Source organism: Pelophylax lessonae, assembly GCF_965119305.1.
Source record: "Pelophylax lessonae genome assembly, chromosome: 10".
In the NCBI taxonomy this organism is placed as follows: domain Eukaryota; kingdom Metazoa; phylum Chordata; class Amphibia; order Anura; family Ranidae; genus Pelophylax; species Pelophylax lessonae.
The window spans coordinates 20,841,199-20,964,396 of record NC_138777.1 but is presented as its reverse complement, the minus strand read 5'-3'; the positions used below and the strand labels follow the sequence as shown (position 1 = coordinate 20,964,396).

The following is a 123,198-nucleotide window of genomic DNA, read 5'->3' as shown; positions in this document are numbered from 1 at the left end:
AATCCTTTAATAAACACTTTTTCCATCCAGTTTTACACTATAATGAGGCTCCTTTTGCTTTTTTCTATAGGTATTCATCTATTGAGTTTTACTGAAGATATACTCATTGCCTAATGTGATTTGTGGTGGAATACTTTACGGTGTTGTCAGTGCAGTGGAAAGTGATGCCATACATTGGAAACATCCTTTTCCTTCTCATACTGGATGTAGATACACCACTGCTTGAATTGACCCACTAGGCATAAGCTAAATTGGGTCCACCCTTTCTGGTAAGCCCCCTAGATGTTGGTGGTGGGTGGCTGACTCATTCACGGTTTCCTCATACCGCTAGCAATTATCACTTGGATTTGCATTTGGAAGACTCACATTTCTTCATTCACTATGGACTATCTGTGATTGTTTACATTTGCTTTACAGTTTTTCTCACGAAAAGTTTATTAACATGTACAGTAAATGTAAAAAAGATCAGCATCAGAACCCAAAGCTCCCCCCAAGAAACCTCCCATATAAATCCCATCCCACTACACAAAACGCAACACTAACCAGCTCATTACCTCCCTATATAAGCCCCACCTGATAAGAAGAATGCTCCAGTGGGAGCTGGTGTTCCCCTCCCCCAAAGCCCCCTACCCTCTGCCTAACTACCTGCAAAAAAAAAGTAAAAATAAAATGATACCTGGCTTTACCCTGAGAAACTAGCCCCCCCCCCCCACCTTAAAATCACAGTGGGTGAATGAGGTGCTAAAGTTCTACAAAGTAGCGACTGGAATCCAGAGCCAAACTAAAGAACCAGGGACAATAGTAAATCGGTAAAAACCCAAAGAAAATAAAGTCCAAAAATGTCAAAATCAGTTCCTGAACTGTAGTATGAAAAACAAAAAACACTGTGATGTCTCAACCTGTAAAGCCATATACAGTCACAAGGATCATACTGGACTGAAGAAAATATAGTTGTACATATCCTAGGATGGCATGAAATGCCCAAGGAATGCTAGGTGGCCAGATGGGAGTCTGTAGCTATATCCGCATTAAGTGCCGCCCGTTTCACACTAGTGTGATGCCAGACATTGCATGTGATTCGCACCGCATTGCTGTGCAGATCACATGTGATGTCTGTGCAATGCGATTTCAGCCATACATAATTGACCCTGTGACCACGTCCATTAGAACGAAACACGTCAGGACTCTCTTTTGGCATCCAACGTCCTTGCTGCTGTGCGATTCTGGGTCGCCAGCAGCGTACTATGTGAGTCTTATGAAAAGTTTGCTGTTTTAACTCTTTGTTTACACTATGCCTTAACTCCCTTAGCGGTAACCCCGAGCGTGATTTGGGGTGTTTTTTTCATGCTAGGATCTGTATCCCCGAGTCACGCTCGGGGTAGATGTGCAGAGCCTGCAGCAGGGTTCCTTACCTTCTCCTGGCGATCCAGCGATGATCTCCCATTGCTGTGGTCGCCGCCGAGATCCTTGCCGCGTCGTCCGTCGCTCTGATGACTTCCTGGTTCCATTCCCTGCAGCAGCAATGGTGCATGGGAGCGGAACTGGGAGGGAAATTCAAATGTTGCACAAAACACAAACACATAAAAAGGAGGTGATACAGTGTAATCTGAGAGGATTACACTGTATCACTTTAGTATCAGAAAAATATCAAATATTATAAATTATATTATTAATATATATATATATATATTATATATTATAATATTTATATTTTATAATATATTTATATTTTATTATATATATATATATATATATATATATATATATATATATATATATATTATATATATTATAAATTATAAATATCAAAAAATTGTACCGCTTTTGGTACATAATTCCTGACATAATCATACCACCAGGGAGGTTAATAAATATACTACACAATGATTCCGCTCTGGTGTGAGCTGCTGCCCCCAATTAGACTCCTACCTGGGTAATGCCTATTGAAGGAATTAAGTGTAAAGGTTGGGTTGTGGCGCTGCTTTGTATGCACTATAGAGATCAGTGTGTCTGTACAATAACATCAAAAATCCCGAAGCCTATTATTATATCAAACATGTGCAACATATGCAAATTTTGTGCAAAAACTGCTTCTGTTCTGCAAAAAAATACGTATTGTAAATTGTTGTGCAAATTTGGCAAAAGGTGAAAATAAGTATTGTAAATTATTGTGCAAACTTAGCAAAGGGTGAAAATAAAATTAATGTTCAAAATACACAAAAAAAAGTGCAAGTGCTACATTCAGTGAAGCCTCCAAACGCACAAATTAAAAAATAATTACACCATAAAAAAAACATAAAATGATTTATAGTAAATGGACCTTCTTAACTAATACACATAAGGCATGGTGTTCTGTGCTTAATAAACAGTTCATAAATAATTTGCAAGTGTCCTTTAAATTTCACTCTCCTCACGATCTTGCTGATCCTTATGGTGACCTCGGCACAGGGACCTTAAATGGTGGTGTTACAATCAGGGTGGTGCCACGATATCCAGTGTGTCCAGTGTTTCCACTCGTGCCCCCCTCCTGATATCACACTCACCCGATGGCTTTCCTCTTGCAAAAGGGGTCTCTCGCTTTAACAATTGTGCCCAGCTTGTATGCCACATCCACAGCCTCTGTTTTCAGATGTCTTTTCCCCTTATATCAGGGGTATCCCGCTTTGGCAGTTGTGTCTGGCTAGTATACCGCATCCACTGACTCTCCTTGCATTCCCCTGCGTTTTCAATGGCACTTGAAAGAAACCGCCCCTATAGTGTAAAACCCAGGACTTTTTTTCAGTTGGAACTTGGAGGAACTCAGTTCCACCACCTCTGGCTCAGGCCCTCTGCTCCCTGCTCACCACTATCACTAGTCCAGCTTCTGGGTTTACATGTGACAGCTTGTCTCCCACAGATCTGATCTCCCGATCTGCTCCCACAGAATGTGCAGGATGGGGACAAGGTAGATTCAGGTGCCTGGGGTGCAATGCAGATGCCAACATCCCCACTGGATGATCTCCCTGCAAGTGAGAGAGTCGGAGCCACCTACAGTGTGGTCGTAGTTGAGTTCCTGCACCTATTTTCTGAGAAAAAAAGACCTGGTAAAACCATATAGGTGTGTTTATTATTAAAATAGTAGTGCACCAGAGGAATACTTAATACCTCCCTAGTGGAAGCCAATTATAAGGTGTTATCTCGCTGGTACCTGGTTCCGTCCAAACTAGCGCAATTGTATCCTGGGGCCTCTTCCCTGTGTTTTAGGGGCTGTGGACAGGTGGGTGATATGCATCATGTCTATTGGTCCTGGCAAAGGTTCGGCGCTTTTGGATTCGGGTATTCAACCTGATCCACTCAGTGACGGGACAAAATGTCCCCAAGGCTGCAAAAACAGTGCTGTTTGCCGATCTCGGCAGGGGGATCCCCAGACATCTGCGTACCCTCATCTTTTTTATCCTGTTAGCTGCCAAAATAACCATAACTCATATTTTTTCTCTTTTTCCTTCCATTTTTCCCTTTTTTTTCCTCTCCTCTTTCTCTTCTATTCTATTAGCTTTGCTCTTTGATTGATCACGACAACCCGAACTGCCTTGGACGGTTTCTTTACAGTTCATATTCTCCCATGCTGTTTTGTTATGTGAAGGTTGCTGGTGATCGCTACTTTGAACCACTTTATTTGACACAAGATGTTATATTTTGGGATCGCTGTGCATATGTATGGGACACTCTAGAACGTCATTGCCGTGTTTGTACAATGTTGCCGTAACATTTTTTATTTGGCTTGTTGGCTGTTCCAACTTCTTACTTTTATATGTTCTTCTCTAAAATCTTTAATAAAAACTATTGAACATTAAAATAGTAGTGCATTTACTTGTGGTTTAAAACAATGACTCATATCCAGAAAACAGGAAGTCCGGGACGCGATGCGCTCCACGGACCTAAACCAGATGTTTCGCAAAACTGTGCGTTTGGAGGCTTCACTGAATGTAGCACTTGCACTTTTTTTGGCAGATTTTGCACATTCATTTTATTTTCACCCTTTGCTAAGTTTGCACAATAATTTACAATTCTAATTTTCACCTTTTGCCAAGTTTGCACTACAATTCGTATTTTTTTGCACAACAGAAGCAGTTTTTGCACAAAATTTGCATATGTTGCACATGTTTGATATAATAATAGGCATTGGGATTTTTGATGTTATTGCACAAGCACAACAGAGCAATGCCACATCCCAACCTTTACACCTATAAACCAAAGTATGTAAACTCTAAAGCTGCAACCAGATTGATAAGGGTGTTCTCTCTTGCAGTCATAATTTGACTGCCCTGAGGGCTTTCACAGTCTGATGTGTATGGAGTTGCTAAAAGAAAGTGGACGGCCTATCAGAGATGGTTTTCTATCCTGTTCAGTTGATTGTCCCTTCATCCTCAGATTGTCACTGGAGTAGCCAACTGTCTTCTCAGATATTTGGGTAAGAGATGACAGTCTTGAAATCTGGCCCTGTAGCTGACTGCTTTTGGGTAAAGGGAAGGGAGTTGATCAGACATTTTTGAGACCCTTGTCCAATTCTTCTTGTTCCTCCTGAGATGGGGGAGCCAATTGACCACACCACACCTCCTACTTCTATGCCATGCATTCATGTTTATGAGACATTCTTGGAGCAATGTAACTTACCCGCATGTCTAACTGCCCACTTATGTGTCAACTTAATACAAGCAGGGGCAGTACTAAAACAATATTCTTGAGCACCCAAGGTAAAAGGGCCAAAGTGTCCCCCCCCCCTCTTCCCAAGCTGTGGACTACCTCAGCAGCATAGGTTGCAGGTCCTGTCCCTTTTGCATCCTCTCTTCTGCCCAAGGAGGCCCCGTTTTAAGCCTACCCCTTGGCCAAACCCTGAGCAGGAGGAGGAGGAGCCTGTAGAGCAAAAGTTGAAATCTATTACAGGTAAATGACTAGAGGCTTGCCAATTTAAGGAAAATAATTTCATAGGTTTAATGCACAGGCATGGACGAGTTGGCACCCAAAAACAAAGGATCAAACAGTGAGGTAGTCTTAAGTGAAGCATTTTTGTCACAATTGATATTTAGAGGCTACCCAATAGCATGTAAGGAGTACAGTAAGATATTTTTCATAGTTGACATCCAAGGCCACTTAAAGTCACTCGTATGGGGGACATTTACATTAGGTCAAGTAAAAGTTCACTTATTCTTTATCAATTGAGGTATCTGATCACGAACATACAAAAATTACTTTATAAATTACTCTATAATTAAATTTAATAAAATCAACACAAGGTAAAGTTATACTTCAAAAGTCGAATTTGAAAGCAGAGTTCCAAAAAAAAAATAAATTAAAAGTCAGCAGCTACAAAGACACTTACCTGTCCAGGGAGGCCGCAATTTCGGCACCCAAAGCCAACCTATCCATTGGCTCCCTGTGCAGGAGGCGGCATCCTTACTAAGGTAAACAGGAAATGAAGCCTTGCTGCTTCACAGCCTGTTTCCTACTACGCATGTGCGAGTCGCGCTGCGCTTTCTAAATGGTCCCGCCGTCTTCTGGGTCCTCTGACTATCTCCCAGAAGGCAGCAGGGGGAGGGAGGAAGGGTCACAAACAGCATAGGTTGCCGCTGCGCCCTTACCCAAAAGTGGGAGCGGGTACCTGTTTTTGACAGGTATCCACTCCCCCCCCCCCCCGAAAGGTTCCAAATGTGGCACCGAAGGGGGGGAGGAAGCATTAAAGCGGAGCTTCCATATTTGGGTGGAGCTCCGCTTTAAGAAAATCCTAAATATACCCCAGATAAGTTTGGGTAGGTAATTTGTTACTGATGGTAAGACCATGATGTATCCGTCACATTTTCAAAATCGACCAGGATCAGTGGATCAAAGAATCATCAATACCCCATGCACAGGATCAATGAATCAGCAATACCCCCCAACCAAGATAAATGGATCAATGAATCAGCAACAACCCTTAATAAGGGTACATCGTTCCACTAATCTTGGTCAAATACAATTTTATTTTTTCAGGGTAAAGCGCGAACGCAGTCCCCCACTACCACAAATTATGCAGTCGAGTTTCCCGCATTTGGAGAAATCGCAGGGGTCAGCACAGCCTGAGTGCAATGGCTGAGCCTCGCCCTGGGAGAACCATCTTCATGATCATGGTATCTCCCCAGCCAGGTAAGTTCAAACAAACCCTGGTGATTGTGCAGTTCTTGGATCCTCCTATCTATCAACCTTTTTAACAGAAGATCTATCATTATTTAAATTTTACAGTTCTGTCCCCTATGGGAAAAAGTACACATAGTTGTCCCGTGTTTCTAAGTGCTTTCCAACCCTAGTTGTGAGGTCCAACCTGCTACCCTACCCTTCTGCCATGGCAGATCCAACAATAGCTTTAAAGGAGACGGCTGATTCATAGCTGCAGTTTGTCCCAAAACAAGCAATGGCAAGAAGAATGCAAAGGAAGGGGGATGTCTCAGCCTCTGCATTCCTTGTCTCAGGAAAGTGCTTACAGCAGAGACAAGCTGCAGCTAAGAATCAGCCATCTCCTTCCTAGCTATTGTCAGATCAGCTACAGCAGGAGGGGAGGTGGGTAGGTCAGATCTTGTAACTAGGGTTAGAAAGCACTTAAAAACATGGGACACATTTCTACATGTACAGTACTTTGCCTCATAGGGGACTGTATAATTAAAATTATAATGACACATCTCCAAGGAGGGAGTCATTTGAACCCCCAAAACGCTTTGGTTGTTCGCTGTTATCTATCCATGTACAAATATCAAAAGTAAAAACTTTTGGAGTCTCAGATGATTTGTTTGCCACTCTCATTGAGCCTTCGTTCACATTGACTGAAGCTTTGAAATAGTGTGACTGCTTCTGAAATGGCACGATTTCAAAAGCCGCATGTCAGTGCGACTTTGGGTGTGACTTGGAAGACATCTGTACAGCTTCATGCATCTATGTCTATGCAAGTTGCATCTGAAATCTACAAAAGTAGTGCAGGATTCAAATTGGTGCAACACTGCAATGTCGGCGTCGCACCGATTTGAACAATGTGATTGCCAGGAATACGGTGCAACTTGACCTGTCAAATCACATGACAAGTTGCTCCAATGTGAAGGAAGGCTGAATCTTCAGTATATTGTACATATAAATCAACGTGTAGGATGGATAAATCGTCTTAAAGACATTTCAAGCAAAAATACTCAAGTTTGATACTTCAATTTTGAAAAGGCATTGGTAGACTAACAACTCTGCAAAAGCCAGACTTTGGACTTGATGATTTTCCTAAAGCCTCGTACACACGCAACGATTGTTGGCTGTGAATTTTCGGCCAACGTCCGATCGGCCGATTGTGGGCTTGTTAGTATGATGCTTCCGACAACCGACTGCGACTTTTCGGCCGAAAAAAATCTGGTGTGCAGGCTATAAATTTTTTGTTGGCCGTCAACAGAACGGCCGATTGTTCGTCAGTCAGTACAGATTTCGGCAGACAAAAATCAGATGAGCAAGACTGGGCATGCTCAGAGAAGAAAAAACACACGGAAAGTAAACCAGCACATGACATCACTTCTGAAGTTGGTTGTTGTTGGCCGAAAAAATTTGTGTGCAGTCTAGAGCACATTTCAACCAACACAACAACACTGGACAAAAGACGGCCGATCGGTCGGCCAACAATCGTTGCGTGTGTACGAGGCTTTAGTTGGAGTTTTGTGAATGGGAAACACGAAAACAGCAGGGGTGTATTTAAGACCTGCAGTGCTAATGACGGACGGAAGTATAGCGGGATCTGCTCTGTTCAAGCCTACTAAAAGAACTACTTTAAGACACTTTGATTAAACCTATCTGGTAACTGTTCTACAGCAGAATTAAATACATTACAATATATCTAAATTAAGGGAAATTAAGGTGCCACAGTTGGGCTTTAATCACAGTTGTGTCACTGCTCCACCCCTCAATGCCATAACGATGGTGGCACTCTTTAGCAGCTTGCCCTGTCAATTCTTTTTTAATTTTACATTATGGAAAATCCATTAGGGGTGCAAAAGTCTGGTAAGGATATCCAATCGATGGAGTCCGGGAAGACTTCAGAAGCCAGTGTGTGATACAGCACGCCTGCTTTTGTGCAGAACAGAAATGTCAGTTTTGAGTGGAGCCGACCCTAAAAAACCGGAGTCCTCAAATGTCCACAGGCATTTCCTATATTATGATGTTTTTTCCACTTTAAGACTGTTTCGGTTGTTGACAAGGTACATTAATAATAGCAGACTAACTACAATATTAAAGAGGCCAAACGATGGGACTCCATAATGCTTGTATAGATATCCTCCAATGGTGGGGCCGACAGTGCGTGTGAGAGGCTGGATGGAGGCGCAGATACCAAGCATGGCACCTAGAATATAGAAACACAGTCAGTTTAATGGAATACTTTGCTTTTTCATAACAAATGGAATACATGGATATATTGCTCTTCGTGTGAATAGGTTCTAAGTTCATCCAAACGTATTCTTTTACTTTTATTCAGTGGTCTCCAAACTGTGGCCCGGGGGCCGGATGTGGCCCATTTCTTGCCTTTATCTGGCCCTTGGTGAACTACCGTATTCCTCCAACAGACACCAATGATGAGGAACCATTCCTCCCGCTGGTACAAATGATGGGGCACTATTACTCCCACTGATACCAATGATGGGGCACCGTTTCTCCCACTGATACCAATGATGGGGCACCGTTTCTCCCACTGGTACCAATGATGGAGCACCGTTTCTCCCACTGGTACCAATGATGAGGCACCATTCCTCCCACTGGTACAAATGATGGGGCGTCATTCCTCCCACTGATACCAATTATGTGGCACCATTTCCCCTCTGGTACCAATAATTGGGCACCATTTGGTATTAATGATGGGGCACCATTCCTCCCACTGACACCATCAATGGGGCACCATTCCTCCCACTGACACCATCGATGGGGCGCAATTCTTCACACTGACACCATTGATGAGACTCTATTCCTCCAACTGACACCAGTAATGGGGCATCATTCCTCCCATTGACATCCTCAATGGGGCACCATTCCTTCCACTGACACCAATGATGGAGCACCATTCCTCCTATTGACACCACTGATGAGGCACTATTTCTGCAACGGACACCAGTGATGGGGTATCATAAATCATTCTTTCCACTGACACCAATGATGAGTCACTGTTGCCCCGACACCAATGATGGGTCACTATTCCTCTCTCATAAATCAATGGCAGGACATAATTTACTGACACTGATTCCAGGAATGCTTCTACTCTAACTGACCACAGTTCAGCCCCCATAAAGCCTAAATAGCAGTTACCTAACTTTGTTTAGAAAGTTTGGAGACCGCTGCTTTTAATAAACTGTGAGGGAATTTTTTTCAGCTTGTGACCCCATTGGTGAGATTTTGCCCCTCTTCCTGTCCCTGTGACACGCATACAACAGATGGGGGTAGTAGTTGTCATGAACAGAACAGGAAGGCACACAAAACAAGTGCTGTCCCATGGTGTAAGTCACATGCTCGTAACTGGGAACTATGGGATATTTCTTTGGGCTACTAGCAGTGAACAGAGAGGCAAAGGGGTAAAGGAAAGGTAAGGTATGCTTGGGGGTTTTAAATAAACTGGCAAAGCACAGAATGGCTTTAAGTTACCTTTTCATTGATCATTATAAGCCACAGCATGTTCTTTACAGAATTCAATGCTTCTATACAATACTTCAGTACAATGTTCTTTTCATTGCTGAGGTGTTCAGGTCATTGGAGCTGATTTCCTAGCCCACAGTATGGGAAGATGAAGAATGTGAACCACCTACCCGGAGTAATTTAAAACTTAAGAGGAATGGCTCAATAGATGTTTTAAGCTTGCTTGGCCTGCTGTTAGGTAATTAAACCCACAGAGTAATTAGATCCTCTTATATCAGGCAGCAGGTGAAAGCAATCAGCAAGCGGCAGCACGGAAACTATGCTTATAGGTATGAGCCTAATTGTATAGTTACATTGGTCCAGCTTGGCACAGTGTAAGTACACATATCTCATACCTGATGGGCCGCTGGAGAAGCTGACATCACTATAGTGGTGGGTGCTACTACAACACTGTAGGTCAAACTCACCCATTGAGATCAATAGGGCCACACTATGAGCCAAACGCTTGGCTTAAAGCGGAGTTCCACCCAAAAGTGGAACTTCCGCTTTAGGGAGTCCTGACCCCCTGACATGCCACATTTGGCATGTCATTTTTTTTGGGGGGGGAGCGGGTACCTAGTTTTGACAGGTACCCGCTCCCACTTCCGCTCGGAGCGCCGCGGCGCCCTGAGCGGAATTCTCCTCTCCCCCTCCCTCCCTGCAATCTTCTGGGACATGTCAAAGGTCCCAGAAGATTGCCGGCCAATCACGGCGCGCAGCGCAACTCGCGCATGCGCAGTGGGTACCCGGCTGTGAAGCCGCAAACTGTCACAGCCGGGTACCCACAGCAGTGATGCCGGCGCCGAGGGAGAGGATCGAGGCTTCGGGCGGCCGCATCGCTGGACCGTTGGACAGGTGAGTGAATGGCTGGAACTCCGCTTTAAGAGTTGCAGCACAATCCCGGAATGTAAAATTGTAATTTGTCAGTTAGCAAAAGAAAGTAAAAAAAAGAAAAAAAGAAATAGGTGTACCTCTAACAGTTAATTTGGTTTTCTTTTCAAATCTACTCTTGAGAGCAATTTGGTGGGTCAGATTTTAGGGGAGGATGGCGGTGGATGTAGCATCCTCCTCTAGTTAGGCTGCTGGGCTAAATTTTTTTTTTTTTTAACTTCACATCAGTCAGTGGCTTGGTAAGATATTGGTTTTGTCTTGTTAAGGTTGATGGGCCGCTGGTAGGGTTGCCACCTCATGCCTTTAAACCAGGACACATATTAAATACACAGGTTCTGAGGCTGATAATATTGCACATAAGGCACTAAGTGAGTTTAATTACCTCCTTAAAGTGGAGTTCCACCCTATTTTTATACTTACCTCCATCTTCTCGCTCCGGGTCACCTGAAAAAGAAATGGATAATCGCATATTTTTTTTTTTTTTTTTTTTACTTACCTCGTAGCGAAGAAAATATACTTACCTTACTTCCTTCTTCCTCCTTCCTCGGCCGCGGCCCATCGTCACTTCCTGGCTCTGCAATGATTCCTGGGAGCCGGACTTCATAGCTCCCAGGAATCATTGCGCCTGCACAGGCCCCGACGTCAGTTCCGGGTCGCGCGCGTCATCCCCTTCTAAACAGCTTCTGGGCATGCCCAGAAGCTGTGGAGGGATGACGCGCGCGACCCGGAAGTGACGTCGGGGCCGGCGCAGAGCATCGTGGGACCAAAGAAGGCGGAAGAAGACGCCGAAGAGGACGCGCTGGCTTCAAGCTGCCCACATCTGAGATGGCAGCGCTGGACAAGACGTTTGCAAGGTAAGTATTTGTCCTAACAGGTAAGTGCAACCCGGGACAGATCAGAGGCTAGCCATTGTGGAATGCACTAGCCCTGACTGTCCCGGGGGTATTAAAAAAAAAAAAAAAAAATCCAGGGTGGAACTCCGCTTTAATCAGCCAAAGAACCTGTGTAATTAATGTGTGTCCTGGTTTAAAGGGATGAGGTGGCAACATTAGCCGCTGGAGAAGTTGACATCACAATAGTGAAGGCTCACCTGCCTTCTGCCTATTCATTATAATGCATTTGCTTCCACTGTGGAGGCTGTCAAAGTTTAGAGTTAGGACTGCAGAAATAACCGGGGTGCCATGACGGGTCTCTGTAGCTTACACATGAATTTTCCAAAGAGTGCAAACTAAACCCCTGTTTTTGATGCAAACTCTTAGACAGGACAATTCGGTTGGTTAGCAGGCTGGTCGGTATGTTGAGCTGGGAATGTCTTTGGTTTTGTTTTGCATGCATTGCCCTTTTCATGTGCTCCTTGCTGCAAAGGCCAGTTATAGTTGAGAGCAATGGTCATTTGTTTGTACTATACTTTTCAAACAGCCTTGGCACCTGTGGCTGTCTGAATACAGTGGTGCTACCAAATGTACAGTATCTCACAAAAGTGAGTACACCCCTCACATTTATGTAGATTTTTTTTTATATCTTTTCATGTGACAACACTGAAGAAATGACACTTTGCTACAATGTAAAGTAGTGAGTGTACAGCTTGTATAACAGTGTAAATTTGCTGTCCCCTCAAAACACAGTCATTAATGTCTAAACCACTGGCAACAAAAGTGAGTACACCCCTAAGTGAAAAAGTCCAAATTGGGGCCAAAGTGTCAATATTTTGTGTGGCCACAATTTTTTTCCAGCACTGCCTTATCCCCCTTTGGCATGGAGTTCACCAGAGCTTCACTGTTGGCCACTGGAGTCCTCTTCCACTCCTCCATGATGACATCACGGAGCTGCGGATGTTAGAGACCTTGCACTCCTCCACCTTCCATTTGAGGATGCCCCACAGATGCTCAATAGGGTTTAGGTCTGGAGCCATGCTTGGCCAGTCCATCACCTTTACCCTTGACTGTAGACAAGACACATTTGTCTTTGTACTCCTCACGTGGTTGCTGCCACACACGCTTGACACATCTGAGCCAAATAAGTTTATCTTGGTCTCATCAGACCACATGACATGGTTCCAGTAATCCATGCCCTAAGTGCCCATTCACACTACCGCGACTTGTCAGGCGATTGGCCAGCCTGACAAGTCGCGGTCCATGCAGTGCTACGGGAACCGTTCTAATAGGAATGACTCAAGTCGCTCCGACTTAGAAAATAGTTCCTGTACTACTTCGGGGCGACATCGGAGCGACTTGCATTGACATTCATTATATGAAGTCCGTGCAAGTCGCGCCGAGGTCCCGGTGCAAGGGGCGACTTCACAGGTCGCCCCCGAAGTCGTGCCGCGGTAGTGTGAACCGGCACTTAGTCTGATTGTCTTCAGCAAAATGTTTGTGGGCTTTCTTGTGCATCATCTTTGGAAGAGGCTTCCTTCTGGGACGACAGCCATGCAGACCAATTTGATGCAGTGTGCGGCGTATGGTCTGAGCACTGACAGGCTGACCCCCCACCCCTTCAACCTCTGCAGCAATGCTGGCAGCACTCATATGTCTATTTCCCAAAGACAACCCCTGGATATGACGCTGAGCACGTGCACTCAACTTCTTTGGTCGACCATGGTGAGGCCTGTTCTGAGTGGAACCTGTCCTGTTAAACTGCTGTATGGTCTTGGCCACCGTGCTGCAGCTCAGTTTCAGGGTCTTGGCAATCTTTTTATAACCTAGGCCATCTTTATGTAGAGCAACAATTTTTTTTTCCAGATCCTCAGAGAGTTCTTTGCCATGAGGTGCCATGTTGAACTTCCAGTGACCAGTATGAGAGAGTGAGAGCGATAACACCAAATTTAAGACACCTGCTCCCCGTTCACACCTGAGACCTTGTAACACTAATGAGTTACATGACTTCGGGGAGGGAAAATGGCTAATTGGGCCCAATTTGGACATTTTCACTTAGGGGTGTACTCACTTTTGTTGCCAGCGGTTTAGACATTAATGGCTGTGTGTTGAGTTATTTTGAGGAGACAGCAAATTTACACTGTTATACAAGCTGTACACTCACTACTTTACATTGTAGCAAAGTGTCATTTCTTCAGTGTTGTCACATGAAAAGATAGAATAAAATATTTACAAAAATGTGAGGGGTGTACTCACTTTTGTGAGATACTGTAACTGCATCCGATAGGATGAAGTCAGTTTTCGGCTGATAAAGCTAGAGTTCCCCTTTGATTGGTAAATGTTGGCCAGCCTTTGCTGTGAAATAAAACCATGCTATCTATCTATGTGAGCGTCACAGAGACATCCCAATCATTTTCAGTATAATGATCATTCTGTCTTCTTAGAATTGATGGCAATCCCAAATCTGCACTTCAGGGACAATATCTCAGGTGGAGGTGTACACACCGGTCTCAGAAGGAGGGACGGCTTTGGTTAGGATGCTGTCAGTGATGACTCCGGAGACACAGAAGAAGAAAATCATTGGAAGGGCGATAATACAGAAATGGAGGACATTCGTCATCACCACCTGCATAAAAAAAAAAATGACAGATATAAAAGGGACACATTATTGCAGCTCTATAATCATTATTTCATCATTAAATGTATTAAAACTTATTTTTTTTAAATGCAAGTACCTGAATGTGATATCTATCTGCCTCTCGCAGTCCCTGTACAGCAGGGGTGGAGTGTGAGAGGAAGAAGCAGCACAAGGAACCAATCTGATTATGTGCAAGAAGCATTCTGATAAAAGGAGAGAGCAGACAGAGAGATGAGCTCATCACTGGGCTGCTTCTCCTTTCACTGTCCAGTCACAGGCTGGGAGCAGGTCCAGGATGACCTGGGCTCACAGGAAGTGGGTTTAACGATGTTGAATATCAGACTCAGCACATCTAGTGGCAGAAAATTTCAAATTTCTTACTCCGTTGCAGCAAGTGAGACAGAGTTTATTATCTGGCTGCGGAACACCCATCTAGTCATTTTGCTCTTTCCTCCCCAGCCTGGCTTGCCTCCTTCATTCATTAGAATTCAGTCCTTTTAATCAAGGAGGCTCAGTATCACAAGTGGGTATTACCTAGGGGTGGCATGCATGCAGGGCCGCTGATAAGGCAGTACAGCCAACCCTCCTGTACTGGGCCCAGGCCCCGTCAGTTCAAATGGGGGGCTCAGTCACCTGCTGAGCAGGAGGGCTGGCTGTAGTCTTTTTGCAGACACCAATCTTTTTCTGCCTTCCCCTGCAATGCTTCAAGCTTCTCCCCACCTGGCTGCAATACAGGGGAGTGGTTCTAGGAAATGCACCCCTTCAATCTGCTGTCCGGGCTCCCCTGTGTGCCCCTTCCCCCGCAGTGCTTCCGGCTTCCCTCCTCCCCTGCTGCAGGCACACAGGGGGATGTTTCAGGGTGGAGAGCGGTGCAAGAGGGCGGTAAATATATACCGTAGTTTATTGGCCCCTTCCTTTCCTGAATGAACACAGTGAGCGATCGGTACCAATCACTCCTGTGTCCATTCATCACTGAAGCATAGTAAACAGTGTTTAGTACAGTATGCTTCAGTTTGTGAATGAGCAAGAAGGTTCAGAGCGCTTCCAATTCATTCATCTTTGAAATTGAGGCAGAAAAGAAAGGGACTCATAAAATCTATGTCCTCAGTCACTTCGGGCTGGGGTGGTTGTCAGGAAGGCTTTGTGGGACCCTGTGATTTCTAACAGCAGCCCTGTATGCAGGCCCACTCCTCCAGACTGACATCCCCTCCTCAAGGCATTTTTATATTTGCTTAACTTCTCCTAAGAGCCAACCCACTGCTTGCATCAGGGCTGAGAACTGAGTACTGAGGCTGTGTGCTGTGATGTTATCAGGAAACTATGGACAGCATCCTACAAGCCCCTTCCACCAGCCATGATCTGCCTGCATTGCTTAGAGAAGCAAGGAGACCAAGTGATGATATCACTGGGTCCAAAATAAGTCATCTAATGAGAATGTAAAAGCTTTATTCAAAAAATGACATTAACATGTTGATGAGGGGGGGAGCAATGGTGTAGCGTGGGTTGACAGAGTGCGGGGCAGGGCAAACACAAATCCTCTTACCCCCCCTCGGTGCTAGTGTGCCCCAGCCAGATGCATTTGTGAAGCCAAGAACTTGTTCCGCCCAGGGCAGGGACAAGGGGTAGGCAGGAGGGGTAGTTGCCCTGGGAACTGTGGTATCATGTGAGGTGGAAGGGGCACCACCAGTAGAATTTGGGGGTTGTGCAAAGAGTGGTGGTTTAGGGGGATTTTTGTTGGCAGGAGGGATTGGGGGGGGGGAGAGAAGATCTGTGCTAGGAGGGGGGATTTGGGGGAAATTTGTGTTGGGAGGGGGGGGGGGGGTTAAGTTGGAGAGAGAAGATGTGTCCTAGGAGAGGGAATTTAAGGGGTAGATGATTTTTGCTAGGAGAGGGAATTTTAGGGGTAGGAGGGGTGAATTTTTTTGGGCGGGAGCATTAGAACAGGGGGGATTTGGAGATGGGGGGGGGGGCAAAGATTTGTGTTGAGAGGGGGCATTTAAGCAGGGGTGCAAATTTGTACTGTGAGGAGGGGAATTTACGCTTAGGGAGTTAGCATGCAGATTAGTTCTTTTGTGGGGGAATTTTTGCTGACACAAAATGCTCAGATATCTTTGGGGTGGGGGGGGGGGGCAGTTAGGCATGTTCGCCCTGGGCTCTACCTTGTCCTTGTCCCAGCACTGGTTCTGCCATTTGGCTCCAGGAGTCAGCTTGGCTCTTTTCACACCCCTAAGAACAGGGGCAGACTGGCAACTTTCAGCCCAGGGGGCAAGTACAAACCAGAGGCCCATGGTGCAGTGACTCGGCCCCCCCTACCACTCTCCTTCTTCCTGTCATCCTCCTGACCCCCATTCCAGGCTGAAGCCCTGCTCCCGGTACTGTCTATTACTCACTGGCTGAATTCGGGTTGCCGACCTGGCCAGCAGGGGGCTGTTGGGGGGAGCTGGTACAGCTCTCGGTTGGGGCTGGCCGGGGGAGGAGAGTCTACAGTGGGGCATTAAACCGGCCTCTGCTCAGACACAATTTATACCATCCATGCTGGGGGGGGGGGGGGGGGCTTTGCTCTGTCCTTGTCTTCACCCGCACTTAGTAGGTCAGTGGTGGGGACTTTTACTTCTCTTTACCAGGAATTCTTTAGGCATGTCTGTGGCAGAAGCGGTGCAGCCTTTTTACGGGGCATCAGAGCGGCCCAGGGGGCAATTACCCCCCTGCCCCCTGGCCCAGTCCTCCCCTGCCTAAGACAGAGGCGTAACTAGAACCTTCAGGGCCCTGATGCAAGAAACCATGAAGGGCCCCCCAGACCCCTGGCCGGGGCCCTTACCTTCAAGCCCAGGGCTCTTCCCACTAATCCTGGGGCTCTTTACACTCGTTGCATGGCCTTTTATTACGGTCCTGCAGCAGGATTCTTTCACAAGTTCTGCAGTGGGCCCCCTTCCTGCAATCTTGTGGGCCCACTTCCTGCAATCTTGGGGCCTCCCCACAGTGGTGCAATGCCAGGGTCCGGTCGCAAGTGTGACCTTTGCGATCCTGGAAGTTCACCCACTGGTTTGCTACCGGGCCCCCTGGAGCATGGGGCCCGGTAGCGATTGCAACCCCTGCAACCCCTGTAGTTACGCCCCTGGCCTAAGAATGTTGTGCCTGGGGCAGCCGCCCCCGTGGCCCTACCCACGCTATACCACCGGCAGGGAGGGTAGAACCGGGGAAGGCAAAATATAATCAGATTAGGCTTCAGCTTTTCATTTTTCACTTATTCTGATTAACAAAAGGCACTTTAAAGGATGCTCCTAAAATAACAAAGTTTGCTCGCTAAAACAATATGGCAGCTCCGTCTTCTGTTTACACAGAGATTGCTTCTCCTTACCCAATATTTGTGAGTACAATTATTCTTGGCTAGAAATAAAGAATTTGTTACTACACGTTGTAGTTGTTGTAGGTTTATAATACGCTGTGTACACAGCCTTATTAATACAAGACACTTACTGAGACAAAAGCATGGGAGAATGGAAAAAATAAAAACTTTATTTGTTCAGTCTGCAGCACAAACAGCGGATCTCTTTAGGACAGGCGGCTTGTGATTGCAGTTCCGCTATTTGAACGCCAAAGCTTTTGACCTCAATGGGATTCCTCCTTCTGGCCTTACAGCAACAATACAAGATGTTGTTTCGGAGCGCCTTTGTAGAAGTGCCGCAGAAGAGTGCTATTTATTGCCACGGTTATTGTGGTATTATTAGGAACCTTTAGAATCTGTACAAATAAACAAGCCCTGTCTTCACGAAAGACGGTGATGAGTTAATCAGCGCAGAACTAAAAATACATTAGCATGTCAAAGTTGCATTCGGGTACCCATAGACGGAAGATGAGACAAGAAAAAGGAGAAGGCGCCTCTAAGTGCAGCTTGGAATACCTTTATGGAGATTAAAAAACTTACAAGATGGGCGAATGTAACGTCATCACTTGGGGTCCATTCCTAACCCTGTGGCTCTATCTTCCAGCAGCAAGAAGGCAAATGTAACGTCATCACTCGGGGTCCATTCCTAACCCTGTGGCTCTATCTTCCAGCAGCAAGAAGGCGAATGTAACGTCATCACTTGGGGTCCATTCCTGACCCTGTGGCTCTATCTTCCAGCAGCAAGAAGGCGAATGTAACGTCATCACTCGGGGTCCATTACTGACCCTGTGGCTCTATCTTCCAGCAGCAAGAAGGTGAATGTAACGTCATCACTCGGGGTCCATTCCTGACCCTGTGGCTCTATCTTCCAGCAGCAAGAAGGCGAATGTAACGTCATCACTCGGGGTCCATTCCTGACCCTGTGGCTCTATCTTCCAACAGCAAGAAGGCGAATGTAACGTCATCACTCGGGGTCCATTCCTGACCCTGTGGCTCTATCTTCCAGCAGCAAGAAGGCGAATGTAACGTCATCACTCGGGGTCCATTCCTGACCCTGTGGCTCTATCTTCCAGCAGCAAGAAGGCGAATGTAACGTCATCACTCGGGGTCCATTCCTGACCCTGTGGCTCTATCTTCCAGCAGCAAGAAGGCGAATGTAACGTCATCACTCGGGGTCCATTCCTGACCCTGTGGCTCTATCTTCCAGCAGCAAGAAGGCGAATGTAACGTCATCACTTGGGGTCCATTCCTGACCCTGTGGCTCTATCTTCCAGCAGCAAGAAGGCGAATGTAACGTCATCACTCGGGGTCCATTACTGACCCTGTGGCTCTATCTTCCAGCAGCAAGAAGGTGAATGTAACGTCATCACTCGGGGTCCATTCCTGACCCTGTGGCTCTATCTTCCAGCAGCAAGAAGGCGAATGTAACGTCATCACTCGGGGTCCATTCCTGACCCTGTGGCTCTATCTTCCAGCAGCAAGAAGGCGAATGTAACGTCATCACTTGGGGTCCATTCCTGACCCTGTGGCTCTATCTTCCAGCAGCAAGAAGGCGAATGTAACGTCATCACTCGGGGTCCATTACTGACCCTGTGGCTCTATCTTCCAGCAGCAAGAAGGTGAATGTAACGTCATCACTCGGGGTCCATTCCTGACCCTGTGGCTCTATCTTCCAGCAGCAAGAAGGCGAATGTAACGTCATCACTCGGGGTCCATTCCTGACCCTGTGGCTCTATCTTCCAGCAGCAAGAAGGCGAATGTAACGTCATCACTCGGGGTCCATTCCTGACCCTGTGGCTCTATCTTCCAGCATCAAGAAGGCGAATGTAACGTCATCACTCTGGGTCGATTCCTGACCCTGTGGCTCTATCTGCCTAGGCCGTCCAGCAGCAAGGAGAGATGGTGGAGTAGAGGAGCCCAGCCAGGGGCAGTTCCATAGTCCGAAGCAGTGATGGAACGCACACCTCGCCCGTTGACCGCACGGGGCGTAGTGACGTCAGGGGGCTGTTACTCGTTTCAGAGCATGCGCAGTAGTGCTCCTTCGTCGGACCATTGACAGGAAGAGAAAATGCCCTGGACATCCTGTCATTGGTCTGATAAAGGAGCACTAATGCGTTGGCTTGAAACAAAATCACCGCCCCCTGACGTTACTAACCCCCCCCCCCCCCCCCCCATGCGGCCCATCGCAGCCTTGGACTGAGAAACTGCCCTTGGCTGGGCTCCTCTACTCCACCGTCTCTCCTTGCTGCTGGACGGCCTAGGAAGATAGAGCCACAGGGTCAGGAATGGACCCCGAGTAATGATGTTTTTTATTCTCTGTGTGCAAATAAAGGTATTACAAGCTGCACTTAAAGGCGCCTTCTCCTTTTTCTTGCTTTATCAGTTGGAGTCTCTTAAACCAATTCAGAGGAGCTGCCCCAGTGTCAGCATGGTACCCCCTGATCACGGAAGCCCATTCACCCACCCCCACCCCCCCCCACCCCCTTTCTCTATCACCATTGAGGATTACATTTCCCAACAGAAGCGCCTTATGTTCCATGTACCATAGACGGAAGATGGCAACAAGTCCTTTTCTGGCTGTGACCCAAGGCTGCCATTGGAAATCTTGAAGCACCATACAACCTACATGGTTAATGTTAGCCTTATGCTGTAATATTATAATAGTTGTGAAAGGTGGGCAATGGGTGGTTTATGGTCCGAAAGGCTGCTCACCAGCAACTGTTGGGTCTTGCTGGACCCCCACAGGAGTTTATTGAAGTTTTAAAAGGATGAAAGCATCACATCAGCTTGTATAGACCTTTGTAACTGGCAACATGTTTCAGGGGCTCAGCACTTCCCTTTCATCAGGGCTAAAAACCAGATAACCACTTGAAGACCAGGCCTATTCTAACACTTTTTGTCTACAAGTAAAAATCAGCATTTTTTTTTGCTAGAAAATTACTTAGAAACCCCAAACATTGAATATATATATATATATATTTTTTAGCAGAGACCCTAGATCAGGGGTCCCCGAATTTTCTGAAGAAAGGGCCATTTTACTCTTGTTTAGAGTTTAGGGGGGGCCAGACTGTGCCAAGTGGGAGTAAACAATGCTCGATCTTCGGTATTAAAGGGAGAAATAGTTTACCTTTAACCAGTTCTGGACCAGAAGGATTTGCCCCCTTAATGACCAGGCCATTCAGGACTGTGTTATATTAACGGAAAATTGCGCAGACGTGCGACGCTGTACCCAAATACAATTGATACGCTAATCAGCCGCTAGGATTGCTTTTAGATAAAATAGCATTGTCGACTGTAAAAAAAAAAAATATTGGGGTTATGGCTAACAGCTGCAGTCATAGCCCCAGTATAACCACTTGAAGCCAATTACGTATATGTTCGTGATTTGGCGTCAAGTGGATATGGAGGCACTTGAATTGGAAAAGCCTTTACCAATCCACATGCCTACATTATCAACTTTTTAGTCCAGATAAAGGGGTAAATGCTGATCCCCTGAAACACGTTGCCAGTTACAAAGGTCTATACCAGTTGATGTGATGCTTTCATCCTTTTAAAACTTCAATAAACTCCTGTGGGGGCCCAGCAAGACCCAACAGTTGCTGGTGAGCAGCCTTTCAGACCGTAAACCACCCATTGCGTTATAATGCAACTCCATAAGGTTCAGCTCTCCTACATCCCAAAGATTGTATTATAATGCGCACAGAAGAATAGGAGAGGGCGCACCAACCTTGAGCATTAACTGGGATAAATATTATTTGAGGTTTAAAAGTAATATACTAACAAGCAATTCAGAGCAACAAGCCTATAACAACTTTCAAATAGAATGACAAGCTGATACCCCTCCTCATGAAAGACCAAGCAGGTGTCTCAGAGTTCTGCAGATCCTAGCGGGTTTCGAGGGTGTCCCCTCTGTCCCCTCCGCTTTTGGGTTTGATCCCTCTATCAGGAATATGGTCTTATCTACTGAACAAAGACTGCTCAGGTGGACATCTTTAGCAAAAGGATTTTCCAATACTATTGATGACTTTGAGCGCCTCGGAGAGGGAAGCAAGGCCAAGTGGTCCCTAGAAGACTGAGACCTGAGCTACGTGCTGAACTTACCTGGAACCTAGAGGGAGTTTGCCAAAAAGACTGGTGCCATAATTTAGCGCAGAAGTGTTTATTTTTTTATGGCTTGTGTAATATTATAATAACTACCCCGCCAGCAACAACGGTGATCTTGCACTTTATTAGATCAATCTCGGGACCTCTGGGGGTCAATGACAGCTCATCATCCCCAGGGGTAAGTAAAGCAGGCACTGTTGGGTTGGGAGGGTGTACGGTGTTAGTTCACCTGTACACTTTTTCTGAACACTTTTAGATTCCTTTTTAGGTCTTTTGGTCTATAGATGTGCAAAAGGCAAAGTAACACATTCTTACCAGACCCAGTCCGACCCCTATAGAAACCGCCATGCTTATTATCAGTAGAGACTCATCAGAAAACCAGCTTGTCAACCGTCCAACCATAAATCCCTGGACAACCTGCAAAATAAAGTCATTTTACATTATGAATTAAGGGGAAACAAAGATCATTTATGTTCTAAACAATAAATTATTTGCAAACCGTTTGTCATTGCCTTAAATGTGAGAAAAGTCTATTTCTTAAAGTCCACCTGAACTTTTAGATTAAATCAGCTAAAAATATTCAATGTGCATTAAAACCAAAGTTTCACACGGGTGCCTCCACTAAGCAGAATCCGCTTGCTCAGTAGGGGATCTCTCCGCTGATCCCCTCTGAGCAGGGGGATGACAGTCCTGCTCTCCTCCATGGGGCAATCGGTTGGAAACGGGCCACCTGTCCATTTCCATCTAATCCGATCCGCCGGACAGACGGGAAATAGGACCACCATCCGTCTGTTTTTGGCAGACAGGATCGGATCGGGCGGCGACGGGTATCAGTGGACATGTGTCCGCTGACATCCGCCGCTCCATAGAAGGGACTCGAGGATCCGATCCGATACGCCTGAAAAACTGACAGCCCGTGTGAAAGGGACATAACAGTTCATTTCCTTTAGAAAGTAGCCGCAGCTTGAGTAGAAAAGCCTGTCTCCTGCAAGCATGCTGTAGAGATGGACTCTTGCACTTTGTATGGAAACAGTGGTCTCTCTGCAGAGGTCTGGGTTATTATGTAAGTGGAAACAGGTTTCTCAGTAATGCTACTACAATTTTTCAAAGCGACTATAAATCTCCTTTTTTTTCTCAGTGATAAATGTGTCAATAAATTAATCACTTTAAGACCGGAAGGATTTTCCCCCTTAATGACCAGGCCCTATTTTGTGATTCAGCACTGCATTACTTTAACGGCTAATTGCGCAGTCTTGCGACGCTGTACCCAAATACAATTATGTCCTTTTTTCCCCACAAATAGAGCTTTCTTTTGGTGGTATTTGATCACCTCTACAATTTTTACTTTTTGCGCTATAAACAAAAAAAGAGCGACAATTTTGAAAAAAAAAAAAACCAATATTTTTCACATTCTGCTATATTATAACATACCCCCAAAAAAATGTAAAAATCAAATTTTTTTTAACATTTTAGGCCAATTTTTCTGCTACATATTTTCGGTAAAAAAAAAAAAATCGCAATAAGCGTATTTTGATTGGTTTGCGCAAAAGTTATCGCGTCTGCAAACTAGGGGAAAGATTTGTGTAATTTTTATTTTTTTTTTACTAGTAATGGCGGCGATCTGCGATTTTTTTGCGGGACTGCGACATTGCGGCAGACAGATCGGACCCCTAACTGACATTTTTGACACTTTTGGGGGGACCAGTGACATTACTACAGTAATCAGTGCTAAAAAAAAGCACTGTAATAATGACCCTGGCAGGGAAGGGGTTAACCCTGTGGGTGCTCAAGGGGTTAAATGTGAGCCCAGGGGAGTGATTCTAACTGTGGGGGGCGTGGCTTGTGAAATGACCATAGAGACCTGCGATCCTATATAGAAGGATCACAGGGGCTCTGTGATCATTCCAGGGAGAAGAACGGTCAGCTGTAGGGGAGAGATCGTGGGTGTCAGGCGGCAATCAGAGCCGCCTGACCCGTGCATCGGCTTCCCCGCTGCCGAGTGGGGGCAGAAGCACGCCGCTGGTGGCGCGCGCTCGCCCCCTAGCTTCCCGCGCGACCGACGTGAGTCTACATCAGTTTGCGCAGGAGAGCCGCACTGCCGCAGTAAAAAGGCGGTGGGGGGTCGGGAAGTGGTTAAAGCTGGGGGGGGGGGCATGGAGCCGCCTGACCTGTGCATCGGCTTCCCCGCTGATGAGTGGGGGCGGGAGACGGTGATGCACGCTCGCCCCCTAGCTTCCTGTGCGCGACCGACGTAGACCTACGTTGGTTTGTGCAGGAGAGCCACCCTGCGGCAGTAAATGGGAAGTGGTTAAGGGGGTAATTCACCCAAAATTGATATTTCAATGATTAATTTATCTTAGGTAGGTAAACCAACTTATAGGTTCTTCTGTCTATTTGGGACTCTATGGATGAGACTTCTGTACTGAGTTCCCAGGTCTGTACACCTGCTGTGCCCATTAGGAGGGGTTCCCACCATCCCTGGGTTGAGTTTCCAGGTCTTTTCACCTACTGTGCCCATTAGGAGGGGTTCCTGACATCCCTGGGCTGAGTTTCCAGGTCTTTTCAACTACAGTGCCCATTAGGAGGGTTGAGTTTTTAGGTCTTTACACCTGCTGTGCCCATTAGGAGGGGTTCCCACTATCCCCGTGCTGAGTTTCCAGGTCTTTTCACCTAATGTGCCCATTAGGAGGGGTTCCCACCATCACTGGGTTGAGTTTTTAGGTCTTTACACCTGCTGTGCCCATTAGGAGGGGTTCCCACTATCCCCGTGCTGAGTTTCCAGGTCTTTTCACCTACTGTGCCCATTAGGAGGGGTTCCTACCATCCCCGTGCTGAGTTTCCAGGTCTTTTCAAATACTGTGCCCATTAGGAGGGATTCCCACTATCCCCGTACTGAGTTTCCAGGTCTTTTCACCTACTATGCCCATTAGGAGGGGTTCCCACCATCCCCGTGCTGAGTTTCCAGGTCTTTTCACCTACTATGCCCATTAGGAGGGGTACCCACCATCCCGTGCTGAGTTTCCAGGTCTTTTCACCTACTATGCCCATTAGGAGGGGTACCCACCATCCCCGTGCTGAGTTTCCAGGTCTTTTCACCTACTGTGCCCATTAGGAGGGGTTCCCACCATCCCCGTGCTGAGTTTCCAGGTCTTTTCAAATACTGTGCCCATTAGGAGGGATTCCCACTATCCCCGTACTGAGTTTCCAGGTCTTTTCACCTACTATGCCCATTAGGAGGGGTTCCCACCATCCCCGTGCTGAGTTTCCAGGTCTTTTCACCTACTATGCCCATTAGGAGGGGTACCCACCATCCCGTGCTGAGTTTCCAGGTCTTTTCACCTACTGTGCCCATTAGGAGGGGTTCCCACCATCCCCGTGCTGAGTTTCCAGGTCTTTTCAAATACTGTGCCCATTAGGAGGGATTCCCACTATCCCCGTACTGAGTTTCCAGGTCTTTTCACCTACTATGCCCATTAGGAGGGGTTCCCACCATCCCCGTGCTGAGTTTCCAGGTCTTTTCACCTACTATGCCCATTGGGAGGGGTACCCACCATCCCGTGCTGAGTTTCCAGGTCTTTTCACCTACTATGCCCATTAGGAGGGGTTCCCACCATCCCCGTACTGAGTTTCCAGGTCCTTTCACCTACTGTGCCCATTAGGAGGGGTTCCCACCATCCCCGTGCTGAGTTTCCAGGTCTGTTCACCCACTGTGCCCATTAGGAAGGGGTTTCCAGCATCCCTGCTGGCTTTGTATTTATTTTATATTTTCGAGAATGTAACAGGAGGAGCTAAAACACACAAAGGTGGACAGGAACAGAATCAGGTATTATGGCAGGAAGAGTTCAATTTTGGAGCGTTCGATCCTAGATATATATGAAGTCCAGGGCTGTCAACCAATCAGAACCCTTGTTATCCATACCTTTTAACGTGTATGTAAACCCTAACGATGAAATTCGCTTATTTGCTCCCTTTTGCTTTGTTAAATATACCACAAAAGATGAACGCTGGAGTTAGCAAATATTGTCTAAATTAATTTGTCGTGTGTATTCTTTCTTGAATCTCAGTGTGCTTTGTGTATTTCTTCTAGATCTGTGCAGTAATCCAGTGTGAGAATTTCCCTCTGTAGTAAAGACCGCTCACTGCTGCTCTCTCTCCTTGTGCAGGGTGACTGGTCTGGTCTCCTCCCCCTCCTGTATTTTTCGGCATGCAGCCTGTATTGGGCGGAGCCTGCTGGGCCCCTCCCACAGCTCTTTTCACTGCACAGGCTATGCACAACACAGCACATTACAAGATAATTTTTGGGTTTGTAAAGACATTTGGTGCACACAAAGTGGATATATATCTTTTTTTTGACTGTTAAAGAATAGATTTAAAACAAATGGTCCTGAGGTTCAGCTTTAAAAGTGTCTAGATATACAGTATCTGTTCTATAAATGCAAAAAAATACCCGTCAATTCTGCCAGACATCTTGTGATAAAATCTTCATGTACATAGTCTATAAACCTGATCTTGTGTATAACAAACAGTAACACTTGAAGAGTTATGATCAACAAACCCTAAAATATAATGAACTTTGATATTCACCACATTGTAAAAATTTTATTTTTTTCATGGTGTAAAAAATGTAAAGTGTTACTAAATCCAGTTATATAAAAAATGTTAGAAAGCCCTCCCCCCAGCTTATAAAAAATCTTTTTATATTAAAATACTGCAGCTATATATCTTGTTAGCTGATCTGTATACTGCGGTCATGTGATACTCTGCAGTGTCCATCTGAGTCCAGAGTGTTCATGTAGGAGGAGATTTCACTGCCTCTTGAAATCCTCTACAGCCTGTGTCCTCATACTTTTATGGGAGGTGGAGCTTCTATCAATCAAGATGTGACATCCCACCCACTGGGTTCTTTTTTAGTTGTTGGGCATGGAGAAGGAGGGAGGGACTGGGCTGTCATTTTGGATATGTATACACACCCAAATGTGTGATGTGAATACCATGTGACTTGAATAGATCAGCTCAAACCAGAAAGCTTTCTTTCCAGCAATAGAGGCCAAACTGAGCATGTGCAGCTGTACTACACTTACTGTGTGTTATCTGGACTTGTCCAGAGTGAAGGTGCATTTTTACACAATGCAGAGGATTAATCACTTAAAGTGGTTGTAAAACTCACTTTAAAGACTTTAACCTATAGGTAAGCCTATATTAAGGCTTACCTAAAGGTGCTATAAATATCTCCTAAACATGCACAGTTTAGGAGATATTTACAGTGCATGCAGCCGATGACGTCATCGGCGCATGCGCTTTGAAGGAAGGGCCACCCGTGCCGTTCCTTCAGAGCCCAGTGCCATGAACGGCGGCTCCCGCGGGAGTGATGTAATCGCGCCTCCGGCCAATCAGATGGCCGGAGGATGCGAACCAAGAAGCAGGACGGCAGGACATGTTGGCCATCCTGTCGCTGAGCGGGCGGCACTGCTTCGTTTTAAGGTATTTCATAATGAGCTAGTATGCAATGCATACTAGCTCATTATGCCTTTGTCTTAACAGGTTTTTTTTTTTCATTTTTTTGGGGGGAGTTTACTTCCTCTTTAACCACTTTACCACCGGAGGATTTTGCTGTCTTACGTCCGGGCCACTTTTTGCAATTCGGCACTGTGCAACTTTAACTGACAATTGCGTGGTCATGCAACGCCGTACCCAAACGATTTACGTCCTTTTTTTCCCCACAAACAGAGCTTTCTTTTGGTGGTATTTGATCACCTCTGCGCTTTTTATTTTTTGCGATATTAATAAAAAAATGCGAAGATTTTGAAAAAATAACAATATTTTTCTACTTTGACATCTAAAAAATATCCAATATATTAAATTTTTGTCATATATTTAGGCCAAAATGTATTTAGCTACATGTCTTTGACAAAAAAATTCTCAATGAGCGTATTTGTAACCGCTTTAAGACCCGAAGATTTTACCCCATTCCTGATCAGGCCATATTTTGCGATTCGGCACTGCAATATTTTAACGGACAATTACGCGGTCGTGCGATGCTGTACCCAAATAAAATGTATATCCTTTTTTTTCCCCACAAATAGAGCTTTCTTTTGGTGGTATTTGATCACCTGTGCGATTCTTATTTTTTGCGCTATAAACAAACAAATAGTGACAATTTTGAAAAAATAACAATATTTTTCAAATTTTTTTATATGAAATTCCCCCCCAAAAAATGTAAAAATCAACATTTTTTAACATTTTAGGCCAATTTGTTTTCTGCTACATATTTTTGGTAAAAAAAAATCGCAATAAGCGTATTTTGATTGGTTTACGCAAAAGTGATCGCTGCTACTAACTATGGGAAATATATGTCATTTTTATCGTTATTTTTTTTAACTAGTAATGGCGGCGATCTGCGATTTTTTTTGCGAGACTGCGACATTGCGGCGGACAGATCGGACCCCTGACTGACATTTTTGACACTTTTGGGGGTACCAGTGACATTACTACAGTAATCAGTGCTATAAATATGCACTGTTACTGTAAAAATGACACTGGCAGGGAAGGGGTTAACTTTTATTGGTGATCAAGGGGTTAATGTATGCCTGGTGCTTACTAACGTGTGTGGGGGGAGGGGATTGTGTGACACAGGGACAGATCACAGGTTCAGCTGTGCTGAATCCTGTGATCTGACCCTGCCTGTCACTTAGGAAATCGGCCCGCTTTGTTTACACAAGCGGGCGGATTTCCACACTCGATCCCCGACGATCGGGGAAGAGCAGCGGTGATCACCGCCGCTCCTCCCCTGGCTCGACTCCCGCTGTGACTGAAAACAGCGGGAGCGAGCCTCCGGCGGCGCACCCGCCGCCCACAAGAGGAGGAGTCCAGCGACGTAGACCGGTCGGCAAGTGGTTAAGTTACACTGTGAGTGCACCAAACATGCTATTCTGCATCTACAGACTGACTTTACTGTTGTGGGTTTAGTAACACTTTAAAGATATTCTGTCACTGCAAGGCCTCATGCACACAGGGCGTTAGAAAAAACGGGCTGCAGACCCACTACCAACACCAGGAAAAAGCAGTTGTAAAAATGTGCTTTTAGTAGCCTTTCCCATTGGCGTTAATGCGCGTTTGGCCTCATTAGCTTTTGGCAGCGTTTTTCTGCCTCTATTCAAAATCAATGGTTGCCTATGAGCCGCCTTTGATACGGCTTTAAGGAGAAGAAAGAAAGAAAGAAAGAAAGAAAGAAAGAAAGAAAGAAAGAAAGAAAGAAAGAAAGAAAGAAAGAAAGAAAGAAAGAAAGAAAGAAAGAAAGAAAGAAAGAAAGAAAGAAAGAAAGAAAGAAGGAAGCATGGATTGAGGGAAGGAAGGAAGGAAGGAAGGAAGGAAGGAAGGAAGGAAGGAAGGAAGGAAGGAAGGAAGGAAGGCAAGGAAAAAGGGAAAGAAGGAAAAAGAGGAAGGAAAGTTAGCGGAAAAGAAGAAAGGAAAGATAGAAGGATAGGGGAAAAGGGGGCAGGGAAGGAAGGAAGAAAATAATGAAGGTAAAACAATGGAAGGATGGGGGAAAGGAGGCAAGGAAGGAAATAAAGAAGGAAACAAAGGAAGGAAATAAAGAAGGAAACAAAGGAAAGAAAGGAAGGAAGGAAGGCAAGAAGCAAAGAAGGAAGGAAAAAGGGAAAGAAGGAAAAAGAGGAAGGTTAGTAGAAAAGAAGAAAGGAAAGAGAGAAGGAAAGGGGAAAAGGCGGCAGGGAAGGAAGGAAAGGAGAGAAAGGAGGAAGGAAGAAAGGAAGGAAGGAAGGAAGGAAGGAAGGAAGGAAGGAAGGAAGGAAGGAAGGAAGGAAGGAAGGGAGGGAGGAAGGAAGGAAGTAAAGCCTCGTACACAAGCGTCGAAAATCGGCAGGGAATTTTCGTCCGACGACTGATCTGCCGATTGTCGGCTTGTTAGTATGATGCTTCTGACAACCGACTTCCGACTTTTCGGCCGAAAAAATTCTGGTGTGCAGGCTATAAAATTTTTGTTGGCCGTCAAAACACGGCCGATTTTTGTGCAGTCAGTACAGATTTCGACAGGGAAAAATCTGATGAGCAAGACTGGGCATGCTCAGTGAAGAAAGAACACAAAGAAAGCAAACCAACACATGACATCACTTCTAAAGTAGAATTTTGTTGGGCGAGAAAATTCGTGTGCAGTCTAGGCACATTCCAACCAACAAAACACCACTCTGGACAAAAGACGGATGATCGGTTGGCCGATAATCGTTGTGTGTGTACGAGGCTTTAGGAAGAAAGGAAGGAAAGGAAGGAAAGGAAAGGAAAGGAAAGGAAAGGAAGGAAAGGAAGGAAAGGAAAGGAAAGGTAGAAGGAAATAACAGTAGAGGGAAGGAAAGTTAGAGGAAGAAAAGCAACGAAAGATAGGGGAAAAAAAAGTGAAGAAAGTAAGGAAGGAAGAAAAAAAAAAGAAAGAAGGAAGAAAGGACAAAAGAAAGGAAAGGAGGAAGGAAGAAGGAAGGGTAGAATATGGGAGAGAAGGAAGACAGGTAAGGAAGAAGAACAGAGCGGAGGAGGAGGAGGCGGTAAAAGAAAGGAAGATTGGCTCAGATATAGACAGATAGATTGGCAGACACAATATACAGACAGACAATAGACAGGGATGAGGGATTTTGCAGTTCGGTTTGCAGGGTGATGGTGAAGATCGTCTTAAAATCCAAAAATTATGAAATTTAATCTGAACCCAACTGAGACCATTATTAAATGTAATAGACACATAAAAGAAAGAGTGAAAACTGATCGCGGTCTTTAGCAGTTTCCGGGTGTAAATAAATCCGGATTTGCGATATTTGCTTCCCCACCAGACGTGGGATCTGGGGCGAGATATCGGGTTGCTCCTTTCCATGCAGTGAAATGTTAGACTTTTCTCACAGTCTGACTAGAAGTGTGAGAACAAGGCCGAGCCATTCACTGCACAGAGAACAATCCTCAGACGATGGGAGTGGGGACCCCGCCTGGATGACATGTACAGACGCATAATAAAAGTGCATTTTACACAGGAGTCGCTGTGTGTAATGTCACCCGTGTGAGCTAACAATAGGCCGCTGCCGTGTCATACTGGCCCAGGAGGAAGCCCTGTGGCTGTACAAAGCCAGGGAGGTGAGCAAAGAGCATGCAAGGCAGGACCACATTCCTGACCGCATTTCTGCTTCCTAAATTCCATCACCGGGTCACACGCCCCTGGAGTTCCCCTGGCACACAGACCCCCCCTGGTCACCGGTCACCCCAGACTTTATATTCAGTTCTAAGGGGATTGTAGGTGTGAGAGTGCAGAGTATGGGAGCTCAACCTGTGGCCTTCCACCTGTTCCAGAACTACAAGTTCCATGAGGCATTGCAAGGCTGACAGGTATGAATGAGCATGACTTGGCATTATGGGACTTGTAGTTCCGCAACAGCTGGAGGGCCACAGGTTGAGCACCCATGGTGTAGTAGAGACTGGGATATCCATCATATATATGAATCTGGAATACTGCCATCATATACACTGATCTATCTGTACCACCTACCCCCATCATATACATAAATCTATCTGCACCACCTACCTCCATCATATACATAAATCTATCTGCACCACCTACCTCCATCATATACATAAATCAATCTGCGCCCCCCAGCTCCATCATATACATAAATCTATCTGTACCACCTACCCTCATCATATACATAAATCTATCTGCACCACCTACCTCCATCATATACAAGGATCTATCTGCACCACCTACCTCCATCATATACATAAATCTATCTTCACCCCCTACCCCCATCATATACACTGATCTATCTGTACCACCTACCCCCATCATATACATAAATCTATCTGCACCACCTACCTCCATCATATACATAAATCTATCTGCACCACCTACCCCCATCATATACACGGATCTATCTGCACCACCTACCCCCATCATATACATAAATCTATCTGCACCACCTACCTCCATCATATACACGGATCTATCTGCACCCCCCAGCTCCATCATATACAGGGATCTATCTGCACCACTTACCTCCATCTATCTGCACCACTTACCTCCATCTATCTGCACCACCTACCTCCATCTATCTGCACCACCTACCTCCATCAAATACATGACTCTATCTGCACCACCTACCTCCATCATATACACTGATCTATATGCACCACCCTCCCCCCAAGTACCACCGCTGTATACACTGATCTATCTATACCACCTACCTCCATTATATACACGGATCTATCTGCACCACCTACCTCTATCATATACATGGATCTATCTGCACCACCTACCCCCATCATATACACTGATCTATCTGCACCACCTACCCTCATCATATACATGGATCTTGCTGCACCACCTACCTTCATCATATACATGGATCTTGCTGCACCACCTACCCTCATCATATACATGGATCTTGCTGCACCACCTACCTTCATCATATACATGAACCTATTTGCACCACTCATCTCCATCATTTACATAAAACTATCTGCACCACCTACCTTTATCATATACATATATCTATCTGCACCACCTACCTTTATCATATACATATATCTATCTGCACCACCTTCCTCCATCATGTATATGAATCTGCAGTACCTCAATCATATACACTGATCTATCTGCACCACCTACCCCCATCATGTACATAAATCTATCTACACAACCTACCCCCATCATATACATAAATCTATCTGCACCACCTACCCCCATCATATACATAAATCTATCTGCACCACCTACCTCCATCATATACACGGATCTATCTGCACCCCCAACCCCCATCATATACATAAATCTATCTGCACCACCTACCTCCATCATATACACAAACCTATCTGTACCACCTACCTCCATCATATACACGGATCTATCTGCACCACCTACCCCCCACATATACACTGATCTATCTGCACCACCTGCCTTCATCATATACATGAACCTATCTGCACCACCTGCCTCCATCATATACACGGATCTATCTGCACCACCTACCCCCCACATTTACACTGATCTATCTGCACCACCTGCCTCCATCATATATACAAGAACCTATCTGCACCACCTACCTTCATCATACACATGAACCTATCTGCACCACTTACCTCTATCATATACACGGATCTATCTGCCCCACCTACCTCTATTATATACACAGATCTATCTGCACCACTCATCTGCATTATATACAGTATACAGATCTATTTGCACCACCTACCCCAATCATATACACGGATCTATCTGCACCACCTACCCCCCACATATACACTGATCTATCTGCACCACCTGCCTTCATCATATACATGAACCTATCTGCACCACCTGCCTCCATCATATACACGGATCTATCTGCACCACCTACCCCCCACATTTACACTGATCTATCTGCACCACCTGCCTCCATCATATATACAAGAACCTATCTGCACCACCTACCTTCATCATACACATGAACCTATCTGCCCCACCTACCTCTATTATATACACAGATCTATCTGCACCACTCATCTGCATTATATACAGTATACAGATCTATTTGCACCACCTACCCCAATCATATACACGGATCTATCTGCAACACCTACCTCCATCATATACACAGATCTATCCCTACCACCTACCCTCATCATATACACGAATCTATCTGCACCACCTACCTCCATTATATACACAGATCGATCTGCACCACCTACCCCCATCATATACACTGATCTGTCTATACCACCTACTGCCAACATATACACTGATCTATCTGCACCACCTACCTCCATCATATACACTGATCTATCTGCACCACCTACCTTCATCATATACACAGATCTATCTGTACCACCTACCCTTATCATATACACTGATATATCTGCACCACCTACCCCCATCATATACCTGGATCTATGTGCCCCACCTACCTCCATCATATACACTGATCTGTCTGTACCACCTACCCCCAACATATATACTGATCTATCTTCACCACCTACCCCCATCATATAGACGGATCGATGTGCACCACCTACCTCCATCATATACACTGATCTATGTGCACCACCTACCTTCATCATATACATGGATCTATCTGCACCACCTACTTTCATCATATACACTGATCTGTCTATACCACCTACCTTCATCATATACACTGATCTATCTGCACCACCTACCCCCATCATACACACTGATCTATCTGCATCACCTACCCTTATAATATACACTGATCTATCTGTACCACCTACCTCCATCATATACACTGATCTGTCTATACCACCTACCTTCATCATATACACTGATCTATCTGTACCCCAAACCTTATAATATACACATATATATCTGCACCACCTACCCCCATCATACACACTGATCTATCTGCACCACCTACCCCCATCATACACACAGATCTATCTGCATCGCCTACCCTTATAATATACACTGATCTATCTGCATCACTTTACAGAGCACACTGAACTTTTACTCCAGTCCCTGTGATATTATGTAATTAAATGTCATCTTATTAGTACAGTCATACAAGGATGTACAATCCCGAGTGCCAATCTGGGTGGAAGTGGAATGAACTTCAGGAATACTTGTCTGGAAGAAAGGAAGAAAGGAAGGATAGAGGGTAGCAAGGAAGAATGGAGGGATAGAGTAGAGGAATGAGGATAGATAGAGGGAGAGAGAGAAGACAGGAAGGGAGGTTGGACAGAATGGTAGAGACAAGTAAGATAAAAAGCAAGGAGGAGTAGAAGAAAGGAGAGAAGGCAGGATAGAGGGAAGAAATAAATGAAGGAAGGATAAAGGAAAGGAGGGAAGAAAAGAAGGAAAGCGGGAAGGAAGGAAGGAAGGAAGGAAGGAGGGATAGATGGATGAAGGATAGTGAGAGAAGAAGGAAGGAGAGAATGAAAGAGGAAGTAAACTTCCTCTGCAGACATTTACCTATAGGTAAGCCTATAATAAGCCTATAGGTCACAGGTGTCAAACACAAGGCCCGCGGGCCGAATCCGGCCCTCCAGGCCATTTTATATGGCCCTCGCACCTCTCCTGTAGCTGCAGGAGAGCTCCAGTCCTCCTCTGGTCCTCCTTCAGACCCGGTACTTTCTACTTTCCAGCAATGCCACCAGCTTCTTCCCAGAAGCAGCAGCACAAGATAAGGGTGGTGGACTGTGATGTAAGCGAGGGTGGGGGACTCAACTTTTAATGGTGGAGAGGCTCTTGACGTCCTATGTAAGGGTAGGGGATACTCTTGACATCTAGTCTTACAGATACAACCGGCCCTTTTGAGGGCAATCATAATGCTGATGCGGCCCGCGATTAAATTGAGTTGGACACCCCTGCTATAGGTAGTGAAAATATCTCCTAAACATGCACCGTTTAGGAGATATTTACATTACATGCAGCCAGTGCAGCCACTGCATTTTTGTGCTGAAAATTACTATTTTTTTTATTTTATTTTGCAATACCTGTGCAACTGTTTATCAAATGCATGTTTTCTAGGAAAAAACACTAAAATGATTAGCTGCTGTATCGGGGGAAATGACAGCTCTGAACCTGGAGGTGATGTAAAGTGGTTGTAAAGGAGTTTTTTTTTTTAAATAACAGAGGGGCTCTAATCCTCCCTTTTTTTGGGTCCCCATCCAGCGCTTCTGGTTCCTCCTTCCCTGCTGGTGACTCCAATAGAAAACTAATTCCCATGGCGGCACTCGTGCAGGTTTTCTCCCGAGCTCCGCTACTGTATCCACTGACACAGACAGCATGACTCAAACCCCCCCCCCCCTCATCACTAGAGTTGATTGACAGGAACTGGAGCCAATAAATAGCCAACTCCAGCTGCTATATACCTGCAGGGAGGAGGGACAGAGCCAGGAAAGCCGCAGGTCTCATGCACAGTGCTGGATCATAATGGGGTTTGAGGTACGTAAGTATAAGGGAGGCGTGGGTGTGAGTCTGTGACAGAGAAGGTTTTTTCCCTTAATGCATAGAATGTATTAACCAGTTCTGGACCGCCCACCGCAGTATTAATGCGGCAGGCAGCCCCTCCTACTAAGTCGGTCGCGTGCCTGGCGCTAGGAGGCGAGTATGTGCCGCCAGTGGAGCGCTCCCACCCCCCCTCGGCAGCAGGGATGCCTATGCATGGGGCCGGCGGCCGCAATTGCAGCCGGCCACCTGTGATTGCTCCCCGCTGAGAGAGAAGAACCGTCAGCTGTTGTAAACACAGCTGACCGTTCTTCTCTCTGGAATGATCACAGAGCTCCTGTGATCCTTCTATATAGGATCACAGGTCTCTGTGATCATTTCAAAAGCCCCTCCCCCCACAGTTAGTAACCACACACCTAGGCTTACATTTAACCCTTTGCTCAACTCTAGGTTAACCCCTTCCCTGCCAGTGTCATTACTACAGTAACAGTGCAAATTTTTAGCACTGATTATTGTAGTAATGTCACTGGTCCCCCCCAAAAGTGTAAAAAATGGCAGTTAGGGGTCCGATCTGTCCGCCGCAATGTCGCAGTCCCGCTAAAAAACGCAGATTGCCGCTATTACTAGTGAAAAACAGCCAAAACAATAAAAATGACATACAGTGCCTTGCAAAAGTATTTGGCCCTTTTGAACTTTTCAACCTTTTGCCACATTTCAGGCTTCAAACATAAAGATATAAAACTGTAATTTTTTGTGAAGGCCATGTTTACCACTGTTTGGCATCCCCTCTTCTTTTTATAACAGTCTGCAAATGTCTGGGGACTGAGGAGACAAGTTGCTGAAGTTTAGGAATAGGAATGTTGTCCCATTCTTGTCTAATACAGGCTTCTAGTTGCTCAACTGTTTTAGGTCTTCTTTGTCGCATCTTCCTCTTTATGATGCGCCAAATGTTTTCTATGGGTGAAAGATCTGGACTGCAGGCTGGCCATTTCAGTAACTGAGCGCTGATAACAACTTGGGTTGTCCTTGTCCTATTTAGTCCGGATGACATGGCGTCCCAGTTTTCCAAAAAGAACTTCAAATTTTGATTCATCTGACAGCAGAACAGTTTTCCACTTTGCCACAGTCCATTGTAAATGAGCCTTGGCCCAGAGAAAACGCCTGCGCCTCTGGATCATGTTTAGATTAGGCTTCTTTTTTGGCCTATAAAGTTTTAGCCGGCAACGGCGAATGGCGCGGTGGATTGTGTTCACCGACAATGTTTTCTGGAAGTATTCCTGAGCCCATGTTGTGATTTCCATTACAGTGGCATTCCTGTATGTGATGCAGTGCCGTCTAAGGGCCCGAAGATCACCGCCATCCAGTATGGTTTTCCGGTCTTGACCCTTACACACAGAGATTGTTCCAGATTCTCTGAATCTTTGGATGATATTATGCACTGTAGATGATGATAACTTCAAACTCTTTGCAATTTTTCTCTGAGAAACTCCTTTCTGATATTGCTCCACTATTTTTCACCGCAGCATTGGGGGAATTGGTGATCCTCTGCCCGTCTTGACTTCTGAGAGACACTGCCACTCTGAGAGGCTCTTTTTATACCCAATCATGTTGCCAATTGACCTAATAAGTTGCAAACTGTTCCTTATATGTACATTTAACTTTTTCTGGCCTCTTATTGCTACCTGTCCCAACTTTTTTGGAATGTGTAGCTCTCATGAAATCGAAAATGAGACAATATTTGGCATGACATTTCAAAATGTCTCACTTCAAACATTATAGTTACATAGTTAGTGAGGTTGAAAAAAGACATCAGTCCATCCAGTTCAACCTATGATGTGTGTGTGTGTTTGCTTTTAACCGTACATTGTATACCCCTGTATGTTGTACATTGTATACCCCTGTATGTTGTGGTCTCTAAGGTGCCCATCTAATAGTTTTTTGAAACTATCAATGCTCCCTGCTGATACGACTGCTTGTGCAAGAGAATTCCACATCCTTACTGCTCTTACAGTGAAGAACCCCTTACGCATTTTAAGGTTAAACCGCCTTTCCTCTAGTTTTAGTGAGTGGCCACGTGTCTTATTGTATCTCCTCTCTCTGAATAGTTTGTTCCTTATGCTCGGGTCACCAGTACAGTATTTGTACATTGATATCATATCCCCCCTCTATCGTCTCTTCTCCAGAGAGAATAGGTTCAGTGCTTGTAGTCTTTCCTCATAGCTGATGTCCTCCATTCCCCTAATTATTTTTGTTGCCCTTCTCTGGACTCTCTCCAGTTCCAGCACATCCTTCCTGAGGACCGGTGCCCAGAACTGGACAGCATACTCCAGATGTGGCCGGACCAGAGTCTTGTAGAGTGGGAGAATAATCTCTTTATTTCTGGAGTGAATCCTCTTTTTTATACATCCCAGTATTCTGTTGGCTTTGCTTGCAGCGGCTTGGTATTGCATGCCACTGCCAAGCCTGTTGTCTACCAGTACCCCCAGGTCCCTTTCCATCCTAGACTCACCCAGAGGTTCCCCCCCTAGTGAGTAGCTTGCTTTCTGGTTTCTGGCCCCCAAGTGCATTACTTTACATTTTTCAACATTAAACCTCATCTGCCATGTAGTTGCCCACCCCGTTATTTTGTTCAGGTCCGCTTGTAAGGTTTCCACATCCTGCATAGAAGATATTGGCAAGCTTACATTTGATATGTTATCTATATTATATTGTGAATAAAATATAAGTTTATGAGATTTGTAAATTAGTCCATTACTTTTTTACTCACAATTTGTACAGTGTCCCAACTTTTTTTGAATTGGGTTTGTAAAATGGCCTGGTCATTAAGGGGGCAAATCCTTCCGGTCCAGAACTGGGTAAAGTAAAAAAACTAGAGGCTTTAGAAACACTTTAATACAAGTAGTTTCCAGGTTCATTTGTCGCAGTGTAAATTGGCGAACATCTGTCCCCCAAGCGGCTCAGGCTCTTAATGTTTTGTTCTTTGCTGCAGCTTCTACACGTAGAGACGCATGCTTTTAACTTCTAATATGTGAGTGTCTAATTTGGACTTTGTTTATTTATATACAGAATTTACTTATGGCCATAAGGCATTTAAGGATATTTTGATTATTTCTTTTTGGACTTTTTCGTATGTTCACCCTCTTTGTTTCACTTTTTTTTAGAAGTGCTGCACTTTTAAATGAGAACATAAAAAATATATAAAAAACAATGGCCTGAATTTAGATCAGTAAAAAAAAAAACCCCCCAAAAAACCGCATGAATACTTAAAAAGTAAACATGGTATTTTTAGACATCGGTGTGCAAGAGGCCTTAAGGGGATTGCAAACGCAGAAGGTTTTTATCGCATTCTATGTGTGTAGTATGCAGAAAACCCCCTAATACTTACCTGAGCCGATCTTTATCCAGCGATGTTGCAGGAGTTTCTCAGCTGCCCAGGACTCCCCTCCTCATTGGCAGTGTGATTGGCTCCCACTGCTGTCAACCAAACTCAGTCAGTCAATCAGGAGAGCGAGGGGGTGGGGCCGGTTTGCAGCTCCGTGTCTGAATAGACACAGGGAGCTTTGACTCGGCTCGGGTTCCCCCATAGCAAGCTGCTTGCTGTGGGGGCACTCAACAGGAGGGAGGGGCCAAGGAGCACAGAAGAGGGACCAGAGAAGAGGAGGATCTGAGCTTCTCTGTGCAAAACCAACTGCATAGAGTAGGTAAGTATAACATGTTTGTTATTAAAAAAAAAAAAAAAAGTGACTTTACAATCACTTTAATGTATCCCACTGGAAAGATTTCCTAGTTTACTCAGTCTGTTACCTTTTGTGCCTTTATATATTGTTGCTTGAAATGTTTTTGGACTACAGAACACCTCCCCCCTTTCCCTCATCTCCCTAACATGGGGGGGGGGGGGGGTCTGTGGTCCTGACATGTCCTGCTAACATTGCCTGTGAGCATGAGAGTGCATAGGACAATAATGGATTTATGGCAGGATCAACAGGTATTTTTAATGGTATGTGTCAATGGTATACTTATTAGACGAGAAAGGAGCAAATCAGAGAAGTTCATTGTTGGGGGTTACATACCTTTTGAGTTCACAGAGATCTTTTTTTTTTTTTTTTCTTTATTCAGTTGAACTTTGTAGTCTTTGAAGCACCAACAAAGAAAAATATCAGCTTGTCAGGAATGCGTTCCGTCAATTGTAAACAAAAGAGGAAGGAAATGAGCTTTGCGTGAAATAAAAACCACCCTGATCTCTGTGTACATGCCGGGGGCCAATTCAGCCAAAACACAGACTCTCCTTTCACAGCGTCCATAAAGGGCCACACCAATAACAGGGACCCCCTGTGTGCCGGGGAAGGGGGTCATAATATAGACATTCGCCTCCTATACCTACATGGATACAGGAGGAAAAAATAATAACCAGAACAGCGTCTTCAGCCAAACGTGAATCCAGCTATACAAGGGAATAAACACATCACCGGCCATAATCGGGAGTGACGCCGGGGGCGACTTCTCGTTGATTTGGGTGGATGTCATATGACATCCTCCAAGGATGTGCCCTGCATGGGGCTGCCTAGCGGCGCAATCTATCACTGGCTGCGTCCACCGACCTATAGAGCAGTGATGGCAAACCTTGGCACCCCAGATGTTTTGGAACTACATATCCCATGATGCTCAGCTACACTGCAGAGTGCATGAGCGTCAGGGGAAATGTAGTTCCAAAACATCTGGGTTGTATACAAAATAAGTCGCGCTGATTGAAAGATGAACAGATCAATGTCCAAAAACTAAAACGAAAAATGTGTAACTGAGTAAATCAAGTCCCAGTGCAAAGTCCTAGTGAAGTAGGTAGGTGAACTCCAAATTGATGTGACTAATAAATCCACACTTGGAAATCCGAAAACTGATAGGTGATGTGCTTACCAGACTAAGGGCTCTTTCACACGTGCGATCCGATCAGATCCGCCTGTCCGTTTTTTAGGCGGATCTGATCGGATCCTCCATGCAGCTCTATGGGGCAGCGGGTGTCAGCGGAGACATCTCCGCTGACACCCGCTGCCATCCGCATCCGATCCTGTGCTTGAAATCTGGATGGATGGAAACCCTATTTTTCCATCCGTTCAGTAATCGGAGCGGATCGGATCTGATGAGAGCGGACAAGCTGTCCGCTCTCATCCGATCCCCCATAGAGGGCAGCGGGGGCTGTGACATCTCCCTCTCCGCTCTGCAAGCAGAGACGGAGCTGTCATCCGCCCGGCTCAGCGGGGATCGCGGATCGATCCCCGCTGAGCAACACGGATCTGCCTACGGAGCAGACCGTGTGAAAGAGCCCTAACAGTATAGAATTGCAGAAATAAATCGTGAATAAGTGAACTTGATTGGAGAAACTCATGTGATGAACTCCCCAGGAAAGGTCATAAATTCATGGAAAAAAGAAAAACGCCATAGCATAATACCACAAGGATAACTTAATCCTTATACACCCTAATTTACACCGTGCAAAGGTGTATAATCCATCACCAATTGTCAAGCTGCTTACCAGAAGAAATAATTGTGCAGATATGTAACACTCTCCAAATGAGTGACCATGGAGAAGGATAGGAAAAAACAGTTGGAAAAATAACCACCACCAATATGACAGCCGCTTACCAGATGGAAGGTGGGTGAAGGCAGATATAGATGAATCTCAGATATACCTGGACCACCAACAATGACACTAAGGGCCTCTTACCAAACTCAGATAATATATGCACAATGTATGATGTTAGCCGATCCAATTCACCGACTTTCTCCACCGGTGGTTAACTCACACAGCAGAGTCCGGGTAAAGATGATCCCAAAGGATAAGCCAAAAAAATCCCAGTGGGTGGACAATCAATCCCAAATAGAAGAGAGAAGAACGCCAATAGTGTAAAACGTACCACTAGTTTATTGGTTAAAAGAGAGACACTTACATTCGGTTAAAAGCAGAGGAGCATGAAAAGCCGCCGGCCGGACGGCAAGGCACATCCGCTCGCTTGAAACACTTCCAGGGATGACGTCAGCACGCCGTCTCTCTTTTAACCAATAAACTAGTGGTACGTTTTACACTATTGGCGTTCTTCTCTCTTCTATTTGGGATTGATTGTCCACCCACTGGGATTTTTTTGGCTTATCCTTTGGGATCATCTTTACCCGGACTCTGCTGTGTGAGTTAACCACCGGTGGAGAAAGTCGGTGAATTGGATCGGCTAACATCATACATTGTGCATATATTATCTGAGTTTGGTAAGAGGCCCTTAGTGTCATTGTTGGTGGTCCAGGTATATCTGAGATTCATCTATATCTGCCTTCACCCACCTTCCATCTGGTAAGCGGCTGTCATATTGGTGGTGGTTATTTTTCCAACTGTTTTTTCCTATCCTTCTCCATGGTCACTCATTGGGAGAGTGTTACATATCTGCACAATTATTTCTTCTGGTAAGCAGCCTCACAAGTGGTGATGGATTATACACCTTTGCACGGTGTAAATTAGGGTGTATAAGGATTAAGTTATCCTTGTGGTATTATGCTATGGCGTTTTTCTTTTTTCCATGAATTTATGACCTTTCCTGGGGAGTTCATCACATGAGTTTCTCCAATCAAGTTCAGTCATTCACGATTTATTTCTGCAATTCTATACTGTTAGTCTGGTAAGCACATCACCTATCAGTTTTCGGATTTCCAAGTGTGGATTTATTAGTCACATCAATTTGGAGTTCACCTACTTCACTAGGACTTTGCACTGGGACTTGATTTACTCAGTTACACATTTTTCGTTTTTTGTTTTGGTTTTTGGATATTGATCTGTTCATTTTTCAATCAGCGCGACTTATTTTGTACATTATTTTTTAGGGTGTGGTCACACTTGAAGTTGCTGCTAATTATTTATTATTGACCTATAGCGCAGTTAATCCCCCTTTTTTCTATAAAACATCTGGGTTGCCAAGGTTAGCCATCACTGCTATAGGGGAATGACACCGGGGCCGGCCTCTCATTGATCCGGGTGAACGTCATATGATGTCCTCCCAGATTGCACCCTATATTGCAGCGGCACAATCTGTCACCATCTGCGTCCACCCGACACAGCCGATGACTGATCACTGTATTAGCCCAGTGTCGGTAACCAATCACAGCACGTCACATGACAGATGTAAGCAATGGGTGGCTTCCTTTCAAGCCATTCATTGTGTACAATTGTGTTGATAGCTGTGATTGGTCACTGTGATCACATGGTACAGACTGGGCCAATCAGAGCCCATATTTGCCATGTGATCAGCTGTGGCCAATTACAACAAAACAAACTGAATGAATCGATTTTATTCAGTAAAATGCTTGCATATAGCAATGAAATTAATTGCTATATGTGGACATAATGTGTTAAAAATAAATAAATGCTGATCACTTCCTCACAGTAGTACAATGTTACTATGGTAACATTATATTGCTCTGGTCAAAGTCTGTTAAAACAAATTGTATATATAAAAAAATAAAAAATATATAATAAAATATTAAAAAATAAACCGCACGAGCACGGAGGGACGGGGCGCTTTAAATTCTTTTTTTCTTATTTGTTTAATTTTTTTTATTTTTATACTGTACCTTAAATTTTATTTTTTTTTTGATCACTTTCATTGCTGTCACAAGGAATGTAAACATCCCTTGAAACAGTAATAGGCAGTGACAGATACTCTTTATGGAGGGATCTGGGGTCTAAAAGACCCCAAATCCCTCCTTTGTACTTCAAAGCATTCAAAACGGCAACTTTGGCTGTTTTGAATGCTGTCATTAAAGGCTACCGATTTTAAACTGTAAGCGATGTTGTGACATCGCTTCTGGGTTTCTGCACCGGAGACCCAATGAAAGCCGAATCAGGCTTTGTTCGGGTCTTCGGGCAGCCGGAAGACATACCGGCTGGTCGCTCAGGTCTCCTGGTGGGACAGGAGACCCGGGTGAGCCACGGAAGGTGGTGGGAGGGGGGTTAATTTTCATTAGCTCTTAGCTTCATTATGTCACACTACATGTTGGCATTCATGGCTCCCTCAATGAACTGGAGCTCCTCAGTGCCAGCAGCACTCATGCAGCCCCAAACCATGACACTCCCACCACCGTGCTTGACTGTAGGCAAGACACACTTGTCTTTGTACTCCTCACCTGGTTGCAGCCACACACACCTGACACCATCTGAACCAAATAAGTTTATCTTGGTCTCATCAGACCACAGGACATGGTTCCAGTAATCCATGTCCTTAGTCTGCTTGTCTTCAGCAAACTGTTTGTGGGCTTTCTTGTGCATCATCTTTAGAAGAGGCTTCCTTCTGGGATGACAGCCATGCAGACCAATTTGTTGCAGTGCGGCGTATGGTCTGAGCACTGACAGGCTGACCCCCCACCTCTTCAACCTCTGCAGCAATGCTGGCAGCACTCATACATCTATTTCCCAAAGACTACCTCTGGATATGACGCTGAGCACGTGCACTCAACTTCTTTGGTCGACCATGGAGAGGCCTGTTCTGAGTGGAACCTGTCCTCTTAAACCACTGTATGGTCTTGGCCACTGTGCTGCAGCTCAGTTTCAGGGTCTTGGTAATCTTCTTATAGTCTAGGCCATCTTTATGTAGAGCAATAATTATTTTTTCAGATCCTAAGTGAGTTCTTTGCCATGAGGTGCCATGTTGAACTTCCAGTAACCAGTATGGGAGAGTGAGAGCGATAACACCAAATTTAACACACCTGCTCCCCATTCACACCTGAGACCTTGTAACACTAACGAGTCACATGGGACAGAGGGGGAGGGGAAATGGTTAATTGGGCCCAATTTGGACATTTTCCCTTAGATCGCAGATCGCCGCCATTACGCGTTAAAAAAAAAAAACAACAAAAATGACAAAAATCTTTCCCTTTGTTAGTAAACGCGATAACTTTTGTGCAAACCAATCAAAATACGCTTTTTGCGATTTTTTTTACCAAACATATGTAGCATAAAACAAATTGGCCGAAAATGTTAAAAAATTTTGTTTTTTACATTTTTTTGGGGGAATTTCATATAAAAAAATGTGAAAAATATTGTTAGTTTTACAAAATTGACGCTTTTTTTTTGTTTATAGCACATGATCAAAAAATCACACAGGTGATCAAATACCACCAAAAGAAAGCTCTGTTTGTGGGAAAAAAAAGGACGTCAAATACGTTTAGGTACAGTGTCGCATGACCGCGCAATTGTCCGTTAAAATCACGCAGTGCCGAATCGCAAAATACCCCCTGGTCAGGAAGGGGGTAAAATCTTCCGAGGCTTAAGTGGTTAATGGCTGTATGTTTAGTTATTTTGAGGGGACAGCAAATTTACACTGTTATACAAGCTGTACACTCACTACTTTACATTGTAGCAAAGTGTCATTTCTTCAGTGTTGTCACATGAAAAGATATAATAAAATATTTACAAAAAAATGTGAGGGGTGTACTTACTTTTGTGAGATACTGTATATATATATATATATATATATATATATATATATATATATATATATATATATATATATATATAATTTTATTGGACAGATTTGGTCTAATTATTTAGATGTATGTCTATTGTTTTGATACTATTATCTCGGTTATGTATGTTTTCATGGAAAATGCCTTTCTTTTTCAAATAAGTAAATAAATAAATAAAAATGTTACTAGCATGTTGATGAGAGGGTAAAGGAGAAATCAGAGAAGGAAACATTTAAGCAGATTAGACTTTAGCTTTAACCTTTAAAGCTATTTAGCAATCTTTGTTATCAGAATCGGAGAATGTGCTTTCTGTTACGAGAATCGGAGAATGTGCTCTGTGTTTTCTATGTCGCTGTGCCCGGAGACATCACGGAGTTCCGGAAGCCGGGATGTTTATGGTCCCAGTGTGTTATGAAGATTATAACCTTCTCTGATCTTTTATTTACCATTAAAACTTCATCTGAAATGTTATCGGCGGTCCATCTGTTTGCGTTGTGTAGGAAAACATGGCGTGTGTACACTTCCGCTATTTACAGGCTCCGGTGTTGTATGTCCAAACACGGGACGGTTTAAAGTAAACACAGCCTTTTCAAAAAATGTCCTATTTAATATCTTTGCGGTAATGACACAAACAGAAAAGGGAGATCAAACAGATAAAAATAGACCGGCGTGCCGTGACTAAGGCCTAAAGCAAATGTTAGGCTCTACAGGGACACAGGCTGCCGGGTTCCTAAACCTAGGTTAAGGAAATTTCCTCCATTTACAGAGACGCTCCCATTTTATTCAACTCATGTTGTAGTTGAGTGATCACATGACCTAGCAGAACCTGATCATTCCCAAGACAACCGAGAAAAGAGCTGATGGCAAGGCATGGCAGTGGGTAAGTGATCACATGACCTAGCAGAACCCGATCATTCCCAAGGCAACCAAGAAAAGAGCTGATGGCAAGGCATGGCAGTGGGTAAGTGATCACATGACCTAGCAGAACCCGATCATTCCCAAGGCAACCAAGAAAAGAGCTGATGGCAAGGCATGGCAGTGGGTAAGTGACTACATGACCTAGCAGAACCCGATCATTCCCAAGGCAACCAAGAAAAGCGCTGATGGCAAGGCATGGCAGTGGGTAAGTGATCACATGATCTAGCAGAACCTGATCATTCCCAAGGCAACCAAGAAAAGAGCTGATGGCAAGGCATGGCAGTGGGTAAGTGATCACATGACCTAGCAGAACCCGATCATTCCCAAGGCAACAAAGAAAAGAGCTGATGGCAAGGCATGGCAGTGGGTAAGTGATCACATGACCTAGCAGAACCCGATCATTCCCAAGGCAACCAAGAAAAGAGCTGATGGCAAGGCATGGCAGTGGGTAAGTGATCACATGACCGAGCAGAACCCGATCATTCCCAAGGCAACCAAGAAAAGAGCTGATGGCAAGGCATGGCAGTGGGTAAGTGACTACATGACCTAGCAGAACCCGATCATTCCCAAGGCAACCAAGAAAAGCGCTGATGGCAAGGCATGGCAGTGGGTAAGTGATCACATGATCTAGCAGAACCTGATCATTCCCAAGGCAACCAAGAAAAGAGCTGATGGCAAGGCATGGCAGTGGGTAAGTGATCACATGACCTAGCAGAACCCGATCATTCCCAAGGCAACAAAGAAAAGAGCTGATGGCAAGGCATGGCAGTGGGTAAGTGATCACATGACCTAGCAGAACCCGATCATTCCCAAGGCAACCAAGAAAAGAGCTGATGGCAAGGCATGGCAGTGGGTAAGTGACTACATGACCTAGCAGAACCCGATCATTCCCAAGGCAACCAAGAAAAGCGCTGATGGCAAGGCATGGCAGTGGGTAAGTGATCACATGATCTAGCAGAACCTGATCATTCCCAAGGCAACCAAGAAAAGAGCTGATGGCAAGGCATGGCAGTGGGTAAGTGATCACATGACCTAGCAGAACCCGATCATTCCCAAGGCAACAAAGAAAAGAGCTGATGGCAAGTCATGGTAGTGGGTAAGTGATCACATGACCTAGCAGAACCCGATCATTCCCAAGGCAACCAAGAAAAGCGCTGATGGCAAGGCATGGCAGTGGGTAAGTGACCACATGACCTAGCAGAACCCGATCATTCCCAAGGCAACCAAGAAAAGAGCTGATGGCAGGGCATGGCAGTGGGTAAGTGATCACATGACCTAGCAGAACCCAATCATTCCCAAGGCAACCAAGAAAAGAGCTGAAGGCAAGGCATGGCAGTGGGTAAGTGATCACATGACCTAGCAGAACCTGATCATTCCCAAGGCAACCAAGAAAAGAGCTGATGGCAAGGCATGGTAGCGGGTAAGTGATCACATGACCTAGCAGAACCCGATCATTCCCAAGGCAACCAAGAAAAGAGCTGATAGCAAGGCATGGCAGTGGGTAAGTGATCACATGACCTAGCAGAACCTGATCATTCCCAAGGCAACCAAGAAAAGAGCTGATGGCAAGGCATGGCAGTGGGTAAGTGATCACATGACCTAGCAGCGCTGGATCCTTTACAAGACAACCTAAATAGGAGCCTATGGCTTGCCAGTGGTTGACAGGACCTAGAAGAGCCCGATCATTTGCAAGGCGACCGAGACAAGAGCGGATTGTGTGGCAAGGCAGTGGTTGAGTGATCCCAAGACCCAGTAGAGCCAGATCATTCACAAGGCAACCTAGGCAGGAGCCAATGACATGGCAGTGGTTGAGTCAGATCATGACCTAGCAAAACTAAATTATCCACAAGGAAGAATAGGCAGGTGCCTAAAGGCTAAGTTCGCATCTCCCTGCATTTACAGGCACGCTCACATTTTTTTACACTATGTCACAGTTGCGTGATCACATGACCTAGTAGAGCCCCATCATTCACAAGGAAACCTAGGCATTAGCTGATGGCATGGTATGGTATGGCACGGCACGGCAGTAGCTGAGTCATCACATGACCTAGCAGAGTTGGATCATTTACAAGACAACCCATTTAGGAGCCTATGACCTGACCTGGCAGTAGTTGAGCTACATCATTCATGGGGCAACCTAGGCAGGAGCAAATGGCATGGCCTGGCACTGGTTGAGTCAGCCCATGACCTAGCAAAGCCCGATTATCCACAAGGAAGCCTAGGCAGGTGATTAAAGGGTAAGTTCACCTCTTTCTGCATTTACAGGCACACTCCCATTTTTTTCATATGTCATAGTTGAGTAATCACATGACCTAGCAGAGCCCAATCATTCACAAGGCAACCTAGGCAGGAGCCAATGACATGGCAGTGGTTGAGTGATTCCATGACCTAGCAGAACCTGATCATTCCCAAGGCAACCAAGAAAAGAGCTGATGGCAAGGCATGGCAGTGGGTAAGTGATCACATGACCTAGCAGCGCTGGATCCTTTACAAGACAACCTAAATAGGAGCCTATGGCTTGCCAGTGGTTGAGTTATCACAGGACCTAGAAGAGCCCGATCATTCGCAAGGTGACCTAGACAAGAGTGGATTGTGTGGCAAGGCAGTGGTTGAGTGATCCCAAGACCTAGTAGAGCCAGATCATTCACAAGGCAACCTAGGCAGGAGCCAATGACATGGCAGTGGTTGAGTCAGATCATGACCTAGCAAAAACTAAATTATTCACAAGGAAGCACAGGCAGGAGCCTAAAGGCTAAGTTCGCCTTTCCCTGCATTTACAGGCACGCTCACATTTTTTTACCCTATGCCACAGTTGCATGATCACATGACCTAGTAGAGCCCCATCATTCACAAGGAAACCTAGGAAGGAGCTGATGGCATGGCATGGTATGGCACTGCACAGCAGTAGTTGAGTCATCACATGACCTAGCAGAGTTGGATTATTTACAAGACAACCCATTTAGGAACCTATGGCCTGACCTGACAGTAGTTGAGCTACATCATTCATGAGGCAACCTAGGCAGGAGCAAATGGCATGGCCTGGCACTGGTTGAGTCAGCCCAGGACCTAGCAAAGCTTGATTATCCACAAGGAAGCCTAGGCAGGTGATTAAAGGGTAAGTTCACCTCTTTCTGCATTTACAGGTACACTCCCTTTTTTTTCATATGTCATAGTTGAGTAATCACGTGACCTAGCAGAGCCCAATCATTCACAAGGCAATCTAGGCAGGAGCCAATGGCATGGCAGTGGTTGAGTGATTCCATGACCTAGCAAAGCCAGGAGCCTAGGAAGCCTAGACAGGAGCTTAAAGGTTAGGTTCACATTTTCCTGCATTTACAGGCACATTCCCATTTTTTTCAATCTAAATCATAGTTGAGTGATCACATGACCAGCAGAGCCTTACCATTTACAAGGCAACCTAGATAGAAGCCTATGGCCTGGGATGGCAGAGGGTGATCCCATTACCTAGCAAAGCCAGATCATCCACAAGGAAGCCTAAGAAGGAACTTAAAAGTAAAGCTCACAATTTCCTGCATTTACAGGCATGCTCCAATTTTTGTGATTTCATGACCTAGCAGAGCTTGATCATTCACAAAGCAACCTAAGCAGAAGCCAATGGCCTAGCGTGGCAGTGGCCCCATCATTCACAAGGCACCCTAGACAAGAGCTCATGGCATGTATGGCAGTGGTTGAGTGATCACATGACCTAGCAGAGTTAAATCATTTACATGACAACCTAAGTAGGAGCATATGACCTAGCCTGGCATTAGTTGAGCAATCACATGACCTAGCAGAGCCCTATCATTCACAAGGCAACCTAGGAAAGAGCTGATGGCATGGTAGTGATTGAGTGATCCCATGACCTAGTAAAGACAGATTATCCTCAAGGAAGCCTAGACAAGAGCTTAAATGCTAAGTTCTCCATTTCCTGCATTTACAGGCACACTTCCATTTTTTTTTTAACCTATGTCATAGTTGAGTAATCACATAGCATAGAGCTGGATCATTCACAAAGCAACCTAGGCAGAAACCAATGGCCTGGTTTGGCAGTGGTTGAGTGATTACATGACCTAGCAGAGCCCCATGATTCACAAGGCAACATAGACAAGAGCTCATGACATGGCATGGCCGTGGGATTGAGTGATCCCATGACCTAGCAAAGACAGATTATCCACAAGGAAGCCTAGGTGGCTCCTTAAGGGCTAAGTTCACAATTTCCTGCATTTACAGGGACACTTCCATTTTTTTTCAACCTATGTCATAGTTGAGTGATCACATGACATGGCAGAGTTGGATCATTCACAAGGACACATGGGCAGTAGCCTATGGCCCAGAGTTACAGTGGTTGAATGATTACGTGACATAGCAGAACCCCATCATTCACAAGGCAACCTAGGAAAGAGCTGATGGCATGGTAGTGCCTAAATGATCACATGACCTAGTGAAGCAAGATCCTTCACAAGGAAAGCTAAGCAGGAGCTTACAGGCTAAATTCATGTTTTCCAAAAACTAGTCTATGCACTCAAAGGGCCCCAGTAGATATTAAACAATGTTAAGCTTTGTAAAATGTTCATTAATTTTATTGTCCTACTGGTAAGAAATGTGGACTTCCCCTAAAAGCCTGGTTGAAAAACTCCTAGGTAGGTAGCAATTCCTATGTCCTGCCTTCATCCTGCTAGGATGTGAAAACTGCTAGACATTTACTCCCAGCCTTACAGAAGTGAAGACTAACGATTTTCAGGAAGAGATGAACTTTGCCTTTGGTGCCTGGATTTTCAGTGCTTGAATGATCAGATAATTTAGCAGAGCAGGATCATCTACAAGGCAAACTAAGCAGGAGCCTAATGCCTGGTGCGGCAGTGGCTGAGTGATCACATGACCTAGCAGAGCTGAACCATTTACAAGGCAATATAGGTAGGCGCTTAAAACCTGATGTGGCAGTGGTTGTATGATCTCATGACCTAAAAAAGCCAGATCATCCACCAACCAATGAAAGAGCATAAGGCCAGGTTAGGCCTTGTGATCATATGACCTAGCAGAGTCAAATCATCCACAAGGCAACCTAAGCTGGAGCCTAAGGCTTGGCAAGGCAGAGATTGAGCGATCATCTATTAGTATGGGTGGCAGTTGATGGGAGACCCCCATGGCCTCTTCCATTCCATGAGTCAGAAAAGGTTCTCAAAGCTGCTTTCTGTGCTGACAGGAAGCAAAGGGAAATCTCACCAACAAAGACACAGATGGCAATGAAAAGCCGACAAAGGCTCTGACCCATCTCGTCTCTGTCCAAAAAAGAATGCTGCAGTGACCTCTCGCTGTGGAAAGGGGGGCCCTCGTGGGCTCTCCCTCAAAGCCTCCATTGATCAGCAGTGGGAAGCAGAGGGTGAGTGGACACTTCAATCTCCCTATGGCAGCAGTGCAGGTGCTTTGATGTGGGTGGTGTTGCATTGCCCCCGAGTGTCCTGACTCCCAGTCTCAGATCTCCGCTTGTATGATCTCGCTGGCAGATGAATATCCAGACAGATGTACTCTCTCTCTAACTCCCTAGGTGCCAAGAGGAAGAACTTTCCCAGGCAATTTAATAAAAAACCCTCTCCCCATGTCCTACATGTCCTACTGCACAGTGCCTATTGGGATATGTAGTGTTAGGTGTCTACTCGTCCCATTATATGGTGGCCATCTCAAACTACAACTCCCAGGATTCTCAGCACTCTGCATAGAAGTCTATGGGCTTGCTTGGCTTTAGCTCTCCCCCTGCTGTTGGTGCAGCATTACATCAGTATCTAAGTAGAGGGAGAGAAGAATAACAGGCAGTGTTTTCTTCTCCATCTTGTTGTAGCCCAGCACTTGGCTACACTTACATTATATACAGTAAAAAAATAAGGATAGTCTCTTTAGCGGCGCCATGCAGGTGTCAAACTGGTGGCCCTCCAGCTGTTGCGGAACTACAAGTCCCATGAGGCATTGCAAGGCTGACAGTTACAAGCATGACTCCCACAGGCAGAGGCATGATGGGACTTGTAGTTCCGCTACAGCTGGAGGACCGCCAGTTTGACACCCCTGCGCGGCCAGGGCCGGGGCAGTCTGTGAAAGAGAATGTCATGATTGATCAGGAGTTTTACCTGATAAACTCTCATATGATGCATTCCCACCACAGGAAAAACTAAACACCAGGGAGAAAAGGGGGTCATTTAAGTGCTTCCGGACCTCCCACCGGCAGCGGGAACTCCGATGCACAGGGCAGGTGGCTCCGATTGCCGCCTGACACCCGCGATCGTTCCCCGCTGAGAGAGAAGAACGGTCAGCTGTTGGAAAACACATCTGACCGTTCTTCTCTCTGGAATGATCACAGAGTGCCTGTGATCCTCCTATAAAGGATCACAGGTCTCTCTGATCATTTCACAAGCCACGCCCCCATACAGTTAGAATCACTCCCCTAGGCTCACATTTAACCCCTTGATCACCCGCAGTGTTAACCCCTTCCCTGCCAGTGTCATTATTACAGTAACAGTGCATATTTTTAAACCTGATTACTGTAGTAATGTCACTGGTCCCCCCAAAAGTGTCAAAAATGTCAGTTAGGGGTCTGATCTTTACGCCGCAATGTCGCAGTCCCACTAAAAATCGCAGATCGCCGCCATTACTAGTAAAAAAAAGAACAATAAAAATGACAAATATTTCCCGTAGTTAGTAGACGCGATAACTTTTGCGCTTATTGCGATTTTTTTTTTACCAAAAATATGTAGCAGAAAACAAATTGGCCTAAAATGTTAAAACATTTTGATTTTTAAATTTTTTTTTGGGGGGGGGGGGGGATACTATATAGCAGAATGTGAAAAATATTGTTTTATTTTTTCAGAATTGTCGCTCTTTTTTTGTTTATAGCGCAAAAAGTAAAAATCGCACAGGTTAATCAAATACCACCAAAAGAATTCTCTATTTGTGAGAAAAAAAGGACATCAATTTTAGTTGCATACAGCGTCGCACGACCGCGCAATTGTCCGTTAAAGTAACTCAGTGCCGAATGGCAAAATATGGCCTGGTCAATAAGGGGGAAAATCTTCCGGTCCAGAAGTGATTAAAGTGAGTGTCAGCCTGAGAACCTGCATCCTGTATGGGTAGGAAGTAGCATTTTACATATATCGCAGTGCGTTTACTTACCAGCTGCATGATGCCAAAATAGGACATTAAATATCCAGCCGTCGCCGCATTAAGAGCAAAGAAGTCAACGGAAATGATAGGAAACATGAGCATGAAGACACCTGCAGAGACACAAAGTACAATAAATGGAGGTCTAAACTTCAACCATGATTTCAAGCTTACACAGGGAACGTCTCCCCGCCCCCACATGACCCCCCTGGGTACATGAGCAGCCAATTACCATGCACCAAAGCTGTCATGTAAAATGATAAAGAGTCACATGCTTACCCTGCATGGCCGAGCAGAGCAGGAGGGGAGAGAATAGAAATATGTGCTGCTGCTGGGATGGCTGTAAGAGTGAACCTGTTGCTTGGCTCTACATAGGCGAAGCACAAATTCTAGTTAACCACTTGACCTCCATAAAATGCATGAAGGTAAAAAAAACCTTGAGCCTTTAGAACCACTTTAATTACTTCAGCCCCAAATATATCTGTGATCCTGCGCACAGCTGCCGCCCTGTAGCAGTAAAATTTCTATAGGGTGGTGAGTAAGTGGATAAAGAAGTCACATTAGAAAGAACAAATTATCTTCTGGTCTATAAATTAATTCTTCAATACTTTTGTTTAGTTGTAAATAGAAATGCTGGACGATTTCATAGAGCAACATATCTTTGTCTTTGCCATAAATGTTCTTAAGCTCCCCCCCTGTTTGAAGCCCGATTTGTGTATGTTCATGACCAGGCCATTTTTTGCGATTCGGCACTGCGTTACTTTAACTGACAATTGCGTGGCCGTGCGACAATGTACCCAAATAAAATGGATGTCCTTTTTTTTTTCACAAACAGAGATTTGATTTGGTGGTATTTGATCACCTCTGCGTTTTTTTATTTTTTGGGTTATAAACAAAAAAAGGCCGGAAATTTTGAAAAAAAAAAAAAAAAATATTATATAACTTTCTGCTATAAAACATATCCAATAAAAAAAATTGAAAATATCTAATTTCTTCATCCATTAGGAGTCTTCAAACTATGGCCCTCCAGTTGTTCAGGAACTACAATTCCCATCATGCCTAGTCCTGTTTGTGAATGTCAGAGTTTTACAATGCCTCATGGGACGTGTAGTTCTGCAACTGCTGGAGGGCCGTAGTTTGAAGATCCCCAATTTAGACCAATATGTATTCTGCTACATATTTTTGGTTTTGGCATATGGCATGGCAGTGTGAACTGCCTGTGAGTCGGGTGCGATGGGGGAACCTGCAGTGGATTCGCAGGGTTTCCCGCATCGCACCAATGTGAACTGAGCCTAACACTGAGATCCCAGTGATCTAACACTGCCGATCGCTTGGTTCTCACAGCTCAGCGAGCAGAGAGCTAGTGACAATCAGCTCTGGCTGTCTAGGGGGCGGGAGTGGCCGGCTCAGGCTTTCATCGGCTCGCTGTGAAGCTGTAAGGTTTGCCAGTTTCCCTTAGTCAAGATGGTGGTGCCAGCACCCTATAGCTGGTTAAAATATCGGCTCACGTGTGGATAGTATTGGATCCCTGGACAGGTAAGTGTCTTAATATTAAAAGTCAGCAGCTACAGCAGAGGCATAACTAGAACCTTCAGGGCCCCGGTGTAAGAAACCATGAAGGGCCCCCCTGACCTCTGGCCAAGACACTACCCTTCAAGGCTGGGGCTCTTCCCACTGATCCTGGGGCCCTTTATTACGGTTCTGCAGTGGGCCCCCTTCCTGCCATCTTGGGGCCTCCCCACGGTGGTGGAATGCCAGGGCCCGGTCGCAAGTGTGACCTTTGCGATCCTGGAAGTTTGCCCACTGGTGTCAGTAGTTTTCTATTTTTTTGGTATCTTAATTGTATTATTTTTTATCATTTTATTTTATTTTTTTACAATGTGACTGACTATGACTCTGTCCATTCAGAAAAGGAAGGAGCTGGTAAATTACATATTTACCGACCCCTTCCTGGTTCTCTATTGTGACACATCCCCTGCAGCAGCCGGCAGGAGAGGGGAGGGGGCACAGTGGGGGGGGGGGGGGAGGACAAGGAGAGCACACAGGGGCCCAGAGACAGCAGAACACAAGTGAACTGGATAGGAGGAGCTGCGGGGTAGCATACAGAGGAACCAATCTCCATTTTCATCCTGCAGCTACAGGAAGAATAAGGAGGACAGGGATTTCTCTATATGCTGTCCCCCACCGCCCCTCCTATCCAGGTGTACAGGGGAGCCACACAGGCCCCCTGGAGCATGGGGCCCGGTTGCAATTGCAACCCCTGTAACCCCTGTAGTTACGCCCCTGTTCTTAATATTTAAAATTCAGCAGCTACAGTATTTGTATATGTGTGAACCGGCACCATAGCTCTCCTGTGTTGTTCATCAAAGATAATGGAGTTTTTTTTTTCTAATTATTACCAATCGGGAAAGCAGAGATGACCTTCACTATGAAGACGGACGTGACTCCGGGATAGTTCATGAGCCTGAGCAGTTCTCCGACACTGAAGACGCTGGTAGACTTGGGTTTACCTGGAATGGAAATTGGCGGTTGGTGAGAATGGAAATTCCCAGAATTATATAATCAGGCCTGGAGCGATTAACGTGTAATGACAAAGCCTTACTTTGTTCAGCGACGGGCTTCCCTTGCGATTTTTTGGTTTGTACCGGTATGTAAATTAAAACGATGACACAGCAAACGAGACTGGCAGCCAAGGCGATGAAGGAGGGCGTATACAGTCTGCAAATACAAAGAAACGCACATCAGCATGGAGCCAAAACATAATTAGTGGTAATTGGGTCTATGCTCTATGCCACATGTTCACACATTACAGGGAGCAGATGGGTTCAAGGGGACCTGTATTCCGAAATGCAACTAAATGAGTGGTGGGGGACATTCGGACACCGATTGTTCGCCTCTTCTTTGTGTTTCTCATGAGATCAAGCCAAACATGGGGATTTTTCAACATGCATTTTGGCATGTGTGAAGATGCGCATGTTAGCAGATGAGTGGGGGTGGCATTAAACCAAAACTGTAATATATTGCAGCTTACCAACCATTGGATGAGGTGACTGCATTTGTTTTCTTTTTTTTAACCACTTGCCGACTGGCTCGGCGGCGCATAATCACGTACATGTCGGTGATTATGTGAACACGGTGTCAGCGGAGCTGCGCTCCCCCTGTAATCAGACACAGCGGGAGCCAGACCGCTGGAGGCGCGGCCACAATCGCCGCCAGCCTCCCGCCATCTTCGAGGAAACTGACAGGAGAGCCGCCTGCCTATGTAAACAAAGCAGGTGGCTCTCCTGTCAGACAGGCACAGTGAGATTGTGTGTCTCAGCTAAACTGAATCACTGATCTCTGTGTGCCTTTCACAGAGCCCCCCACAGTTAGCAAGCACCATTTAGGAGCACACTTAACCCCTTAACCACTTAAGCCCCGGAAGATTTTACCCCCTTCCTGACCAGGGCCTATTTTGCGATTCGGCACTGCATGACTTTAACGGACAATTGCGCGGTCGTGCGACGCTGTACCTAAACTAAATTGACGTCCTTTTTTTCCCACAAACAGAGCTTTCTTTTGGTGGTATTTGATCACCTGTGCGATTTTTTCATCATGCGCTATAAACAAAAAAAGAGCATCAATTTTGCAAAAATAACAATATTTTTCACATTTTTTTATATGAAATTCCCCCAAAAAAATGTAAAAATCAAAATTTTTTAACATTTTCAGCCAACTTGTTTTCTGCTACATATGTTTGGTAAAAAAAAAATCGCAAAAAGCGTATTTTGATTGGTTTGCGCAAAAGTTATTGCGTTTACTAACAAATGGAAAGATTTTTGTCATTTTTGTTGGGTTTTTTTTTAACGAGTAATGGCGGCGATCTGTGTTTTTTTTTGCGGGACTGCGACATTGCGGCGGACAGATCGGACCCTTGACTGACATTTTTGGGGTTACAGTGACATTACTACAGTAATCAGTGCTATACATAAGCACTGTTACTGTAAAAATGACACTAGCAGTGAAGGAGTTAACTGTATTGGAGAGGGAGGGGTTAAGTGTGTCCTAGGGGCGTGCATCTAACTGTGATTGGCTGTGGCTACTGGTGTAAGAACAGAGATCAACGGTCCTACATAGTAGAACCGTCTGATCTCCATTCTTACAAAGGGGAGAATGACAGGCGGCTTTCTTTACATTAGTCGCCTGCCTTTCTTCCGGTGTAACGGACGATCGTGAGTGACCGGCGGGCATCGGTCCGCCAGGCACACGCGCGGGGGGGGGGGGGGTCCGTGACCGCGCGGGAGCGCGCCTTCGGCGGTGCGCGCTCGCTCCCTAGAAGCCTCACAGGCTAGCGACGTAGTCCTACGTCGCTTTGCCTGTGAGGGGCTGACTGCCGCAGTAAATAGTCGTGCGGCGGTCGGCAAGCGGTTAATCACAGTAACAGTGCATATTATTTCGCACTGATCACTGTATTGATGTCACTGGTCCCCAAAAAGTGTCACGGGGTGTCATATCTGTCCACAGCAATGTCGCAGCCCTGCTAAAAATCGCTGATCGCCCGCCATTACTAATAAAAAATAAATAAATAAAAAGTCCAAAAATCTATCCCATAGTTTGTAAACGCTATAACTTTTTAGCAAAAATATGTAGCATAATACAAATTGGCCTAAACTGATAAAAAAATTGATTTTTAAAAATTTTTTATTGGGAATTTTTTATAGCAGAAAGTAAAAAATATTTTTTTCAGAATTGTCGCTCTTTTTTTGTTTATAGCGCAAAATCAAAAAACCGCAGAGGTGATCACATACCACCAAAAGAAGGCTCTGTTTGTGGGAAAAAGGGACTTAAATTGTATTTGGGTACAGCGTTGCACGACCGCACAATTGTTAGTTAAAGTAACGCAGTGCCAAATCGAAAAAAATGGCCTGTTCATTAAGGGGGAAAACCTTCCGAAGCTGAAATGGTTAAGCTTTTTTTCTCTCCCTCTGTTTTCAGAGTGATCTGGGCAGTGACACACCTCCTGTATTAGAGCGCCCCCACTCTGGATGAAGGAGAACAGGTGGCACCTTTGGACAGCAGCATTGTCAGTCTGAGGAAGGGGGAGGTATTCAATGTTTTAGTAGATTTAAAGCGTAACTCCACTTTGTTGAGAAAAAAACATTCCCCTCTGGGTGATCTCTGTACATTACAAGGATTTTAACAAACTTTGTTGCAGATTCCTACCTTTTGTTATTCTGAAGAAATCATTGTTTGTTCCTCTGTGCTGAGTGGGTCTAATGGGAGTGGTTTCATAATTATCTATCAGCTGTGGCAGCTGCAGGGCTCTAATGAGGAAAGTTGCTGGGCCTGCATCCCTTTAGACGTGTTCCTATTGGGAGAATCTCACCAAAAATGACATTTTTGTTGCAGGGGATGCCAGAAATCTGACTTGTATCTTAGTGCAGACTTCTGGGAAAATTGGTGAGCCAATCACACAAGCAGGAAATTATGTTTCTGGGGGTGTGGTCAGTATACATTCTGTGTACAGAACAGCTCCAGGCGGCCATATTGCATTGCATTTTCAGAAAATTACAACAGCTGCAGATTGATAAGGAAAGGTCATTTTTAATAACATTGAATTACAATATGATTTGTGTCACAATTGTATACGCTATATTGTTTTTTTCTTTATTTGCTATTTCCCCCCCCCCCCCCCCCACAAAAGTGGAGTTACCCTTTAAATACACTAACACATTAAAGCTGAACTCCAGATACTACTTTGTAATCAAATACAGCAAACTGTTTTTTTTCCCCCTTTTGGGATAAAGGTTTTACAGTAATAGAAAAAAGCTGATCATTGTAAGCACCCCTGTCAGTAAAATATTTACATAAATGTAAGGGGTGTACTTACTTTTGTGAGATACTGTACATGATTTTGCACAGATCGGCCACCCTGTAGCAGTAAAGCTGCTATTGGGCGGTTGACAACTGGTTAAACAAGCCGGAGTGACGGATGTGACCTATAGAGCTGTAACATGCAGTCATTGCTTGGCAAGGTGCATACAGTCCAATATTCACTTCCCATCAGGACTGCACAGAAAACAGTTGTTCTCTATGCAAACACCCATTACTTGTTTACACAGGATATGAACCCGACTGAGCAACTCGGATTGTGCTTTTTATTTTAATTCTAGTACCATCCACACAGAGAGCCGTTTTATGTACTGCTCTGATCTGCTCTCTGCCCGTCTCCCAACTCTCATCCACTTGTCTCAAGAAAACCAGCAAGATGACTATTTGGTGACTGTAGACGAATTGCTTGTTCACACTAGCCATTTGGGGGGGGGGGTGGTAAAACCCTGAGCTTTTATGTCCTGTCCCCAGGGGCTGACTGGTAACTTTCAGCCCAGGGGGCAAGTACAAACCAGAAAACTCAGCCCCCCTCCCACTCTCCCTCTTCCCGTCCTCCTACTGACCCCCATTCCAGGCTGAAGCCCTGCTCCAGGTACTCTCTACTCACTGGCTAAATCCGGGTTCCCAACCTGGCCAGCAGGGGGCGGTGGGGGGGATCTGGGACAGCTTGGTTGGGGCTGGCCGGGAGAGAAGAGTCTTCAATGGGGCGGCGAAACGGCCTCTGCTCAGACACAGCTTACACCATCCATGCTGGGGGGGGGGGCTTCGCTCTGTCCTTGTCTTCATCCCGCACTCAGTAGGTCAGTGGTGTGGACTTTTTGCTTCTCTTTACCAGGAATCCCTTAAGGCAGGTATGCGGCAGGCAGCCTTTTTACGGGGCATCAGAGCAGCCCAGGGGGCAGTTGTCCTCCCCTGCCCCCCCCCCCCCCAACTATCCTCCATTTAGCTGGCCAGGGGTGTACACATGCTGCGCCGGAATTACACCCCCTGGCGCTTTTGGTGCCCCTGCTGAATGTTATCCTTTCAAGTGAAAGGGGTCACTCTGAAAGCACGCCATGCATTGCACTTGGTTGTGGTACGCTGGGGCGGGGTTCAAGCAGAAGGTGAGGAGGTAATGCAACGGCTCCGATTGCCGCCTGACACCCGCGATCGTTCCCCGCTGAGAGAGAAGAACGGTCGGCTGTTGTAAACACAGCTGACCGTTCTTCTCCCTGGAATGATCACAGAGCGCCTGTGATCCTTCTATATAGGTTCACAGGTCTCTATGGTCATTTCAGAAGCCACGCCCCCCACAGTTAGAATCACTCCCCTAGGCTCACATTTAACCCCTTGATCACCCATAATGTTAACCCCTTCCCTGCCAGTGTCATTATTACAGTCCCCCCAAAAGTGTCAAAAATGTCAGTTAGGGGTCCGATCTGTCTGCCGCATTGTCGCAGTCCCGCTAAAAATCGCAGATCGCCACCATTACTAGTAAAAAAAAAAAACCACAATGAAAATAACAAATCTTTCCCCTAGTTTGCAGACGCGATAACTTTAGCGCAAACCAATCAAAATACGCTTATTGCAATTTTTTTTTGTATGTAGCAGAATACAAATTGGCCTATAATTATGGAAAAATTTGACTTTTACATTTTTATGGGGGGGAATGTTATATAGCAGAAAGTGAAAAATATTGTTTTTTATTTTCAGAATTGTCACTCTTTTTTTGTTTATAGCGCAAAAAATATAAATCGCACAGGTGATCAAATATCACCAAAAAAAAGCTCTATTTGTGTGAAAAAAAGGGCATCAATTTTATTTGGGTACAGCGTCGCACGATTGCGCAATTGTCAGTTAAATTAATGCAGTGCCGAGTCGCAAAAAATGGCCTGGTCATTAAGAGGGCAAATCCTTCCGGACCAGAAGTGGATAATAACGTACTTGTCCTTTAACCCCTTTGCACCAACCTGAGCCAGCGCTTAAAATAGCCTCAGGATCCTGTCCTACTGAATCTTGATAGTCGATAGTTGACTGTGAGCTCTGGTCACAGTTCTGGGGGTGTTAATGGAGTGTGCCCCAGAACAAGAAAGCGTCACATATAGGCGGTGGCTGGGTGTTAGGCAGTGGCAAAACTACCAGGGTCATAAAGGTTGCACTTACATTCCACCACCGTGGGGGGGCCCAAGACGGCATGAAGGGGGCCATTGCAGAACATGTGAAAGGGTGCTGTTGCGGGACTGTAAGGCTCGATACGCACTGCTGCAACCCCAGAGTTGAGTGACTTGCTTGCGAATTTTGAGATTGAAAATTGCAGTCTATGGCACTCGAATCGCACCACAGTTGCAGAAAAGTAGTGCAGGAAACTTTATTTTTGTCGCATTTGTTAAGCCGGCACCCATTGAAATAATTGACTTGTCATGCGACTTTATGTGTCAAAAGTAGCATGATAAGTCCCAGCAGTGTGAACTGGACCCAGCAACGGGAGTAAAGGGCTCGGAGGGAAGGGCTGCAGGACCGATAGGAAGGGAACTTGTACTGATGGAAAGGGCCCCAGGCAGGCAGTGGTGCCCTTCAGGATTTCTTGCACCAGGGCCCTGAAGATTCTAGTTACCCCTCTGGCATTAAAGGTCACCTATCCTGCTGTCGCATATAAACGTTATTGTCAAAAGTATTGGGACGCCTGCCTTTACACCAGGGGTCTCCAAACTATGGCCCTCCAGTTGTTCAGGAACTACAATTCCCATCATGCCTAGGCATGTCTGTGAATGTCAGAGTTTTTCAATGCTTCATGGGACGTGTAGTTCCGCAACAGCTGGAGGGCCGTAGTTTGGAGATCCCGGCTTTACATTCACATGAACATTAATGGCATCCCAGTCTTAATCCGTAGGGTTCAATATGGAGTTGGCCCACCCTTTGCAGCTATAACAGCTTTAACTCTTCTGGGAAGGCTGTCCACAAGGTTTTGGAGTGTGCCTATGGGAATGTTTAACCATTCTTCCAGAAGCACATTTTTTCCACATCATTTGGTGGAGGGGGGATTATGGTGTGGGGTTGTTTTTCAGGGGTTGGGCTTGGCCCCTTAGTTCCAGTGAAGGGAATTCTTAAGGCGTCAGCATACCAAGACATTTTGGACAATTTCATGCTCCCAACTTTGTGGGAACAGTTTGGGGATGGCCCCTTCCTGTTCCAACATGACTGCACACCAGTGCATAAAGCAAGGTCCATAAAGACATGGATGAGCGAGTCTGGGGTGGAGGAACTTGACTGACCTCAACCCAATTGAACACCTTTGGGATAAATTCAAGACTGTGAACCAGTCTTGTCCAACATCAGTGCCTGACCTCACAAATGTACTTCTGGAAGAATGGTCAAACATTCCCATAGACACTCCTAAACCTTGTGGACAGCCTTCCCAGAAGAGTTGAAGCTGTTATAGCTGCAAAGGGTGGACCAACTCCATATTGAACCCTACAGACTAAGACTGGGATGCCATTAAAGGTCATGTGCGTGTAAAGGCAGGCGTCCCAATACTTTTGGTGATATAGTGTATGTCATACATAAGCCAAGTATGGTTGAACTGTCCCTAAATTTTAGTTCATTTGTCCTTAAAAAAAAAATACATTTTTGCGACCCTGCAAATGGGGTCACGGGAACTACGGAAACATCAGAAAACATTTTGTGTTCCTATAAAGCCCCAAACCAGGAAATCCATTATACAGCCTCCACGTCCCCTGGACCTCGTGGTGGCCCTCGGCCCTCAGGCCATACTCTGTACGGGAGGAAGTTATCTCTTTCAGAGCTGTAATTATTGCCGGTCCGCAGGGCAGAAGAATTAAATCCGATGGAGGATTTCCCCATCTCTGATCCAGCAGCTCCCCCTCCTCCCTTTCATACATACTGCGGCAGTGACATGAGCCTCACCCCACTACGGGAACAAAGGAGCCATTGTGGCGGCCATCTTGCACAGACGTGATTAGCGATGTCAGAAAGGACACTCTGTGTGTCCAGTGCTTGGCTTCCTGACCATATTAGACGTTTACTGTAAAGGAAACAAAAGGCATCGGGGTCTGCAAAATCTCAAAATCTGACAGATTTGGAAGAATATTTGTGCAAAATGTCCCGAAAAGCAGGAAGACTCATCCATATTTGTGACGAGGACTAAAGTGAGAGTTTCATGGGGGCACCAGCTGCTTTTACAGAATCTATGTAGACATTTTAAAGGGGAATGTTGACTCATTCTATGGGTACAGAGGACACGTTAGGGCCAAAACTATCCAAAATTGTATTGACTGGAAAAAAAATCTTTTTTTATATTTTTAATGAATATTTTTAATATTAAAAAAAAAAATCTATTTAAGCATTTATTACCTATGTTGACTCATTCTATGTGTACAGAGAACATGTTAGGGCAAAAACTATCCAAAATTGTATTGACTGGAAAAAAAAATAATATTTTTAATGAATATTTTTAATATTTAAAAAAAAAAAAATCAATTTAAGCATTTATTACCTATGTTGACTCATTTTATGGGTACAGAGAACACATCAGTGCCAAAACTGCCCAAAATTGTATTGGCTGGACAAAAAAAAATTACATTTTTAAATATATTTATTGAATATTTTATTGAAATTTTTAAAAAACAAAAACAATTTAAGCATTTATTACATATGTTGGCTCATTCTATGGGTACAGAGAACATATTAGGACCAAAACTATCCAAAATTGTATTGGCTGGATAAAAAAAAAAAACATTTTTAAATATTTTTAATGAATATTTTTAATGAATATTTTATTGAAATAAAAAAAGAAAAGGAAAAAACAATTTAAGCATTTATTACCTATATTGACTCTTTCTTTGGGTACAGAGAACACGTCAGAGCTAAAAAAAAATATCCAAAATTGTAATGGCTGGACAAAAAAAAAAAAAAAACATTTTTTAAATATTTTAATGAATATTTTATTGAAATATTTATTGAATATTTTATTGAAATATATATATGAAAAACAATTTAAGCATTAATTGCCTATGTTGACTCATTCTATGGATACAGAGAACATGTTAGGGCCAAAACTATCCATAATTGTATTGGCTGGACAAAAAAAAAATGTTTTAAATATTTTTAATGAATATTTTATTGAAATAAAAAAAAAAAAAAGAAAACCAAATTTAAGCATTTATTACCTATATTGACTCTTTCTTTGGGCATAGAGAACACATCAGAGCTAAAAATATCCAAAATTGTATTGGCTGGACAAAAAAAAAGAAACTATTTTTAAATATTTTAATGAATATTTTATTGAAATAAAAAAAAAAAAAAAAAAACAATTTAAGCATTTATTACCTATGTTGACTCATTCTATATGTACATAGAACATGTCAGGGCAAAAACTGCTCAAAATTGTATTGGCTAGACAAAAAAAATACTAATAATAATAATAATAATTTTTAAATATATTTATTGAATATTTTATTGAAATTAAAAAAAAACAAACAATTTAAGCATTTATTACCTATTTTGACTCATTCTATGGGTATAGAGAACATGTTAGGGCCAAAACTATCCAAAATTGTATTGACTGGACAAAAAAATTTAATTTTTAAATATTTTTAATGAATATTTTTTATAAATATTTTATTGAAATTAAAAAAACAAAAATAATTTAGGCATTTATTATCTATGTTGACTCCTTCTATATATACATAGAACATGTCAGGGCAAAAACTGCTCAAAATTGTATTGGCTAGACAAAAAAAAAAATAATAATAATAATAATTTTTAAATATATTTATTGAATATTTCATTGAAATTTAAAAAAAAAAAAAAAAACAATTTAAGCATTTATTACCTATGTTGACTAATTCTATGGGTATAGAGAACATGTTAGGGCAAAAACTATCCAAGATTGTATTGACTGGACAAAAAAATTTAATTTTTAAATATTTTTAATGAATATTTTTTATAAATATTTTATTGAAATTAAAAAAACAAAAATAATTAAGGCATTTATTAACTATGTTGACTCATTCTATGGGTACAGAGAACATGTCAGCGCTAAAAATGCCCAAAATTGTATTGGCTGGACAAACAAAAAATTTAATTTTTGAATATTTTTATTGAATATTTTATTGAAATTTAAAAAAAAACTAAAACAATTTAAGCATTTATTGCCTATGTTGACTTATTTTATGGGTACACAGAACATGTCAGGGCCAAAACTATCCAACATTGTATTGGCTAGACAAAAAAAAACATTTTTTAAATATTATTAATGAAAATGTTATTGAAATAAAAATAAAAAAAACAAAGAAAAAATAAATAAAAGCATTTATTACCTATGTTGACTCATTTTATGGGTATGCAGAACATGTCAGGGCCAAAACTATCTAAAATTGTATTGGCTGGACAAAAAAATAAAAATTGTGAATATTTTTAAACAATATGTTAGTGAAATTGAAAAAAAAAAAAAAATACAATTTTAAGCATTTATTACCTACAGTAACTAGAATACTAGATAAACGAATACAAACAAAACTAAACAATTTATTTCGTCATGCACATGTCTAGATTCTCTTATTGTGTAGATTTTACACAGCGTCCCAACTTTCTTTTGGAATTGGGGTTGTACAACCAAAGTAAAAAAACACTATTTTTAAAATGGATTAGTTTGCTACCCTCTGTGGATATTTGACCCAGAGAAGTCTGGAATGGTGGTGTAACCCATAGTAATAGAATAGCTTCCTTGATTATGTAATACACAAAACCCTCTATGCTGTCATCATTTATGTAATACATGATACAATTTACGTATCTGTTCTCACTACATTGTTGCGGTTGGTAGTCACAGTGCTGTTGGATGAGTTTTAATGTCATGATGAGGAAGAGAACAAATAATTTCAAGCACACCGTAGATATAAAATTATAAAAAGTGACACAATTTACAGGAAGGAAAATAAAGTCATTTGAGAGTCCACCCTGCTTTGTGGATAAAAGCTAAACCCCTGAACCCAACACTCAGCCCATGGGCCGCATTTGCACCTCCATCCCTCTGTATGCAGCCCACCCTACGCTGGGCACTTTACAAAGAGATAGGTGGAAGCTGGGCGCTGGGACTCTTCCTATGTTACAGCATTCAGCACTGAAATGAAGCCAGTACTGCCAAGCAGAGGGATCTCAGCCCAACGTATAGTCCCAGCCCAATATTGGGATCTGGTGGTAACTAAACACTGAGTTTGGGTAAATACCACCTGCCACTGACCACTAATGTTGGGTGTGGTGAGGTGGAGGTTAACAGCAATGCCACTGACCTCAAACATGGAGTTATTACGGAGGACACTGACTCCAGTGTAGGGGGTTATCATTGCAGTCAATGACACCAATCCTGGGGGTGACTACTGAGGCCATGGACACTAATGTTGGTGACTAATATTGTGGCCACTGACAACCAATGTGGAGGTCTTAAGGAGGTCAGTGGCAACAACTTTGTGGGTTATTAGTCCCTGACACCAATGCTGGGGGTTATTACTGCATCCACTGGCACCAATGCTGGGGGTCATTATTGTGGCCACTGACCCCATTGCCGGGGGTTATCATTGCAGTCACTGACACCAATGCTGAGACCTATTACTGCAGTCATTGTTTCCAGTGCTGGTGGTTATTATTGTCGACACTGACACCAATGCTGTGGATTATCATTGCAGTCACTTACTCAAATGCTGGGGGTCATTCTTGTGGCCACTCACACCAATGCTAGGGCTTATGGATGCAGTCAGTTATACCATTGATGGGGGTTAATATTACATCCACTGGCACCAATGGTGGGGGTCATTATTGTGACCACTGACACCAGTGCTGAGGATTATCATTGCAGTCACTCACATCAATGCTGGGGGTCATTCCTGTTGCCATTGACACCAATGCTGGGTGGTATTATTGCAGCACCTGATATCAATGCTGGGGGTTATTATTGTGGCTACTGACACTAATGCTGGGGGTTATTATTGTGGCTAATGACACTAATGCTGGGGGTTATTATTGTGGCTACTGACACTAATGCTGGGGGTTATTATTATGCCTACTGACAACAATGCTGGGTGTTAATATTGTGGCTACTGACACCAATGCTGGGGTTATTATTGCAGTCACTGACACCAATGCAGGCGGTTATCATTTCAGACAGTGATTCCAATGATGGGGGTTATTATTGCAGTTAGTGATACCAATGCTGGGGGTTACCATTGCAGTCAGTGATACCAATGCTGGGGGTTATTATTATAGTCAGTGATACCAATGCTGAGGGTTATCATTGCAGTCAGTGATACCAATGCTGGGGGTTATTATTGCAGTTAGTGATACCAATGCTGGGGGTTATTATTGCAGTTAGTGATACCAATGCTGGGGGTTATCATTGCAGTCAGTGATACCAATGCTGGGGGTTATTATTGTGGTCACTAACACCAATTCTGGGGGTTAATATTGTCGCAATTGACACCAATCCTGGTAGCCAATAATGTCTAAACCGCTGGCAACAAAAGTGAGTACACCCCTAAATGGAAATGTCCAAATTGGGCCCAAAGTGTTAATATTTTGTGTGGCCACCATTATTTTCCAGCACTGCCTTAACCCTCTTGGGCATGGAGTTCACCAGAGCTTCACAGGTTGCCACTGGAGTCCTCTTCCACTCCTCCATGACGACATCATGGAGCTGGTGGATGTTAGAGACCTTGCGCTCCTCCACCTTCCGTTTGAGGATGCCCCACAGATGCTCAATAGGGTTTAGGTCTGGAGACATGATTGGCCAGTCCATCACCTTTACCCTCAGCTTCTTTAGCAAGGCAGTGGTCCTCTTGGAGGTGTGTTTGGGGTCGTTGTCATGTTGGAATACTGCCCTGCGGCCCAGTCTCTGAAGGGAGAGGATCATGCTCTGCTTCAGTATGTCACAGTACATGTTGGCATTCATGGTTCCCTCAATGAACTGTAGCTCCCCAGTGCCGGCAGCACTCATGCAGCCCCAGACCATGACACTCCCACCACCATGCTGGACTGTAGGCAATACACACTTGTCTTTGTACTCCTCACCTGGTTGCCACCACACACGCTTGGCACCATCTGAACCAAATAAGTTTATCTTTATGTGATCATTATTGCATCATTAAAAATAATATATATATATATATATATATATATATATATATATATATATATATATATATATATATATATATAATGATGCAATAATGATCACAGAGCTACATTATTTGTCTCTTTTATATCTGCCTAGAGTCTGGATTTTGCTCAGGATAGAAGGGTCCTGGCTCAGCCAATCACATCCCTGCGCCCGTAGTCGATGTATCTTGATATACAGTATGCCTCCTACGTTGCACATCAAAACACAAGCGGCATGAAAGGAAACCACTCGGAGAACAAAGAGACCCTCATGCGGCAAATCCCGGGTCAGACCTGCATCAGCCCCACAGAAAACGTCTCTGTTCTATAAAACGCCCCCATTATGTATAGGGAAATTCCACAGCGCTATGGAACAGCTGTCACTATACATTTGTTTTACTGGGCCAAACAATATACTATAGACTGGCCTCGGGCAAACCAGAGAGCTCCAGCTGTCAGAGATCCACAAGTCCCAGCATGCCCGCAGTTCTGATACACAATCTGTCTCTTACTTTCTACCATATGGCCAGATCAGGATATTTATACCTAAAAGCGTATGAACATTTAATATTAAATGGACCTATCAGACATATATTTTCATGCTGAGTAACACTTTCAGATTACCTCTCATAGTACTCCTCCTGTATTTTCTCTCTAGAAGGACGGCACCTTCTTTGTTCAGGCATTATCCGTGGTCACCATCTACTGCCTGGACTGTGACACAGACTCAGAGGACACACAATCATGTAAATCCTGGTGCAGCCCCTGCACAACGCCAGGACAAATTCATCCAGCGCCCAGGGCAAATATGCCAAACTGCGCCCCCCCCCCTCCTTACCTTAGGGTTGGGCCAGGGTGCCCCCATCCCTGCAATAACCCATTGCGCGCAGGGCAGTCGTCCCTCTTGCCCACCCCTTGTCCTGGCCCTGCCCCTGCCCCTGCAGCAGCCAGTGACTTGATATGATACAATATTGCTATCTGATCATTGGGGGAGAAGAAAAATACCTTCTCCTGCCTGCAGCAAACTGATGGCATCATCCCAGCCTAGGTAAAGTCACTGAGCTGGAGCTTGAGGATGGCTTTGATATTATGAAAGATGGCGCTTTTCTTTGTATACTATTGGTGAATATTTGGATAAGCCATAAGCTTTTTCATGCAAATTTGCAAAGTTACTGAAAGATTTACTTTAAGGCTGTGTGGTTCACACTATTGCGATTTGAATGCCGGTTTCCAACTGGCATGTCAGGAGATTATGACCGACTCTCTATGGAGCCGCTTCATTAGGGCCGGCCCTACCATGGGTCCTGCTGGGTCCATTGGACCCAGGCGGCACTTTGAGAATGGCAGCAAATTGAGGCCCAAGATTTTTTTGTGTGTCATCAGTTTGTGGCACATTATGGGCGGCATTTTCCTATCTCACACTGCCACCCGTAGTGCAAACTGATGGGTTTGAGGAGGCGGAGCGTCTCCTCCAGGGAACCTCCCTCGCGTGACCGTGGTGTGCGCAATGACGTCAGACATCAGCGCACTCCATGTAATGCAGGGCAGGCTGGATCTTCTAGGGCGGTGGACGCAGCAGACACAGGAGTGACAGGAGGACTGAGGACTGACAGCGGGTGATTGGTGGACTGGTCCGGTGGTGAGGTATGGAAGAAAGTAACAGTACAGTAAACCCCCGCTCCATCGCGGTTCAGTTTTTGCGGTCCCGGTATATTGCGTTTTTTTTTTAATGTTATTTTACTATATAAATCATTAAAAATGAAATATTTTTGTGTTTTTCATAGCTCTTGCTCTGTCTCTCAGTATCTTTTATGTGTTTAAATGAGTTTCTATTGTTTTAAAAGTGTGTTTAAAGACCTTAAAATGCTTTTACACGTACAGTGACAGTAAAATAATCATGCCTACAATTCATTTCAATAGGGTTTTTCTATTTTGCGGAATTTCACTTTTCGCGGCTGGGTCCGGAACGTAACCCCCGCAATGGAGGGGGGTTTACTGTATATAAAAAAAATGTCAAAATTTTATATTTACTAAAGTTATTACTGTTTTTTTTTTTTGTCCCTATAGCCCACAGCCCCTTAACCTCCCCCATAAAGCAGTCCCTTAACCCCCCCCCCCCCCACAATGCAGCCTCTTAACCCCACCCCCCCCCCATCCCCAACACACACAATGCAGCCCCTAAAAAAAATATGCATACAGACAAGGTGCTGTTGTATGTAAATCTGACTTTTAGTTTTAATTCCCATGATATAAAATAATGGATGTGGGGGCCTTTTGTTGGGCGTGTTTTTTTTTTTTTTTTTTGTGGGGGGGGGGGGGGCAGAATTTCATTCTTGGACCCAGGACACATAATGTCTTGGGCCAGTCCTGCACTTCACATCACTCCGGAGCGGTTTCCGGTGCAAATTGCACAGGGGTCCTGTGCGTTTTCTGGTCCATTTTAGGTCTGAATTTAGCCATAAATCGGACCTGAAACGGTGATCAGGGACGCACCGGACCTCTGCTGTGAGCCGCTCCGTGCCCGTAAATGAGGGGGAAAATATAAACCTTCTATAGGTAAGCTTGCATGCTTATGTTAGGATTATACTGTATATTCAGAATCGTGCATATTCCCCAAAATCTGGTTTAAACCACTTCAGTCCCAGAAGGTTTTACCCCCCCCCTTCATTAACCAGGCCATTTTGTGCAATACGGCACTGCGTTACTTTAACAGACAATTGCGCGGTCGTGCGATGCTGTACCCAAATAAAATTGATGTTCTTTTTTCCCCACAAATAGAGCTTTCTTTCGGTGGTATTTGATAACCTCTGCGATTTTTATTTTTTGTGCTATAAACAAAAAAAAGCGACAATTTTGAAAAAAAAAAACACAAAACAATATGTTTTACTTTCTGCTATAAAACTTTTCCCAATAAAAAAACGAAAGAAAAAAAAAAAATCTGATTTCTTCATCAATTTAGGTCAATATGTATTTTGCTACATGTTTTTTGGTAAAAAAAAAAAATCCCAATGAGCGTATATTGATTGGTTTGCGCAAAAGTTTTTGCGTCTACAAACTATGGGATAGAGTTATGGAATTTGAATTTATTTTGTTTATTTATTTATTTATTTTAACAGTTCTGGCGACGATCAGCAATTTTAAGCGGGACTGCGACATTGCGGCAGGCAAATCTGACACTAAGGTATTTAATCCTCTCTGCACTACGATTGCACTGCAAGTGCACTTGGGAATGCAGTTGCTGTAGATCTCAGGGGGACACGCAAGGAATAGAAAAAGAGCATTTTTGCTTGCACATGACTGGATGATAGAAATCGGCAGAGCTTCCCCTCATTTCAGATCTACAGCGACTGCACTTCCAAGTGCACTTACAGTGCACTTGTAGTGCACAGTGGAGTAAATCACCCCCCATGACACTTTTTTGGGGACCGGTAACACCAATACAGTGATCAGTGCTAAAAATATGCACTGTCACTGTACTAACGACACTGGCAGGGAAGGGGTTAACATCAGGGGCAAAAGGGTTAAATGTATTCCCTGGGAGTGCTTGCTAACTGTGTGGGGGAGGTGCTCTGACTGGGGGAAGACAGAGATTCATGTTCCAGCTTAGCAGAAACACGAGATCTCCATCTTCCCCTCTGACAGCAATCTGCCTTGTTTACATAGGAAGACCGCCGTCCTGCCTCTCTCGGGAACGATCGGCAGGTGCCGGCGAACATTAGGTCTGTTGGACCCGCTGATTGGCTCCCACTGTGTCCAATCACAGCAGAAAACAGATCGCCGGCAGCGCACATGGGTACCCCAGACCCGGAACAAAAAAATGACGTACAGGTAAGGGATTTCGCACTGAAGGACCGCCCTGCCCCAGTACATGTATGTGGAGCGGTCCAGAAGCGGAGAGAGAAGAGATCCTGTTGCCAGACCATTCATTTTAACAACGATCTTTGCATAAGATTGGATGTTCGTTTAAAGAGGATCTCCGGGCACCTGTCAAAAAAAACTTTTAAAAACGTTTTTAAAAAACAGCCACTCACCTGTCAAACGGTCCAGTGGTGAGCTCACCGCAGTCGTCTTCATCCTCCGTCCTCCCTCATCTCAGCATCTTGACTATGGGCACCCGGCTGTGACACCTTGCGGCTTCATAGCCTGGTGCCCACTGCGCATGCGCGAGTCATATCCTGACTGGTGGATTCAGTCTTCTGTCAGTGTCCCAGAAGACTGCAGGGGGGAGGAGAACTGCGGTGCTTAAACGGAAGTGGGGGCAAGTACCTGTGAAAATCGTGTGCCCGCTACCCCCCTGCTCCTCAAAAGTGCAAGAGGAGCGGAGGACGAGTCCTTTTGGGCGGAGTTCCCTTTAAATATACTGTACTGTTCTTTCCATGTTTTTTTTTTAGCTGTGATTTGTGTTTTGTTTTTGTGCTATGCTTTTTTTTTTTTTGTCAAATTTGTTGTTGGACAGATTTAAAAACGCAAAGAGCGGCAAAAACGCACTACATGCTTTACTGCAGCTTCTCCATGGAAGTCTATTGAACCAAAAATATTTTGTTTTGCACTGAAAAAAGTCCCTGACCCTTTCCAAAAACGCGAAGGCACAAAAATGCATTGATGTGAGCGTGTTCCATAGAAACCCATGTTAAAATGTCCTGCATTTCTGCAAAAAGCATGAAAAAAACTCCTCTTTTGGGAGTTACTAACAATGGTCTGCTGTATTTACAACAGCAGACCGTCGTTCTCTCTCCACGGGGAGCGATTGCGGGTGCCCGGCGGCAACCGCGGCCACTGACCTCGTGTGTCAGCTTCCCCGCTGGCTAATGGGGGCGCGCGCATGGCTCCGGCGATGCGCGCCCCCAGGAGCGCTCCTGCGAACAGCTGTACAGGTACGGTGGTTCGCGCAGCCGAGCCAGCCTGCCGTAGTATATCTGCGGTGGGCAGTTGGCAAGTAGTTAACTGCCAATGATAAATAAAGAGATAAATGAAGATGATTTGGTAAATGAGTCTCAGAGTCAGTTTTCAGTACATAATACAGAATAGCGCAGTGTGGGTAGACGGGCCGAGTTACATTCTTCCTCAGTGACATAAGCCAATATGCGTTCTGTCCTAGGAGAAAGAAAATGTGAGCTTGTGGGCCTCCGAATAATAACTTCTCTCATGGCCACTCGTGAATTAATATACCATCCACAATGCCGGTCTGTTGACTCTAAATAAAGTATCAAAACAAGATGCAGCCTGCAAAGCCGGGCTGATTGTAAAGTCATAGGACAGAAAGAAGGAAACCGCTGAATACGGGTATGAAATACATGGTGTGGCCAAAGGTGGACACTTCTCCAAATGATGGAGCTCAGGTGAATCCATCATAGGCTCCGGTGAACCCCTTAACACTGGACCTTTTTTTATTAAAGCGGAGTTCCACCCAAAAGTGGAAGCTCCGCTTATCTGACCCCTCCCTCCACATTTGGCACCTTTAAAGCGGTTGTAAACCCGAAAAAAAAAAAAAACCTGCAAGACAAAGCCATAACGAGCTAGTATGCATCGCAACCTTAGAGCGAAGCCCCGACACGGACCCCCGGACATCGCTGCGGGCGCCGCCATGATCCCTCGGCGTCTCTTCCGGGTTCGGCGGCTCCGGCGCTGTGATTGGCCGGTGACGCGATGACTTTCCGGCAAGCTGCCGGCTAGGAAAACTGTAGGTCCCCCCGGACCTTCAGAGCGCACGCGCCGTTCGCGTGAGCGGCTGCATGCACTGCAAATATCTCCTAAACCGTGCCGGTTTAGGAGATATTAATTATACCTACAGGTAAGCCTTATTGTAGGCTTACCTGTAGGTAAAAGTGTCAAAAAGCGGGATACTACCGCTTTAAGGAGGGTGGGTCCCTGTTTTTGACCATGTATCTGTCCCCACTTCCGAAAGATTGTGCCGCAACGGGATCACTGGGAAGTACGACCCCCCCCCCCTCCTCCTTACCCCACCGCCGGGCCATTCAGAAAGCGCAGCGTGCTTCGTGCATGCACAGCAGGGAACCGGCTGTGAAGCCGCAAGGCTTCACTGCAAGTTTTCCTTACAGACAATGGCAGTGGCAGCGGCAGCAGCCGAGAGCAACATCAGCTGGGGCGCCGACATCTCTGGATTCCAGGACAGGTAAGTGTCCTAATACTGTATTAAAAGTCAGCAGCTGAATGAGTATGGGGTACATTGTACTCAGTGGCGGCTGGTGCCCCATGGGCCGGAGGGGGGCGTCAGACGGACCACACCATACCCCCCCCCCCCCATCACCGGCTCACTTACATTAATGAGCGCTGACATGAGAAATAGAACAAGTGGACACAATGTGTTACCTGAATTGATTTCCGGGATGCCCTGGAACACTCTCAGGAATTGGTGGAATCCTGCCTGGCCTCATTAGAAGCCTCCCATCAGCTTCATCTCCGGCGACGGCTTCCCCTGGCAGCGACGGCGGCTGCTTCCCCGGCGTCTCCTCCCTCCTCCTCGGCCAATAGCATGGCCTCTCCTTTTGGCCTATCGGGAAACGGGTCTCATGACCCGCTTCCTGATTGGCCAGGAGGAGGATCCGTGTGACAATAGCGAAGCCCACCCTTTTTTTTAGATTGTGAGAGCCTCTGGCTCTAATCACATGGCTAAAAAAAAAAAAAATCCCCATTGAACTCCATGCGTCTGGCGCCCTGCTTGTAGATTAGGGGGCCGGACGTATTGATAGGGGGGGGGGCGCCCAGTATGCACCAGCCGCCACTGATTGTACCCCTACCCATTCACCCCAAAAAAGGCAACATTGTGTAAATAACAAGAGATGGTTTTGAGAAGTCCTTTATTAAAAATCTTCCTCCAATCTTCTCCCTCAGGTCTTCTTCCTCCGGTCTTCTCCCTCAGGTCTTCTTTCTCCGGTCTTCTCCCTCAGGTCTTCTTCCTCGGGTCTTCTTCCTCGGGTCTTCTCCCTCAGGTCTTCTCCCTCAGGTCTTCTCCCTCCGGTCTTCTCCCTCAGGTCTTCTCCCTCAGGTCTTCTCCCTCAGGTCTTCTCCCTCAGGTCTTCTTCCTCCGGTCTTCTCCCTCAGGTCTTCTTCCTCAGATCTTCTCCCTCAGGTCTTCTTCCTCCGGTCTTCTCCCTCAGGTCTTCTCCCTCCAGTCTTCTCTGTCGCCGACCCAGTCCTCCTCCAACAATGTCTCTCATGATTATGCCAGCTCTGCTCTTTGCAGGCTCTTATGTAGCCATGGGGCATGGCTACCCGGTGACACCTGGAGACCCCCCCTTGTGTCGTCACATGATGAGCTTAGGTGACCTCAGGAAGGAGGCCTAGATGTCTAGATGTGTTCCTGCCACCCAGAGGATCCATAGAGAGCAGCAGCACCCTTTGACTTGTCTAATTATCATCAATACAGCTGGAGGGCTATACTAAATTTTTGATCAGCGCATCTGGTAGGTTTTATTTTTTTGTGTGTATTTTTTATCAGGGAGTAGATGGTGACCGTGGATGATGCCTGAACAAAGATGGCTTTATACTTATGGAGAGAAAAGAAGATGAAGACATTGCCAGGGGGAGTACTGTGATCTCTATGGGAGGTAGTAAATACCTTGAAAGTGTAACAGTGCATGTACATAACATCACCGATATATCCGGTTTTAGGTCAGGTTAAAGATCTGAGTGATTTTATCAATCAGAAGAAACATCAAACTGACTGAAGAGTTTCCTGCCACTGAAATATGCCAGAAATGTGTGCAATGTTTGTCTCCAGGAGAGCCGGTAAACAAATCCAATCTCCAGGAGGAAAAGATGTGATAAAAAGGCGTGAAGACAAAACTTCCCTTCTGATTCACCGATAGGCGTCCTACCAGGAGGAGAGGGACTTGTGTGTTCTGTCACCCGTTTCCAAAGAGACAAAAGTTTCTATCTCAGAATTTCTCATCTACAGTCTATGCGAGTAATGCCATCATATCGCACACATTGTTACATAATGACATTACATTTTATTATAGCAGTGGCCTTACAGCAGCCATAGCATAGCAGACCATGCAGCTACTATGGGGCCTGGGAGTGGAAAGGAGTCCCTCTAGAGGGGATGTTAGCACTTTACGCAGAGACAATCTGTGTGCATGTGAAGATAACACATACTTTATCCTTCACTGTATTCTTACTGTGGACCTTCAGTGCCGGTTCACATATATGCGATACGGGAACCCTGAGGTTAAACATTAAACTCGCAGGCAGTTCACACCGCCATATGCAAATCGCTGGGGGTGTCGATACAAAGTTAATGACACCCCCCAGATCAGTTTGCATATCGTAGTGCGAACTGTCAGTTCGGACAGGAATCAGATTGCATAGGTGTGAACACCCAGGGCCGCTGATAGGGGGGGACCACCAGCCCTCTTGTAGGGGGCCCGAGCACACAGGGGGGCCCACACAGAGAGGGGGATTAGTGATGGACAACAAATACAGAAATCTTCCTCCAGCACCTGAATCTGATCTGTCCCCCTCCCTGCTATCAGCTTTTATCTGTCGTCCCTCACTAATCCCGCTCCCTGTGTGGGCCCCCCCTCCCAGCACTTATCTCTGCTCAGGAGTTTATTTGTAAATTGTAACTTTGTTTCTCTCTGCCCAGCCTGTATATTTTTCTCATCTCATCTTCTTTTTTATTTAACATAGTTTTTTTTTAGATTTAGCAGGGATTATGCGAGTTATGTTATATTTGTGTCTGATAATAGTCATTTTGTTGTAATTTTAGCTAAATATATCTTTAATATTTTCTTGGGGGGCCCTGCCAGGTAGTCTGTACGGGGCCCCGCGATTTCTAACAGCAGCCCTGTGAACACCCATGCGAACTGATTCTGGTGAGGACCCAAAAAAAAGGTCCTGTGCAAGTTTGGTCCGAATGTGATGCAAATTCAGCCATACAATCTATATGACTGAATTTGCATCGCACAGATATGGCATGTGATTTGAAGAGCAGTGCGCTCCGAATCACATGTGATGTCTGTCATCGCACATATGTGAACCGATGTTCCGTTAAAAAACCCTACCCGTGAAAATTCCCTACCCTTGTCACTTCCGGTTAGGGTACGTTAGCCATCAGCTGAGCCGCTTCCCAGTGCGCATGCACGCACAGTAAATGATCTCGGCTTCCGTGGAAAAAACCCTACCCTCCTTCCCAGTCCTTAAAGCGGTGGCTACCCTACCCTCGTTCCCCGGCGGGTCCGGAAAAATAACAAAGTGACTCCTAATGGAAGAAAATGTATATATATTAATCAAAATGGAATGATAAAAAAATATATTTATATATGTTAAATTTTCCTCCATTAGCAGACACTTTTACATTTTCCTCGACCCGCCGGGGAACGAGGGTAGGGTATTTCCACGGGAAGCCGACATCATTTGCTAGCCCAATGCTTTAAGCACTGGGAACGAGGGTAGGGTTATTTCACGGGAAGCCATTGTTAAAAAAAACCCTACCCCGTGAAAATTCCCTACCCTGGCCACTTCCGGTGTGAGCCGATCATTTACTGCCTGAGCATGCGCACTGGGAAGCGGCTCAGCTGATTCATGACATACGTGCACAGGAAATGATGAGGGTAGGGAATTTTCACGGGGTGGGGTTTTTTAACGTTACACCGGAACTAAATCTCCTTAACCGCTTAAAGTGATTGTAAAGGTTCATTTTTTTTTTTTTGTGTAACATAGCAAACATGTTATACTTACCTGCTTTGTGCAAGGGATTTGCAAAGAGCAGCCCTGATCCTCCTCTTCTGGGGTGCCCCGGAGTCGCTCCTGGCTAATCCTCTTCATCGGGTTCCCCCACGGAGATGCGCCTGCATCTATTGACACAGACAGCAGGACTCAGCCCCTGGCTTCCGTGTCACTGGATTTGATTGACAGCAGCAGGAGCCAATGGCTCCGGCTGCTATCAATCTATCCAATGAGGACCCGAGACAGCGGCTGGAGCCGCTGGGCTCGTGCTCGTCACTGGAACAATTGGGTTCAGGTAAGAATAAGGAGGGTCTGGGGGGCAGCTGCAACACCAAAGGTTTTTTACCTTAATGCATTGAATGTGCCGCCTGACACACGCATCAGCTTCCCCACTGCCTCTGGTCTGCCTCTGATGCCCTGTCCCTATGGTGTGCCCCAACTGCACTGTCCCTCTGGTCTGCCCCTGATGCCCTGTCCCTCTGGTCTGCCCCTGATGCCCTGTCCCTCTGGTCTGCCCCCGGTGCCCTGTCCCTCTGGTCTGCCCCCGGTGCCCTGTCCCTCTGGTCTGCCCCCGGTGCTCTGTCCCTCTGGTCTGCCCCCGATGCCCTGTCCCTCTGGTCTGCCCCCGGTGCCCTGTCCCTCTGGTCTGCCCCCGGTGCTCTGTCCCTCTGGTCTGCCCCCGGTGCCCTGTCCCTCTGGTCTGCCCCCGGTGCCCTGTCCCTCTGGTCTGCCCCCGGTGCCCTGTCCCTCTGGTCTGCCCCCGGTGCCCTGTCCCTCTGGTCTGCCCCCGGTGCTCTGTCCCTCTGGTCTGCCCCCGGTGCCCTGTCCCTCTGGTCTGCCCCCGGTGCCCTGTCCCTCTGGTCTGCCCCCGATGCTCTGTCCCTCTGGTCTGCCCCCGGTGCCCTGTCCCTCTGGTCTGCCCCCGGTGCCCTGTCCCTCTGGTTTGCCTCCGGTGCCCTGTCCCTCTGGTCTGCCCCCGGTGCCCTGTCCCTCTGGTTTGTCTTTGGCAGCCTGTTCCTCTTTGCTTTCTCTGATCAGCATTGCCACCCCACTGAAGGAAGTAGATCCATCTTTCTACTGGCAACATCAAAGCCTAGTAAAACGATTACAGGGACCATTCGGATAACATACAGTGTAAATGCTATCCTATTACTAATGTTTTCCTTCGACATGGGTGGCTCAGTCTAATATACCCGGGCCTATTTTTTGTCCCAGTCCAGGCCTGAATGGAACTATTTTCAGGGATGCAGAGAACACCTGTGTATCCCCGTATGAATAAAGGCGGCCCCTCACACAAGGGTACACTGTATTATGTCTGCGTAGAAGAGACCCAATGGAGATTCCACTGCTCTTGGTTTCTATGCGGCTGCTTTGCTGGTTTATTTCTGCTTTGTATTTAAGGTGTCAATGGGAAGAAATATCTGTGGAATGCGGCAGTTGCTGAGCCGAACTTCAATCAGCTGAGAGGTGGATTGGAGATCAATTTCTCGGTGGGAAACAGCTGGCCAATGAGCGAGGTATTTTACCTTTATGGACATCCTGTCACTGGGCAGATTCAACCATTACCTCAGAACCGTCAGCTGTTCCCACCTCAGGCCTCTCACCAGTTACCTCAGAAATGTCAAACCTGTTCTACGGCCCGCCATACATTCTCCTTTTTTTTTTTCTTTGCTTGTGGCGGTCAAACCTTATGTGGTAATGTCACCCAATTTAAGTTTTTTGGGATTGTAGCGCACCCTCGTAAAGGCCGCAAGTGACTGGGATCCCCAGGGGAGGACTGGGCCAGGGGGGCAATTGCCCCCTGGGTCGCTCTGATGCTCCGTAAAAAGGCTGCACCGCTTCTGCCACAGAAATGCCTAAAGGATTCCTGGTGAAGAGAAGTAAAATGTTCCTGCCACTGACCTACTGAGTGCGGTATGAAGACAAGGACAGAGCGCAGTCCTCTCCCCCCAGCATTGATGGTGTAAACTGTGTCTGAGCAGAGGATAGTTCCATGCCCCACTGGAGATGCTTCTCCCCAGGCAAGCCCCGACCGAGCTGTCCCAGCTCTACCCAAACACCCCTTGCTGGCCAGGTCGGGAACCCGGATCCAGTTGGTAAGTAAAGAGTATCTGGAGCAGGGCTTCAGCTTGGAATGGGGGTCAGGAGGAGGACGGGAAGAAGGAGAGAGGGAGGTGGGTCAAGTTGCTGCACCACGGGCCTCTGGTTTGTACTTGCCCCCTGGGCCGAAAGTTGCCAGTCTGCTCCTGGGGATCCTCACCTTGCACAGCCAGGTACACTAAATTTTTAGTCACCTCAGAGTCAGAGAACAGTCCATGACTTTGTTTTTTTTTTTTTTTTTATTGAGGGATTGGAACTTGGATTGGGATTAGAAATGATGGGATGCTTACTTGACTTCAAACAACTTCAGGGACACTTTTCCTTTATACAGTCATACAGTTAGTTCCATATACAATATATTTGGACACAGGCACAATTTTGTTTATTTTCCAGGTATTTACCAAAACATTTTCAAGCTATAGATATATAATGGATATGGGCTGAAAGTGCACAGTCTCAGGTTTAATTTGAGGGTATGTACAGCCAAATCAAAGGAAGGGATTAGGAATTACAGCTCTTAAGAATAGCCACCCCCCCTTTTTCAAGGGACCAAAGGGTGTGGGCTACTTCTTAGTTTTCTCATCAGTTAAGCAGGTAAAAGTTCTGGAGTTGATTCTAAGTGTGGTATTTGCATTTGGAATCTATTGCTGTGAACCCACATCATCCGTTCAAAGGAGCTGTTCATGCAAGTGAAACAGGCCGTTGTAAGGCTTCAAAAACGAAACAAATCCATCAGAGAGATAGCAGCAACATTAGGGGTGGCCAAATCAACAGTTTGGTACATTCTGAGGAAAGAAGAACGCACTGGTGAGCTCAGCAACATAAAAAGGCCTGGATGTCCACGGAAGATAACAGTGGTGGATGATCGCAGGATCCTCTCTATGGTAAAGAAAAACCCATTCACAACATCCAGACAAGTGAAGGACACTGTCCAGGAGGTGGGCGGATCTTTATCAAAGTCTACATTCAAGTGAAGACTTCAGGAGAGCAAATACAGAGGGTTCACCACAAGGTGCAAACCATTCATAAGCCTGAAGAATAGAAAAGCCAGATTAGACGTTGCCAAAGAACATCTAAAAGAAGCCAGACCAGTTCTGGAAAAGCATTCTTTGGGCGGATGAAACTAAGATTATTCTGTACCAGAATGACGGGAAAAAAAAAAGTGTGAATAAGGCTTGGAACAGCTCATGATCCAAAGCACACAAAGCCTCCTTTAAAACATGGTGGAGGCAGTGTGATGGCATAGGCATGCATGGCTTCCAGTGGCACTGGGTCATTGGTGTTTATTGGTGATGTGGCAGAAGACAGAAGCAGCCGGATGAATTCTACAGTGTTTAGAGATATACTGTCAGCCCAGATTCAGCCAAATACAGCAAAGTTGATTGGACGGCAATTCACAGTACAGATGAATAATGATCCAAAACACACTGCAAAAGCAACCCAGGAGCTTTTGAAGGAATAGAAGTAGAATATTCTGCAATGGCCGAGTAAATCACCTGATCTCAACCCAATTGAGCATGCCTTTCACTTTCTGGAGGCAAAACTTAAGGCAGAAAGACCCACAAACAAAGAACAACTGAAGACAGCTGCAGTTAGAGCCTGGCAAAGGAAAAGGAGGAAACCCAGTCTTTGGTAATGTCCATGGGTTCCAGACTTCATACAGTCATTGCCAGTAAAGGATTCTCAACAAAATATTAAAAAATAACATTTTATTTATGAGTATTTAGGAGAATGTGTATAAAATGGTTGCAGTTCCTAAAATTTGTACTTGATATTTATGTTAAACCCTTTGAATTAAAGCTGAAAGTTTGCACTTCAAATTAATTTGGATTGTTTCATTTTAATTTTATTCTGGTGGCATACAGAGCCAAAAGTATGAAAATTGTGCCTGTGTCCAAATATATATATGGACTTGACTGTATGTACACTCCTCTTCTTAGTCCAGTTGCAGACACTTGATTGCAGATGTCACCCTGTAGTGATTTTTGCAGCAAAGGCCCATTACAGGCAGAGACTGGCAGCCCCTATACTTGGAGAACAGATAGGGTGTCGCAGCTCACACTTTCCCAGTACTTCCTCTCTTTGGTCACTGCTCCCAGCACCAGCTCTTCAGGCACTGCCAGCCCACCCGTCTGCAGCTGCAGCTGCCCCTTTCTCTAGCTCTCCTGGCTAACTCCTTCATACAGTCCTACCACACTGACACTCCTGCTATCCTCTCTCCTTGCTCCCATGACCCCAGGAAGGGGTTCCTCGGTGTGTTGTTGGAGATCCTTCCAGCACCAGAGCCCCAGGCCCAAGGTCACCCTCCTGCCCAAAATATGGGGCACCCTCAAGGACCACCGACAGCCTCCTGAACACTACATCTCCATCTCCACCCAACTGCCACTGCTGGCATGACTCATATCTATTTATGAGGTGGCCTGCCCCCTGCCAGCCCATTTGCTGGAGATTGGTCAGGGTCCTCATAAATATGCATGACAGCCCCTCCTAACTTCCACCCACTACATCTAGAACCTTCTCTAATGTTCCAGAAAACATGGGGAGGCACCAGAAGAGCTGTCCGACGAGTCATCCAGTCTCCCTGAGTCATCCAACCCTGACCCAGATTCAGGCCAGGCCTGGTTCTCAGCCAAACCAATTTGCCTACAATAGCAACTAACTATGTACACTAGCTAGAAGGTGCTGCAGAATGTTCATTTGATTTTCTAATGGCTAGTGAGGTCAAGTCGACATTGTAATTGGCTGTAGTGACAAGAAATTTTGAGGGAGCAGGATGTGAAATTTTCCTTGAATGAACAAAATTCTAACTGTGAATGTGGTCTTCGGGAGAAAATCATACATATTGTAATGAAACCTGTTTAACCGCTTGCTGACCGACGCACATACAGTATACATATGGACTGGTTGTACCAGCATCATGTCTGCAGTTGCGGTGAACACAGAGGAGATGGAGAAACATCTGTTCCCCCATCTCCTCTGTGACAAAAGAAGCCACAAGTAACAATGATTTTAGAGCTGTCATTCCCCGGCTATTACAACCAGGGAAGCAGCTTACCAAGCACAATCTATGCTTGATTAGCAGCTTTGGAGAGCAGGGAAGATATCATAGTTCTAATAGACCCCTGATATCTTCATAAAGAGGACCTGTCATCTGTCCAAAGCTATCACAAGCGGGTTTGTTCGATATTTAATATAGTTAGGTTTAAAACAATCGAGATTTTTATATTGTACATGAGACAAGTTTTCTTCAATTCTATCTCACCCGAATGTGGTGGCAATGTATCCTCCAAGCGAGGATCCAATGATCATCCCTACTCCAAAGCAGAGTCCGAGTTTTCCCAGTGAGCCAGCGCGTTCCTCAGCCGTCGTCAGGTCAGTGATGATCATCTGAGCTCCTGAGAAAGAGCAAAAAAACAAAAACTTTATTATATTCTGAGAATGAAGTTAGAAGTGTTGGTAAAGTGCTGGACCCAAAACAGGAGGTATCAGAATTTAGATCAAAATTTTAGAGGCAGGTCTGTGTAAGCCGGGATATCCTTGGGGGTCCTCAAAAATGTGTAATGAATTTGTAAATTATGGTAACGTGAGTTCAGTACATCTTTATCGAATGTGCCAACGCGTTTCAGGGGCTCAACACTCCCCCCCATCAGGGCTTAGATGTTGACAGTAAATATAGAGAATACTGGACAACAGATTGTAAAGTGGAAGGATTAAATGGTGACCTGTGAGCCAAATAAGCACCCTTTAACCCTTTCACTTCACATTCTGTTGTACAGTATTCTCTGTATTTAGTGTCAGCATCTGAGCCCTGATAAAGGGAAGTATTGAGCCCCTGAAACGTGTTGGCTTTTTTTTTTTTTTTTGTGGCCTTCATTCATATGTTATAAATATTTACTGAACTCACATTGGATTTCTGGAACTCTTTTCCTTTTCACATTCTGAAAACAGAAAGGCAACCATATTGAATCAGAACTAACTGTGATATAGTAACAAGAGTGAGACAAAAGGGAAATTTACTGGTCACAGCAAAGGTGACAACCAGAGAGCAGAAATCCACTTCCACCTTAACCCCTAGGCGCTGGCCGCACGCAAATATGCGTTTGGGTGGGTGGGCCTTGGTCCTGAGTGGCCACATATTTGAGTGAATTGGTGCAAATACAAATGTGCCGAGAGCGCGCGCCCTGTACGCTCCCAGCACAGTTACTAGCGGCTAACGGAAAGTTCCCAATCACTGCTTGCGATCAGGAGCTTTCCAATCATGTGACCCCCCCGACAGCCAATCATGGCAGTCGAATGATCATAAACCCCGCCTCCCGGCATCTTAAACCTCTTAATAAGGTCGGGAGGAGACGGCGCCAAACGGTTAACCTAACATGGCGGCTGGAGGGAGTGTTACAAAATGAAACTCCACACCACTGCTAAAGGGTTCAGATACAACTTTATTCCAATAAAAGTCAGAGGGACAATTTAAGAAGTAGCCAACGCATTTCAGGGGTCCAAGAGTGCCTCCTTTATGAGGGTTTGATTGACAACAGTGTGAATAGAAACCAGCTGCTGACAAGGCCTGTGCTTGTAATCACAATGGAAGAAATACCAATATAGGTCCAGTTTACTTCCAGTCCATTCACATTGTTGTCAATCAAGCCCAGATGAAGGGGGCGCTCTTGGACCCCTGAAATGCACTGCATACTTCTTGGATTGTCCCCCTGACTTTTATTGGAATAAAGTTGTATCTGGACCTCTTAGCAGTGTTGTGGCATTTCAGTTTACATTTTTGTTAGGGCTGCACATACAATTCAATAAATATTCTGTGCCAGAGACAGCAGGATGTTATTATTATTATTATTCAGTATTTATATAACGCCAACTGTTTGTGCTGCACTTTACATCATGAGGGCAGACAGTACACTTACAATACAATTCAACACAAGAGGAATCAAAGGGATATCGTCAAAGACTGTACCCATGATACATGAAATGGTCAGAGACCGCAGACATTATACAAAAGATGGTCAGAGACCGCAGACATGATACAAAAGATGGTCAGAGACTGCAGACATGATACAAGAGATGGTCAGAGACTGCAGACATGATACAAGAGATGGTCAGAGACTGCAGACATGATACAAGAGATGGTCAGAGACTGCAGACATGATACAAGAGATAGTCAGAGACTGCAGACATGATACAAGAGACGGTCAGAGACTGCAGACATGATACAAGAGACGGTCAGAGACTGCAGACATGATACAAGAGACAGTCAGAGACTGCAGACATGATACAAGAGACAGTCAGAGACTGCAGACATGATACAAGAGATAGTCAGAGACTGCAGACATGATACAAGAGACAGTCAGAGACTGCAGACATGATACAAGAGACGGTCAGAGACTGCAGACATGATACAAGAGACGGTCAGAGACTGCAGACATGATACAAGAGACGGTCAGAGACTGCAGACATGATACAAGAGATGGTCAGAGGCTGCAGACATAAAACATGAGATGGTGAGAGACTGCAGGCATGATACCAAAGACGGTCAGAGACTGCAGACATTACAAGAAATGACCAGAGACTGCAGACATGATACGGGAAATGGTCAGAGACTGCAGACATTATATAAGAGATGGTCAGAGACTGCAGACATAATACAAGAGATAGTCAGAGACTGCAGACATGATACAAGAGACGGTCAGAGACTGCAGACATGATGCAAGAGACGGTCAGAGACTGCAGACATGATACAAGAGACGGTCAGAGACTGCAGACATGATAGAAGAGACGGTCAGAGACTGCAGACATGATAAAAGATATGGCCAGAAACTGCAGACATTATATAAGAAATGGTCAGAGACTGCAGACATGATACAAGAGACAGTCAGAGACTGCAGACATGATACAAGAGACGGTCAGAGACTGCAGACATGATACACGAGACGGTCAGAGACTGCAGACATGATACAAGAGACGGTCAGAGACTGCAGACATGATACAAGAGACGGTCAGAGACTGCAGACATGATAAAAGATATGGTCAGAAACTGCAGACATTATATAAGAAAAGGTCAGAGACTGCAGACATGATACAAGAGACAGTCAGAGACTGCAGACATGATACAAGAGACGGTCAGAGACTGCAGACATGATACAAGAGACGGTCAGAGACTGCAGACATGATACAAGAGACAGTCAGAGACTGCAGACATTATATATTAGAGATGGTCAGAGACTGCAGACATTATATAAGAGATGGTCAGAGACTGCAGACATGATACAAGAGATGGTCAGAGACTGCATTCATTATATCAGTGATGGTCAGAAACTGCAGACATGACACAAGAGATGGTCAGGCACTGCATTCATTATATCAGTGATGGTCAGAAACTGCAGACATGATACATGAGATGGTCAGAGACTGCAGACATTATATCAGTGATTGTCAGAGACTGCAGACATGATACAAGAGATGGTCAGAGACTGAAGACATGATACAAGAGATGGTCAGGCACTGCAGACATTATATCAGTGATGGTCAGAGACTGCAGACATGATACAAGAGATGGTCAGAGACTGCAGAAATGATACAAGAGATGGTCGGAGACTGCAGACATGATGCAAGAGATGGTCAGAGACTGCAGACACGATACAAGAGATGGTCAGAGACTGCAGACATGATACAAGAGATGGTCAGAGACTGCAGAAATTATACAAGAGATGGTCAGAGACTGCAGACATGATGCAAGAGATGGTCAGAGACTGCAGACACGATACAAGATATAGTCAGAGACTGCAGACATTATATAAGAGATGGTCAGAGACTGCAGAGTTGCTGGAGACTGGTAACCTTCTTCAAGAGGCAGTCATTGACTTAAGACACATTACGTGAGACTGCTAGAGATCACTGCTATAACAGGGCAATAGGGAAACCCAGATTATGGTCTACAGGGGCCTGAGGTCCACACATAAAATGACTGATGCAGTCCCCGGGTCACAGGTTGGGCGCCAGAGGAATAAAGTATATCCTTTTTAAACCAGTATTGAATTTGATACATTGTTCTAGTAGGTATTGAGAGAGTATTACATGTTGGCACTATTATGTATCAAACAATAGACATGCAAATTGCTTTATTTCTTAATGTGTTAGCATGTCAGCTACAAATACATATTGCCTAATTTAAAAGTAGCATCCGATTTGTCAGACCCATGGTGGAGGATGACAGATCATTCACTTCCCTTCTTAAATGGTTAGCAAGATATCTGTAACTACTCTTTGTCCTTTGTAGACCTGACCCTATTTTTTTAGAACTGGATACATTGTCCTCCACTAGGAAGTGCACATAGGAAGCTGTGCTGTTAGTGTTCTATTTACAAAAGTGATTATCATTCAGCTCTGCAAACACACAGCTCAATCACACAATCAGCAAACAGACTCAACATTGGTGTACTGCCTCCATCTAGTGGGGTGTTTGGATATTGCATGACATTTTCCAATGTTCTGAAAATATAAGGAAAATATCCAAACCTGTTGAGTAAGGTCCCTTTCACACGGGTTTTCCGATCCGGTACGCCTGTCAGTTTTTCAGGCTTACCGGATCGGAAGCTCCATGCAGCCCTATGGTGCAGCGGAGGCATCTCCGCTGACACCCACTGCTATCCGATCCGATCCTGTCCGTGAAATCCGGATGGATGGAAACCCTATTTTCCAACTGTCTGGAGTATAGGATCGATGAAAACGGACAGGCGGTCCGTTTTCATCCGATCTCCCATAGAGGAGAGCGGGGATCTGACAGCTCCATCTCTGCACAGTGAGCGGAGAGGGACCTGTCATCCGCCTGCTCAGCAGATCAATCCCCACTGAGCAAAACTGAGCCTGTTGGGTGCACCGCCTGTGTGAAAGGGGCCTAAAACCAAAAGCAAAATGTAGCACCCATAGCCCTCATTCACAATGAATGCAGCTTTGAAACTGTGCGACTTCATCTGAAATAGCACGATTTCAAAGTTGCATATCAGTGCGACTTCTGTGAGGCTTCATGCACAGATGTCTAAGCATTTTGCACCTGAAATCGCAAAATTAGTGCAGGAACTACCTTTTTAAATCAAAGTGGCATCGCATCGATTTGAACATGGCCATTGCCGACCTGTCAAATCGCATGACAAGTTGCTCCAATGTGAACAAAGGCTTAAACTGAACAGGCAGTAAACTGAAATCTGATTTCTTGCTTTGGGTTACTGCAATGTTAAACATTTTAAAAATGATTAGTGCCGCACTAAAAGTGTTACTAAACATACCACCGTAAAATCAGTCTGTATATGCAGTAAAGCATGCTTGTACTGTGGAACCTAAGGGGTTAATCCTCTCCATTATGTAAAAAGGCTGTTTGATCCTGTCTTCTCTGATCCTCCCCTTCTTCAACTGTCCCCAATCCATCTCCTGATATAAAAGAGCCCTGGGGGCACTCTGCACATGCTCAGTTTAGTGTGTATTGCTAGAGGGTTTTTTTTTTTTTTTTTTTATGGGAGGGTGCATGTGACCAGCACAGGGCCAATCAGCACTGTCCAGACAGGGTCAGGGGTAATGCAGTCTTATAGGACATTCAGATGGAGAATGAAAACTCCTCCTACAAGCTTTAACCAGACACTGATAGAAGTCACAAGACTGCTATATACTGCTGATGAGAAAAGGTGTTTAGCAGTTTATATTTACTAAAATAATTGCATTTCCATGTTTTGTGTACTGTGCGAGAGCAGATATAGTGACTGCAGGATCCTGGGGAGACCAGATATAGTGACTGCAGGTACCTGGGGAGAGCATATATAGTGACTGCAGGATCCTGGGGAGACCAGATATAGTGACTGCAGGCTCCTGGGGAGAGCAGATATAGTGACTGCAAGCTCCTGGGGAGACCAGATATAGTGACTGCAGGCTCCTGGGGAGACCAGATATAGTGACTGCAGGCACCTGGGGAGAGCAGATATAGTGACTGCAGGCTCCTGGGTTTAGTAACACTTTAAAAAGGAACCCAATCCATCGATTCAATGGTTTTCCAAGACAATTGTGTTCAAGGCATGCCGTGAATGTTTACACCCTCATCCAAACTGTCAAGTCATCAAATGGCTGTATGTCAAAACTGATCACATGTGCGATACCATGGCAACTGCAGATCAATCAGAAACTAAGGTTACGCTCACATATATGTGGGTTCGGGAGTGCGTGTAAATTGCACCCACATGGAGCCACACACAAAACGTGGTGCTGCACAGAAAATGTGCAGGCGTGCCATTAACTCTTAATGGAACCCCTACACACGGAAAAATGTGGTGTAGTTTCCCGCACACAGAAACTAAATGGTTCAAAAGCACCATGCGATTTCTATGTGGCTGCAACAAAACAACAGGGTCACTTTAATGTGGCCCTCCTCAGCAGCTGGTGGTGTAACTTGCAAAATGCTTTGGAATCCCCAGGGCCACTGATAGGGGGGCACAGCTAGCCCTTCTATACTGGGCCTGGGCCCCACCAATTTAGCAGGTAGCCTGGGGGTCAGAGAGGGGACCGTTTATTCAGGGGCACCTCAGAGTAATCTCATGGTGTGCAGACTCCTTTTCTATATCATTCTGCCAGGGCAAACCGGAACTTTAATTATATTGTCAGGAACACTCTACCCACAGCCAGAAATCAATTCATTGTCCTGTTTCTGCCCCCAGCCCCCTACTTCAAATGGGGCCAAGGGAAGCTGTTGGGTGGCAGTAAAAACACGGCTCAACCACATGTTTTTACCAGCCCCCCTTTCCCAACTGCAAGTGTAAATGTGGCCTTATTAAGTGTGGCAATGTAAATGACAATGTGCAAGATGCTGTGCCCACAGCAACCCCCTCAGCATTACAAATTCTTGACCCCTGCATTCTGTATTTTACACACTCCTGACCCCCTGGACTATGTACCTGACCCCTGAACTATGTACATTACACAATCCTGACCCCAATATTATGTACATGACCCCTAAATTATGTACATTACACACTCCTGAACTATGTACATTACACACTCCTGACCCCCTGGACTATGTACATTACACAATCCTGACCCCAATTTTATGTACATGACCCCTAAATTATGTACATTACACACAAATGAACTATATAAATTACATACTCCTGACCCCTGAACTATGTACATTACACACTTCTGACCTCTGAACTATGTACATTACACACTCCTGACCTCTGAACTATGTACATTACACACTCCTGAACTCTGAACTATGTACATTACATACTCCTGACCCCTGAACTGTGTACATTATACATGCCTGACCCCTGATCTATGTACATTACACACTTCTGACCTCTGAACGATGTACATTACACACTCCTGGCCTCTGAACTATGTACATTACACACTCCTGACCTCTGAACTATGTACATTACACACTCCTGAATTCTGAACTATGTACATTACACACTCCTGACCCCTGAACTATATACATTACACACTCCTGATCTCTGAACTATGTACATTACAAACTCCTGACCCCTGAATTATGTACATTACATATGCCTGACCCCTGAACTGTGTACATTACACACTCCTGACCCCTGAACTATGTACATTACACACTCCTGACCCCCTGAACTATGTACATTACACAATCCTGACCCCAACATTATGTACATGACCCCTAAACTATGTACATTACACAATCCTGACCCCAACATTATGTACATGACCCCTAAACGATGTACATTACACACTCCTGAACTCTAAACTATGTATATTACACACTCCTGTTCCCTGAACTATGTATATTACACACTCCTGTTCCCTGAACTATGTATATTACACACTCCTGTTCCCTGAACTATGAATATTACACACTCCTGTTCCCTGAAATATGAATAATTACACACTCCTGACCCCTGAACTATGTACATTACAAACTCCTGACCCCTGAATTATGTACATGACCCCTGAACTATGTACATTACACAATTCTGACCCCTGCATTATATATCATGACCCCTAAACTTTGTACAATACACACTCCTGATCCCTGAACTATGTACATGACCCCTGAATTATGTACACTGCTCAAAAAAATTAAAGGAACACTTTTAAAACACATCAGATTTCAATTGGGAAAAATATCAAGCTGGATATCTTTACTGGTATGGACTGGGTAACGTGTTAGGATCTATACTGGTATGGACTGGGTAATGTGTTATTATCTATACTGGTATGGACTGGGTAATGTGTTAGAATCTATGTTAGAATCTATACTGGTATGGACTGGGTAATGTGTTATGATATATACTGGTATGGACTGGGTAATGTGTTAGGATCTATACTGGTATGGACTGGGTAATGTGTTAGGATCTATACTGGTATGGACTGTTTAATGTGTTAGGATCTATACTGGTATGGACTGTTTAATGTGTTAGGATCTATACTGGTATGGACTTGGTAATGTGTTAGAATCTATGTTAGAATCTATACTGGTATGGACTGTTTAATGTGTTAGGATCTATACTGGTATGGACTTGGTAATGTGTTAGAATCTATGTTAGAATCTATACTGGTATGGACTGGGTAATGTGTTAGGATCTATACTGATATGGACTGGGTAATGTGTTAGGATCTATACTGGTATGTACTGGGTAATGTGTTAGGAATCGATCTATACTGGTATGGACTGGGTAATGTGTTAGAATCTATGTTAGAATCTATACTGGTATGGACTGGGTAATGTGTTAGGATCTATACTGGTATGGACTGGGTTATGTGTTAGGAAGGAAAGGATGCCACATCGTTTGATGGAAATGAAAATGATCACCATATAGAGGGCTGAGTTCAAAGACATCCCGAAAATCAAACTGAAAAAATTCATTATTTTTTCACTTTTAATTTCTATCAAATGATGTGGCATCCTTTCGTTCCTAACACATCACCCAGTCCATACCAGTATAGATCCTAACACATTACCCAGTCCATACCAGTATAGATCCTAACACATTACCCAGTCCAGACCAGTATAGATATCCAGCATGAGATTTTTCCCCATTGAGATCTGATGTGTTTTCAAAGTGTTCCTTTCATTTTTTTTCAGCAGTGTACTTTTGCTCTGTAATGTATATCATCATTATGGTCCCAGATCACATGAAAATGTTAAACCCTGCCCACGGTCTGCATTTTATCTTCCCACTTTTAGGGTGGGCACACCCAGACGCCATTCTTAATTAGGCAAGGACTGCCTAAGGGCTCTTTCACGCGCTCCGCCTCCGTTTAGTACTGGAAGCAAAAAGATTCACCTGGTACTCCCATCCCCAGCTGGCAAATCTCACCTGCTGTTTCCTAGCTTAGGAGTGTACACAACAGTAATAAAGGCATGTCAAAAATGGGTGGTGCGCTTTATCAATAAATGTGAATGCATCAACTGTGCATGAAAATGAATGTGCAAATCAATATACAAACATATAAGGCACATATAACGAAATCAAAGTCCCAAAGTTTTCTTGATGAGAATCCAAATGAATATTCAGTGACTGATGTAAACTGGTGATGACAAATCAAAAGTAACAGTGATTCCCTCCACCAGTGTGAATTCCTCCTTACCGGACGGATAAAATAAGTGCTCCTCTATACAAATATTAGATGTCTGTGCTCAAGCCCAAAAAAACGATCCGTGTTCACCACCGTGCATGCTTATAAGCCTGCTTGGCCCCTTACCAGATCGATATGGAAAAGCACTTTGCCACAAATTCCTGGACCGCAATGGCTGTCTCTCAGAATGTCCAAGCAACCGTAGGGAGGACTCGGCAGGAAGATGGTATCATCAAGTATGCGGATTAGACACAGCGAATGAATGTAGAGGAGCAATGAGGAATTCTAATGAGCCCGGGTCCGGCTGCAGCTCAGATCCCGAGCGACGTCGTGACGGCACGCCTCCTGTCTAACGCGTTTCCACCGATTGGTTATCTTCAGAGATAGGAGGTTCCCGCGCGCCGTCACTTCCGTCCTTTTATTTTCAATGGGGCCGCGTCACTTCCGGTGTCAACAATGGAAGCTCCGGAAGTATCTCACGGCTCTCCATCGTTTAGAACTTATCTAATCGTTCTATCTTCTCCAAAATGCGGATGTATATTATTGGGGTAGCGCCTACTAATGAGACGATTTATTCTCAACTGCAAAAGGAGTATTAAAATTGCTCATCCTGTATCGTCGCCACCTGTTAACTTCCGCTAGTGTGCATATATTTTAATTGATGGGTAAATTATAATAAAAACTTTAAAAATGTGGGGGACAAATATATCCACTTCCACATTACCAACTTCTATCAATGGATAGAATAAATGGCGTAAAATCCTATGCAAGCTATTTCAGCACAGTGACACCGGAAGTGACCAGCATTATACTTCCTTTCCAAGAGGACAACTGTTTTGCTTAATGCTTATCTCTCAGTGTACTACTTAGACCAAACGGTCTGAGATACATATATTGACCGGTATATATTACATACGGTTCCATAAAAATATGTGTAAACACCATATATATCTTAATATAAAATGACAACAAACGGAATAAAAAGATAAAAAATAATAAAGGTACTAGATGTCTAATGTGAATTGTGATAGAGGGAATATACTGGCTATGTGTTCAACTATTATTAATATGCGAATTGATATCCCATTCTATATTGTGGCCTCTCGGCCTAAAGCATTTCAATTCGTAAATCCAGAAAGTCTCGCGTCTCGAGATGGACCTTTCTAAATTACTGCCTCTCCAATGAGGGACATGTTTCTCAATAACAGTGATTTTTAGTTTCCTGGAATCTTTATTGTGACAATTGGCATAGTGTTGTGACACACTGTGCCCTGGGAAACCATTATGAATGTTGGTCAAATGCTCTCCAACACGTATGCTCGCTGTCCTTATAGTTCTGCCTACATATTGGAGGTTACATTCACATTGTAACAGGTAAATGACCCCTTTGGTATGACAAGAGATGAACTCTCTTATGGGATATTCCTTCCCTGTTACTGTGGAGGTAAATTTCTTTGTTTTCACTGTGGTTGCTTCAGTACATATCCTGCATCTTTTGCAAGGGTAGAAGCCTTTCATGTTCGGGAATACCTCTGTCTTGAGCGGTCTCTCGACAGGGTTTCGGGCTATCATTTCTTTCAGATTAGTCGCCTTCCTAAAGATGATTTTTGGTTGGGTGGGCAAAGCTGGACCCAAGATTCTGTCCTCTTGTAGGACCCCCCAGTATTTTTTGAAGACATAGTTGAGCCATTTGTAATTGCTAGAAAATTTGGTAGTAAATGCATATTCAAAGTGTGGAGAGATCCCTTTAGTTTTCTGTTTATACTCTACAAGGCTCTTTTGCTCCATTGGAGTGACTTTTTCAATTTCTTCATTCAACTCTGAAACATCGTATCCTTTTTCAACAAATCTCTGTTTGAGAGTGCCCACTTGTTGTTGAAAATCTCCTTGTTCTGTACAATTCCTTCTAATCCTCCTAAACTGGCTGCTCGGTACCGATTTAAGCCAATTGGGATGATGGCAACTATCCTTGGCTATAAAGCCGTTCCTATCTGTGGGCTTAAAAAATGATCGGGTGGCAAAGCCCGAATCTTTCCGATAGATGACTTTGATTTCGTTATATGTGCCTTATATGTTTGTATATTGATTTGCACATTCATTTTCATGCACAGTTGATGCATTCACATTTATTGATAAAGCGCACCACCCATTTTTGACATTTCACATTATTTTTCTGGTAGCAGCTTATCACAGACCTAGCGCACTTTCTTTTTTTCACAAAGTAATAAAGGCATGCCTAGGCAAAACTTTTTGATTGGCTGATAATTAGAGCCTTGTTATGTTTTTTATTGCTGTTTTTTTCCCCCCGCTGGGGATATTCACCCTTCTGTTTGTCCTGGTGACCACTGACACCTTGAGAGAAAGCAATTGGAGATTCGGTTGTCACCAGAACAGGAGGTAAGGGGAAATCTTCCAATGGGGGACATCTTTTTAAGAGGGACCTTACCCTCACTTTCTAGAAATTTTCCTACACTTCCTGTTACATCTTTTGGACAGGAAAAAAAGATAAATCTCCCCAACAGGACACAGACCGTTTTGGCTATACATTCTGTATACTCCATGGAGTATTAAATCCCCAAAAACTGAACATGGTCATTGAAAAAAAAAACAGCCCGTTTCGACGCAGAATAACAGTTTCCCAACACACAAGCATGGCCAACATGAATGAAGGAGCAGAGTGATACCATCACATAGGAGATTGGTCATACACAGAGTTGCACCATCCAGCTAATTCCACATTGTGAAGGATCCAAGGTGGAAATAAATCCTTCCCGCTACTAAACAGAAGTATCAATGCAACGGCTACTGAGAGGAGTTTTCCTTTATAATTAGTCTGAATTCATAAACATCAATTATTACTCGTATGACCCATAGAAGTGAATAATAGGTAAGGCTGGTGTATACAGTACCTGGCAGGCCGTGCATGAAAACGGAGGGAAGGCGAGACAGGAACAGGAAGGGTATGCTGGTGGTGAATGCCAGGATCAGGTAATAGATGGACCCAGACAGGAAGGAGAGCGTGAGAGCGGCACGGGCGCCATATTGATCCGAAAACCTGCAAGAGAAATTAAACATACAGGTGTGTCATAACTGGTAACCTGGCAACATTCAGATGCTGGTAACCTGACAACTGTCTGACCCTTGTAACCTGGCAACAGCCAGACATTGGCAACATTCAGACCCCGGTAACCTTGCAACAGTCAGACCCTGTTAACTTGGCAACAGTCAGACACTGGTTACCTGCCAACAGTCAGACACTGGTAACCTGCCAACAGTCAGATCCTGGTAACCTGGCAACATTTATACCCTGGTAACCTGGCAACAGTCAGACCCTGGTAACTTGGCAACATTTAGACCCTGGTAACCTGACAATAGGCAGACCCTGGTAGCCTGACTACATCGAGTCCCTGGTAACATTCAGACCCTAGTAACCTTGCAACAGTCAGACCCTGGTAACTTGGCAACAATTGCGCCCTGGTAAACCTGGCAACAGTCAGACCCTCGTAACCTGGCAACAGTGAGACCCTTATAACTTGGCAACAGTCATACACTGGTAACCTGGCAACAGTCGGACCCTGGCAACAGCCGGACCCTGGTAACCTGGCAATGGTCAGACCCTGATAACCTGGCAACAGTCAGACCCTGGAAACTTGGCAACAGTCGCTCCCTGGTAAACCTGGCAACAGTCAGACCCTCGTAACCTGGCAACAGTGAGACCCTGATAACTTGGCAACAGTCATACACTGGTAACCTGGCAACAGTTGGACCCTGGTAACCTGGCAACGGTCAGACCTTGATAACCTGGCAACAGTAAGACTCTGGTAACTTAACAACTGTCGCACCCTGGTAAACCTGGCAACAGTCAGACCCTCATAACCTGGCAACAGCGAGACCCTGGTAACCTGGCAACAGTCAGACCCTGGTAACCTTGCAACAGTCAGACCCTGGTAACTTGGCAACAGTCAGACCCTGGTAACCTACCAACAGTCAGACCCTGGTAACCTTCCAACAGTCAGACACTGGTAACCTGCCATCAGTCAGATCCTGGTAACCTGGCAACATTTATACCCTGGTAACCTGGCAACAGTCAGACCCTGGTAACTTGGCAATATTTAGACCCTGGTAACCTGACAATAGTCAGACCCTGGTAGCCTGGCAACATTGAGTCCCTGGTAACATTCAGACCCTGGTAACCTTGCAACAGTCAGACCCTGGTAACTTGGCAACAATTGCACCCTGGTAAACCTGGCAACAGTCAGACCCTTGTAACCTGGCAACAGTGAGACCCTGATAACTTGGCAACAGTCATACACTGGTAACCTGGCAACAGTCGGACCCTGGTAACCTGGCAACAGCCGGACCCTGGTAACCTGGCAATGGTCAGACCCTGATAATTTGGCAACAGTCATACACTGGTAACCTGGCAACGGTCAGACCCTGATAACCTGGCAACAGTCAGACCCTGGTAACCTGACAACTGTCGCACCCTGGTAAACCTGGCAACAGTCAGACCCTGGTAACCTGGCAACAGTCAGACCCTGGTAACCTTGCAACAGTCAGACCCTGGTAACTTGGCAACAGTCAGACCCTGGTAACCTGCCAACAGTCAGACCCTGGTAACCTTTCAACAGTCAGACCCTGGTAACCTGCCAACAGTCAGACACTGGTAACCTGGCAACATTTATACCCTGGTAACCTGGCAACAGTCAGACCCTGGTAACTTGGCAACATTTAGACCCTGGTAACCTGACAATAGTCAGACCCTGGTAGCCTGGCAACATCGAGACCCTGGTAACATTCAGACCCTGGTAACCTTGCAACAGTCAGACCCTGGTAACTTGGCAACAGTTGCACCCTGGTAAACCTGGCAACAGTCAGACCCTCGTAACCTGGCAACAGTGAGACCCTTATAACTTGGCAACAGTCATACACTGGTAACCTGGCAACAGTCGGACCCTGGCAACAGCCGGACCCTGGTAACCTGGCAATGGTCAGACCCTGATAACCTGGCAACAGTCAGACCCTGGAAACTTGGCAACAGTCGCTCCCTGGTAAACCTGGCAACAGTCAGACCCTCGTAACCTGGCAACAGTGAGACCCTGATAACTTGGCAACAGTCATACACTGGTAACCTGGCAACAGTTGGACCCTGGTAACCTGGCAACGGTCAGACCTTGATAACCTGGCAACAGTAAGACTCTGGTAACTTAACAACTGTCGCACCCTGGTAAACCTGGCAACAGTCAGACCCTCATAACCTGGCAACAGCGAGACCCTGGTAACCTGGCAACAGTCAGACCCTGGTAACCTTGCAACAGTCAGACCCTGGTAACTTGGCAACAGTCAGACCCTGGTAACCTACCAACAGTCAGACCCTGGTAACCTTCCAACAGTCAGACACTGGTAACCTGCCATCAGTCAGATCCTGGTAACCTGGCAACATTTATACCCTGGTAACCTGGCAACAGTCAGACCCTGGTAACTTGGCAATATTTAGACCCTGGTAACCTGACAATAGTCAGACCCTGGTAGCCTGGCAACATTGAGTCCCTGGTAACATTCAGACCCTGGTAACCTTGCAACAGTCAGACCCTGGTAACTTGGCAACAATTGCACCCTGGTAAACCTGGCAACAGTCAGACCCTTGTAACCTGGCAACAGTGAGACCCTGATAACTTGGCAACAGTCATACACTGGTAACCTGGCAACAGTCGGACCCTGGTAACCTGGCAACAGCCGGACCCTGGTAACCTGGCAATGGTCAGACCCTGATAATTTGGCAACAGTCATACACTGGTAACCTGGCAACGGTCAGACCCTGATAACCTGGCAACAGTCAGACCCTGGTAACCTGACAACTGTCGCACCCTGGTAAACCTGGCAACAGTCAGACCCTGGTAACCTGGCAACAGTCAGACCCTGGTAACCTTGCAACAGTCAGACCCTGGTAACTTGGCAACAGTCAGACCCTGGTAACCTGCCAACAGTCAGACCCTGGTAACCTTTCAACAGTCAGACCCTGGTAACCTGCCAACAGTCAGACACTGGTAACCTGGCAACATTTATACCCTGGTAACCTGGCAACAGTCAGACCCTGGTAACTTGGCAACATTTAGACCCTGGTAACCTGACAATAGTCAGACCCTGGTAGCCTGGCAACATCGAGACCCTGGTAACATTCAGACCCTGGTAACCTTGCAACAGTCAGACCCTGGTAACTTGGCAACAGTTGCACCCTGGTAAACCTGGCAACAGTCAGACCCTCGTAACCTGGCAACAGTGAGACCCTGAAAACTTGGCAACAGTTATACACTGGTAACCTGGCAACATCTGGACCCTGGTAACCTGGCAACGGTCAGACCCTGATAACCTGGCAACAGCCAGACCCTGGTAACTTGGCAACAATCGCACCCTGGTAAACCTGGCAACAGTCAAACCCTCGTAACCTGGCAACAGTGAGACCCTGATAACTTGGCAACAGTGAGACCCTGATAACTTGGCAACAGTCGGACCCTGGTAACCTGGCAACAGTCAGATACCAGTATTGTTTAGCTGAGACCCCTACAGAAGCACCCATCCAGTGTCCTGTCATACTCCTCTACATACCCTGTAGGTGTTTATTAATGACATAATTCACCCATCCTCAGTTTCCCTCGATGACATTTATACAGAGTTTATGGAAGATTGGGTACGTGTGAATGATTTACAGATGTCCTCCCTTGGAAATGGATGAGATCAATGACACCGGTCACATGACATGTAATCCAGAGGTGACCGGCCTCATAAAACTTCACCGCCCAGAAGACAATCCACCACTGTCTGCTTCCTTACTGAAGGCCGAGATTTCAGTGTAAAGAGTACCTGTCCCCTGTACACGGAATTACTGATTACCTAGAAGCCAGGGTGCAATAAGTATAAGGGCTCATATTGACGTGCGTTGTTTTCCTGCATTTAACATGCATTTGAAACACAAATTAAAAAAATCTCCCATTGGTTTCAATGGAGAAGGTCACATGACAGTTCTGAGGGTGTGTCTGACCCGCTTTGCTCTGCATTTCTTTGGACACAGCAGATTCCTGTGTCCAGATTCCTATGAATATCAATTATTCTTGGCAGGATGGGGATGGTGCATACGTATATGTGCATGCATTATGTGTAAACATGCGTAAAAAATCTTCTAGCTTTTTTTAATCAAGGGGTTGTGGCGGCCACACCTATACTTGTTGATCCTGCCAGAACTGCCATGCCCTTGTCACTTCCTGTAAACTGCACTGGAAGCAGAAGCAATCCTATCTTTCTAATGTGAACTACATATTAACCCACCCCCAATGTAATTGTGATGAACAAAGGCAGACATATTTGTTGTCCAGCCTGGGTGACAACGCTGGTTCCTCCATAGATACAGTGCAGGACTGAACATTGCACAGTAAGGCTCCATTCACATAAAGGCGTTTCGGATCGCGGGCAAAATTGCTGCAATTCTACCCGCGATCCCGAACGTTTGCAAGTTGCGGGACGCCCATGCAATTCCCGTGACTTGCAATGGCACCCCAAACGCGGCGTGATTTTGCTGCGATTGTTGCCCGACAAATCACGGTAATATCGCGCAAACAGAATCGCGGTTTCTTGTACTTCTTTTGGTCGATAGGCGTCCCGCGATTCTGTTTGCGCAATTTTACCGCGATTTGTCGGGAGACAATCACGGCAAAATCGCGCTACATTTGGGGTGCCATTGCAAGTCATGGGAATCGCACGGGCATCCCACGACTTGCAATGGTTCGGGATCCAAAACACCTAAATGTGAATGGAGCCTAAGTATGTTACTGCCAGGTGAAAATTAAAAAAAAAAAAAAAAAACAAATGCGGCCACCACTTCTAAGGACTGGTAAGCTGCAATATATTAAATTTTTTAGATACACTTTAAAGTGTAACTCCACTTTTGTTGAGAAAAAACATTCCCCTCTGGGTGATCTCTGTACATTGCAAGGATTGTAACAAACTTTGTTGCAGATTTCTACCTTTTCTTATTCTGAAGAAATCATTGTTTGTTCCTCTGTGTTGAGTGGGTCTAATGGGAGTGGTTTCATAATTATCTATCAGCTGTGAAAGCTGCAGGGCTCTAATGAGGAAAGCTGCTGGGCCTGCATCCCTTTAGACGTGTTCCTATTGGGAGTATCTCACCAAAAATGACATTTATGCTGCAGGGGATGCCAGAAATCTGACTTGTATCTTAGGCAGACTGCTGGGAAAATTGGTGAGCCAATCACACAAGCAGGAAATGATGTTTCTGGGGGTGTGGTCAGTATACATTCTGTGTACAGAACAGCTCCAGGCGGCCATATTGCATTTTCAGAAAATTACAACAGCTGCAGATTGAAAAGGAAAGGTCATTTTTAATAACATTCAATTACAATATGATTTGTGTCGTAATTGTATACACTGTATTGTTTTGTCTTTATTTGCCTTTTTCTTTCCCCACGAAAGTTGAGTTACCATTTAAGACCCATTACCTTTAAAGTGCAAGTTCACTTTTTCACCAAAACTAAAAAGGTGAACTCATTTCTGCGGCAAAGCTCCCCCGACTTGTAGCAATCGGCAAACCTGTTAAACGTTACATTCAAGTAAATGGAGAAGTGACAAACACAGAATTTGGCTTCAGAGGTAAGTGGGATTTAGCCCAGGTTCACACTGAAGGCGGATTTGAAATCGCAATTTCAAACCATTATTTCAGTGCGACTTTGGGGGCGATTTGAGAGTCATCTGTGTGGGTTCATGCACAGATGTCTATTAAAATCGCCCCCGAAGTTGCGAACAGTAGTGCAAGAAGCCAGGAATTACTTTTGGGAAACAGTGCAGTGCTGTTGCCGGCAAAACGGGGGGATTGGGCATGCGATTTGACATGTCAAATTGCCTCGATGTGAACGGGGGCTAAGACACACATCTAAGGCTGGCCGTTGACAGTTCGATTTCAGCAGGAACCAGACTGAATGTTCCCAAGTAGATCAATCGATCAACTTGGGTATAACCAGCCTGCTGGATCTTAAATGCGATTATTGCTAGCAGCTGGTATAGCCGCTAGCAATGATCCCTGTCTTTTCCTGGCGGGGACGGCCTCCCCCGCTCCCCAGCAAGGAGAATACAATGACAATGACAGGGATTCCCCTGTCAGCACTGTCTGTGTTGATGGTGGAATCGAGCTAAACCTGTGGTTGCGAAAGAAATATGCACTGTGTATTAGGGATCGACCGATATCGGTTTTTCGTTGCCGATACTGATACAGATATTTTGGCCATTGCCTATCGGTATGGGCCGATATTTTGAACATTTAAAGTTTTGCAAAATAAACACAATTTTCGACACAAATCTGTTACCCTGTGGTGGGTGGCTGGCTGGCACCCTGTGGTGGGTGGGTGGCTGGCTGGCACCCTATGGTGGGTGGCTGGCTGGCACCCTGTGTGGTGGGCCTGTGGCTGGCTGGCACCCTGTGGTGGGTGGCTGCCTGGCACCCTTTGGTGGGTGGCTGGCTGGCACCCTGTGTGGTGGGCGTGTGGCTGACTGGCTGGCACCCTGTGGTGGCTGGCTGGCACCCTTTGGTGGGTGGCTGGCTGGCACCCTGTGTGGTGGGCGTGTGGCTGGCTGGCTGGCACCCTGTGGTGGCTGGCTGGCACCCTTTGGTGGGTGGCTGGCTGGCACCCTGTGTGGTGGGCCTGTGGCTGGCTGGCACCCTGTGGTGGCTGGCTGGCTGGCACCCTGTGGTGGGTGGCTGGCTGGCACCCTGTGGTGGCTGGCTGGCTGGCACCCTGTGGTGGGTGGCTGGCTGGCTGGAACCCTGTGGTGGGTGGCTGGCTGGCTGGAACCCTGTGGTGGGTGGGTGGCTGGCTGGCACCCTGTGTGGTGGGCGTGTGGCTGGCTGGCTGGCACCCTGTGGTGGCTGGCTGGCACCCTTTGGTGGGTGGCTGGCTGGCACCCTGTGTGGTGGGCCTGTGGCTGGCTGGCACCCTGTGGTGGCTGGCTGGCTGGCACCCTGTGGTGGCTGGCTGGCTGGCTGGCACCCTGTGGTGGGTGGCTGGCTGGCACCCTGTGGTGGCTGGCTGGCTGGCACCCTGTGGTGGGTGGCTGACTGGCACCCTGTATGGTGGGCCTGTGGCTGGCTGGTACAGGCCTGTGGGTGTGTGGGTGACTGGCTGGCACTGGGTGCTGTGGGTGGGTGTATGTATGTGGCGGCTGTGTTAAACACACTGTGTGCACTGTACACTCACTGTCTCGAGACTCCCCAAATCCAGGCTGAGGGAGGCGGCCTAAGAAGGCAGAAGCTGTCCCAGTGCGCGGAGGCGCGTGGCGCAACATACGCAATGACGTCACGACAATATCGGCAATATCGGTGCCGATTCCGATAAATCGGGGGAAAGTGCATATCGGCCCTCAATATATCGGCCTTGACGATAATCGGTCGATCCCTACTGTGTGTGGCCGGCATTAATCTACCCTGTAAAGTACGTTGGTGTTCTTGGTTTTTCTTTTTTGTTTTTTTGAAAGGCATTTATTTATTCCATTTTCCCTTTTTTTTTTATTATAAAAAAGCATTACATAATGCATAAAACAATCAACAAGCCAACAAAAAGGCAACTAAATAACAAAGCAGTTACGTAGTTTAGATAGCTTCTAACAGGGGAGAATAGAACGTATACTTATCAGGAATATCATTATTGGACTAATTGGTGTTCTTGTTTGCTAGTGAAACAATAAGCAGCCTACAAATGACAGGCCTGGGACACAGCAGTCATGGAACGCCAGCCTTCCCCTTCTTATTCCCAGCAGTACTGGTATTCATTTTATATTTCCTGTATCTGAGAAGTAAATGAACCCAACATACAGCGGCCTCATTCCCGGTTGGTCTGGTTGGTCCAGTTTTAAAACTGAAGTTTAATCTGCTTATATTTTGCCTTCTCTTCCCACCTCATCAACATAATACAAAAATAAAAAAATAAAAATTCAGTTTTCATTGCATACCTTGTTTTAGACCTAGTGATGTGATCACTTGGACTCTATGCTTCTCTATGCAATGCAGGCAGATCTTGGGTTGTAATGGCAGCGATCAGCGACTTATAGCGGGACTTTGATATTGCAGCAAACAAATCAGTGACTGTGATCACTGCTAAAAATATGCACTGTCACTGTACTAACGACACTGCCTGGGAAGGGGTTAACATCAGGGGCGATCAAAGGATTAACTGTGTGCCTAGCTAATGTTTCAGTGTAGTGGGGGAGGTGCTCTAACTAGGGGAAGGCATTGATCCGTGTCCCTGCTTTACAGAAACACAGGATCCATGCCTTCCCTACCTACAGAACGGCGATCTGCGATGTTTACACAGGCAGGCTGCCGTTCTGCCTGTGTACCGAATGATCAGCGGGTGCCGGCAGACATTGGGTCCGCAGCTCCTGCTGTGTAAAATCACAGTGGGGGGCTCGCCGCTGGCGGAGCGCACTCGCGCTCGATACCCAGAAGTGCAGGTTTATGCATATATACGTGATCCTACGCAGCATGGCCGCCCTGTAGCAGTAAATCTGCTATGGGGCGGTTGGTAAGTGGTTAAACAATGCTCAGTGGGCACTAAGGGGCCCAAAGTGTGCCAAGAGAATATCGCCCACACCATTACACCACCAGCCTGAACCGTTACCCCCTCTCCCACACCATTACACCACCACCAGCCTGAACCGTTACCCCCCCCCCCCCCTCTCTCTGGTGAGCCAATCACACAAGCAGGAAATGATGTTTCTGGGGGTGTGGTCAGTATACATTCTGTGTACAGAACAGCTCCAGGCGGCCATATTGTATTGCATTTTCAGAAAATTGCAGATTGAAAAGGAAAGGTCATTTTTTAATAACATTCAATTACAATATGATTTATATTGTTTTTTTCTTTGTTTACTATTTTTTCCCCCACGAAAGTGGAGTTACCCTTTAAGCCAGTGCTTTTAGTGGACCAGAAGAGGTGCCGGTACTCTATTATAGCCTATAATTTTTTTTTATATCAGGGCCCCCCACCCCACATCAGGGTCCCCACAGAGCCCCCCTTACATCAGGGTCCCCACAGAGCCCCCCCTCACATCTGGGTCCCCACAGAGCCCCCCTCACATCAGAGCCCCCCCTCTCACATCAGGGCCCCCACAGAGCCCCCCCTCACATCAGGGCCCCCACAGAGCACCCCCCCACCTCACATCAGGGTCCCCACAGAGCCTCCTCACATCAGGGCCCCCACAGAGCGCCCCCACCCCACAGAGCACCCCCCTCCTCACATTAGGGTCCCCACAGAGCACCCCCATCTCCTCCCATCCCACATCAAGGTCCCCACAGAGCACCCCCATCTCCTCCCATCCCACATCAAGGTCCCCACAGAGCACCCCCCTCACATTAGGGTCCCCACAGAGAACCCCCATCCCCTCCCATCCCACATCAGGGTCCCCACAGAGCACCCCCCCTCACATTAGGGTCCCCACAGATCCCCCCTATCCCATCCCACATCAGGGTCCCCAGAACTGCTCCTACTCATGTTTTTAGGCTGAGGGTGGCTGACACACAGGACTCGCTGTGCTGTGCTGGCCTTGAGTAGCTGGAGGGAGGAGGTGGGTGGAGCCAACACTCCACTCGGCGCGCAGCAGACGAGGAAGGAGGCTCCGCAGTGTATGCTGGGGCCTCGCTCTCCTCCTCCTAAGATGACCTCACTGGTTGCTAGACGCCGAGCAGCAATAGCAACCAGTAAACTTCAGTACAGGCCAGCAGCATGGCAGCTCTGCCTCCGCTGCTGGCCTGGGCTGGGACTCCGGAGCCAGGGGGACTCACTGGTGGTGACTGGTCTGGTGCAGATGTCCAAAATGAGTGTACCGGTACGCTAAGGCCCACGGAGAGGTGGCGGTACCCTCAAGAGCCATATTTGGAAGTGGCGGTACTGAGTACTGGTGCGTACCGGCCCACTTAAAGCACTGCTTTAAGCAGAATAAACTTCAGCTTTACACATGGACTGACAATACTCCGGTGTCTGGTGAGTGGTGACACCTTATATTACCAGCCCAGCTTCTTGCTTTGTTCACCTTCCTCAGTATAAACCCTGGAGATAAATCATTGACTTAGTAAATACCATGAAGGATAGAAAATTATAGACTTTGCAGATGCTGACTGTGCTGGAAATCAGAACCCTTGTCAGTCTAGCAAAATTGATTGGAGATTCCATCTCAGTGGGGAGTTTTAGTGCTGTCATTACCGGCTTCAATACCGGGAGCTTTCACCCCCTTCCTGCCCAGGCCAATTTTCAGCTTTCAGTGCTGTCACACTTTGAATGACAATTGTGCGGTCATGCAATGCTGTACTCAAATGAAATTTTTATCTTTTTTTTTTCACACAATTAGAACTTTCTTTTGGTGGTATTTGATCACCACGGGGTTTTTTTATTTAAAAAAAAAAACAATAAAAAGACTGAAAATTTTTAAGAAAAAAAAAGGGTTTTCTTAGTTTCTGTTATAAAATTTTGTAAAACAGGTAATTTTTCTCCTTCACTGATGTGCGCTGATGAGATGGCATTGATGAGGAGGCACTTATATGCAGCACTGATAGGCGGCGCTGATAGGTGGCACTGATGGGCACTGATAGGTGGCACTGATGGGCACTGATAGGTGGCACGAATAGACGACACTGATCGGCACTGATTGGTGGCACTAAGGGGCACTGATGAGCAGGCACTAATGGGCACTGAAAAGCAGCACTGATTGACATTACTGATGTTCACTGATAGGTGGCACTGATGGGCACTGATAGTTGGCACCCTATAGGCACTGATAGGTGGCACGAATAGGCGACACTGTTTGGCACTAAGGGGCACTGATGAGCAGGCACTAATGGGCACTGACAGGCAGCACTGATTGGCATCACTGATGGGCAGTGATAGGTGGCACTGATAGGTGGCATGAATAGGCAACACTGATCGACACTAAGGGGCCCTCATGAGCAAGCACTAATGGGCACTGAAAGGCAGCACTGATTGGCATCACTGGTGGGCACTGATAGGTAGCACTGATAGTTGGCACCTATAGGCACTGATAGGTGGCACGAATAGGCGACACTGATTGGCACTAAATGGCACTAATGAGCAGGCACTAATGGGCACTGAAAGGCAGCACTGATTGGCGTCACTGATGGGCACTGATAGGTGGCACTGATGGGCACTGATAGTTGGCACCTATAGGCACTGATAGGTGGCACGAATAGGTGACACTGATCGGCACTAAGGGGCACTGATGAGAAGGCAATAATGGGCACTGAAAGGCATCACTGATGGGCACTGATTGGCATCACTGATATTCAATCAAAGTGAAGCCTCACCTCATTTACTAAGCTCTGGAGCAACTGCACTTGCAGAGGGCAACTGCAAAGTGCACAGTCTATTTGCGTTTAGTAAATCAGCCCCAGTGATTATTGCTAATGGCTATAGCAGCTGCTAGCGACAATCACAAATGAATCCGGCAGGCTGGTTGTACTCAAGTCAGTCGATCAACTTGGTACATTCGGCCTGCCCACACAAGGTTTGAATCTCCCGACAGTTCCTGCTGAACCAGCTGAGATTCGAACCGTCTATTGTCGGCCTAACTATAGGCAAAACATTTTATTATTTTCTATCTGGGTTATAACCCCTGTCAGATTTTTTATTTTTTTTTGCCCATCTGTGTCACATTGGGGACATTTCCCTTCACTTCATGTCCCATAGCCAATCAGGAAGTAAGAGGAAATCTCTCCAAAGTGAGAGAATCCTGGCGTGTCACCATTAGAAGATTTCTCCTTTTTTTTCCTGTACTGGGGACAACCCAAAATTTAGAAGTTTCTTTAATTTTTACTCTCACTGATAATGGTAAACAGGACAAATAGAGAGGGTGACTCTCCCTAACAAAACCTGACAGGGGTTCTAATCCCCCTCCACTCTATCCAAAACTAAAGAGTTTTTTTTTTTTATTGCACTTTAGGTCGAGTCCAATGAGATTTGAAAAAATTACAGTCACTTGACTGAAGATCCTTCTCTTTGTGTTTGTTCTTCCTTCTTTGTTTTATTTGTTCTTCCTTCTTTGTTTTATTATCAGCTGATTCAGCCTATTTAGAACATTTTACGTTCTTTGCCATCGCTGCTGAGAATGTGACAGAGCTGGGACTGCAGGATATCGTATAGAAGGGTTCCACCAGGGGCGTAACTACAGGGGTTGCAGGGGTTGCAATTGCAACCGGGCCCCATGCTCCAGGGGGCCTGTGCGGCTCCCCTGTACACCTGGATAGGAGGGGCGGTGAGGGCAGCATGTAGAGAAGCCCCCCTGGTCCCCCCCTCCCCCCCCCCACTGTGCCCCCCCCTCCCTCCCACTATGCTCCCTCCCCTCTCCTGCCGGCTGCTGCAGGGGATGGGGGATGTCACAATAGAGAACCAGGAAGGGGTCAGTAAATATGTAATTTACCAGCTCCTTCCTTTTCTGAATGGACAGAGTCATAGTCAGTGACATTGGAAAAAAATAAAATAAAATGATAAAAAATAATACAATTAAAATACCAAAAAATAAAAACTACTGACAGCAGTGGGTGAACTTCCTGGATCTCAAAGGTCACACTTGCGACAGGGCCCTGGCATTCCACCACCACCTTGGGGAGGCCCCAAGATGGCAGGAAGGGGGCCCACTAACAAAACTTGTGAAAGGGCCCCGCTGCGGGACCGTAATAAAGGGCCCCCGCAACAAGAGTAAAGGGCCCACAGGATCAGTTGGAAGAGCCCCAGGCTTGAAGGGAAGGGCCCTGGCTAGGGGTCCGGGGGCCCTTCATGGTTTCTTGCACCGGGAGTAAAGGGCCCCAGGATCAGTGGGAAGAGCCCCATGCTGCCAGGGGTCCGGGGGCCCTTCATGATTTCTTGCATCGGGGCCCGGAAGGTTCTAGTTACGCCTCTGGGTTCCACATTCCTCAAGGGTGGTGATATGAAAATGAATATCAACCCCAATAAATAACGGAATCATAGAAATAAATATACATAATACATTTGAATAGATAACTAAGCAGAGTAGCAGCAAAAACAATATAAATAAAGGTGATGTGGTGATGTGCACAGTGACAATAGTACCAATTAAACCACAATAAAGGTCAACAAATAAATTGATAAGAGCAAATAGATGAAAATAAATAGTGATAAATACTGGATATAAATGCTGAATAACAGAGAGCTGTGGTAAAGTGCACAGTGCATAAAGGTGCAAAAATAATACCACAATGGCATAAAGTGATAGAAGAATCACTGAGGGGGAAAATAAATGGTGAAAGTGAACTATAAAGTGCACCGTGCTAATAAAGAAGCAAGGATCAAATAGAGAATGGTCTGATCACAATAACAGTGATAAAAGTGCACAATATAAATATAATCGGTGATAAAAAGTACCAAAAAAAAAATTAATAAAACCAAAAAAAAAGACAACAAAAAAATAATTTTTGGGTATAAAAAGGTAAAAAAGCAAAAAATTTATGGAGATAAAAACCTTGTAAAATGTTCAAAAGTTCATCAAGAATAAAAGTTCATAAAAGGTGCTGGTGAAGAGGTATTGCCGGATGTGCGGGAAACTCCTATGGTGCGGGAAACTAATAGCACTGTGGTGGTGAGCATAAATCCATAAATGAGTGAAATGGCCTCTCACTAGAGCTGCACGATTCTGGCCAAAATGGGAATCACGATTTTTTAGCTTGGAATAAAGATCACGATTCTCTGTGTAACAAAAAAAAATTGGGATAACTTTACTGTTACGTTTTTTTTTTATTATTCATTAAAGTCTATTAATTGCGTTTGAAAGACTGCTGCGCAAATACAGTGTGACATAAAATATTACAACAATCGCCATTTTATTCTGTAGGGTCTCTGCTAAAAAAATATATAAAATGTTTGGGGGTTCTAAGTACTTTTCTAGCAAAAAAAACTGATTTTAACTTGCAGGCAACAAGTGTCAGAAAAAGGTCTAGTCTTTAAGAGGTTAAACTTCCTTTCTCCCTGGCAGAGGGAAGGAAAAGATACAATGTAATCATTTTGTTTATAGTTACTGGGAGACTAATGTTGATAGGCGTTTGTTTGCGAGGCTTTTTTTTTTTTCCACAGCTGTTCTCTCTGCAGCTATGCAAAGAATCGAGCATATGTCAGGTTCAGATCGTCAGGAGGGGTGAATCGAGATCGCGATTTTCATACGATTAATCGTGCAGCTCTACCACTCACCTCCAAAACACTCTTAATGAGCGTTTGTACCAATAGGCAACAGGGTCTCCGATATAGGAATAGAGGTCCAGTGGTGGTCCCTTTGAGGCAGGCTCTTTAAATCCTTTGGGAAACCAGCATCAAGCATCAAGGGGGAATATCCTGGGTAGGGTTTGAGACTCAAACCTTAGATAAAAGGGAGCACTTTATAGTGTAGTATGTTTAAAACATTTATTGGAAAAGTAAAAAGTAATGAACTCACATTCAATTAATGATATAACAGCATGTACTGTAGGTAGCATAAAGTAGCGTGGCAGCGGTCAGGCACTGTAATCCAGGGACTGCCGATCTACGCTTCTCCCGACGCGTTGCGTCACAGCATTAACGTGACATTATCAAGGGTGGTGATACTTTTCTATGGTATGGATGAATAGGAAAGTCCACTTTGAATGACAATTGCACGGACAGATTGGACCCCAAACTGACATTTTTGACACTTTCGGGGGAACCAGTGACATTACTACAGTAATCGGTGCTAAAAATATGCACTGTTACTGTACTAATGACACTGGCAGGGAAGGGGTTAATACCAGGGGTGATCAAAGGGTTAAATGTGAGCCTAGGGGATGTTTTCTAACTGTGAGGGGAATGGGTTTATGGAATGAACACAGAGACCTGTCTTCCTAAATAGGAGGCTCTGTGTAGATAGCTGAGAGAACAACGGTCTGTTATGTTTACAACAGCAGAGACTGCTGTTCTCTCTTCACGGGGAGCGATCGCGGGTGCCCAGTGGCATTCGTGGCCCCGATGATTGGCTACCTTGCTGGCGAATGGGTGCACGCACGTGCCCCCAGGATCGCTCTTGAGAACCGCCGTACAGGTACGGCGATTTGCGGGAACCTGCCGACCTCCCCTTGTATACAGGCGGCGGCTGGTTGGCAAGTGGTTAATCACCACTGGGTTTTTATTTTTTGCTAAAAACAGGAAAAAAGACCAAAAATTTTGAAAAAAAAAAGTCATTTTTCTCCTTCACTGATGTGCGCTGATGAGGCTGCACTGATGGGTACTGATGAGGTGGCATGGACAGGGCCGACCTTTGGGGTGTGCGAGCTGTGCAGCCGCACAGGGCGCCATGGGCAACTTGGGCGCCGTGCGGCCATCACAGCTCGCAGCAGTCAGTTACTCACAGCCAGGATGAGTCACAGCAGGACTGTCTGAAGATGGGGCTGGCTAAAGATCAACGCACCTACAAAAAAAAAAAATGGTCGTGGCCGGCCCGACAGGTACACTCAGTGCTGTATCTTGGCCTAGGCCAACAAGGCCCAGGCCTAGGGCGGCACTTTGCAGGGGGGCAGCAAAAAAGCAGCACCCCAAAATAAAATTAAAAAAAAAACAGCCTTCTCCCAGCTCCTGCACGAAAAAGGTCCCCACCGGCTTGCGCTACACTTTAAGTATAGTGCCAGTCTTAAGGGGTGAATTGGGCTGGAGGGCAGGGTCCAGGAGGCAAATCAGTCTTGCACCCCTATAAAGCAGTCACACTGCTACCTGTGGGTATAATAATACCGACCGGTGAGGACATTCGGACAGACCGCATGGGCACTGATGAGGCTGAACTGATGAGGCTGCACTGATGGGCACTGATAGTCTGTGGTTGTGGTTTACAGATGACAGGGCGGGTCATAAAACAGGAAGGGGTGTGGCCTTTACAGGAAGGGGTGGGTCATATTTAAATTAGGGGGTGCCCAAGTTTAGTCAGGCCTAGGGCAGCACAAAACCTAAATACACCACTGGGTACACTGCCGCTCAGGAAGGCCCGTACATGCTCGGTGATTCTCAGGCAGACGGCACATGCACGGTGACGTGTTGGCGTCAGGCAGCGCCGTTTTGAAATGCAAAAAGCCTCACCAAATGGTAAGTGAGACCCCTCCGCAGCCCCTGCATCTCCTCAGGAGATGCAGTGCTGCGGGCATGGTACAGGAGATTCTCCAGGAGAGGAGTTTTTATGGATTGAATTTAGGAGCTTTGGGAAAAAAGAAAAATGCCAAAAGATCCTAAACTCAAGCTTAGGCGCTACCGGTGTACATAAAGCCTTATGCAGCTGGGAAGAGAGGGAATGTGATCACTTATAAAAAAGGGATTTTTATGTATTCTTTAATATTTATACACCAATGTTTTCATTTCATTCCTGTTTTAATCTGAATGTGTTGTTTTACAAGGTTTACAATCACTTTAAGCCATCACCCCCCTAATTTTACACTATATTGTCAAAAGTATTGGGACGCCTGCCCTTACACGCACATTATTATTATTATTATTATACAGGATTTATATAGCGCCAACAGTTTGCGCAGCGCTTAACAAAATGAAGGCAGACATTACAGTTACAATACAATTTGGAACAAAAGGAATCAGAGGGCCCTGCTCGTTAGAGCTTACAATCTAAAAGGGAGGGTCAATTGATACATAAGGCAATAGCTGTGGGGGATGAGCTGATGGAGAAAGTGAAACAGTGTTATTAGTTAGTAGCCGGGTAGGCTTCTTTAAAGAGAAGGGTTTTCAGGGATCGTCTAAAGATGGATAGATTAGGGGACAGTCGGACAGATTGGGAAAGTTCCAAAGAATGGGAGAAGCTCTGGAGAAATCCTGGAGGACATGAACATTAATGGCATCCCAGTCTTAGTCCGTAGGGTTCAATATTGAGTTGGCCCATCCTTTGCAGCTATAACAGCTTCAACTCTTCTGGGAAGGCTGTCCACAAGGTTTAGGAGTGTGTCTATGGGAATGTTTGACCATTCTTCCAGAAGCCCATTTGTGAGGTCAGGCACTGATGTTGAACGAGAAGGCCTGGCTCGCAGTCTCCGCTCTAATTCATCTCAAAGGTGTTTTAAATCAGATTGAGGTCAGTCAAGTTCCTCCACCCCAAACTCGCTCATCCATGTTTTTATGGACCTTGCTTTGTGCACTGGTGCGCAGTCATTTTGGAACAGGAAGGAAGGGACCATCCCCAAACCGTAAGAGCAACACAGCTCATCACCCTGAACACACCATCCCCACTGTCAAACATGGTGGTGGCAGCATCATGGTTTGGGCCTGCTTTTCTTCAGCAGGGACAGGGAAGATGGTTAAAATTGATGGGAAGATGGATGGAGCCAAATACAGGACCATTCTGGAAGAAAACCTGATGGAGTCTGCAAAAGACCTGAGACTGGGATGGACATTTGTCTTCCAACAAGACAATGATCCAAAACATAAAGCAAAATCTACAATGGAATGGTTCACAAATAAACATATCCAGGTGTTAGAATGGCCAAGTCAAAGTCCAGACCTGAATCCAATCGAGAATCTGTGGAAAGAACTGAAAACTGCTGTTCACAAACGCTCTCCATCCAACCTCACTGAGCTCGAGCTGTTTTGCAAGCTGGAATGGGCAAAAATTTCAGTCTCTCGATGTGCAAAACTGATAGAGACATACCCCAAGCGACTTACAGCTGTAATCGCAGCAAAAGGTGGCGCTACAAAGTATTAACTTAAGGGGGCTGAATAATTTTGCACGCCCAATTTTTCAGTTTTTTATTTGTTAAAAAAGTTTGAAATATCCAATAAATTTCGTTCCACTTCATGATTGTGTCCCACTTGTTGTTGATTCTTCACAAAAAATTACAGTTTTATATCTTTATGTTTGAAGCCTGAAATGTGGCAAAAGATCGTAAAGTTCAAGGGGGCCGAATACTTTCGCAAAGCACTGTAACAATGTATCATTCAGTAAATACAATAAGAACATATACAATGAAAGTAAGTCCCAAGTGTTGGAAAGTAAAAACTTTCAAGGTGAGTGAAGATAATTAAATTCAGTGGACAAATATAGGTGACCAGATCAGATGTACGATTCGCACCACCACTATAGATCCAGGGATATGCTCACCAAACAGTATGGACCCACATACCTTATAGCATGTGGGTCTAAAAATGCTTGATATCATCTGAGGATCCCCAGCTGGGCAATAATCCCAGAGGATGAAGTTCATGGGATGAATGTTAGCCTTCATCCCATGAAGGTTTGTGTTCTGGCTATTTTCTGAGCACATGAAAGATAAACATCTCTGGGAAGTTCCTACCATCTGCATCTAAGGCTCTCCTTCATCCCATGAACTTCATCCTCTGGGATTATCGCCAAACTGGGGATCCACGGATGATAGCAAGCGTTTTTAAACCCACATGTTATATGGTATGTGGGTCCATACTGTCTGGTGAGCATATCCCTGGATCTATGGTGGTGGTGCTAATCGTACATCTGATCTGGTCACCAGGGCCGGATTAAGAGCATCATGGGCTTGGTGCTGAGGATTTTGAAGGGCCTTAAGGGCCGTGCCTTGGCATGCACCCAGAGGAGGAAGGGTGCAGCCATGCATGCCTAATTCAACATGGGATGCTGTCTCTGAAGCCCATAAACACATCCATGCATCGGCAACTGTCCCTCCTTGTCCGGCCTTCGTGCTGTGTGGGGAGGTTCTGAGGGAGCTGCCTGGGGAAGCGAGCATAGAAGCCAGACTTCTGTGTTTTCAAGTGACAGAAGAGCGGTAACAGTGAATATGGCCAACCCGGGGCCTATATTAAGGTAGGGGCCTGGAGCTGCAGCTCCAATAGCCCCTACGGTAATCTGGCCCTGCTGGTCACCTAGATTTGTCCACTAAATTGAATTATCTTCACTCACCTTGAAAGTTTTTACTTTCCAACATTTGGGACTTACTTTCATTGTATATGTTCTTATTGTATTTACTGGGATACTTCATCCCATGTCCACAGCACCCCAGGAGAACCCAAATGGTAAAACACTTACCTACAGAATGAAATAAGAACCTTCATAGGCACATTAATACACTGGCAAAGCAGCAGCATGGTGGCTTAGGGGTAAAACTCTTGTCTTGCATAACTGTGGCATTGGGTTCAGTTCACACCAAGGATCCTATCTGTATGGGATTTGGATTTGTGGCTAAACATTTGCCTCACAACCAAAAACATCTGATAATTCAATTGGCTTCCACCAAAATGTGTGGGTATAAAATGAAAAGAGTTCAGATATTTTTATGGAGCAGGAACCTATTGACTAGATTTTCCCACCAAAGAAGTAACCGTTCCATCCATTTGGAGAAAATAGACATACAAGTATAAAAAAGTATCTATGGCGTCCAAGTTTTCTAAGGCGAATAGATAGAATTTAATGTAAATAATCTTACCTGCCAAAAATCGGACCTCCCACAAGTTGAAGGATTCCAAAAACTGTCTGTAGATAACCGAAACCTACAGTGTCCAAGCCCAGGTTCTTCGCCAGATACTGAAATACGAGCCATCAAAAAGAGATGGTTAGCTGGAAAGAAGGCACAGATAAAGAACAGAAAAGAGGGGAGGAAGTTGTAGAGTGGTGGTGTATGGTAAGATACAGAGATGTATAGTAACTAAGTAGAACTACTTCACTACTGTACTTAAAGCGGAGTTCCAGCCATTTCACTCACCTGTCCAACGGTCCAGCGATGCGGCCGCCCGAAGCCTCGATCCTCTCCCTCGGCGCCGGCATCACTGCTGTGGGCACCCGGCTGTGACAGTTTGCGGCTTCACAGCCGGGTACCCACTGCGCATGCGCGAGTCGCGCTGCGCGTCTTGATTGGCCGGCAATCTTCTGGGACCTCTGACGTGTCCCAGAAGATTGCAGGGAGGGAGGGGGAGAGGAGAACTTCCGTTCAGGGTGCCGCGGCGCTCCGAGCGGAAGTGAAAGCGGGTACCTGTCAAAACTAGGTACCCACTCCCCCCCCAAAAAAATGACATGCCAAATGTGGCATGTCAGGGGGTTAGAATACCTAAAGCGGAAGTTCCATTTTTGGGTGGAACTCCGCTTTAAGTACGGAAAGGCGGTATCTGTACTTTCCTAGAGTAGAATTTTTTTCTCCAACTTCCACTTTTACTTCACTACATTTTTTCGATGATTTCAATACTTCTACTCCGATATTTTTTTTTTTTTGCTGCATAGTTACTCGTTACAATTATAAAAATTACCACTGCCAGAACAGTAGATGGCAGGTTTCATGAAGCTCAAAACATGTGTATTATCAGCGCATACGAAAATAAAAGCTACTGTATGTATAAATAAAAGCTGCATTTGAAATAATAAAAAACAATATGATGTTCAATCTTTTGACTTCTTTCTTTAATAACTACATAACACAGTACTTGTACTTTTACTTTCAGTACTTGAGTAGCAACATTTTTAAAAAAACTACTTGCAATACTTAAGTACAAAAAATGTTGAATACTTTAGTACTTCTACTTAAGTCACTTTTTGATCGAGCACTTTTACTTTTACTCAAGTATGGGTTTCAAGTACTTTATACAACTCCGGTAAGATATGAGGTGATCAGGTAGACATTGGAATTCTATATACTGTAGACCTCATTCTGGGAATCAGGAAGAGATGCATGGTTTGATGCAAGGTGAGTTTTTACAGTTATTTGCAGCAAATGTGTTGTCCACATAACAATATACACTCTATTAATTGACAATCAGTTTTGATATCATTGTATATGACTAGGTAAGTCATTATTAAATACTGCCGTTGGCCATATCCATATCCAGGCCATCTTTGTTTAACATACCCAGAAATATAGAATAAATTATTTCAGGCAGCCAACCTGCAACTTTACTGCTGTGCTGCAATAACATGAAGAATTACAAAAAAGTCTCTGATTACTAAGGACAACCTTTGTTTTGAAGCCTAATCCCTGGAAATAATATCCCTGGTCATCAGTCAGTAATACCACATCATTCCTTTACCAGAAACACAACAAAAATTAAAGAGCCTCTTTAGCACTGATTTCCAAACTGCGGCCCTTTGTTTGCCTTTATCCAGCCTGCTGGGCACTATTCCTCCCACTGAAACCAATGATGGGGCACTATTCCTCCCACTGACACCAATGATGGGGCACTATTCCTCCCACTGACACCAATGATGGGGCACTATTCCTCCCACTGTCACTAATGATGGGGCAATATTCCTCCCACTGACACCAATGATGGGGCACTATTCCTACCACTGACACCAATGATGGGGCACTATTCCTCCCACTGACACCAATGATGGGGCACTATTCCTCCCACTGAAACCAATGATGGGGCACTATTCCTCCCACTGACACCAATGATGGGGCACTATTCCTCCCACTGACACCAATGATGGGGCACTATTCCTCCCACTGTCACTAATGATGGGGCAATATTCCTCCCACTGACACCAATGATGGGGCACTATTCCTCCCACTGACACCAATGATGGGGCACTATTCCTCCCACTGACACCAATGATGGGGCACTATTCCTCCCACTGACACCAATGATGGGGCACTATTCCTCTCACTGATACCAATGAAGGGGCACTATTCCTCCCACTATCTCCAATGACGAAGCACTATTCTTCCCACCGATACCAATGATAGGTCACTATTCCTCCCACCGATACCAATGACGGGGCACTATTCCTCCCACTGATACAAATGACAAGGCACTATTCCTCCCACTGACACCAATGATGGGGCACTATTCCTCCTACTGATACAAATGACAAGGCACTATTCCTCCCACTGACACCAATGATGGGGCACTATTCCTCCCACTGACACCAATGATGGGTTACTATTTCTCCCACTGATACCAATGACAGGGCACTATTTCTCCCACTGATACCAATGACGGGGCACTATTCCTCCCACTGAAACCAATGATGGGGCACTATTCCTCCCACTGATACCAATTATGGGGCACTATTCCTCCCACTGATACCATTGATGGGGCACTATTCCTCCCACTGATACCAATTATGGGGCACTATTCCTCCCACTGATACCATTGATGGGGCACTTTTTCTCCCACTGATACCAATTATGGGGCACTATTCCTCCCACTGATACCATTGATGGGCCACTATTCCTCCCACTGATACCAATTATGGGGCACTATTCCTCCCACTGATACCATTGATGGGGCACTATTTCTCCCACTGATACCAATTATGGGGCACTATTCCTCCCACTGAAACCAATGATGGGGCACTATTCCTCCCACTGAAACCAATGATGGGGCACTATTCCTCCCACCGATACCAATGATGGGGCACTATTCCTCCCACTGATACCAATTATGGGACACTATTCCTCCCACTGATACCATTGATGGGGCACTATTCATCCCACTGATACCATTGATGGGGCACTATTCCTCCCACCGATACCAATAATGGGGCACTATTCCTCCCACTGAAACCAATGATGGGGCACTATTCCTCCCACTGAAACCAATGATGGGGCACTATTCTTCCCACTGATACCATTGATGAGGCACTATTCCTCCCACTGATACCAATGATGGGGCACTATTCCTCCCACTGAAACCAATGACAGGGCACTATTCTTCCCACTGAAACCAATGAAGGGGCACTATTCCTCCCACTGATACCATTGATGAGGCACTATTCCTCCCACTGATACCATTGATGAGGCACTATTCCTCCCACTGATACCATTGATGAGGCACTATTGCTTCTGCTACTGACCACAGGCGTTATATAAAATTGTTTTACTGTCACTGACCACCAAGCTTTTTTCACTTCCAGAGATGCTGGAACATTTTCTCTACTTCCAATGGCCACAATCTGGCCCCCATAAAGTGTGAAGGACAATAAACTGAGCCTTTGGGAAGTTTGGAGATCCCTGCTCTATAGTAAAAAATATTGTATTCTGGTATGGTATTGTATACTGTATGGTATTAATACCTGTAATGATCTATTGAGGCTTAGCTCCATTCCCTCCTGCCTTTAAAGCCTCCCATTTGCTCCTTTACAGCAAATAGTAATCATCCTGACCTGCAACAAAGCTTCAAAGGTGGGATGGTTTGGCCAAGCTTAAAGCTTAACTCCACTTTTGTTGAGAAAAAACATTCCCCTCGGGGTGATCTCTGTACAATACAAGGATTATTACAAGATTCCTACTTTTTGGTATTCTGAAGAAATCCCTGTGAGTGTTCTCTGTGTCCCTGTGGGAAAGTGAATCTAATGGGGATGGCTTCATAATTATCAATCAGCTGTGCACCTACAGAGCATTAATGAGAAAAGCTGCTGGACCCTGCATCCCTTTAGACGTGTTCCTATTGGGAGTATCTCACCAAAAATGACATTTGTGCTACAGGGAATGCCTGAAATCTGACTTGTATCTCAGTGCTTGGTGAGCCAATCACACAAGCAGGAAATGATGTTTCTGGGGGTGTGGTCAGTATACATTCTGTGTACAGAACAGCTCCAGGTAGCCATATTGTATTGCATTTTCAGAAAATTACAGCGGTTGCAGATTGAAAAGGAAAGGTAAATTTTAATAAGATTCAATTACAATATGTGTTGCAATTGTATACACTATATTGTTTTTTCTGTATTTGCTATTTTTTCCCCCAGGAAAGTGGAGTTATCCTTTAACATTTACAGGAAAAACTTAGATTTGCATATGACTTCAGCTGCTATTTCTTTGGGTGTACTGATCAGTTGCTATACGGTTTTAGCTGCCATCAGTTGATCTCTGCTTATGATTTTTTTTTTTTTTTTTGCTCAGTTTGAATTGTGTAGGTCCGTGAGAGGTCTGTCTTTAACCACTTCAGCCCTGGAAGGTTTTACCCCCTTAATGACAAGGCCATTTTTTTGTGATTCGGCACTGCGTTGCTTTAACTAACAATTGCGCGGTCGTGCGACTCTGTACCCAAATACAATTGATGTCCTTTTTTTCCCACAAATAGAGCTTTCTTTTGGTGGTATTTGATCACCTCTGCGGCTTTTAGATTTTGCGCTATAAACAAAAAAAGAGCCACAATTTTGAAAAAAAAAAAAAAAAACAATATTTTTTACTTTCTGCTATAAAACATTCCTAATAAAAAAATTTAAAAAATCTAATTTTTTTTTATCAGTTTAGGCAAATTTTCATTCTGCTACATATTTTTGGTAAAAAAAAATTCCAAAAAGCGTATTTTATTTGGCTTGCGCAAAAGTTATAGCGTTTACAAAATATTGGATAGATTTTTGGACTTTTTATTTATTCTTTTGTTTTTATTAGTAATGGCGGCAATCAGCGATTTTTAGCAGGACTGCGACATTGCGGCGGACAAATCTGGCACTAAGTGACACTTTTTGGGGACCAGTGACACCAATACAGTGATCAGTGCTAAAAATATGCACTGTTACTGTATAAATGACACTGGCAGGGAAGGGGTTAATACTGGGGGTGATCAAGGGGATAAGTGTGCTCCTAAATTGGGCTTACTAATTGTGGGGGGCGCTCTGTGACAGACACACAGAGATCGGGGTTTCAGCTTAGCTGAGACACACAATCTCACTGTGCCTGTTTGACAGGAGAGCCGTCTGCTTTGTTTACATAGGCAGGCGGCTCTCCTGTCAGTTTCCCTAAAGATCGCGGGAGGCCTGCGGCGATCGCGTCCAATCCTCCCGCAGTCTGGCTCCTGCTGTGTCTAATCACAGCGGGAGCGCGGCGCGCCGCCGAGACCGCGTGCACATAATAGCATAGATCTACGTGGTTATGCGCAGCTGAGCCACACTGCCGCAGTAAATCTGCGTGGGGCGGTCGGCAAGTGGTTAAGGGTCAGTTCACACCAGATCTCAGTGCGGGAAACCTGCGTTCCATGTGCGTTTTTCCGGCACCATGTTCATGAGCACTGCACTAGCGATCTGCAGCAGGTGTCAGTGTTAGGCTCCACCCAAAAGGGGAAGTTCCGCTTTAAGGCCTCCTCCCTTGCCCCTGTTTGTGAAATGGCACCCCTCACACACTCACACATTGGGCTTTGTCCTTTTACATCACCCCCCACAGTAGAACTCTCTGCCCCTTTACTTCACCTCCCAGTAGTCCTTGATGCCCCCCTCCAGGTCCTGATGGGACAGTGACTTGGTCCAGATCCAGACCACGGTCCGCCATTAATGATGCCTAGCCTAGGTGATCGTAAGCAGGGCCCCCCCCCACCTGCAGTCCTCTGGGACATATCACAGGTCCCAGAAGACTGTGGAACCATTCACAATGTGCAGCACGGCTCACGCATGCGATTTTTTCGCCAGAGGACAGACAACAGGAGGTGACTACGGCTGGGGTGACCCCATCGTTGGATCCTGGGACAGGTGAGTGGCTGTTTATAAAAGGTCAGCAGCTACAGTTTTTGCAGCTGCTGACTTTTCATTTTTACACAGAAGACTGGAGCTCCTCTTTAACCACTTTAAGATCAGAAGAATTTGCCCCCTTTATGACCAGGCCACTTTTTTCAACTTGGCACTGCGTGAATTTAACTGACAATTGCGTGGTCGTGCAATACTGTACCCAAACCAAACTTAAGAGATTTTTTCCCCCACAAATAGAGCTTTCTTTTGGTGGTATTTGATCACCTGTGCGATTTTTATTTTTTGCGTTATACACAAAAAAAAAAGAGCGACAATTCTGAAAAAAAAAAATATATTTTTCACTTTCTGCTATATAACATTCCCAAAAAAAAAATTTAGAATCAAAATTTTTTAACATTTTAGGCCAATTTGTTTTCTGCTACAAAGTTTTGGTAAAAGAAAATCGCAATAAGCGTATTTTGATTGGTTTGCACAAAAGTTATTGCGTCTACTAACTACGGGAAAGATTTATGTCATTTTTTTTGGTCTTTTTTTTTTACTAGTAATGGCGGCGATCTGCGATTTTTTGCAGAACTGCGACATTGCGGCAGACAAATCGGACCCCTGACTGACATTTTTGACACTTTTGGGGGGACCAGTGACATTACTACAGTTATCAGTGCTAAAAATATGCACTGTTACTGTACTAATGACATTGGCAGGGAAGGGGTTAACATTGTGGGTGATGAAGGGGTTAAATGTAAGCCTAGAGGAGTGATTCTAACTGTGGGGGGCGTGGCTTGTGGAATGACCATAGAGACCTGTAATCCTATATAGGAGGATCACAGGGTCTCTGTGATCACTCCAGGGAGAAGAACGGTCAGTTGTGTTTACAACAGCCGACCCTCCTCTATCAGCGGGGAACGATCGTGGGTGTCAGGCGGCAATCGGAGGCACGCGCTCGCCCCCTAGCCTCCTGCTCGCGACCGACGTACAGTTTCGGATGTTTGCGCAGGAGCGGCTGCCTGCCGCAGTAAATCTGCGGCGGGCGGTCATAAAGAGGTTAAAGACACCCCAAACAAAGGTTGCACTGTACTGTTGTGTACTGTATCATGCAATCCAGTTGCAGTGTGTTTTTTAAGAGTAGTGGTGCGGGCCAGTGTGAAATCGCATGTAGCTAAATCGCATGTGAATCGCACAGGAACGCAAAGTACATTCCTTATTCATTGGAGCTGGACCAAAAAAATAAATAAACTGTGATAATTGGGTATTCAGTGTCCTGCAGTCCTCCATGACAGCATTGTGAGTAATCATTTCATTACACCAACATCACAGGAATGTTCCTGGAAAGAATTTTACTTGGCAGCGATATAATAATGTAGGTTGTCATGCACGCTATAGAAGGAGGCTGTAAACAGTGACCTTGCTACAATGTATTTCATAATTGTCTGGGATACTTACCGGTGTGACTGCAAATTGCATGAACATACAGGAAATGTCCAGGGCTGAGAGCAGGTAAGTGATCCTAATGACCTGCTGCTTGGATCTGGAGAGCCCGGGATCTGATGCCATTGCAGCCTGCATGCTCTGAACACTGCTGGAGGAATAAGGACTTCACATTTCCTTTCCCCAGTTCCTGTGTGTAGAGCAAAGTTCAGGCCAAGTCCCTCCCTTGGAAGGATTGCTTCAACGACAGCACTACTGCGCTTTACATAATGATAGGATTCATTATATGATTTTGCATACACATGGGGGAGGGGGGATAACTACAATTCATGGGGCCCCTCCTGGCTGCTACCTCTCTTCGTGGCACTGGTCAATGTCCTATAGGACAATAGTGTAAATGACCCTGATATCAGGTATGTCTGCATCAAAAACAGGCAGCAGGAGAGCTGTCAGCACTTTACTAGCAGGGCCGGACTGGGAATAAAAACCAGCCCTGGAAATAATTTCAAACCAGCCCCATAGCATTATTATACCAGCCCAACATCAGAACGTCACAGAGGCTGTGCTGACATGGTACAGGAGATGGTCATAGGCTGTGGGCTTGGTACAGGAGGTGGCCAGAGGCTGTGGACGTGGTACAGGGGATGGTCATAGGCTGTGGAAATGGTACAGGAGGTGGTCAGAGGCTGTGGACATGGTACAGGAGATAGTCATAGGCTGTGGACATGGTACAGGAGATGGTCATAGGCTGTGGACATGGTACAGGAGGTGGGCAGAGGCTGTGGACATGGTACAGGAGGTGGGCAGAGGCTGTGCGGACATGGTACAGGAGATGTCAGAGGCTGTGCAGACATGG

At 45.3% G+C, this 123,198-nt stretch overlaps 1 protein-coding gene across 1 annotated transcript; it reads right to left on the bottom strand.

Moving 5' to 3' along the window:
- Positions 1-7,707: 7,707 nt before the first annotated feature.
- On the bottom strand, positions 7,708-122,542 carry SLC67A1 (solute carrier family 67 member 1). The gene is made up of 10 exons (XM_082269921.1): positions 122,358-122,542; positions 114,952-115,049; positions 95,381-95,526; positions 83,140-83,272; positions 55,672-55,787; positions 55,469-55,579; positions 53,082-53,182; positions 21,896-21,997; positions 13,959-14,079; positions 7,708-8,374 (listed from the first exon to the last, which is right to left on the bottom strand). The coding sequence occupies exons 1-10, from the start codon at positions 122,478-122,480 to the stop codon at positions 8,187-8,189; spliced, it is 1,239 nt and encodes a 412-aa protein (XP_082126047.1). The 5' UTR covers positions 122,481-122,542; the 3' UTR covers positions 7,708-8,186.
- Between the last annotated feature and the right edge of the window lie 656 nt (positions 122,543-123,198).

Coding starts and splice junctions, on each gene's coding strand:
- SLC67A1 (XM_082269921.1), bottom strand. CDS start 122,480: ATGCAGGCTGCAATGGCATCAGATCCCGGGCTCTCCAGATCCAAGCAG. Junction 14,080..21,895: donor TAGGGGTCGGACTGGGTCTG/GTAAGAATGTGT, acceptor TTTTTTATGCAG/GTGGTGATGACGAATGTCCT. Junction 8,375..13,958: donor CGTCCCTCCTTCTGAGACCG/GTGTGTACACCT, acceptor TCTATATTCTAG/GTGCCATGCTTGGTATCTGC.